General features: G+C 32.9%; 8 protein-coding genes, 1 non-coding gene and 4 pseudogenes across 12 annotated transcripts; 4 read left to right on the plus strand and 9 right to left on the minus strand.

Annotated features, from left to right (window-relative positions):
- The first annotated feature begins 971 nt into the window (after positions 1–971).
- Positions 972–18,564, plus strand: LOC124824764 (uncharacterized). 2 transcript variants are annotated; one of them, XM_047297267.2, is made up of 20 exons: positions 978–1,110; positions 1,438–1,616; positions 2,017–2,123; positions 2,689–2,847; positions 3,802–3,867; positions 3,959–4,048; positions 4,204–4,503; positions 4,651–4,748; positions 11,219–11,254; positions 11,333–11,453; positions 11,595–11,831; positions 12,088–12,183; positions 12,313–12,378; positions 12,526–12,564; positions 12,696–12,830; positions 13,224–13,585; positions 15,855–15,948; positions 16,162–16,353; positions 17,456–17,579; positions 18,080–18,564. In XM_047297267.2, the coding sequence occupies exons 3-19, from the start codon at positions 2,025–2,027 to the stop codon at positions 17,552–17,554; spliced, it is 2,289 nt and encodes a 762-aa protein (XP_047153223.1). In that variant the 5' UTR covers positions 978–1,110; positions 1,438–1,616; positions 2,017–2,024; the 3' UTR covers positions 17,555–17,579; positions 18,080–18,564. The 2 variants fall into 2 exon arrangements, with proteins under 2 accessions (XP_047153222.1, XP_047153223.1); XM_047297266.2 differs by lacking the exon at positions 1,438–1,616 and having other exon boundaries at positions 972–1,110.
- Positions 18,565–25,110: 6,546 nt separating this feature from the next.
- Positions 25,111–25,885, plus strand: LOC124824780 (benzyl alcohol O-benzoyltransferase-like). The gene is made up of 3 exons (XM_047297288.1): positions 25,111–25,553; positions 25,641–25,725; positions 25,865–25,885. Exons 1-3 carry the CDS (start codon positions 25,111–25,113, stop codon positions 25,883–25,885), a joined length of 549 nt encoding a protein of 182 aa, XP_047153244.1.
- A 294-nt stretch (positions 25,886–26,179) lies between these two features.
- LOC124824767 (benzyl alcohol O-benzoyltransferase-like) lies at positions 26,180–28,383 on the minus strand (annotated as a pseudogene).
- An 11,309-nt stretch (positions 28,384–39,692) lies between these two features.
- LOC124824766 (benzyl alcohol O-benzoyltransferase-like) lies at positions 39,693–41,693 on the minus strand. Its single transcript, XM_047297270.2, has 2 exons — positions 41,189–41,693; positions 39,693–40,746 (listed from the first exon to the last, which is right to left on the minus strand). Exons 1-2 carry the CDS (start codon positions 41,639–41,641, stop codon positions 39,823–39,825), a joined length of 1,377 nt encoding a protein of 458 aa, XP_047153226.1. The 5' UTR covers positions 41,642–41,693; the 3' UTR covers positions 39,693–39,822.
- A 5,162-nt stretch (positions 41,694–46,855) lies between these two features.
- Positions 46,856–48,913, minus strand: LOC124824765 (benzyl alcohol O-benzoyltransferase-like). The gene is made up of 2 exons (XM_047297269.2): positions 48,388–48,913; positions 46,856–47,939 (listed from the first exon to the last, which is right to left on the minus strand). Exons 1-2 carry the CDS (start codon positions 48,853–48,855, stop codon positions 47,016–47,018), a joined length of 1,392 nt encoding a protein of 463 aa, XP_047153225.1. The 5' UTR covers positions 48,856–48,913; the 3' UTR covers positions 46,856–47,015.
- Positions 48,914–70,917: 22,004 nt separating this feature from the next.
- LOC124824783 (benzyl alcohol O-benzoyltransferase-like) lies at positions 70,918–72,389 on the minus strand (annotated as a pseudogene).
- A 910-nt stretch (positions 72,390–73,299) lies between these two features.
- On the minus strand, positions 73,300–74,987 carry LOC124824759 (benzyl alcohol O-benzoyltransferase-like). Its single transcript, XM_047297261.2, has 2 exons — positions 74,467–74,987; positions 73,300–74,379 (listed from the first exon to the last, which is right to left on the minus strand). Exons 1-2 carry the CDS (start codon positions 74,932–74,934, stop codon positions 73,501–73,503), a joined length of 1,347 nt encoding a protein of 448 aa, XP_047153217.1. The 5' UTR covers positions 74,935–74,987; the 3' UTR covers positions 73,300–73,500.
- A 7,086-nt stretch (positions 74,988–82,073) lies between these two features.
- LOC124824760 (benzyl alcohol O-benzoyltransferase-like) lies at positions 82,074–83,706 on the minus strand. Its single transcript, XM_047297262.2, has 2 exons — positions 83,239–83,706; positions 82,074–83,151 (listed from the first exon to the last, which is right to left on the minus strand). Exons 1-2 carry the CDS (start codon positions 83,683–83,685, stop codon positions 82,216–82,218), a joined length of 1,383 nt encoding a protein of 460 aa, XP_047153218.1. The 5' UTR covers positions 83,686–83,706; the 3' UTR covers positions 82,074–82,215.
- A 2,233-nt stretch (positions 83,707–85,939) lies between these two features.
- On the plus strand, positions 85,940–86,911 carry LOC124824784 (putative 3-hydroxyisobutyrate dehydrogenase-like 1, mitochondrial pseudogene; annotated as a pseudogene).
- A 2,073-nt stretch (positions 86,912–88,984) lies between these two features.
- LOC124824769 (benzyl alcohol O-benzoyltransferase-like) lies at positions 88,985–90,846 on the minus strand (annotated as a pseudogene). The gene is made up of 2 exons (XR_015779705.1): positions 90,343–90,846; positions 88,985–89,963 (listed from the first exon to the last, which is right to left on the minus strand). The product of XR_015779705.1 is annotated as a benzyl alcohol O-benzoyltransferase-like (transcript).
- A 9,070-nt stretch (positions 90,847–99,916) lies between these two features.
- Positions 99,917–105,276, minus strand: PBG1 (20S proteasome beta subunit G1). The gene is made up of 6 exons (XM_047297273.2): positions 105,123–105,276; positions 104,907–104,983; positions 104,535–104,664; positions 104,136–104,295; positions 103,846–104,031; positions 99,917–100,208 (listed from the first exon to the last, which is right to left on the minus strand). Exons 1-6 carry the CDS (start codon positions 105,152–105,154, stop codon positions 100,095–100,097), a joined length of 699 nt encoding a protein of 232 aa, XP_047153229.1. The 5' UTR covers positions 105,155–105,276; the 3' UTR covers positions 99,917–100,094.
- A 1,392-nt stretch (positions 105,277–106,668) lies between these two features.
- Positions 106,669–106,829, plus strand: LOC124824787 (U1 spliceosomal RNA). The gene has a single exon (XR_007027745.1). It is a non-coding gene; the product is annotated as a U1 spliceosomal RNA (small nuclear RNA).
- A 686-nt stretch (positions 106,830–107,515) lies between these two features.
- LOC124824772 (cysteine synthase) lies at positions 107,516–111,368 on the minus strand. Of its 2 annotated transcripts, none has more exons than XM_047297278.2 (11): positions 111,307–111,368; positions 110,540–110,594; positions 110,358–110,467; positions 110,095–110,152; positions 109,554–109,817; positions 109,336–109,473; positions 109,191–109,242; positions 108,642–108,721; positions 108,328–108,387; positions 108,100–108,180; positions 107,516–107,859 (listed from the first exon to the last, which is right to left on the minus strand). In XM_047297278.2, the coding sequence occupies exons 2-11, from the start codon at positions 110,579–110,581 to the stop codon at positions 107,767–107,769; spliced, it is 978 nt and encodes a 325-aa protein (XP_047153234.1). In that variant the 5' UTR covers positions 110,582–110,594; positions 111,307–111,368; the 3' UTR covers positions 107,516–107,766. The 2 variants fall into 2 exon arrangements, with proteins under 2 accessions (XP_047153234.1, XP_047153233.1); XM_047297277.2 differs by having other exon boundaries at positions 111,224–111,328.
- Between the last annotated feature and the right edge of the window lie 4,077 nt (positions 111,369–115,445).

The following is a 115,445-nucleotide window of genomic DNA, read 5'->3' on the forward strand; positions in this document are numbered from 1 at the left end:
GTCGTCGACCACTTGACGCTCGACAACCAAATAAGTACGATCACATAGTGTCGTCGACCACTCGACGCTCGACAACCAAATAAGTACGATCACATAGTGTCGTCGACCACTTGATGCTCGACAACCTAATAAGTGATATCACGACATAAGGTATACGTACGACACGTCGTTCGTATACCTTATGTCGGCACATAGGATGATCGACATACTGGATACGACATTGTGGTCTAGCGGTTACAGATAAGCGGTTGCACATATTGGCTAACCAGCGCCGTGAATCACGGAAGCAATTGACTCAGTATCAGCACACGATTTGGCGGTTACAACTTCTAAACAGTCAGTTTCAGGACCGGATTTTCAGGTAAACGGTTTATTATACTGTTTTAAATACACAAAGCACACCAGAAAAAAGGTACGTTTTTCCCCTTAGAGAAAATTAAGTAAGATTTTCTTATCCTAACAACACCCCTGTTGACTTGAGCGTCGGAGTGCCTTTGCAGGTACCCAGCCCACCGTATTCAGAGAATCGAAGAAGAGAGAGGGAAAAAAGACAACACAGTGAAAGCAGCACGGAGAAGGAGCAAAGTTGTTAGGTTTGGATTTCGGTCTCCACACCCCTACTGAAACACTTTTTAATATGATAAATGACAAATTAGATGGGATATAGTTTATAGTTTTTTTCCCCCTAAGTAACAGTTAATACAGATGGACGAACACGACTATATTTTTATATATATATATATATATATATTTTTTTTTTTTTTTTTCAAATAAAAAAAATAAGAGATAAGAAAATCAAACTCTAAACGAAAACCTTTATTTAATTTTATTTAATGAAACGCGAGTTAAAATCACCGGCGCTGGCAGAACAGAAGTGTAAAGACCATACTACCCCCAATTAAGAAGGTAGGAAACGGGTCAAAGTATCTACCGGAATAATAAATCTGGATGCCCATATTTTTACGCCCACGTTCGCTGCCTCACCTTACCTCACCCTTCTCTCTCTCTCTCTCTCTCTCTCTCTCTCTCTCTCTCTAAACTTGAAACGAAACCTCGCCACTGCAACGAACACAACCACTTCCAAGTGCTTCCAATTCCTCACTCATCACGGTTTGTTCATCTTCCATTTTCTCCCTCTCCAACTCCATTTCCTTTTCTTCCATTTTCGTCTCCTTTCAATTCCATACACCAATTTATCGCATCTCATAATTACTCTGTTTTAGCTCATAGCTTTTGCAAACTGCTTAACCATATGATCGCCCTAGTAGGGTTATGGTTTCGTTTTCTCACCTTTTATTCTTTCTGTTTTTCCTCCCTTTCGGTTATTTCTGTGCATGATTTGGGGTATTCGACAGCTTCTGCGTGTTCGTGTTCCTTATGTTATGACTTTTAGGTGTGTGTTTGGTTATTGATTTGATTCGCATTGAGTATTTGCAGCGTTTGGTACGCGATTATGCTTTAACTGCTGATTCAGACGGTATTGAAAGAACGACTTTGAACTTTGCCTGGATTCTGAGGTTGACTTGGAGTTATTGTGAGAAATGATGTAGCGTGTGAGACGAGGAACCCGTAGCTATTAGCTTCTTGAAGCCATAACTATATCCTTCTTAGTAAATGTAAAAAACTACGCCTCGAGTTGTAGATTTTATTACCATTATTTGGGATATTGAGAAGACTAAGCTCCATCTTATATGATAGCTGAAAATATTTGATAGTAATTAGCTACCGTTACAGAGAATTCTTTGTGGTTGTTTGTAGGAACTCTCACGTTGTACTGTTAGGATGTGTCTGTCATTAAATGTGCCCCCGAAAGAGTTTTTCAGCACAGCAAACTTCCTTTTTTTAAAGAAACGCTGATAATCCATAAAGTGCATCATCTGTTTATTTCTTTTTAAATTTTATTTTATTATTTATGCAGTTGGAAACGCTCCTAAGTAGAATTCCTGTTAATAGCATTGATTTCTTACTTTACTCCTGGGGTTATTTTTTAAGTAATGTGATTTATTGACTTGTCAGTTTTGGCAATGCACCGCGTGGGTAGTGCTGGTAATGGAAACAATTCAACTCGTCCCCGCAAGGAGAAGAGATTAACCTACGTGTTGAATGATTCTGACGACACTAAGGTGAACTCATTATTTATTTATGTATTCTATTTGTTTAAGGGAAATAGACAAGTTCAATATTTGCTTCTATTAGTTGCATCATTATCTTTACAAAACTTTTATTTGATGTGTGCTTTATAAATCTGTCAACCAGTCGAACTTGATTGGGATGTTTTTAATGAACACAATCATTTCTTACCTGAATGAAAAATATTCTTCAAATTATATGGTAAATTCCCACTTTGGTCCCTGCAAGATTTTTTAAACCTAATTTTCTCCTCACAAGATTAGTGATGTTAAATGGTGCTCAGGTGTGAATATTTGGGTCAATTGGGTCCTAGTAAACAGTATTTACACAAGTTTGATTTTAAAACCTTTTCTTTGAGAATTACATAGATGTGATCACCTTTGGAGGGTCAAATTGATGTTCCTACAAAGGTCAAGATGGAGGTTTATATAGAGTACTTATCATTTTACTGTGAAAGGTGTTATTAAGATTTATTGTTTTGGTTGAAATTCTTTCAATTTTGATAGCTTTCTTGGTTGAACAGTCTCGAATTGCTTCAAAGTTGTCTCTTCTCTGCAGCATTGTGCAGGCATAAATTGTCTGGCTCTACTTACATCTGTAGCATCTGATGTGTCTGATTATCTCTTCACTGGGAGTCGTGATGGCAGGCTAAAACGATGGGTATTAGATGTGGATAGAGCAACATGCTCGGCTACCTTTGAATCTCATGTTGATTGGGTAATACTTATGTTCATTTTTTCATTTGTTTTTCTTCCCTTCCATTTTTTTTGTTGACTTATCAGTTCTAATGTAGTAGCTAGCTACTGTTAGATTGCCTTGTTTTCTTAATCATGGTACTTGATTAGCATTATCTGCAAAGGATCCACTGCCCCTTCAGCTTTTTCTTGTACAGGGCATTTTTATTTTGGTGGACTTATGTTACATTTTTAATAATGCTCTTTTTTTATTTATTTATTTTTTTATAAAAGCTTTATGCTCCATCTCTGTGATGAGATAAAAAAGTGTAAGGAAATGTATGACGTGACATAGGAAAACCATTTACCATGCAATGTGCATGTCTCATTCTTGAGATCTTACCATCTTGGTTATGATTTTGTGGGGCCTGTATGTTTAATTTTTTTGATTAAGACGAGTAGTGTTTGTTAGTATTCAGCTTCATATAGAGGTATGTTATGGCCTGAATTTGGTATTGAATTTTATTAATTTTATATTGTAGAATACTTTATCAGACATCCTTTCACTCATTCTATAAGGATTTGAGGTGTTCATTTTGTGTTGAAGTTTAACAAGCTTAATTCTAATAAAAAAGATATGGTTCACGAGGAAAACACAATGAAAACCCATTGAATTCTCATGTGCAAAAATTTCTAAAACTGCAAGTGTAATTTTGCAACTGAATTTGACTAAGTATTGTATTGTGCTGTTTGTGTGAGATAAATTATCACTATCGTTTAAAATCAGTATTTTTCCATTAAAATATCCCCCTCTTTTCTAATTTTTTACATTACTAGAAAAGTTCTGCAATCCTTTTTTCTTTCAATATAACAATGTTTCTGAAATTATAATAATTCTTCATCTCTGGTGTTTTCTCCCTAAAGTCCAAATTCCTGTTTGGCTGTTTGATTAGCATTCAAGTTAATTGAATATTTAAATGTTATTTTAATCTTGCAGGTTAATGATACTGTTCTTGTTGGTGATAGTACACTCGTTTCTTGTTCCTCAGATACTACCATTAAGGTTTGTTGATTGCTAGCTTCTTTTGTTCCGACAGTACTTGCTCTTCTGAAATAATTACATAATTGTTTACTCCATCTTATATGTTTGTTAGCTATGGAATGCCTCGTCCTTTGGGACTTGTACAAGGACTCTCCGACAACACTCTGACTATGTTACTTGCCTTGCAGCGGCAGGAAAGAATGTAATGTACTTAGATAATCTTATGTTTCTTAAAGTGCAAAAGAAAAATTCATTTGATTATTTCTGTATGTTCCACATTGAAACAGATAGATACTTTGGTTGAATTGTCAGTGTCAAATCGATTATTTGATTCTTTAATAGTGTCATGCTTTTTAGAGCAATGTTGTTGCTTCTGGTGGCCTTGGTGGGGAGGTTTTTATATGGGATATTGAGTCTGCCCTTGCTCCAGCCTCTAAGAGTAGCGATGCTACTGGGGATGAATCTTCAAATGGTATCAATGGTTCTGGCAACTTACCATTGACAAGCTTGCGTACTAACTCAAATGACAATATGTCTATGCACACTACTCAAACTCAGGGATATATTCCAACTTCAGCCAAAGGCCATAAAGATTCTGTTTATGCTTTGGCTATGAATGAAAGTGGAACAATTCTTGTATCTGGAGGCACAGAAAAGGTATAATGTGGCATATGCTCTACATGTCAAATTCTCTTTGTGTTTTGATGTCAGAGTTGGTTAGTTTGCTCTGTAGGAGCTTGAATCATATGAATGTTTTCTCTGACCCTGGTTTATGTATTCTGCCATTTTACTGGGGTTGTCTAGGTTGTTCGTGTCTGGGACACAAGGTCAGGATCAAAGACTCTAAAGCTAAGAGGACATACTGATAATATCCGGGCTCTGCTTCTGGATTCTAGCGGCAGGTTTGTGGAGTGGATATCTGAGTTTAGTTGCAATTTTGAGTTTACATCTATATTTTAAAGTTTGTAACTTACTTTCCCTCCTACTGGTTTATAATACTTTTATTATCAAAATTCTGTCCTACTCTCTGCATTGATCTTTCTCATTTGACATTTGTATTTTCCCACAACGTATATGTTAGAATAATTATTAAGTCTACCTATGATTAGTATAGCAGGGCCTAAAGTAGGTAGTTGTGTGTTGGGTTATCTATAATGATTGTTCCTAGCAGTCTAGTACAATCTCTTTATCTTCCATCTATCTGTTGTATCAGATTTTTATCTATATAAATAATAGAACTGAGAAGGGTCTCCTAAGCCCTTTAGAACTATTTTTATCTGTTTCAAATCTCAAGTTGGTATCAGAGCAGGAACCTGCTCTGGTTTCTGTACTGGGTTGTCTACCAGCACTGTCGCTGCTGTTTGCACCTGTCCGGTGCCGTTCGCCGTTGTCCGCGGCTGTCTCGCCACTATCTGCAGCTATCAACTGCAGTTTGAAGTTCTTCAACTTGGTTGTCCGCCATCTCGCATCTGTTCGCTGCTGTCCACCGCCGTCCGCCGCCGGCCGCCGTCACTGTTCCGTCCGGCGACCACTGAATCTGGTTCGCCTCTTCACGCGACAGCCAACCCCACCGGTGGGTTCGTCTGATTCTCCACCACGCGCAGCCTCTTTGTGCGCTGTGAACAGGCGCGTGCTGTCCACGCGCCGCCCTCTGCTCACCGGAAATTCGCCGCGCCACCTCCATAGTTGTCGCCCTCTGCTCCTCTGTCCGTTCTGACCCTCAAAATCTTACTTTGGTGTGCCAGAAGCTCCCCTTTAAGAAAACCCTAAGAAACCCTCTAGGGTTTTTTGGTTCTTCACGGTTTTTCTGGTTCCTTCTCTTCTTTTTATCAAAGAATGGCGTCTGGAAGTGCTCTTTCTTTCCTGGAAGTCCCTCAATCACTTTCGAAAAGCTAAACGGAAAGAATTATCTGTCTTGGTCTACTGCTGTGGAAATGTGGTTCCTTGGTCAAGGACATTATGACCACCTTGAGCAGGATGGGAGCCAAGTACCTTCTGACAAAGCTGAACAATGGAAACAAGCTGATTTCCAATTGTGTGCCCTATTGTGGCAATCTGTGGAACCCCGACTTTTGATATCTCTTAGAGCCTTCAAGACATGTCACACTTTTTGGAAGAAAGCTCAAAACATTTATGCTAATGATATTCAACGTCTCTATGATACTGCAAACAAGCTCGCCTGTCTCAAAATGACAGACCATGATATGGTCTCCTTCATGACTGAAGCCCAAGTAGCTGTGGAAGAATTGAGAATGTTCTTGGAAGTGGAATCTTCGGAAGATATCAAAAAGAAGCTTGACAAGTATTATATGGTGATGATCCTCCGTGCTTTGCATCCAGATTTGAATCACATCAGAGATCAACTTCTGACAAGTCATGAGGTCCCTTCCTTGGAAGCCTTGACCACACGTCTTCTTCGTGTTCCTATGCCTCAGTCTCAGGAAGCTCATGAAACAATGGAACCATCTGTCATGGTTGCCACGCGAGGAAGAGGAGGACGTGGCACTAGAGGAGGAGGACGTGGAGGTCGAGGACGTCCACAGTGCTCTTACTGTAAGAGGGTGGGTCACACCCAAGAAAACTGCTACTCCTTGCATGGCTTTCCTTCAAAAACCACCAATATCTCTAAGGCTGAAACTTCCACTTCCAACTCCAAGTTCACTGAGGAAGAGTATCAAGAGTATCTGCGATTAAAGTCTAATAGTTTGGCGCAATCATCTCAGTCCCCAAGTACGTGCACAACTTGCATTTCTCAATCCATGGAAGGTCTAAATTCATGGGTAATTGACTCTGGTGCTTCTGATCACATTTCTGGTAATATCTCATTGTTCTCAACACTTTCCCTCCAAGAAAAACCCCATTTCATTACCCTTGCAAATGGCTCTAAAACTTGTTCAAAGGGAGTCGGTCAAGTCTCCCTGTCTCCCTCTCTAACTCTGAAATGTGTTCTTTTTGTCCCTAACTGTCCATTCAATTTAATTTCCCTAAGTCAGTTAACCAAAATGTTACATTGTGCAATAACTTTTGATTCAAAATCTTTTGTTATACAGGAGCGTGGCTCGGGGAGACAGATTGGAGAAGGATATGAAGCTGGAGGTTTATACCATTTTGGATCTCGTCCACGGGTATCTTGTGTTGCAGCTCTTCCCCCTAAAGTGTTACATGATCGATTTGACCATCCTCACTTGTCAAAGTTAAAAAAGATGTGTCCTGAACTTAGTGGTCTTCAGACTTTAGAATGTGAGTCCTGTCAACTAAGAAAACATGTTAGATCTGTCTTTCCTAAAAGGTCTCAATCAATGTGTACTTCTAGTTTCTCTATTATTCATTCTGATGTCTGGGGACCTAGTTGCGTCTCTTCTTTTGGTTTTAGGTATTTTGTTACTTTTATTGATGAGTATTCTAGATGTACTTGGGTTTATCTAATGAAAGATCGCTCTGAATTGTTACCCATTTTCACATCCTTTTTGAATGAAATCAAGAACCAATTTGGTCACGTAATTAAAGTCTTAAGAAGTGATAATGCTAAAGAGTATTTCTCATCAACTTTTTCTTCACTTCTTAGCTCCCATGGTATTTTGCATCAGTCCACTTGTCCTCATACACCCCAGCAAAATGGTATAGTCGAAAGAAAAAATAGACACTTGGTTGAAACGGCTCGTACCCTTTTGCTTGGTGCTCATATTCCTGTTCATCACTGGGGAATGCCATCTTAACTGCATGTTTTCTTATTAATAGGATGCCCTCCTCCTTTCTCAATAATAAAGTCCCTTTCTCCATTCTATTTCCCAATGATCCTCTCTTTCACACCTCTCCTCGAGTCTTTGGTTGTGTTTGTTTTGTTCACGACATGTCTCCGGGGCTCGACAAGCTCTCTGCTCGTGCGATCAAATGTGTCTTTTTGGGCTATTCTCGGCTTCAAAAAGGGTACCGGTGTTACTCTCCTGAAACCAAAAAGTACTACATGTCTGCCAATGTTACCTTCTTTGAACAGACACCTTTCTTCTCTCCCTCTATTCAAGATGTTCATATCCTCCACCAGGTCCTTCCTCTTCCAGTAGTTGAGTGTAATATCTCCAATGCCTCAGTCAATCCAAGTCATGCCCAAGGTCCTCCCGAACCTTCCTCTCCACATACTGATATCCTTTGACACAGTACCCCGGTGAGTAATCCTCTTCCAGAAAATGGTGGATCTCCTCCTTTAGATTCTTCTTCGTCACCATCTCCTGTCACGCCTCCTGGTGAAGATGATTCTGGTTGGCCCATTGCTCTCAGAAAAGGTACTCGTTCCACTCGAAACCCTCATCCCATTTATAATTTTCTTCGTTATCACAGAGTGTCACCCTCCTTTTATTCCCTTTTATCCTAGTATCTCCTGTGGTTATTCCTAAAAATGTGAAATAAGCACTTGATCATCCTGGATGGCGACAAGCCATGATTGAAGAAATGCAGGCTCTTGACCACAGTCATACTGGGAGCTTGTGCCACTTCCCCCGGGTAAACAGGCTGTTGGTTGTTGATGGGTATATGCAATTAAAGTCGGCCTTAATGGTGACATTGATAGGCTCAAAGCCCGACTGGTTGCAAAAGGGTACACTCAGGTTTATGGTCTTGATTATTGTGACACCTTTTCTCCCGTGGCAAAGATGACTACCATTCGATTGTTCTTTGCAATGGCAGCCATTCGTCATTGGCCACTTCATCAGTTGGATATCAAAAATGCCTTTCTCCATGGTGATCTTGAGGAAGAAGTTTATATGGAGCAACCTCCAGGGTTTGTTGCTCAGGGGGAGTCTGGTATGGTTTGTAAATTGAACCGATCTCTATATGGGCTCAAGCAATCACCACGTGCTTGTTTTGGAAAGTTTAGCTCCATTGTTCAAAAATTTGGGCTAAAACGCAGTGAAGCAGATCATTCAGTCTTTTATTATCATTCGTCTCCCGAGAAATGTGTTTACTTGATAGTATATGTTGATGATATAATTATTACAGGAAATGATACTGCTGGAATATCTCAATTGAAGGAGTACTTGTGTAGACATTTCCAAACCAAGGATCTTGGGAGCCTCAAATACTTCCTAGGCATTGAAGTAGCTCAGTCAAAAGATGGAGTTGTAATCTCCCAAAGGAAGTATGCTCTGGATATTTTGCAAGAAACAGGCATGATTGATTGTAGACCGGTTGATAGCCCTATGGATCCAAATCAAAAATTAACAACAGAAGAAGGTGAATTATTCTCCGACCCGGAGAGATATAGGAGGCTAGTTGGGAAACTAATCTATCTCACTATTACAAGGCCAGATCTATCTTTTGCAGTTGGAGTGGTTAGTCAGTTTATGCAAGCTCCATGTGTTGGCCATTGGAATGCTATCATTCGCATTCTAAGGTATGTGAAAAAGGCTCCCGGGCAAGGGCTGTTATATGAAGAAAAAGGAAGCCTTCAGGTATCAGGATATTGTGATGCTGATTGGGCAGATTCTCCTATTGATAGACAATGTACTACTGGATATTGTGTTTTCCTTGGAGGAAACATTATCTCATGGAAAAGTAAGAAACAAAATGTAGCGGCTCGATCAACAGCTGAAGCTGAATATAGGGCAATGGCTTCATTAACATGTGAACTTATATGGGTGAAGCAGTTCCTTCAAGAGCTTAACTTCTGTGACATCCAGAGTATGAAGATGTATTGTGATAACCAAGCTGCTATTCACATTGCATCAAATCCAGTGTTTCACGAGAGAACCAAACATATAGAAATTGATTGTCATTTTGTTCGGGAAAAATTATTGTCAAAAGAAATATATACTGAGTTTGTTGGATCAAATGACCAACTCGCAGATGTGTTGACTAAGTCGTTAAGGGGACCTCCAATTGAGTTTATTTGTTCCAAGCTTGGTACATACAATCTGTATGCTCCAGCTTGAGGGGGAGTGTTAGAATAATTATTAAGTCTACCTATGATTAGTATAGCAGGGCCTAAAGTAGGTAGTTGTGTGTTGGGTTATCTATAATGATTGTTCCTAGCGATCTAGTACAATCTCTTTATCTTCCATCTATCTATTGTATCAGATTTTTATCTATATAAATAATAGAACTGAGAAGGGTCTCCTAAGCCCTTTAGAACTATTTTTCTCTGTTTTAAATCTCAAGTGTATAGATAATAACTAACACGAATAACTTAAAACTTTCGTTTGCTGTGTTGCAATGGACTTATTTAATAGTCAATCATATGGTGGATGAAATCCTGTTGGGTTTACATTTCATTCTATGCAGTCATGTATCTTTTTATTGCATAAGTTTGTTAAGGGTGAGTTTGGTAAGAGAGAAAAAGCGGGAAAGAGGAAGGAAGGGAAAAAAAAGAGCAAAAGTGGGTACTTTGGTAAGGGAGAAGTGTGAAGAAATAAAAATAATCAGCACGGGACACATTTTTATTTTTCCATTCAAAACAGGAAAGAAATGGGAACTGCGTCATGAAGCACAACATAATCCATTATGTTGTGATAAGGGTGTTTTGTTAATAAACACTCCCTTAATCAATTATGTACGGCCCATAATCAATATATGGGGATTGAGTTTTTCTTCAGACCTTATTTTTATAATAAATAAATAAATAAAATAATATCAATAATAATAAATAAACAGTAATAAAAAAAAAAAAATATCATTGTAAAAATAAATTCTCTTCAACTGAGCAACCTTCAATTTTATGGAGTCCTCTTGAACTTGTGAACGATCTATTTACCTTAAAGAAAGCAAAGAACTGTCCTTGTAGTTGCATTGATTGGTTTGGCTATTCACCTTAAAGAAAGCAATGAACTGTCCATGTAGCTATCATCTTCTAAACTACTAGAATATTCTAGAAAATTCCAAAATGCTAGAGTATCATGCTTTCTAATTTCCAGTTCAAGCTCTTTAAGCTTCCTTGTAAATCTTCCTTGTGAGTCTAGGTGTGTCAGTTATAATGATATTTGATCTATAAATAGCACCTTGTAGCTTTAGTAGAAGCTTACTGAGAGTAATGTTTGAGTTGTATTCTGAGTGAGTTTGTTGAGGGAGAAACTCCTAAGTTATAATCTGAGTTTAGTGAATTCTACTGTGGGTGAAGGATGAAGTTCATCAACACTTCCATCAAACCACGTTACTTCTGTTTGTGATTCTTTTTTTTTTTCTTCCTTACTGTTTACCTTCTATCCTCTAGCACTGCAGACCTGTTATCATCTCTGTTTGTGTGATAGACATTTTGCAGTGAATTGTGAGCTATTTCCTAACATCTCTCCTTTATTTCTTTCCTTCTTAACCAACATATCATGTTCAATTAAATAATGTTTCTTCCAACAAGTCAGCTGTGATTTTTTTGTTTTCATTATTGCAGATATTGTTTATCAGGATCTTCAGACTCTATGATAAGGTAATGCACGTGTATGGAGTTATAAGCATTTGTATTTGTTTTTTTTTATGGTTCACTAATATCCATCTTTCCTGGTAGGCTTTGGGATATAGGTCAGCAGAGATGTGTGCATTCTTATGCTGTTCATACAGATTCTGTCTGGGCACTTGCCAGCACCCCAACATTTAGTCATGTTTATAGTGGAGGGAGAGACTTTTCAGTGAGTGCAATCTTCCATCAAGATTAACATCAAACTTCTTTTTTTAATTATTACATCATGCATATATGTGACTTGACATCTCCTTTTTACGTTTAACCTGTGAACCTCATCTTCTAACGCCATATTCTTTTACATCCTAAGTTATACTTGACAGATTTGCAAACTAGAGAGAGTAGTTTGGTCTGCACCGGCGAGCACCCTATTCTTCAATTGGCTTTGCATGATGATAGCATATGGGTTGCATCAACAGACTCTTCAGTTCGCAGATGGCCTGCTGAAGGATGCAACCCTGAAAAGATTTTCCAGAGCGGCAATTCTTTTTTAGCAGGAAACTTGTCTTTTTCAAGAGCAAGAGTGTCTCTAGAAGGATCTACCCCTGTATGTTACATGCATTTCTGAAAATAATTACCATATGATACGACATTGCTCTCAGTACTCATAATACCAGTTGTATATGAACATCTGTAGATTAAGCTTTTAAGTTTACTTATACAATAGTAGTACTTCCTCTTTGTGCATATGACAATTAGTCTTCTCAACAAACTTTTGTTGAAAATATTTTTTTCTTTTGGTTCTTTATGTTCTGCAGAATTAGTAATTGTCCCTTTGTTGTCAAAATTAATAATTTTAACAGGTTCCTGTATATAAAGAACCTACCTTAACTATCTTGGGTACACCTGCAATAGTACAACATGAAGTTTTGAATAATAAGAGGCATGTGTTGACGAAGGTAACCGTGGTGTTTTCTGGTAATTTTTGTGCCATGCATATTGTTATTTCCTTGGTGACATCCATTTTTGTGTGAAATTAATATCCTTGCTATGTTATTTTCTTAAATGGTTAATAACTCTCTGTATAGGATGCTTCTGGTTCAGTAAAGCTATGGGAGATTACCAAAGGTGCCGTGATTGAAGATTACGGAAAGGTAACAACTTATTGAATTTTCATTTTGTAACATGCATGACAATCTTATTTGTCAGGGAAGAGTCATATACTTCAACTATAGCTGATGATAGGATTCATTTTGCTTGTTTGTAATAGCTCATGTTTTACTTGTGCACTATCTATCTAGGTTTCATTTGAGGAGAAAAAGGAAGAGCTATTTGAGATGGTATGATTACCTACGTAAATCATAATTCCATTTTTAATAATTATATTTTTTTAGTTGATAAGGAAACATAACGATTTCCAGTAGTTTTCTTATTCAAGCTGACTTTTAATTTTCTTCTGATGCTGCTTTAGGTTAGCATTCCTGCATGGTTTACAGTGGATACCAGGCTTGGAAGTTTGTCTGTTCATTTAGACACTCCCCAATGTTTTGCTGCAGAGATGTATTCAGCAGATCTTAACATTGTAGGCAAGCCTGAAGATGATAAGGTAATGCTTTGTTATCGCGAGTGATGTACCTGTCTTGATCTTAAATTCCTAATTGTATTAATTTTTCTCCTATTTTTTGGTATGCTGTAACTATTAACTTGCAATTACTTATCTTCATGGAATTCATTTAAGTTAGTGGCACATAACCATCAACCTATTTTAGTCCGTCTTGTTGCTAAATCTAAAATGATTCCTGTCACGATTCTTAATATAGTGGACATGGAAGTATTTAAATTTCTTTATAATCTGTTGAACTGTGTTTGGCTGAGTTCTGCTATGCACTTTTATAGTTTCAACTTTCAAGAAATATGTAATTCATGCATACAATGACATAATGAGAATGTTGTCTTTAGTTTTCTTTCAACAATAAATCCAATGCCTATTATTCTGCAGGTTAATTTGGCTCGAGAAACCCTTAAAGGATTACTTGCTCCTTGGTTGAGAAAACGAAAGCAAAGATCAGGCTCCTCAGCTCCAGCTAATGGGGAGTTATTATCTGGAAAGGATACTGCTTCAAGAAGTAGTACCCATTCAAGAGTTGAGGTTGATGGTAGTTCTGATAATGATGCTATGGTTTATCCCCCGTTTGAATTCTCAGATACCTCCCCACCTTCCATTATTACTGAGGGCACTCATGGAGGTCCATGGAGGAAAAAAACTACCGATTTAGAAGGAACCAAGGATGATAAAGACTTCCCCTGGTGGTGTCTGGACTGTGTTTTGAATAATCGGTTACCTCCCAGAGAAAATACCAAGTAATTTTACCTTCCTCTTCAATTTTTCCTTTCTTAAAAGGTTGCTTTTAAACACATGGTAGAAGTTGAAAGTATTAGACCATGCTTGTGGCAATTTGTTTATTTTGTTAATGTAGCATAATTTCCTAATTCTGATGATTAATATCTATTAATCACATGCAGAAAATGTGGTGGTACATGACATACCTATTCTAAATGACATTAGTTGATATATGGTTAAGAAGTCAAAGGAATCTATCTTCCTACTAATTCTGTGGTATCTGTTGACTTCGAATCATCGACGTACTCAACACAATATCTTCAGAAATATTTTGAACTTCTAGTGTCTATTACCATTATAATGTTTGTAAGAATAAATAGTCTTCAATAGAATTTATGATAAAGGTGTTGTGTGCTTTGTGCTACACCTAGTAACTAGATATATTTTTTCATATTCTCTCATACATTGTATCTGATATATGTAAAGTTGTTAAAAATATGAGATCCTAAGAGAGGGAAGTTCACTCTCTAAAATTCATTCTAAATCCTATATATTATTCTCAAGTTGGTATTAAAGCATGTCAATCCCACTTTTCCTATTTCTGTCCAGCAAAGGAATTGTCTATCCATCATTGTTCGTGCCATCTACTGCCATAAGCTATCAGATTTTCGTCTTGGATGCTTGGGTTTTGTGCGCCTCAAGGGGCTGACCCAACCGTGGTGGTTGGTGGGCATCCAAACTCCAACCAACACGCTGTTACGCATCGTCCAACTGCTGTGTTGACCTAGGCATGTGTGTCTCACGTGCCGCCTTCCGGTGGTCAAAATCTTCTTGGATCACCACGGGTTGACTCATTGAAGCATTTAGTGTGTCTTCTAGTGTTAATCACGATTTCTCTCCCTTGCCCAAGGTTTCTCTATTGCATTTCTGGACTCTCTCCTTGCCCCTACCTTGCTAAACATGTCTTCAGGGACTGTCTCTTTTGCATAAATTTTTTCTTGTGAAAAAGGAGGCCGTGGCACTAGAGGAGGGCATCCTTGCAGTACAGGGCATCCTCAGTTCATATATTGTAAAATAATCGTCACACCCAAAAAAGGTGTTACACTTCATATGGCTTTCCTCACAAGGTAGCCAATATTTTCAAATCTGAAGTCTCTGAGCCAAAGTTCTCTAATGAAGAATATTAGAAATATGTCAGGTTAATGTTTCACAATCAAGCGCAATCTTTTACCCGCTCTACTTTGTCAAAAGCATGCATTTTTCTAATCTTGGAGGTCATAGTTCATGAATAATTGATTCAGTTGCATCTGGTTATATTTTTTATAATGCTCCATTATTCTCTTCTATTTCTCATCCTAAAATTTCTCATATTATTACTTAAGCCAATGGATACAAAGCTACTTCTGAAGGAGTTGGGCAAACTCCCCTTTCTCCCCTCCTTAAACCTAAAACACGTTCTTCTTGGCCCTAATTGTCCTTTTAGCCCAATTTCCTTAAGTCAATTAACCAAATCTTTGAATTTTTCTGTTACCTTTATTGCCAATTCTTTTGTTATAAAAGAGTGTGGTACATGTCAATTGATTGGTTAAGAAAACATGTTTGGTGTTCTTTTTCGAAAGAACTAAAACGAGATGTAAGTCTTCCTTTTCTATAATTCATTCTGACGTTTGGGGTCTTAGTTGAGTCACATCCTCTGGATTTTGTTATTTTGTCAGTTTCATTGATGAATATTATCATTGTACTTGAGTCTTTATTTAATGAAATTAAAAACCAATTTGGCCAAATGATCAAGATCTTAAGGAGTGACAATGCCAAATAATATTTTTCTTCTAGTTTTTCCATGATTTTAAATTCACATAGTATTTTACATCAGTTCGCTTGTCCTCATATGCTCCAGAAAAATGGTTTAGCAGAAAGAAAGAATAAACACTTAGTTGAAAGTGCTCGTAGTGGGGAGTGCTTAAATAAAGTCTTAAATAGAATTTATTGTAAAGATGTTGTGTGCTATGCTGCACCTAGTGCCCAGATATATCTTTTCCTATTCTCTTCCTCTCATACATTGTGTTTGATGTATCTAAAGTTATTATAAATATGAGAGCCTGAGAGAGGGAAATTCACTGTTTAAAATTCATTCTTAATCCTTTGTATTATTCTCAATTACGTTAAATTATTTTTCTTTTATAGATTAGCAATGGTCATTGTCTATCAATTTGAATCTGAGTATGATGTAATCTCAGACTAGTTACCTGTGCTCAATTTGATATATGTGTTTGTTGATAATCACTGCAGATGCAGTTTCTATTTGCAACCTTGTGAAGGCTCTTCAGTCCAGATTCTCACACAAGGGAAGCTAAGTGCCCCACGTATATTAAGAATTCACAAAGTAAGCTTTTATCTGTATATTAATTGACAATTGGTACTAATAATTGCATTAATGATTTTTGGATGTGTTGTTAAGTGTGGGCTTTGATAATGCTTTCCGAAAGTATTGTTTGTTGAGTTTGTGTGTGCATATGTGTAGATTCTGTACACGTTTTTCTCACGGGTGCTGATGCAGTTTTGAATGATCAACTTTCCCTTCATTTGGTTGGTTTAGGTTATTAATTATGTAATAGAGAAGATGGTGCTTGACAAACCTTTGGATAGCTTAAATGCTGAGTCTAGTTTTTCCCCTGGTCGTGCTGCGTCACAGTCACAGCTTCAAGTAGTTGGTGATGGATCTTTTCGATCTGGATTTCAGCCTTGGCAAAAGCTTAAACCTTCTATTGAAATATTGTGCAACAACCAGGCAAGTGATATGTTCTGTTATATGCAGTCTCATGACAGTGCAGATAGTAGGTTAAGAATTTAAGTATGAATAAAGTCTGTTCAAATCCAAATATCAGTTCATCTTATGATATTCTGTGAAGATAACATCTAACATGACAATTTAGACCCATAATTATAAAATTCAATCTCAGCTATTAAGACTACTTATTGAAGTCTTAAATTAGATCATAGTGCTTGTATTTGATCTGTAGTTTTGACTCTTCTTGTGTGTTGCCAACTTTGTTTTCAATTTCATATGTTTGAAGCAAGTTTTAAGCTTAACTCATCTAACAAACCGACTTGTAAAGTGATAATTTATATACTCTAGTTTGGGCTTGTCTCTAATTGATGTGGAATTTTCAACACAACCTTTTCATCTTGAAACACAAACATCTCATGCATAGCACTAGATACTTTTAGGTGGTCCGACAATAGTTTGATGGTTGGGGACATGATAGGTCCAACAAACTTTGTTATTATAGACTCTGAAAACATAGTAGAAAGTGAGTTTAAGCCTAATTCATCTCCACAAACTCAACTTGATAGGTCCAACAAACCATGTTATTATAGACTTTGAAACCATAGTAGAAAGTGAGTTTAAGCCTAATTCATTTCCACAAACTCAACTTGTAAAGTGAGAATTGTCTTCACGTATATACTATAAAGTGAGGACTGACTCCACTTATCATGTCATCCGTTGTTAGACATCATCACCTACAAATATCTAGTACCATGCATGAGATGTCTAGTGTGAGGGGTTGGAGTGTTGGAGATCCTACAATAACTAAAGATAAGCTCAAAATATAAGTGAGACAATCCTTATCTTACAAGTCGGTTTTGTGAGAATAAGTTAGGTTTAAACTTAATTCCTAACATGGTATCAAAGTCTATCTTATAAAGGTTTTCATGATTACTAGGAGACTATGGAAGCTGAGTACCTCGAGATCAATTTCAATTGTGGAAGAAAATTGATTTTTAGCTTTATGATGCACTTTGATAATCAATAGAGCCCAATATTTTGAACACTTTTCTTAAGTTAAAAACTTGTATTTAGCCAAATAGCTTTTTTGGTTTATTTTCAGGTGCTGTCTCCTGAAATGAGTTTAGCCACAGTGCGAGCTTATGTATGGAAGAAATCAGAAGACTTGATTCTAAATTACAGACTAGTTCAAGGAAGGTGACTACAAATTGCATAATGCATCAGAGGTGGGTAGTTGAACCTTGGCTTTTCTGAGCTACTCTATGATATTTAATGCTTCTATGAATTTTCATTCCTGTATTTTTCATGTTCTGTAAATGTTATTTACTGCCAACTGGAAAGGGGAAATACTTATTCTAGAATAGTATTTCTTTTTTAAATGATGTGAATGTGGATGAAAGTTTTCTTTTAGGTGATAAAGCCCAATTTTTGTTTATAATTTGTTCTCTTTCAGATTGGATTAAAGTTATCTTTAACCATATCTGAATGTTCATTATTGGTATAACAAGTAACTTTTAGCGATTTTGATGCATTGCATGACCGTTTCTTTTGTTCTAACGAAAGTTTTACTACTAGAAGAAAAAAAATTGGAGGAAAAATATTTTCACATACTGAATTTTGTTTTTTCCAGTAAACGCTTCACCTAGTGGGATATGGGTATTTTGTGATTTATGCCGTTTCAGAAAGGATTGCAGACCTTATAATGAATTATGATTAATACTTGCAGGTTTTCTTGTGATTATGTAAAATACTTCTGGGCTCGAATTCTTCTTGGGTTACCTGCATTGATATGTGGTATTATAGGAATTTGTAAATTTTGGGCCGTCATCTATCACCAAATTTGGTGACATTCTCTAAAGCTGCTTGGATAGTTTTTGCTTTAGTGGAGAGTTGTTACTGTAAATTTTGAGCTATATCTAGCCGGCATGCATACTTCTGCTGGGCACGGCATCGTCTGCATCTGGCATGAAGAAAGGTTTTTATTGACTCTATTGAGAATTAGTAGGATACATATTGGCATAGTGGGGTGCTTTTCAGGAATCAGGTAGTTCATTTAGAGATGACAACAAAATCACTGTAAATTTGAATTGTGCGTTAAATATCTGGCCATAGAAATTTGTTGTCCAGGTGTATTTACTTCATGAAATTTTGTTAATTGCTAATTGCTAATAATATATATTATTCTAATAATACTATTCTCATTTCTTCAAATTATTCATTTGATATCCAGTCCTGTTCTATGCATATTTGAGTGAACTCTGCAATTCTGATAATGGGCCAATGTTGAACAGGCATTATTAGCTGAAACTGAGTGTTAATTGCAGCTATGCATCATTTACTCGATGGTCTGTATTTCAAATTTATACTAATAATGTTGTAACTGATAATCATATTGTTATGCTTATATTTTGTTATGCTAATAAATGCGTACTATGGAAACTGCATATCTGCATAGTGGATGGTAGTTGTGCCCCCAGGCGATGTTTACTTTTATCTATTGGTGTCTGCTGTATTCTAAAGCTAGCATTAATAGGACACAAGTCATATTGCATTGATATAGGTGTAACTTTTCTCTCTTTTTTCAATGCTTTGAGAGACCCGATAGTAAGATATTTAATACTTCTAGTCAAATAGAAAGTATTAATACTTTTTAATCCTTGCACTCAAGCACAGACTTTAGAGGAAAAAACAACTTTCTCAACAATAGTAAGATATTTACGTTTTCATCACAAGCAATTTTGATTAGAAACGAATTAATTCCTATACTCTATATTATTCTCAACAAATCATTTTTATTCTCCAATCGAAAAATATTTCAGTTACAAATATAAAAGTCAAAAATTGCAAGGATAATCAATAAAACTACAAAAATAATAAAGAAAAGATTAAAAAAGTATTAATAACCAATAAGTTGAGGAGGATCTCGACTCAAATCTTAGCTTCTTATCTTCATGCATTCAAAGGGTCGAAATTCTCAACTCAATCCATAGACAATCTAGAGTGTTGTCCCTTCACCATCACCGAATACTCTCTTCGTTATCTCATACTCAATTTATCCTTGATATAAATTTCACCATCTCATACCCAAATTTTTAATTAATTATATTTAATGGATATGGCTACGTTCCTTACCGTTTAAGTATTTCTTTCTTTTTAATATTTTAAATATTACATTTTAATTAATTTATAAATTACTTTATTTTTTTAATTTTTTTATAATATATTACGAAAATTAATTTTATTTTATATAATTAAATAATTATTATTAATTTAATTAAATAATAATTATATATTAATTTAAAATATATAAATTAATAAACTAAAAAAAAAAAAACACTTAGTGTGGTCACATCCGTTTCATTTATAATATTTACTTATTCTAATAATTAATTAATTAAATAATAATATATAAATTAAATTAATAATAATTATTTTATTAAATAAAATAAAATTAAGTTATATATAATTATATTATAAATTTAAAATAAAATAAAATAAAATAATATTTATATATTAATTTAAAATAGAATATATTAATAAACTAAAAAATTTTGAAAAAAAAACCTTAACGGATGTGGCACATTCGTTTAACTAAATATATAAAAGATATTAAATTAATAAAAGAAAAATAAAAAAAAAAACTTTAACGGATGTAGCCACATCCGTTAACGAATGTGACATATTAGTTGAAGTATTTTTTCTTCAACGGATGTCGACATCCGTTGAAGAATAAATGTGGAGGTGTAGGATATTTTAAAATATAAAGGATAGTTTTAGAATTTTTTAAAAATATGCAGGAAACAATGTGAGGTGGTGTAGGGAGTAATCCTCGACAATCTATGATTAAGTCCATTTGACTTCAGTTGTACGTTGGTCCAATCAATACATACCTTGACCTTATTTGGCCCAAATTCTTATACCATTTTTTAGAATTCGGCCTTCGAAATTCATCTTGGTCCATGATTAATCTATAATGATACTTGACGTTTTGCAAGTTTAGTCCCATTGACATGCCCTCACACCAGTGCCTAACTCCGGAGTCGAATCTTTATCAGTGGGCATTGAGATCCTTACATAAAGGTTGGGAGAGTTACTCCCTCCACCACCATACTACTTTCTACGTCTCTACAATTTTCTTTTTAATTCCAAAAATATCATTTTTATTTTTACCCTTTACCTTTCTTAATTTTATTTTAAATCCTAATTTTTTACTCTCTTATTCACTCAACCACATGCCACACTCCCACACCAGTACCTAATTCCGGAGTCGAATCTTTACCGGTCGGCATTGAGATCCTTACATAAAGGTTGGGAGAGTTACTCCCTCCACCACCATACTACTTTCTACACCTCTACAATTTTCTTTTTAATTCCAAAAGTTTCAATTTTATTTTTACCCTTACCTTTCTTAATTTTATTTTAGATCCTAATTTTTTACTCTCTTATTCACTCAACCACATGCCAGACCCCCACCTCCACACCCTTTATCCTTTTTAACTTATTCTTAAAATCCTAATTTTTACTCTCTTATTCACTCAGCCGCACACCACCACCCCACCTCCATACTCTTACTTTCTATCTTCCTCTCTTATTCTCCTCTTTCTCTTTTCTAATATTCCATTTTCGTCAAGGTTCTCTCTGTGAACATGTGTTGTCTGTGTGCGGGGTGCTGTGCGTGTGTTGGGTGCTGCTATGTGCCTTTGTTCTGTGTTAAATGAAGAAGAAGAGAAACGTGAAAGGCGGCAATGAATATGGGTATCCATAAAATACTTAAACGAATCTCAAAATTCGTCCACGAATATTGACATCCGTTTACCCTTCAACGGATGTCGATATTCATCGACGGATTATGAGATTCGTTTAAGTGTTCTACGGATACCCCATATCCGTTTAAGGGTATTGAACTCTGTATTCACATGGGAACCTTCTGCTTGGCATCACCACTGGACCACCTTCGACCATCACAATAGCATAGTTAGAGGGGAGAAGAAGCAAGATAAATTTGATTTCCTTGAGAATAGTTGAATGTGGGGATGCATTGATACAATGAGTGGATGTTGGTGATGTTGGTGAAAGTAAATACATTTTAACCACCATGAGTTAAATATTTTATAACAAATACTAAATTATAAAATTATATATATAAATAAATATATATAAATAAAATTATAATTTCAGTAATTCCTATGTAAAACAACCCTTCATTAAAGGAGAAAAATTGGACTACTATGTCTAAGAAAAAATGATAACCCACTCTATATATGCTCTTATCATATTTATTAAGTAGTTAATAGCTAAATCAATGTTTTTTGTTTTTATAAAATCTCATTTAGTTAAAAGAAATTAGGTTAATTTCATTCATTAAAAAAACCATAAATCTGATACATGGAAGTAAATCTAAATAATATTTTTTAAACATAAACATTATAATAAATTAAAATTACTGATACGCTTAATCATAAACATTATAATTAAAATTTCAAATAATAATGTTAAAAAATCCTCGACAAATGAGTTTCATGATTTTTGTTCACGATATTTTAGCAGCGTATATTCTACATTAATCAATACAAAACTTTTTAATAATATTGTAATTTAAAATAGATTACTGATATAATGACTCATCCAATAATAATATTTATAAATATTATATTCTATCAAGAAAAAATTGTAATAACATTGTTTAAAAAATATATTGGTCAAAATACTGATCCTTTTCATAATTCTAATTTTGATGGGAATGTTTTCCAGCAAAGGAAAATATCTTCGTTTATAGAAGGGCAACGGTTCTATGTACTATAGCAACTCAGACAAACAGGTTACTAACGCTGTGTTCGTTTGAACAGAAATTACTGTTCACGAAAATTAGAGAGCGACGATTTATCATTTTGGTGTTGTTCGTTTGAGCTGAAATGGACGGATATGCGAGGACGGATTTGCGGGATACACCCCGTTTTCATCACTCGCAATATTGGAGAGATTTGCGTGGATTTATGAGAAAAAGTCGAGTGTGCCCTTCACATATTAAACTAATTCCAAGCGTGTCCGTTGCTCAGAAAGTCCAGTTCAAACAGTTCAAACACTGTTGAACCACGAGGGTGCATGGCTTGGCGTGGTTTTAGAAATATTCTTTGCTGTTCATCCGTGCTGTTAGCCTGATAAAAGCAATGAACAGGAAAGATTCCTGCACTGCATCACAGTCCAAGTGCAGTGTTGAATATGAAAGCTCCATTGACCATAGGAGCTCATACGCGGATGGCAGTGGGTAGGCGTGGTTGTATTTATTGATGAGGGATGAGAAGCATAATAAATTGGTTGCTAGTTTGAGAGGTTTCTGCGAATGTGTGGAGAGTGGTTGCTGGTGTGCAAAGTATCTTGCCATTTGCTGAGACGAGGTTGCGATTTGCTGAGACGACGAAGAGGGTGGTGAGGTAAGTTGAAGCCATTATCATGTATGTGTTGGTTTGCATTAGTGGGTGTGTAGACTGGGACGTGCGTGAGAGGTGGAGAAGAAGCAAAGGGTTGAAGAAGAAGATGGTTGGCGTGCGTGAGAGGTGGAGAAGATGATGAACAGTAACGTGGAGGCTTTGTAACCGGTTACACGGTAGAGTAATCGGTTACGTCTGTATGAGAAAAATACACTGCGTGTTGTAATCGGTTACAGGCACAGTTAACCGGTTACACTGTTGAGTGAAAAATGAGTGATATTGTGTTGGGTGCTTGGCCGGTGTCTTCGAGCAGGTTATGGGGTGCACGACGGTTGTTCTTGGACGCCACCGAGGAGGAGATGATTAACCGGAGTGCAGAGGTATGGTAGTGGTGAGGGGTTTTCAGTGATTAACCGGAGCGTGGATGATGCACAACGGATGGCGTGCAGGTTCTTCTTCTTCTTCACATACCGGCATGAAGGTGAGGAAGGTGGAGGAAGGTGGAGGGCGGTGGATGATGGTGGAGGCTGGACGTAGCAGAGGATAGGATGCAGCCAGGTGTTCTCGTTCTTGACAGCCAAGAGCTGAAGGTCACGAAGGTGGATGATGGTGGAGGGTGGAGGATGGAGTGTGGATGGGATCAGAGTGAAGGATGCATTATGCGTGAGGAAGGTGAGGATTTAGCACAATTTACAACCATAACCTAGTGTATTTTTTTGTCTTTTGCAGGTCAAGGAGTTGTGAAGAATGTTGAGGTAGGGGAAGGTGTTGTGAAGAGTTTCTTGGACAAGATTCGCGTAGCTGATGCAATATAGGAAGTAGCTTGGTTAAGGTGCAGTTGAAGGAGTTTGGCAAAGCATCCCGGTGCCATTGTTGTGAAGGTTGTGGGAGGGGGAGGTAGTGGACGACCATTGTTCCAGAGGTTGGTTAGGTTCATGGAGACCAACCTGTTTATCTAAGTTTATTTCGTACTAGGGGAAAGGCTGTTAACAACTATCTATGGTGTTGCAGGTGTAGCCAACAATCAAGACAAATGAAGAAAAATGTGTTACGTTATGGCAGGAAGTGAAAGTAGTTGAAGGGAAATTGGATTTCTTTCCAGTTCGTGGTGGTTGTTTTGGTTTTGATCAGTGAAAGGCAGGGAAGTTTTGTTGTGGTTCTTGGAACGGTTGAGTTTGATTAAAGGTATATGATGGTGAAAATTTTTTTTTGTTGTATTATTGTCTAATATATTGATATATTCCTAATTACTGTGTGATGTTTGGTTTATTAAGGTGAGTCTTTGAAGTTTATGATTTGAAGTGGTGAATCTGGTGGAGAAATTTTCAAATTTCAAGTGGTGAATCTGGTGGAGAAATTTTCAGATTTGAAGTGGTGAATCTGGTGGAGAAAATTTCAACACCAATTGAGGATCAATAAAATTATATTCAATCAATCTCTATTATATATTGTTAAGGCTTCAAGAGGTATTTCTTTATCACTCTTTGAAGTATTCATTGCAGGATTGCATGTTATTTTACTTATATTTTTTTAAAACTTATATATGTTAATATAATAGGGTTTTATATTTAATATTGTTGCAATGTATTATGTTTATTTAACGTATAATATTTTTTTTTTGTTATCTAAAATGTTTTTTTTATATATTAAGATATGATATATGAATGTATGAATGAATGAAGTATGTTTAATGAAGATATGAATGTTAGATAAAATTAATTGTATGTAATTTTGTTTAAGTACATATAGATGGAAGAACATTTAGATTTATCATATTTGGACCGCGAAGATGTAGATGATGATGTGGTTGGTGTAGACTTCAAGATTATTGGAATGATACGTCAACACTTACAAATAACCACATCACTAGCGGCAATCACAATGTTATGCATTGTTGGACACACATTGAGTATCTTGAATATGTACTCCACTGATTCGAGTAGTGTAAGCAATTACCTACCTGATAGAGACCGTCGTAGGGAGCAGTTAATGTCATATCTTGTTCATACTCATCGGTGCCGCGACATTATTAGGATGGGTCCAGAGGCATTTATTAATCTTTGTGAGAGAGTCAGATCAACTGGGTTAGTCAAGGACGCAATTCGGTCGACCGTGGAGGAACAAGTTGCTGAATTTCTTCATATAATTGGTCATAATGTTAAGAATCGTAGTGTGGCATTTTTCTTTCATCGATCAGGGTCGACAGTTAGCAAACACTTTCACAATGCATCTCCCCCAAATCATCTCCCCCAAATCATCTCCCTCAAATCAATTAAAAAGAACACAGCCAAGTAACTCGCTCTCTCTCTCTTAATAAATACTCACATAAATGGCCTCATCATCTTTTTCTCTAAAGTTTACAGTACGAAGGTGCGAACCCCAGCTGGTAGTTCCTGCTATCCCCACTCTTCATGAAGTTAAGCCACTTTCCGACATTGATGATCAAGAAGCCCTGCGTTTCCACCTTCCCTTCATACAAATTTATCCAAAGCAAGCATCAATGGCAGAGAAAGACCCAGTTCAACTCATTCGCCAAGCACTCTCCCAGACACTTGTCTTCTATTACCCATTTGCGGGTAGGCTTAGGGAGGGCCCTCACCGCAAATTGATGGTGGATTGCACCGGAGATGGTGCCATGTTCGTTGAGGCCGATGCTGACGTCACACTCGACAAGTTCGGCGATTCTCTCCAACCTCCATTCCCATGCTTCCATGAACTGCTATACCATGTTCCTGCCTCACAGCAAATTACCAACACTCCCCTTCTACTCGTACAGATATTCCAATTTTGATGTGAGTTCTTCCTAACTATTTATTTGTGTCTATAGTTTGTTGATGTCGGAAATGATCTGATGAAATCACAGGTGACACGCCTTAGGTGCGGTGGTTTCATCTTGGCCTTCTGCTTCAACCACTTCATGTGTGACAGAGCTTCCATTTGTTTGGTGATTAAAACCTTTGTTCAAATAAAAATCTTAAAAAATATTAAAATAAAAAATATCAACTAACCATAATATCTTTTTAATTAAGATTACTGAAACTTGGTTTCTCCACAATCTTATCGGTGTTGTTATTTTAATACAGCGATCTAAGTCAATTATCTAAATGAACGAAAGCTTCATGAGAGAAATTACATAAATATGATCTAAAGTCAATTTACATATAAGTTTAACCTAAAATATTAAGATAAGTTTATAAATTTTATTTCTTATACTTTCTCAATTTTATTTATTATAATACTTAATTCGCGTTTGAATTTTCAACCATATTAATTAATGTTATTTATTTATAACATTTTGTTTCTTATATTTATAAGGTTAAACATGTGACGAGGAAGAACTTACTTTGGATCTGGTTTTAAGTTCACACCCCAAAAAAAGTTAACTAATATATTGAAAATTAAAACAAAAATGTATAAGAAATTTTAACTTTTAGAAAAACTGAATGATGTGACCACAAGGTTAGGTAAATGGACAACTCAAACTGTAACAAACTAGGATATGACCACTAGAAAATCACACCGATAATATATTCCATTTTAGAAATTAGAACAACTCTTTTTCTATAAATTAACATCATATGCTTTCTTAGATTTTGTCATTCAGCACGTTACCTAGTACTTAACCTAGCAGTGCCGAAGAAATATCATTGATCTTTATCACAACACACTAGTCTATGTCCTTCAGAATACATTATGATATCACACAATATATATCTGTCTCCAGAATCTGCTAAATTATTCCATGAAATACAGATTATTAGAGGGTAGACATTATAAAAGTCTTCAGCAAACCTTTCATAGCTTCAGCAGGTAACCAAATCGGAAATATTATGCCTTCTCCTTTTCCGTTCTTAGCAGAACAGAAATACGAAGCTCCTAAGAAGCTCCCAGCCCCAGCTTCGGCCACTCCACCGTACACAGCCTCACCCCAACCAAAATCCACTTCTCTAAGGTTCAAACGTGCCAAATATGACACAATACAAGACCTCACAGTTGTGAATAAGCATCGTCCCTTCATCACCAGAAGGTCTGCAACAGATTGCAGGTACTCTTCTGTCATCTCACCTTTCACTTTATTTATCAATTCCACCGCATAACCAAATGGGTTTCTGCATAGCTTCCCTGCAGTCGTTACTGCCGCCGGATATGCAAAACAGTTGCCGTAGTAACCAACAGAAAGTGGAGGATTGAACCAACCACGTCCGTTGATTATGCACATCATGCGAACATCCTCGTCTGCCTCTATCTGCAGTGCTTTTGTGCGACAGCGCCAGAGGCATGCTGTGATGAGATCAAATGTGGTGCAGTGCTGAAGGTGTTTGGGAATCAAGCGCCGAAGTGCAGCTATTTCGAGTGGTCCAAAGAAGAATGATCGTTGAACCATGTTTTGGTTGGAAGAAGGAAGGGTATCTTGGACTTGCTCGAATTCGCGATGGTTGCATGTAATGCGAGGTGGGTCTCTCGCCACACTGGTGCAATGGAAGGTTTGGTTGCACCTCTAGCCATTTCCGCCCAAGCGCTCATGAATTGTTCGTAACCGGGTCCATCGCACATGGTGTGGTTGAGGCCGATGGCTAAGATGAAACCACCACACTTGAGCCGTGTCACCTGCATTTTTATTCCATATTCAACAAGTTCACACATTTTTGCTTCCGCTAAACTTTTTATAAAGTTAACTCGATCAAGAATTGGAGCAAGAAACAAGCTATTTGTGAAATTTCTGTTGAATATCTCACATCCTTTGTTAAATTATTGTGAGTGTTATACACACCCCACTTTGTAATAGGCTATCAGAGCATATCAAGGAAAAAAAAATTTACAGAAGAACGAACCAGCCCGTTCTCTCTATCAGAATCTGTAACACTACCAATTCTAATCTTAGTGGATTTTGACAGAAATTAATTATATCAGAAATCAGTTTTTAAAATTTAGAAATCTAGAAAATGAATAAAAAATATCTTGAGATTGATGAGTAAGTTTAGTGAACCTGTACAAGTATAAGGGGAGTGTTGGTAATTTGTTGTGTGGCAGGGACATTGTATATATAGAAGTTCATGGAAGCATGGGAATGGAGGGTAAAGAGACTCGCCAAACTGATCAAGTGTGACGTCAGCGTCGGCCTCAATGAACATGGCACCTTCTCCAGTGCAATCCACCATCAATTTGCGGGTAGGCCCCTCTCTAAGCCTACCCGCAAATGGGTAATAGAAGACAAGTGTCTGCGAGAGTGCTTGGCGAATCGCTTGAACTGGGTCTTTTTCTGCCATTGATGCTTGCTTTGGATAAATTTGTATCATTGGAACGTGGAAACGCAGGGCTTCTTGATCATCAACGTCGGAAAGTGGTTTAAATTCATGAGGAGTGGGGATAGCAGGAGGCAGCAGCTGGGGTTGGCACCTTCGCACTGTAAAGTTTAGAGAAGAAGAAGATGATGATGAGGCCATGGGAATTATGAGATAACAGAGGAGAAATTAAGCAAATAGATTTGGGTTTGAGTGAGTGTGTGAGTTCATGGAGCCAAGTGTGTTGTCCTTTATAAATGGAATGATGCATTGGCATAAAATAAATTGAATACACGTTTTCATAATAACTTATGATTACACTGTCACCCGTTTAACCAGAGGCTCATCTACCAGGAGACATCCATATCAAGTTCTCTACAAGTTAAAAGAGTATTTGGTAGCCATGGTTTTGCATTTTTCATATTTTGTGCCTGTAAAGTTAATATCTCTCTTACAATCATTGATGATACTAAAAAATATTTAATTTGATATATAAATTTTTTATATTTATTTGATATTACTTTCTTTTTGTTAAAATACGTAAAATATTCTATTAGTGGATATTAGGCAATCAAATATAGTGTTAGTTATAATTTAAAATTATTACAATTTGTGCAGATTTGTGCACTTGACATTTCTTTAATAGATAAAGAATTATAGGATCCTTGTATGTATATATATTTGGTACTTTACTCTTTGAAATAATACATCAGAATTATTTTTAAATCTTTTATTATGGTATCAAGAGTCAAACACCGATATCCTCTACAATATAGGAATCAATGCTTCTTTTTTTTTCATTGAATATTTCTGATGGCTTCTTTCGATAAAAATCAATGGGAGAAACATGATTCTGGAACTTCTGCGGCTTCCAAGAGTTATATTTCTGATGTTTTATTTATTCCCACATTAAACTGTAATCTTAATCTTATCTCCGTCAGCAAGTTAACCAAATCACATTCTTGTGTTGCCTTGTTTTACCCAACCCATTGTCTTTTTCAGAACATTCATTCCGAGAAGAAGATTGCCGGTGGTAGAAAGAGTGAAGGATTGTATTATTTTGAAAATGTCTCAATAAATCCATAAAAGAGGGTTGGCTTGTCTTGCGAATGATCACATACAAGATAAAAGCAAAAAGAAAATTTGGTTATGGCATAAATGGTTAAGACATCCCTCTTTTGGTTATTTAAAAAAATTATTTCCATCACTATTTCATAAATGCAATATTTCTGATTGTTTTTGTGAAACATGTGTTATGGAAAAAAATCATCATGTTGTGTTTCCTTTAAGCAATAACAAAACTGATTTTCCTTTTCATTAATTCACACATATGTTTGGGGCCTTGTCCCACAATCTACACATAATGGAAAAAATGGTTTATTAGTTTTGTTGATGATTGTACTCGGGTAACCTGAGTATATTTGCTTAAACATAAAAGTGATGTGGTTCGTTCCTTCTATCATCTAATCGTTACACACTTTAACACATCTATTAAGGTTATTCGATCAGACAATGGAAGGAAATATTTTAAGACTAAATTAATAGAGTTCATGAACTCTAAAGGCATCTTGCATCAAACTACATGTCCTTATCCACCACAACAAAATGAAGTGGCTGAGAGGAAAAATAGACATATATTAGAGGTGACAAGATCACTTTTGATAGATGGTAATGTCCCATCTCATTTATGGGGTGAGGCTGTGAGCTCTGCCGTTTATTTAATTAATCGAATCCCTTCTAGTGTGCTTAACTTTCGAAGGCCTTTTGATGTGTTGTCTGATCATTGTATCCTTCCTCCCATAGTTTATTTACCACCTCATATTTTTGGATGTGTTATATATGTTCACTTACACCCACATCAACGTACAAAGCTTGAAGAACGAGCGTTCAAATGTGTTTTTGTTGGGTATGGATCAACTCAAAAAGGTTATCATGCTTACCATCCACCATCAAAGAAATTTTAATATTTCTATAGATGTGACTTTTAATAAACATGAATTTTTTTATGTTGATTCTCCACTTCAGGGAGGCAATGAAAGTGAAGTGCATAATCATGATGTTAGTATGTTTGATATCTCAGATATCAAATTATATTGTGAAGATAAATTATCATGTGAGAATCATTCTACAGGAAGTGAGCCAATCTTAAATATGAACACTTCTCTTTTGGATAATACAATGTCTTCTGATCATAACCAATTGGCTCAATCTTCTCCATAGGTTCAACTTGACTCTTCAGAGGTACCTTCTGATCCTATCTCTGATAACACTAATTTAGATGAAATTGATCATGGAATTGATTCGTGTCTGCGTGAGACCACCAGCAGACCAAACACTGAGTCTACTACTGTTCAATATATTCTTCCACCTCGTTCTAACCATGGTCAACCTCTAGCTAAATATGAACCAGACCTCCAAGCCAAAGTTAAATATCCCATTAGTAAATATGTGTCATCTCACAGGTTATCTCAGTCACATGCATAATTTGTATCTCAATTATCTTCAAATTCTATTCCTAGTAATATATAGGAAGCTTTGGCAGATCCTAGATGGACCAAAGCAATGGTTGAGGAGATGACAGTTTTAAAAAAAAACAACACTTGGGATCTTGTGTCCTTACCAAGAGGGAAGAAAACAGTGGGCTGCAAATGGGTCTTTACAATTAAGTATAAAGCTAATGGAACTATTGAGAGGTATAAAACAAGACTTATGGCTAAAGTTTACACTCAGTCTTATGGTGTAGATTATCAAGAGACGTTCGCACCGGTAGCCAAGCTCAACACTGTGAGAATACTTCTATCGCTAGCTGCAAACCAAGATTGGCCTCTTCTATAATTTGATGTGAAAAATGCTTTTCTACACGGAGAAATTTCAAAAGAAATTTATATGGATTCTCTACCAGGCATGACAAATTCAATTGGAATGAAGGTTTGCAAATTAAAGAAGGCACTATATGGATTAAAACAATCTCCAGGAACATGATTTGGAAGGTTTACCAAGTCTATGAAGACTTTTGGCTATAGATCAAGTAACTCTGATCACACCTTATTTTTTAAGAGAGAAAAAGGAAAAATTACAACTTTGATTATATATGTAGATGACATGATTGTTACAGGAAATGACCAAGATGAGATTTCTAGTTTACAACAATACCTTGCATCTCAATTTGAGATGAAACAAGTTGGAAACCTCAAATATTTTTTCGGTATTGAAGTTGCTAGATCAAAACATGGTATTTTTCTATGCCAAAGAAAATATACTATTGACTTACTATCGGAAACTATGCTGCTTGGGAGTAAACCAGCTGATACATCAATTGAACAAAATCATAAACTCTTTCAATGCTCAAATTCAGCAAGAATAAACAGAGGAAGATATCAAAGGCTGGTAGGAAAATTAATTCATTTGTGTCATACACGTCCAAATATCACCTATGTAGTTAATGTTGTTAGTCAATTTATGCATGACCCACGAAAGCTTCATATGGATGCTGTTGAGAGGATTTTGAGATATTTGAAGTCTGCTCTAGGAAAAGGAATTTTTTTCTCAAATCATGGAAACTTAAAGGTAGAAGGGTACACTGATGCAGATTGGGCAGGTTCAAAAGATGATAGAAGATCTACCTTTGGATACTTTACTTTTGTAGGAGGGAATCTTGTAACTTAGAGGAGTAAAAAACAACTTGTAGTGGCAAGATCTAGTGCTGAAGCAGAATTCAAAAGCATGACACTAGGTGTATGTGAACTTTTGTGGATTAGAAGTGTTCTATCATATTTGGGCTTTAAATCAAATGAAGCTATGAATTTGTACTGTGACAATACTTCGGCTATAGCAATTGCTCACAATCTTGTTCAACATGATAGAACAAAGCATGTGGAGATTGATAGACATTTCATTAAAGAAAAACTTGAAGCAAGAATAATTTCATTTCCTTTTGTAAGATTAGAATTGCAGTTGGCTGATGTTCTTTGTGCAGATTCACATGTCATTCCTTTAATAGATGAAGAATTATAGGAATGTATATATATGATACTCTACTATTTGAAATAATACATCAAAATTATTCTTTAAACCTTTTATTATCTTTTACTTTTTTTTTTCTTGAAAAAATATAAAATTTCACTTATTTATAACAATTTTATTCTTGTGTGTCAAATGAATCTAAAAGTATATCATCCTACCATTACTTTTATAAATGGAAAGATTTGGCCTTTTAAGTTAAGTGTGATATAGTGGACTTTAAACCTAACTCAACCCCACAAGGTTTGCATCTACTTATATACTCTAAATTGGCCTTATCTCTAGTCAATGTGGGACTTCCAACACCCCCTCACGTCGAGGTATATATATCTCAACCGTGAGACTAGACATTAATAGGCGGTTCGATAGCAGCCCGATAATGGGTGAAATAATATATCAAATAAACAACAAATATCGCTAGGATATATAGGGTATAACTATAGCTCTGATACCATGTCAATTTTATCGTCATATCCCCTTTCTCATACCTAAATTTTGACGTCAGACCCCTTCTAAACCAACATCTATTTTAAAAAAAAATTAAATTTTTTTTACAATATTACCACACCTAAAATACAAAAAACGATTTCAGCGCATCATAAAATTGTATATACAATGAGTTTCAAGCAATAGAGATTGGACGCTCAATGCCGCCGCCAAGATCCGTCAACTTGTGCATAAAACTGCATCATAAGCCCAAACTAATCGGTGCAAACAAAGATCAATCGGTGCAAATGAAATTTAATCGGTCCAAACCAAACCAAAGTCATATACCTTATTTAACGTCAGGGACCCCTCTAACCGACTTCTGTAATAGTGTTTTATTTACAAAACTGCTACGGGTCATTTTTTACGTTGGATTTTCTTTCGTTAACGTTAAACACATGACATTAAACATTATTTCTGCATTAGTGAAAGATCTATGTTGTTAGTTTATTTATAACCGTAAGTAGTGACTTTTAAACAATGACATTTTTATCCACATGTCAATAATGCATTCCTTAACGACGATTTGCAAGAAATTTTGTTTTCTATGTCGTCTATTAATAACAAACTTAGTACAAACAATTTGTATGCACAATGTTGAAAAAAGAGTTGAATATATTATTTTATCTTATCTTTAATTAATTTGTTATTATTTTTTATTTTAATGTTAACATATATTTCTATTATATATATATATATATATATATATATATATATATATATAGATTAATCTCCTGTATAGTTTTTACTATATTTAATCGTATCAATAAGGTCTAATTTATATTTTTAATATAAAAATTTAAAATGTATTAATTAAAATTAAAAGAATAATTTAAATTATATATATATATATATATATATATATATATATATATATATATATATATATATATATATATATATATATATATATATATATATATATATAATCACTCATTAGACATTAAAATCTACAACTAAGTTGTATCAAATACGATATAATTGTCTCCATTCATAGAACCTTTATTTGAAGTTGAGGTGTAACCGGTATCTTTTGGTCATTGTGAAAGAGCTTAAAATGTGTAAAATGAAGAAACAAATGTCATAACTTCCCCCTCATGATAGAATAAAAAGATATGAAAAATGTTCAAAATAGATAAAAGCTTTCAAAGGATTTATATGAATAACACGATAAATTAAGAATGACACCTAATAAATACCAGACCAATAAATAATTAAAATTTAGAGGATTGAACATATACCACTTGCATTTCAATTTGTTAATCCGATAGCCTGGGACACATTTGATGGGAACTGATGTGTCTATTTGCATCAACAACCAAGACATTAAAACCATTTACAGTAACCTCACCCCACGTGATTGTAATTGTTATTGTGCATATTAGAACAGAGGTCACTTCAATAATAATTGTTCGAGTACACATAATTTTTTTGTGTTATTTTTCTGTATTTAAAATACATCAATGTTATTATATTAAAAAAATTAATATATTTTTAAATAATAAAATCAGTATTTATAAGTTTATTTTGAATGTTTAATAGAAGAATAAAATAAGAAATCAGTAAAAGTTTAAATCCTAAGTTCTTTTCGTTATTAAAAAAATATCGAATCATTTTTGCCTTGTTCTTTTGAGTGGATTTGAGGGGATTTGAAGATAAATTTTTTTGTCGTTTATTTGAGTGAATTTGGAGGTAAATGAGAATGAATTTAGAAATAAAATTTGTGAGAATTAGTATAAAATTGTATTGACATGACAAATTAAAAAAATTTATTTCCAAATTCACTCTCATTTACCTCCAAATTCACTCAAATAAACGACAAAAAAATTTATCTTTAAATCCTCTCAAATCCCCTCAAATCCACTCTCTCAAATCCACTCAAAAATTTGAAATATAACAAAAAAAATGAAAGTAGTATAATATTTTTTTTATTAAAAGAGTTTAAGTGCCATAAATGGCTCTTTTGCTAACTAAATTTATATAAAATCGTGAAAAAGTGCTGAATTCTTTTATATTCAAATTTAACAATTCTTTTAAATCTATGCTAGTCCAATGACATGTGCGTACACGTTTTTTTTTAATAATTGTGATTATTTTATATATGAAATAATAAAGTAGTAAGATTATTATCTAACGAGATGTGATAAAAATTAGGTTGTATTATTTTAATTGTTATTATTAAAGTAATTGTATCATATGTATGTTTGAGAGAGTTTTTCCACTCGAGCACGTTTAGCCAGAGTTCTCCATGTTGAATTCTTTCTGCCGAGCTTGTTTAGGATGAGTTTTTCGGACAAATTCTTTCAGATTGAGTTTCTACAGACCGATCTGTTGAGGACCTGGGTGTTACACCTTCCTGAAAGTTGGAGTGAGATCTTATGTTAGTGAAGTTCACATACAACAAAGTTACCATTCCAGCATTGAGATGATACCTTTTGAAGTTCTGTATGGAAGGAGATGCCAAATACTGTTGTATTGGTATCAAGATGGAGAAACAATGATTGTGGGACTTGAGTTGTTACAACAAACTATTCCAAAGGTAAAGTTGATTCAGGATGAGATACAGACAACTTAGAGTAGACATATAGTCTTATGCGAATAAAAGGAAAAGATCGCTAGAGTTTGAAGTTGGATATCATGTGTTTTTGCGAGTGACACCAACAACAATAATTGAGAGAGTTATCTGGTCGAAGAATTGTTGTCGCCCAAGTTTCTTGAACCATACCAAATCCTCAAAAGGATTGGGCCAGTAGCTTACAAGATAGTGTTGTCACCTCGATTGACAAACTTACATAATGTGTTTCATGTATCACAATTAAGGAAGTATGTTTCGGATCCAACTCCTGTTGCAGAGGCTAATGACATTCAAGTCAAGAGGATTTAATGTTAGACGTTGTACCAATATGAGTGTTGGATGTTCAAATCAATAACCTGAGAGAAAGGATATTCGTACGGTGAAAGTGCTTAATACAAGAAATGACTTGGGAATTAGAGAATTTTATGAGGAAAGAGTACCCAAATATTTTTCTTGAGTAACACCATTTTCAAGGATAAATTTTTTTGGATTGGAGAGAGAATGTAAAATCCGAGAAAATATAATATTAAAAAATGATGTTGTAAAGTGGTTTAGGATTATTTAATAAGAATAGTGTGTGTTGTATAGCTTAGTTGATGAAATATTTTTATTTGGACTAGTGATTATGTGATCAAATCCTGTTAGATGCACACAATGTTTTATCTGTTTTGTTTATGTTATTATTAATTGTGTAGTACGGATGTGATGGCTAAATTGTATGTTTGGCATTCAAGGGGAAAGGGGTTGATTTAGAAGGAGTTTATTTTCTTAAACTTTGGTCTTTAATATTTTCTTTTTAATTGCATCAGAAAAACCAAGGTACTTTAAACCTAGACTAATGCACGAGCCCACAACATTAACGTGCCGTTTTTCTTTGTGCAACGTTCTTTCCCCTTGGATAGGAGGAGAGCCCGTAGTGTTAGGGGTTTTAGAGGGTCTGTGGGGGAACAGTTAAGATGAGTGGAGTGGTTAGGTAGTGAAGGCTAGGAGTAGGAGCAAAAAAAATATTCTTTCACATACCTAAATTTTTTACATTCGTTTTACATTATTTTTACTTACTTTTTTTTCTTGAAAAAATATAAAAGTTTATACTTTTATGACCATTTCATCCTTGTGCTCTGTGTCAAATGAATGTAAAAATGTGTCATGGTATTATTACTCAATCAGGGAAGGGTGTTGTGAGAGAGAATTGTAGGAATATTAGAGACTGAATTGTGGCCTGCTTCGATGTAAAGACAAAAGGTTAGGAGAAGCTTTAGGCTATGTTCACTTAAAGAGAATTTACTGTTAAGAGGTTATTGAGAGCGAGGAAATGAGATGATTTCTGTGTTCACTTGAGAAGAAATGGAAGGAACGATTTGATAGGATTTGCGGGATACATCATTCTTTTATCACCTGCGAAAGTGGAGAGATTTGGAGGGATTAGTTGTGCAAAATCTAATTTACCCTCTACGTAATTTATAGTTCCAGCTCCAATTATCACACATATTCGATTCTAATTAAAAAGAATTCATTCTAAGATTTTGATTAATAATAAAAACATGAGAAGAACAATGATTTATATGGTCACTATAGACTCACGATGAAGAACAAACTGATTGAAAGATGAAGACGAATTTTGAAGCTGAAGAACAATGATTTGTTGGATGCGGATTTAGTTCCCAGACCGCCCGTATTCGGTTCCAGGCGTATGAGGAATTTACATGGAACTTGTATTCGGTTCCTACTTCCTTTTATTTGGTTCCAAGCATCATGTATTCGGTTTCCAAAATATGGTATTCGGTTCCAACATGATGGGTTAAGTTAGAGCACCCAAAGTGGTGGCGAGAAGGAAGCGGAGGACGCGCTTTGGAAGAAGCGTGGGTCAAAGAAGGGCTGTTGGGGGTTGTGATGATGTTGTTGTGGTGGTGAGTTGAAGTGGTGGTGAATCGAGAAACTAGTGGTGGTGAATCGAGAAACCAGTGGTGGTTGTTGGTGTTGAGCCATGTAGAATAGGGTCAATTAACATGGTAAAGTTGTGGCTTGTTAAAACTCATTGGCAAGTCTACCAAATTGTTCAAGTAATATAAAATGGTAAAACCAAATATTGTTTCCCAAGAGACTCGCGTAATATTAGTTAATTGCATTATTAACAACTCATATAGACTCAAGAACAACATATAAATTGAAAAACAAGTGCGAAGAAGATAAAATATCAACTATACAAGTTTGGACTTTGGTGTTTGAAGACACTTAAACATGGACTAGACTAGAAATGGTACGGAATGACATTGTTAAGGTTAGTTTTCACCTATTCACTCTTGTGCATACACAATTTCATCTCCTCTCCATCAAATTACTAAAGTCAATCTAGAAAATTACTCAAGCCCTAATTCCTTAGGTGAAAGAGCCTAACTTTTCCCTATTAAAATCCAATTTCTTGGAAAATCTAAGAAGCAAAACTCGCATTAAGAACTAAGAACTAAGACAACAAGTGAATCATCTTCTATTCCTAGAATCAATGAATTACTAGGACTCTTGTTTCAGTTCTAGATTACACAAGATACATTCTCATACCCATGAATCAAAGATCAAGCCATGAATATCTCTATTACATGCAAGCTTTAAGATTGGAACAAAAATACTAACAATTGATAAAAAAAGGCATAAATACATTCAAATCATTCATCAAATACTCAAGAGTTCAAAGGTTACATATACCCTCACAAGATGGGTTTGACTCTCCATTTCCATGGAGAGCCCTATAACTTACAAAAAGGCCATGGAAGAAGAAGAAGAACCCAAAGAGGAAGAAGGGAGTGTTCCCACGAACCCTAGCAACCCTCCAAGCTCTCCTCTAAGTGAAATCGCGTCTCCAAATCACCAAAGACCCAAACCCTTTTGCGTTTTAGGGTTAAATAAGCTAAAATTGCCACATCAGTGAAAGTGGCACTCAGCGCCCTTAGAGGGGCGCTCAGTGCGAGCTCTGCATAATTGGATGGCGCTTAGCGCCTTGGATGGGTCGCTCAAGCGAATTTGCGCAGCAAATGGCGCTCAGCGACCCTGAAGAGGCGCCCAGGCGCAAAATTCTGGCAATTTCAGGATTTTCACCGCTTAGCGGTAGCCCAACGGCAGCTCAACGGTAGCCCAACGACAACATTCCAAAACTCTCTCTTTTTGTTGTTTTGTTGCTTTTGTGGCTGGTTCAGTTCTCTAGTTTGGTGGAGGTTCTTCCAAGCACAATATTAACTACAAAACAAGGGGATTAGTGATGAATTTATATCAATGTAGCCCAAAATATAAATAACATTAAAACAAGTTAAAAGAGAAAATTTAAACAAGTAATAAACTAAATGAAAGCTGATTTTATCTCTAAAATGAACCTCAGATAATGTCTTGGTTGGATTTGCCGACGGTGACTTTATTTTTGACAAGTAGTATCATTGACGAGTTCCATTCGTAATCCAACATGTTTATATTTGGCTTAGAGAGCGTGAGGCATAAGCAAAACCAATTTTGTTTCTTTTACTCTGATGGTGTTGAAGGTTTTTGTAAGAAGAGTATTGGATTGTAAAGAAAAATGTTATTTTAACAAATTTATTAATAACTTTTTTATAACAATCTATATATAGTAACTTGTGAGTGGTCCATTTTATATATACGGATAATAAAACAGTGAGTTGCGAAGAGTGGAACTGGGGTGTGGTTTGGGTGCAGGGCAATAAGTTCACTAACGCTGTGTGGCAGAGGTGAATTGAGTGTGTCTTAGTACTAATTTGTCTATCTGCATCAACAGAACCAAGACATTACCAACACAAAAACCATTTACACGCAACGCATGTGATTGTAATTGTTATTTTAGAACAGAGGTCACTTTCAATAATAATTGTTCGAGTCCACATAATTTTTTTTTTGGTTATTTTTCTGTGTTTAATATACATCAATGTTATTATATTAAAAAAATTAATATATTTTTAAAAAATAAAATCAGTATTTATTAGTGTATTTTGAATTTTTAGTACAAGAATAATATGATAAATCAGTAAAATCTTAAATCCCAATGTTATTAAAAAAATCTGGAATCATTTTACTATGATGTATATAATTTGAAACATATAAAAAAATGGCTTTTTGCTAACTAAATTTATATAACATCGTGAAAATTGTTGAATTTTTTTCTATTCAAATTTAACAATTCTTTTAAATCTACATATGTATTAATAACGCTGTCGTCTCTGATTCTTGCCGCTATGGTCCACCCAATCATAGCTCTTTTATGATATTTTTCAGTTGACCATTTCACCTAAAGATGCAATTAGATAAATTACTTTACTCAATAATAATTAAAAATATTATTGCGATATAGTTTTAAATAATCATTTTAATTTTCAATTTTTTTATGGAGCTGTTTTTCAGAATATGTGATGATAAAATGGATATTATTTTTAACGAATAAATTATAGGCATTTAAAAAGAGAAATCTAATTACTCTTTCATAAAAAGGATTTTTACCGTCAAACATTCTATATCAGGTGGCAAGACAAATCTTAAAAAAGTGTACCGTAAAAATTTTAGAAAGTCTAAATTAACATTGATGACCTTTTCACAAACGTTAATTTCTCCTTTAACATTACTCATAAGCACAACAAACGTTAAATAACTTCGTACTAGTCTAGATTATTTCATGAAATACAGATTATCAGAGGGTAGACTTTATAAAAGTAGCAGAACTGGTTTGAGGTTGGCTTTTGTTGCATAGCATGTGGTTAAACTCTTCAGCAAACCTCTCCATAGCTTCAGCAGGTAAGCAAATCGGAAATATTATGCCTTCTTCTCCTTTTCCATTCTTAGCAGAACAGAAATACGAAACTCCTAAGAAGCTCCCAACCCCAGCTTGGGCCACTCCACCGTACACAGCCTCACCCCAACCAAAATCCACTTCTCTAAGGTTAAAACGTGCTAAATGTGACACAATATAAGACCTCACAGTTGTGAATAAGCATCGTCCTTTCATCACCATCAGGTCTGCAACAGATTGTAGGTACTCTTCTGTCATCTCACCTTTCACTTTATTTATCAACTCCACCGCATACCCAAATGGGTTTCTGCAAAGCTTCCCTGCAGTCGTTACTGCCGCCGGATATGCAAAACAGTTGCCGTAGTAACCAACAGGAAGTGGTGGATTGAGCCGACCACGTGCGTTGACTATGCACATCATGCGAACATCCTCGTCTGCTTCTATTTGCAGTGCTTTTGTGCGACAGCGCCAGAGGCATGCTGTGATGAGATCAAATGTGGTGCAGTGCTGAAGGTGTTGGGGAATCAAGCGCCGAAGTGCAGCTATATCGAGTGGTCCAAAGAAGAATGATCGTTGAACCAAGTTTTGGTCTGAAGAAGGAAGGGTATCTTGGACTTGCTCGAATTCACGATGGTTGCATGTAATGCGAGGTGGCACTCTTGCCATTAGGAGCTCCCTACGCCACGCTGGTTCGATGGAAGGTTTGGTTGCACCTCTAGCCATTTCCGCCCACGCGCTCATTAATTGTTCGTAACCGGGTCCATCACACATGGTGTGGTTGAAGCCGATGGCTAAGATGAAACCACCGCACTTGAGTCGTGTCACCTGCATTTTTATTCCATATTCAACAAGTTCACACATTTTGCTTCCGGTAAACTTTTTCTAAAGTTAACTACGATCAAGAATAAGTACAAGAAACAAGCTACTTGTGAAAATTTCTGTTGAACATCTCACGTCGTTTGGTAAATTATTAGTTATACACCTCACTTTGTAATAGGCTATCAGAGCATATCAATGAAAAAAAATTGACAGAAGGACGAAGCAGCCCATTCTCTCTATCAGAACCAGTAAGACTACCAATACTTCCGAAAATCAAGATGAGAAAGCACATTTGAGTTGGTTTGTACCATTTAAATTCTCTTGTTTTAAAAACAAAATTAAAAAATTAGTGACAGAAATTAATTATATCAGAAATGAGTTTTTAAAATATAGAAATCTAGAAAATGAATAAAAAATATGTTGAGATTGATGAGTAAGTGTATTGAACCTGTACAAGTAGGAGGGGAGTGTTGGTAATTTGTTGTGTATCAGGAACATCGTATAGCAGTTCATGGAAGCATGGGAATGGAGGCTGGAGAAAATCGCCAAACTGATCAAGTGTGACGTCTGCGTCGGCCTCAATGAACATGGCACCTTCTCCAGTGCAATCCACCATCAATTTGCGGTTAGGCCCCTCTCTAAGCCTACCCGCAAATGGGTAATAAAAGACAAGTGTCTGGGAGAGTGCTTGGCGAATGACTTGAACTGGGTCTTTCTCTACCATTGATGCTTGCTTTTTATAAATGTGTATCATCGGAAGGTGGACACGCAGGGCTTCTTGATCATCAATGTCGGAAAGTGGTTTAAATTCATGAGGAGTGGGGATAGCAGGAGGCACCAGCTGGGGTTGGCACCTTCGCACTGTAAAGTTCAGAGAAGAAGAAGATGATGATGAGGCCATGGGAATTAAGCAAATGGATTTGGGTTGAGTGAGTGTGTGAGTTCATGGAGCCAAGTGTGTTGTCCTTTATAAATGGAATGATGCATGCATTAGGTAAATAAATTGAAACACGTTTCCTTTAAGGCGTATGAATAAAGTGATGGACCCAAAGTGTCACACAGCCACCTGTTTAACCAGAGGATCATCTACCAGGGGACCACCACATCAAGTGCTGCACCAATCAAAGTATTTGGGAACCATGGTTTTGCATTTTTCACGTGCGTGTAAAGTTATCTCTTGTACAATACTGGACTCTACTAATATTATTTCTATAAATATTAAAGGCAAGAATTTCATTTTTCACATTTTAAGTGTGATATGATTTGGTTACGAAGAAAACGAATTATATGAAGCTGGAGTCACAATTTTAAAAATTTCACAACATCGGTTTTATTTGAACCGAAATATATATTTTTTTCAACTTCGATTACCTAAGAATTGAAGCTTATGTGAAATTTTCAAATTTTTGGTTATTTCTTTAATTATTTTATTTAAAAGAAGAAATTTGATTTTAGTTTCCAAATAAATGAGATCTTATAGATATATAACTTCAATTATTTTAAAATAGAAATTTAAAAGTATGTTATAATTTCCAAAAATTCCGTTTTATTCAAATGTTTTATATGAGAAGGGATATATAGCTTTAAATGCTAGAAAATTGAAGTCATTAAGAAAATCTTAAAATTGTTATTCTATTAATTTAAATCTTTTATCTGAAAAGAATATATACCTATGGTTTCAGATAACCAAGACCATATGCCTCTACTTCGTTGTAGAACCTAAGTCAAAAAATTCATCAACTAACAAACAATTTCGTCATCCAACTTATTCATATACAATGGAAAGGTTTAGTTAATTTTTTTTATTTCTAGTTTTTGCTGAAGTGTGTCAAGTTGGTTATACTTTTTAAAAAAATTTTATTTTCGTCCATATTTAGTATAAAAGTTTTAATTTCGTTCACACCTAATATAATTTTTCTTAATTAAGTTTTTTGCCTTAAAGACGTAGAAATGATATTAACTGAAATATTCTCTCTATGTGTAAGACATTTTTTGTTAGTGCTCTCTCTTCTCCCCCTTACTGTTGATTCCTTTTAACCCATTCTGAGGGATGAATTTGTTTGTGTGTTGATTGACAGTTGACAGTGTAACTATAATAAGTATTAGTTTTGTGATTAATTTGGTTGTTGCTCTTGCTTGAGTCCAAAGTCCAAACTCCTGAAAAAAAGCACATATACTGAATTATATTATATAAATAATGTGAGATGATATAAAAAAAGGGTGAAAGTTATCATTGTTAATTTATTTAATATTTGGAACGAGAAAATTGATATTGGAGTGTTTTTATTTATAAAAATTTAAACATAGAAAGTTTATAAACAACGTGACGACGACGAAGAGAATAAGTTTCTTAATGTAGAAACCTTATATATGGTTTTTTAGATTTTTGTTTAGAAGAAATTTAATACCAAAGAGTTATGCATGAATTATATGAAATATTATGACATTATCTTTACTTTAAAATATTAACATTATATGTATATAAAAAAATTTAAATCTTTTTTATTTCATTTAATATAACTTTTAATTTTGAATCATGTTTATGGAAAAAAAAATCCGTCTTAAATTGAAAGAAATAAAAATGCAAGTGTCGGCTGTCTATACCCTCACGGTAGAAGCAAAGTGGCACTCGTCTCCTTTTTTTCTCTACAAAACATTCTTACTTTTAATTTTTTACTAAAACCTTTGTTTTATTCTTTAAATATTACCAGGCGTTGAAAAAAGAAAGCATGTATTCCAAGTAGGATAAAGTTAGAAATGGACCGCAGAGTAAGTTGAGAAGTAAGGAATCAACAGTAAGGTGTAGAGGAGAGAGCACTCACAGCTTTGTACAAAGAAGCACAAGAGAGAGAATATTTCCGTTAACAGCCGTTTTTGTATATTTAACGAAAACAAATTATATCACATGTGAATAAAATTGAAACTTTTATGTCAGGTGGACGAAATTAAAATTTTGTTAAGAGGTATCAAACTTGGCACATTATAGCGAAATTAGGAATAAAAGAATTAATTAAACCTAATAGAAATATATTGATAATAAATTTCTCCTATTCGATTAAGAATGTAAAAATCTTGATTTGATTTAGCTATCAACTAAATGAATCTATATCTATTTGGTAATTTATGTATCAGACATAGCTGACCGTTATATTATTCATTTTCAATTTATCTCTTAGACTATTCATGAAAAGAAAGTACATGGTTTTAATGATGATATCTGGTCTAAGGGAGCTTGAAAATTACATAAATATTTATATTAATCTACTAGTTGACAACTTGAAGTTGTTGGGGTTGAAATATTTAATGTCTTTGCTTCTGAAACTTTCATGATGCATGATATATTATTTTATTTTGCGTCATTAATGACTTTCTAGCTTGCTATAATTTATCAGGATATAGTATCGGGTAAAAAGTCATTTCCTGTATGTGAAGAAAACATTGAAGCTCATCAATTGAAACATAGAAGGAAGACAATATATATGTACCATAGAGATTTTTAAAATCAAATCACTCATATCGAAGGATAAAAAAAACATTTAATGGACATCAAGAGAATGACGATGCACTAATTCACTAATTGGCCTTCAAATTTATGAAAAAGTAAAGTACATCATGTATTTGGAAAACACCGAAGAAGTCATCTACAACAAGCCCTTGAAAGAAAAAAAAATCAATATTCTTTGATTTTTCATATTGATCAAAGTTAAAAGTTTGACATTGTATAAATGTAATGCATGTAGAGAAAAATATATGTAGAAAAAAAATATGTGTGATAGGTTGATTGATACACTACTTAACATTCAGGAAAAGAAAAGACATAAGATGAAGTACATAAGAGATGAAGTAAATGCTCATTTGGATTTCGTTGAAATTAAGATCTGAAAAACTCGACACCAAGAGAGGTTGGTAAGTTACTTATTTACCCATGCATATTACACTATGGAGAAAATAAGTTTTTGTCTTTGTCTAAAAAGAGTGAAGTTACCAAAAAGGTACTTTTCAAATATTAAAGAGTTTAGTGTCGCGGTAGGACTTGAAGCTTATTGACCTAAAGTCTCATGATTGTCACATCTTAATGTAACAATATTGAAGGCTATTCATGGTACACTAATCTTGTTTGTGTTCATTTTTTACTTCCATTTGTAGTAAAGTCATTAATCTTCTAAAGTTATATGAATTTCAAGGTGAGTTATTATATCTTGTGTCAACTGAAAATATTTTTTCTTTCCTCTTATTTGTTTGACAAATCGAATTTTATGAACCAATATACTTAAAATAAAATGTCACAATTTTTCCTTAAAATAAAAAATACAAAAAATATTCAAAATAGATAAAATCTTCCAAAAGAATTTATTTAAATATGAATACCAAGATAAATTAAGAATGACACCTAATAAACAATATCTGTATTTTTGTTTTATCAGAGCAAAAATTTAACACTAAAATAATAAATTAGAGGATTGAACATACCATTTGTACTTCAGTTGTTGATCCGACAGCCTGGGCCACATTTATCTGCATCAACAGAAACAAGACATTACCAACACAAAAACCATTTACGTAACCTCACCCTGTGATTGTAATTTTTATTGTGCGTATATTAGAACAGAAGTCACTTCAATAATAATTGTTCGAGTCAACATAATTTTTGTGTGTTTAAAATATATCAATTTTATTATGTGAAAAGAATTAAAATATTTTTAAATAATAAAATCAGTATAATGTGTATTTTGAATGTTTAATAGAGGAATAATATAAGAAATCAGTAAAAATTTAAATCCCAATTCTTTTGTTATTAAAAAAATCTCGAGTCATTTTACTATGACGAATATATAATTTGAAATATAACGAAAAAGAATATGATAGTAGCATAATATTTTTTTTATTAAAAAAGTTTAAGTGGATAAATTGATTGTTTGCTGAATAAATTTATATAACATAAAAGTGCTGAATTATTTTATATATCGCAGGATATCTGAGTTGAGCTATTGTTAACAGTAAACCGAACGAGCGACTGAATGATCGCTTTTATCCGGACGGTTACTAATAGTAAACAGACCAAATATTAACGAGTACTTAAATGATCACTTTCGAATGATCGTCAACCTCCTAGACGAAACGATCACGATATCATAGAAGATAATGCTAGCGAGACGATAGTCATATCATACTCTCGTCAATGTCGCCCTTAACATCGATCGTCTTAATAGCGATCGTCCGTTACTTAAACCAAACGATCAGCATGGGTCAAATCAACCCAGTCAAGCTAAGAGTCAACAGACGCTCGATCAGCTTTATTCTGACCGGATCAATTAACCCGGATAAACTAAGGAATAAGTGGTTAGAAATATCTGGCCATGATATCACAAATCACGGAACTAACTAACCCAGTATCATAGATGAAAAGCACGACTAAGCGGTTGAGTTTTCCAACCAACCGGATTTTTAGGTAAACGGTTTATTTTACTTTTAGGTTAAATATGAAAAATCAGAAGAAAATAATATACGTTTTTGATAATTCAGGAAGAGGAGAGAAAATATTGATTTTTCATTATTGAACTAAAAAGGTTCCGTCATTCTTTTTGTCTGACTTCAGCGTTGAAGTGCCTTCGCAGGTACCCACTCCATTCTTTCCGAAAAGCTTTGTGCAAGAAGAAGATATAAAGATAACTAAGAAGACGTTATTCATCATGTTTACATACATTTTACATTCAAATTTAACAACTCTTTTAAATCTATATATGTATTAATAACCCTGTCATCTCTGATTCTTGCCGCTACAGTTTTTGGTCCACCAAATCATAGCTCTTAATGATATTTTTCAGTTGATGATTTCACCTAAACATCCAATTAGATAAGTTAATTTACTCAATAATAATTAATTTATATCATTGCTATATACTTTCAAATAATCATTTTAATTTTCAATTTTTATTTAATTATTTATGGAGCTGTTTTTCAGAATGTGTGACGATAAATGGGATATTATTTTTAACGAATTAATTATAGGCATTTAAAAAGAAAAATCTAATTACTTTTTCATAAAAAGGATTTTTATCGTCAAACATTCTATATCATGTGGCAAGACAAATCTTAAAAAAGTGTACCGTAAAAATTTCAGAAATATTTAGTCTAAATTAACATTGGTGACCTTTTTCACAAACGTTAATTTCTCCTTTAACATTATTCATAAGCACAACTAACGTTAAATAACTTCGTACTAGTCTAGATTCTATCTCTTAAATAAGCTAAATTATTCCATGAAATACATATTATTAGAAGGTAGACTTTATAAAAGGAGCAGAACTGGTTTCAGGTTGATTTTTGTTGCCTAGCATGTGGCTAAACTCTTCAGCAAACCTTTCCATAGCTTCAGCAGGTAAGCAAATTGGAAATATTATGCCTTCTTCTCCTTTTCCATTCTTAGCAGAACAGAAAAACGAAACTCCTAAGAAGCTCCCAACCCCAGCTTTAGCCACTCCATAGTACACAGCCTCACCCCAACCAAAATCCACTTCTCTAAGGTTAAAACGTGCCAAATGTGACACAATATAAGACCTCACAGTTGTGAATAAGCATCGTCCCTTCATCACCATCAGGTCTGCAACAGATTGCAGGTACTCTTCTGTCATCTCACCTTTCGCTTTATTTATCAACTCCACCGCATACCCAAATGGGTTTCTGCAAAGCTTCCCTGCAGTCGTTACTGCCGCCGGATATGCAAAACCGTTGCCGTAGTAACCAACAGGAAGTGGTGGATTGAGCCGACCACGTGCGTTGACTATGCACATCATGCGAACATCCTCGTCTGCTTCTATTTGCAGTGCTTTTGTGCGACAGCGCCAGAGGCATGCTGTGATGAGATCAAATGTGGTGCAGTGCTGAAGGTGTTGGGGAATCAAGCGCCGAAGTGCAGCTATATCGAGTGGTCCAAAGAAGAATGATCGTTGAACCAAGTTTTGGTCTGAAGAAGGAAGGGTATCTTGGACTTGCTCGAATTCACGATGGTTGCATGTAATGCGAGGTGGGTCTCTTGCCATTAGGAGCTCCCTACGCCACACTGGTGCAATGGAAGGTTTGGTTGCACCTCTAGCCATTTCCGCCCACGCGCTCATGAATTGTTCGTAACCGGGTCCATCGCACATGGTGTGGTTGAGGCCGATGGCTAAGATGAAACCACCGCACTTGAGTCGTGTCACCTGCATTTTTATTCCATATTCAACAAGTTTACACATTTTGCTTCCGGTAAACTTTTTCTAAAGTTAACTACGACCACGAATAAGTACAAGAAACAAGCTACTTGTGAAAATTTCTGTCGAACATCTCACGTCGTTTGATAAATTATTACGAGTGTTATACACCTCACTTTGTAATAGGCTATCAGAGCATATCAATGAAAAAAAAATTGACAGAAGGACGAAGCAGCCCATTCTCTCTATCAGAACCAGTAAGACTCCCAATACTTCCGAAAATCAAGATGAGAAAGCACATTTGAGTTGGTTTGTACCATTTAAATTCTCTTGTTTTAAAAACAAAATTCAAAAATTAGTGACAGAAATTAATTATATCAGAAATGAGTTTTTAAAATATAGAAATCTAGAAAATGAATAAAAAATATGTTGAGATTGATGAGTAAGTGTATTGAACCTGTACAAGTAGAAGGGGAGTGTTGGTAATTTGTTGTGAGCCAGGGACATCGTATAGCAGTTCATGGAAGCATGGGAATGGAGGCTGGAGAAAATCGCCAAACTGATCAAGTGTGACGTCTGCGTCGGCCTCAATGAACATGGCACCTTCTCCAGTGCAATCCACCATCAATTTGCGGTTAGGCCCCTCTCTAAGCCTACCCGCAAATGGGTAATAAAAGACAAGTGTCTGGGAGAGTGCTTGGCGAATGACTTGAACTGGGTCTTTCTCTACCATTGATGCTTGCTTTTTATAAATGTGTATCACGGGAAGTTGGACACGCAAACCATCTTGATCATCAATGTCGGAAAGTGGCTTAAATTCATGAGGAGTGGGGATAGCAGGAGGCACCAGCTGGGGTTGGCACCTTCGCACTGTAAAGTTCAGATAAGAAGAAGATGATGAAGAAGAAGATGATGATGAGGCCATGAGAATTATGAGAGAACAGAAGAGAAATTAAACAAATGGATTTGGGTTGAGTGAGTGTGTGAGCCAAAGTCTGTTGTGCTTTATAAGGAAAATGTAATGATGCATGTATTGGTAGGAAATAAATTGAAATAAAATGATGGACCCAAAGTGTCACCAGAGGATAGGTGACACCACCTTATGAAGCTGACGTTGAAGGAAAGGGGAAACGTGTGAGGAAACCAAATACGTTTGAAAGGGTATAGTTGGAAATGGAATTAGTTATATAGCAGGGGTAGGGGAGAGGTAGGCAATCATGGAATAATCTTCTCTCTTTCTCTGGATTATTCTTTCTCTTGCTGACTATTGATAGAGGTAACCCGTTGTATCTTGTGCTATTTTCAATTAAAAGGCAAGCACCGACCCTTAGTTGGTGTTGCATTCGGTTATCGATGATTATTTTTTGTTCTTATTGTTGCATTTATTTCAATATATTACATTGGTGCTTTCATTACCTCCATTATGGCTGCGATCTTCACCTGAGCTTTCCCAAATCCTAGAAATCCTTGAGAAACGTGATCGTGACCATGTCCGGAAGATGACAGAGCTGAGAAATGAAATTGAACACTTCAAAGCAAATCTTCAAGGTGGGGGCAGAACTCAAGAGATTTTACATATCCCTTACAAGTGCAGAATGTGAAGTTGGACTTCCCTAAATTCGACGGTTCGGAGGTCCTTCAATGGATTTTTTGTGCGGAGCAATTCTTCGAGTATTATAAGACTCCAGATGAACAAAGCATTGTGATTGCAGCGGTCCACTTTGAGAAGAATGTAGTGTCGTGGTACCAAATGATGCAGAGAACTAGTCCAATCATTTCTTGGAACACTCTGGTCAGGTCACTCGAACTGGAATTTGGTCCTTCTCCTTTTGATTCATCTAGATCAACACTTTTTAAACTCATAAAAACAGGCTCAGTAAATGATTATTATGTGGAATTTACTAGCCTTGCTAATCGTATTTATGGTGTTAGCGCAGAAGCTCTCTTGGACTGTTTTGTAAGTGGTCTTAAAATTGACATTAAGCGTAAGGTTATTGCACAAGCACCTAGCTCTATATTAAAAGCTATATCCTTAGCTCACTTATTTGAAGAAAAATATACTGTCAAAAACTGATATCTGTATGGGAGTTCCAATAACAGACCCTTACTAATACCTCAAATCAATCATACACTAATCCTGTGCAACAACCCATTTTGGCCACACCAAACACCAAACCAAATGTTGCACCATTTAGACACAGTCCTATTAAGAAAATGTCTCCTACTGAAATGCAATATCGAAGAGAAAAAGGCTTATGCTTCACCTGCAATGAAAAATTCTCTGCCACGCATCGCTGTGCAAATAGACAGTACTTGCTTATGCAGCTTGATGAGGAGGAGGATGAGAAGGACCAACAGGGACTTGAGGAGGATATGGTTAACCTGGAAGCAGAATTGACACACCATTTATCCTTTAATGCGTTAAAAGAATCAGCTAGTGCAGGTACAATGAGTTTCACTGGAAGGATTGCAGGAAAATAGGTTCAGATACTGCTTGACAGTGGCAGCAATGATAATTTCTTGCAACCTAAACTGGCCAAGTTTCTTAAGTTACCAGTGGAACCTGCTTCAGGTCTTCAAGTGTTACTTGGTAATGGCAACACCCTATCAATTGAGGGCAAGATTTCTGAGTTGCAAGTACAGGTACAGGGTCAGATTCTCAGCCTACCTGTGTATTTACTATCAGTTTCTGGTGCTGATTTGGTGTTAGGGGCAGCTTGGCTCGCTACCTTAGGGCCACACATTGCTGATTATAGCTCATTGACCATTAAATTTCACAAAGATAAAAAGCTGGTGACATTAGTTGGTGAAACACAGAAACCTATTGGGTTAACACAATTCAATCAATTGAAGCGCTTGAGCCACACTCAGAGTATTGCTGAGATATTTACTCTACAACTATGCTCCACTTTTACTGTCCAAGACCAGTGGCCAAACTGTCTACAGGATATGGATCCGGAGATAGCACTCTTACTATATACTTACAGAGGAATGTTTGCTAAACCTGTTGGATTGCCTCCTCCAAGATCTCAGGATCATAAAATTCCCTTAATCTATGGTAGTGATACAGTGAAAGTCAGACCCTATAAATATCCACACAGTCAGAAACAACAAATAGAGATCATGGTGAAAGAGATGCTTGATGAAGGGATAATTGCTCCAAGTTCAAGTCCTTTTTCTTCTCCAATAATTTTGGTCAAGAAAAAAGACGGGACATGGAGATTTTGTACTGATTATAGGGCCTTGAATGCCATCACAGTGAAGGATAGCTTCCCAATTCCCACTGCAGAAGAGCTTTTGGATGAATTGTTAGGAGCTAAGTATTTTTCTAAGCTGGATTTGCGAGCTGGTTATCATCAAATTCTGGTGAATGAAGAAGATAGATACAAAACAACCTTTCGAACTCATCAAGGCCATTATAAGTGGTTAGTTATGCCATTTGGGTTAACCAACGCTCCTGCAACATTTCAGAACCTCATGAATGACATATTTCAAGGGCTATTGAGGAAATCAATTTGGTGTTCTTTGATGATATTTTGGTCTATAGTCCATCTTGGTCAGCTTACTTGCATCATTTACGACAGGACTTGCAGATTCTTAAAGATCATGTGTTGTATGCAAAAGTGTCAAAAGTGTTCATTTGGATTAGAACAAATCGACTATTTGGGACATATTACGGATAGCAGAAGAGAAATTAAGCAAATGGATTTGGGTTGAGTGAGTGTTTAAGTTCCTGGAGCAAGTGTCTTCTCCTTTATTAATGGACCCAAAGTGATGGACTACCATATCAAGTGCTGCACCAGTCAAAGAATATTAACTATGGTTTGCATTTTTCATATTTTGTGCGTGTAAAGTTAATATCTCTTCTACAATAATGTATTCTACTAATATCATTTCTATAAACACTAATGGACAAGAATTTCAGATTTATGATTTCGTTTTGCAAAACAACGAACCATATTAAGTCGGAGCGAGAATTTTGAAAATTTCATTGGGTTACAGGTCTCGGTTCTATCTCAACGGGAAGCTATATATTTATTTTCACATCAATTATTCAATAACTAAGGCATATAGATACATAAAATTTTTAAAACCGAGACATATATATATATATATATATATATATATATATATATATATATATATATATATATATATATATATATATATATATATATATATTGCTTTGGTTTCCAAAACCCAAGGTTATAAACTTTAAGAAAATCTCAAAATTGTTACTCTATTTATTTAAATATTTTACTTGAAAATGGTATATGGCTATGGTTGTTAGTGAACTCAGATCATATACCTATTTGACTTTAGTTTCTATATAACCAAGGCCATAAAGTTGAACAATTGATATATTGTTTTATTATCCAACTAATTTAATGTAATAGAAAAATATTGATAATAAAATTTTCCAATTCAATCAAGAATATAAAAATATTTATATCGGTTTAACTATTGATGGAATGAATTCATTTGATAATTTAAGTACCAACCACCGTTGTTAACTCGTTATATTATTCATTTACAATTTATCCCATAAATTGTGCATGAAGAGAAAATACATGTTGTTTATGATGATATCTCGTCCAAGGCGGTCTGTAAATGATATAGGTGTTTATCTTAGTTTACTACTTGAAAACTTGGAGTTGTTGTGAAATGTTACTTTGCGTCATTAATGACTTTCCAACTTACGGTAATTTATCTGGATATAGTGGCAAGGGTCATAAAATATGTTTTTTGTGAATAAAATATTCATCAATTGAAATACGCAAGAAAGATAGTATATATGCGCCATCAAATATTTTTACAATCTAATCACCTATATCAAAGGTTAAATGAACATTCAATGGACATCAAGAAAATGATGATGCACCAATTCCATTAACTGGCTTTCAAATTTATGAAAATGTGAAGTATATAATGTATTTAAGAAAACATCCAAAAAAGTCAAGAAAAAAATAATATTTTTTTATTTTCCATATTGATCAAAGTTAAATGTTAGGTGCTGTATACATATAATAATGCATGTAAAGAAGAAAAGAATGTGTATAATAACTTTGATACATTGTTTAACATTCAGAAAAGTCAAAAAGATACAGTAGAAGGTTGTTTAGATTTAATTAAAATAAGAATCCCAAAGAAACTTACTCACCAAAATAGAAGGTTGGTAAACATACCACCTCCATATTACATTATGTTCACATTAAAAGAAGATAATAAATTTACATGAAGTTGACGTGTAAATAGTAGTTTGGTCATGGAGAAAGAGCTTAAAATGGTTAAAATGAAAAAAATATATCACAATTTTTCCATAAAGATAAAATAAAAAGATATGAAAAATGTTCAAAATAGATAAAAACTTTCAAAAAAATATTTCAATATGAACAACACGATAAATTAAGAATGACACCTTAAAAATAAGGTTTAATTGCTTCCTTTGTCCCCAGTTTGGTTGAATTGTGTCAAATTCATCCTCATTTTTAAAAAAGTTTCATTGTCGTCCTCACGTGGTGTAAAAGTGTCAATTGAATCCAAACATAGAAAAAATTTGTGTCAAAGTAGTCATTTTTCCTATATCTCTGTGTCTTCCTTTCATATGTCACTTCTCTGGAGCTATGAAAAGCCTTAAATTGGATAAGGTAAAATGAATATCTGTACTTGATTGTATGAAAGGAAGACACAGATATATAGGAAAAATGACTACTTTGACACAAATTTTTTCTATGTTTGGATTCAATTGACACTTTTACACCACGTGAGGACGACAATGAAACTTTTACACCACGTGAGGACGACAATGAAACATTTTTAAAAATGAGGATGAATTTGACACAATTCAACCAAACTGGGGACAAAGGAAGCAATTAAACCTAAAAATAATAACTGTATTTTTTATCAGAGCAACAAAGAATTAAAACTTAACACTAAATAATGAATAAAATTATTAATAAATAAATCAAATTATCTTGATATTTACTCATGTTCACATTTGTTCAAAGAATCCCATCCCTCTCAACCAAGAAATGAGAAGATTGAACATATTCCACTTGTATTTCAGTTGTGAATCCGACATCCTGGACCACATTCAATAGGAACTGATGTGTCTATTTGCATCAACAACCAAGACATTAAAACCGTTTACAGTAACCTCACACCACTTGATTCTAATTATTGTGCCTATTACAACAGAGGTCACTTCAATAATAATTGTTCGAGTCCACGTTATTTTTTTGTTATTTTTCTGTGTTTAATATACATCAATGTTATTATATTTAAAAATTAATATAATTTTAAAGAATAAAATAAGTATTTATAAGTGTATTTTGAATGTTTAATAGAAGAATAATATAAAATATCAGTAAAAATTTAAATCCCAATTTCTTTTTGTTATTAAAAAAATCTCAAATCATTTTACTATGAGGAATTTAATTTGAAATATAACAAAAAAAAATATGAAAGTAGCATAACATTTTTGTTGTTTTATTAAAAAATTTAAAAGGCATAAAGTGCTTGTTTTTTCAGTATGTGTAATGGTAAAAGGTACATTATACTAGCACAAAAAGAATTTGTAACGTCACAAATTTCATTTTAACAAGATCGAAATTTTATAAATATTTGGTTTAAATTGACATAGGATCAATCTTTAAACATACATTAATTTTCGTTTAATGTTAATACAAAGCACAACAAATGTTAAATAATGTTCGACTATCTTAGAATCAATGTTAAATGAATGGGAAATTAACATTATCTTAAAATCAATATTAAATGGGAAATTAACAGTTGTTAGCAAGCTCTTTCATCCATTTCATTTATCTTGTTATTGTAATGTTCATTTGTGTTCAAGTTTTCATTTTCCTCCATTACATTTTATATTAAAATAGTGTTTTCATTCATCTTAAACCCTAAATCTTGATTTTTATAAATTCACTAAAAATAGTTAAAAAATAATTTTGATTCAATTACTTTTGTAGTAACTTTTATTAAGTTATATTGTTTTCATATTAAAATATTGGTCACTCAAAGTTGTAAAAATTTGGTGATTAAAAACTTTAGATAATATTATAACTTTTGTTACGACATCCAATAGACACACTCCAAAATTAAAAGTTGTTAGAAATGGAGTAATACATGATAGTTGAAAATTGGAGGTCTAGAATTTCAAAAATTCCATTATCTATCTTATGGTTTTTGCTTTCTTAATATTTTTACCTATTTTCTGTAATTTACAACTTTATTTAAGATACTTGTACCATTTAAAAAATCTGAAAACTTTTATAATGTATTAATGTATTTGAAAAAAATACAAATTAACACACACACACACACACATATATATATATATATATATATATATATATATATAGGGGTTTGCTAACGCGTGTACACCTGTTTTTCAGTTGGTACATTTTAGCAATGTGTACCAGATTTTAGTAGACAAAAATATCCTTATATATTATGGATTCCAAGTTTTAAGGTTAAGGGTATTTTAATAATTTTCATTTTCAAAACTTAAAAAAAAAAAAGAAACCCCCCAAACCCTTACTCACCTCTCTCATTTCTCTCAATCCTTTCTCTTTCATCTCTCTCACTCCAACCTTTTCTCTGTCATCCCTACTGTAATCCCAATTGAAAAAAAATCAGAAACACATGCCTTTAAAAAATATTCCTTTGTAAAGAGTTGAGTCATTGACATATTCACCTTCAAGGCAAAGGTTCATTCAAGATCTCTTCAATTTCACCATCTTCACTAACCTCTCTAATTTCATCATCTGTATTTGTTGAATCATCATCTCTAAAAAAACCCTCCAGGCCAATTACCAATTCTTTCTGATGTCATTATGCTTGTGAAAATTAGATAAAATTATATGCGACAAAAATTATAAAATGAAAACTCATTATAAAGTCATTTTTTTTGTAAGAAATTGTTTAACAACTGAGTGTTTCTGATTTTTTTCCAGGCCAATTACCAATTCCTTTGATGTCATCATGCTTGTGAAAATTAGATAAAATTAGATAAGACAAGTTATAAAATAAAAACTCATTATAAAATCATTTTTTGTAAGAAATTGTTTAACAGCGAGTATTTCTGAATTTTTTCCAAGTCAATTACCAATTCCTTTATCCTTGTGAAAATTGGATAAAATTAGACAAAAATTATAAGATGAAAACTCATTATAAAATCATTTTTTTGTAAGATTGTTTAACAGCAAGTGTTTCTGATTTTTTCAATTGAGGCTACAGTAGGGATGACAGAGAAAAGATTGGAGTGAGGAAGAGGAAAGAGAAAGGGTTGAGAGGAATGAGAGAGGTGAGTAAGGGTTTGGGGTTTTTTTTTTTTTAGTTTTGAGAATGAAAATTATTAAAATACCCTTAACCTTAAAACTTAGAATCCATGATATATAAGGATATTTTTGTCTACTAAAACCCGGTACACATTGCTAAAATGTACCAACTAAAAAACAGGCGTACGCGCGTTAGCAAACCCCATACATATATATATATATATATATATATATATATATATATATATATATATATATATATATATATATATATATATATATATATGTGTGTGTGTGTGTGTGTGGGTTTGCTAATGAGTTTATAATGAGTTTTCATTTTATAATTTTTGTCGTATATAATTTTATCTAATTTTCACAAGCATAATGACATCCGAAAGAATTGGTAATTGGCCTGGAGTGTTTTTTTAGAGATGATGATTCAACAAATACAGATGATGAAATTAGAGAAGTTAGTGAAGATGGTGAAATTGAAGAGATCTTGAATCTTGAAGGTGAATATGTCAATGACTACTCTTTACACAGGAAAATTTTTTAAAGGCATGTGTTTCTGATTTTTTTCAATTGGATCTACAGTAGGGATGACAGAGAAAAGGTTGGAGTGAGAGAGATGAAAGAGAAATGATTGAGAGGAATGAGAGAGGTGAGTAAGGGTTTGGAGGGTTTCTTTTTCTTTTTTTAAGTTTTGAGAATGAAAATTATTAAAATATCCTTAACCTTAAAACTTGAAATCCATAATATATAAAGGTATTTTTGTCTACTAAAATCTGGTACACATTGCTAAATTGTACCAACTGAAAAACAGGCGTACGTGCGTTAGCAAACCCCATATATATATATATATATATATATATTCTTCAATATACTAAATTAACATATCACATAAATGCAACAAACACTAAAGAAACAACAAATATTAATTTATGTATCTTCAATAGATATAAAATATCTAAAATAACATATGGAAAAAAAGCTTTTTTTTATTACATATCATTAAACATTTAGTTTTATGTTTAACCAAGTTTTTGTTCTTTCTATCTATTTTTTTTTAATTTCTATATTTCTATATAAAATTTCAATTAATCATGTCACAAACTATATCTAAAAAAACTATGAAATTTGGTTCGTGATGGATAAAAACTATTGTAATCTTTTTCAAGTTTTAAACGTACTGAATTTAAACTATTTTTATTTTAAATTGTTAATGGGTTGAATTTTTGTTTGAGATAATTAATTTAATTCTAATATTTTTATTTAAATAAATTATATTAATTACGATCAAATACAAAAGTACCAAATAAAAAATTATTATTTTAACTATGTAGACATCTACAAAATATAATTCAGACAATTTTAATTAAAAAAATACAATCAACATAAAAATAGTAATATATTGATTAAGAAAACTCTCACAAACATTAATAAGAAAATAATTTATATAAAACAAAGTAAATAATGTCAATAATGTTAATTATAAAACAATTAATATAGATGTCAACTAAAAAAAACCTTAATTACGTTAAGTTGAAAATTAATATTACTAGTATTAATGAAAAATGCTAATTGACAATGACAAAAGAATTCTTATCAAAATTTCTCTACTAATCCGAGGAGAAAAATTATAAAAACATTTAAAAACTTTAATAACATTTTTTACTTATTCTGGTGAAAAAAATAAACAATTTTAACTAACATTGAATATAATATATGTAAATATTAACTTTAAAAAGATAATAGCTTAATTAAGTTTTTAGTTCCTAATAGATTTGGAAAGTTTTAATTGGGTCTTTATAAAAATTTTGTGATATATTGACTTTTTAAAAATTTTAAAATTTGTGAATTGGGTTCCCATTATGTTATTTTTGTTAATTATGTGATGTAATACTTATTTTGTCTTCTGACCTATTTAAATGTGGCCATATTTTATTTTCTAAACTACCACACGAAAATGGAGATCTCTTTCAAATATTTGTAATATCTAATTAAAATTATAAAATTACCAAATATAAAAATTTTAAAAATTATAAAATATAAAATTGAAAAATTAATATATATATATATATATATATATATATATATAAAAGATAAATTATAAAATTATAAATTATAGAATATAAAGTTACAATAACAAAATATAAAATTATGAAATTAGAAAAATTAGAAAATTAAAAAATAAATAAAATTATAAAGTTACATAATTATAAAATTAGAATATCACAAAATTACTTCTATAAAATCATAAAAAAAAGTAAAACTCAAAATTTCAGAAAAGAATATAAAATTATTGTAACTTTATAATTTTATATTTTTTTTCTTATTTTGTTGTGCATATATTGTTTGTTTTTGAGAATTTTTGTTTAATTTAGTGTTGTCAAAATAGGTTAGAATTTGCGAGCCAATACGATCCACCATGAGATTAGGTTTGAAAAGGGCGTTGCTCCCTCCACCTCCCCAACTTTCTCCAAATTTTTTTCAATTACAAAAAGAACCTTTTGTTTTACCTTTTTACTTTTTTACTTTTAATGTTATTTACCAAACCCTACATATTCACTTCTACTATGCTCACATCACACCCCCAAAGCTTTCTTTTGACATCCGCCTCTTCTTCTCACCTCCGTCACACTTTTTTCTCTCTTCTTCCCACCATACTATTTCTTCAACTTACTTTTTACCTTAAATTAGCCATACTATTCAATTATTTATTTCTACTACAAACTCTCCTAACCAGTAACCCTCTTCTTCTATACTTAATTACTAACTTCTCTGTATGACTATAAAATCATGCTCATTTTCACAATAAAATAACTCATCTTAATCACTTGAACCCCAACTTCCTGCTGCCACTATTATTTAAACACCAAAACCATATCTTCTTCTTCTAACACTACTTTTACGGAACTGTAAACCTCCACCCTTTTCTTCATTCGTTTTCTTTTAACCGTGCTTATTTCCCCATAACTGTTTCACATTCCCTCCTAATTCATAAAACCACAACGACCTTATTTGCTTTTCAATCTTATATACATAAATGATGCCTTAAGACCCATATGCATAAAAATTCTAGACTTAATATCTTTCGATCCTAAACGGATGTTGACATCCGTTGACGGATGCTCACGTCCGTTTAAGAGTTTTCCAAGTTAATTAGATTCAAATTTGTTATGTACGCTTGCAACAATTCCCAAGACGAATAAGAACGAGAGTATGAACGTAATAAAGAATGAATAGGTTATGTGTGGGGAATTGACAAAAATTATAAAATTTTAACCCTAAAAATAAACTTTTAGTGAAGAATAAATCAGGAATAGAAAAATAGGTGAGGGATAAAAGAGGAAAGGGGAGGTGGAGGGAGAAAACGGGGAGGTGAAGGGAGCAACGCCCGTTTGAAAATAATTCATAGGGTTAATTTTCAACCCGGTCCACTAATTAACTAACTTGTGGTGTGCTGACTAGATTGAACCGGATTATTCGTTTTGACAACACTAGTTTAATTCATAAAAAATATGTGGTTAATATAGTTAAAGAATACTTGATTATAGACTTATATTATGGTACATGGAAGATAATATTCATTCTTGTGGTGGATCTGTTATCATTATTATTGTATTTAGATTTTTATATTGATTGAAAATAGGATAAATGAACTAAGATAGTGTTGGCAATTTCTCATAGAGGATAACGTTAAATCAATTATTTCAATAAATATAATCCATTTAGTCAATTAATTTTTAGAATTATGGTATGAATTTTGATACTTTTGGGTCATCGAATCTGCTTTCTTTTACAGTATAATATAGCATCAGAGTTTTATGAAGATAAAAGTTTTATAATGGTGGAAGGTTACTCCTTATTTTTGTTCGCTTTATATTTTCAATTTATATTATATTTTCATGTCCAATTAAAAAAATCGAGTATCATCTATGCTATATCGATACTTGTATTCAATTAATACAGAAATTTTTCTCAAAACAAAAACATGTCCAAAAAATTTTCACAGGACAGTTTATTTGTCATCCTTACCTTTACAATAATATTATTTTTAAAATAAATTTCATTTTATAAATTTACATAAATAATATAACATATAAAATCGAATTCAAAATAATCACTGTAATCATTGATAAAAGTTACAAAAATGTTCATTAATGATTAAAAAAATCATTAATAATACATATTCATTTAATATTTCATACAGATTTTAATATTATGGGTACAAATTCCTTTCTTATATAACATATTTAGATGTGTTTAGCAATTTCATATTTTGTTTTTCAATTTTAAAATTTAAATAAATTGAGGAAAAAATAATTAAAAAATGATATTATTCCATCTTCAAATTTTGGATTTTATCAACAATCAGATAGTAACTTATTAAAAGCTTAGAAGAGGGAAGAAAGATTTCAATAGGAACAGAGTTAGGGATTTTGATAATAGATTTGGGTTTCAACTGGAATAGAGTTCAGGATTTTGAAACATTGTGAAAGGAGTAAAGAAGAAATAAAGAAAAAAGGGTAACGGTTAGGTTATGTTCTTTGTGAATTTTTCTAATATAGAGAAATGAGTTAAGCGTTTGTCACCGTATTTTCTATAATAATTTCAAGTTTCAATAAACAGAATATCTTGTGTACCAGTAGGGGCCGGACGCTATATAGGCCGGACGTCCACAGTAGACCAAACACGCTACTCTTCGGCGCACCAAATCGGACGTCCGCGCGTCCGCGATCACGCAACCTGGCCCCACATCATCTGGATAAACATGATGAGGTCGGCCGGTCATACCGCCTGGTAACCATGCCGCCTACAGGGATCGGCTGGTTCAAAAACCAAACTCCGGAAGACCGACCGGCCATACTGCTAATTAAGCATGTTTAAGGTAAGCTGAGGTTAAAAGCTATTGGGCTGAATTTAGGTCGTGATTAATTTTTCACTAATCTCAAGCCCATAACGAAAACTATAAATACAGATTCAGGGTGAGTGGTAGATAGGTTGCATTTACTGCATATTTATTATTGTTCGATAGAAAAACGCCATTGCTCTCAACTGACTTTGGCATCGGAAAATCTTTCCCGCAGACTGAGGAGGAAATTGAGGAGTGAGTACGGAGGACCGGACACACGAAGTACGAGCTAAAGAGGACGTGGAGACATTAGACGACACAGCCCTTCACATCCGAAACATATTTTATACCAACATTAAGCATATAACTGAGACTATGAGACTATTGTATTAATTAACATATTACATATCCTTCACCAGATTTAAGAGATGATGGTGATTTAAGAGATGATGGTGTCTTCTAGGCTTGTTCATAAAGAACATAGTTGATAATATTCAGATTGAAATAGAATATGATTATGATACATTTTTATTCAAGAATAAATACACTCAAAAATTGTGCTCTTACACCTAAAACATTTTTTCATGCCGATGGATGGGTTATAATCTAGTCATTCCTCAAGCAGGAAACCGCCAAGAAAGAGCAAAAAGAAATACGCCATTTCCATCTTGCAAAGCCCACTTGCCATCCTCATCAATTGTAAAATCCTTATGATATTCCTTTTTCACCATTTCCTTTATCCTGTGCTTAATGGAAGTTGCTTGAACCTTGAGCTTTGATTCCTAACCTGTCATTGCTTATAGGTTTTTGGCCTTTCAACTCAAATTCTTAACTTTCTTACTATTGAAATGTCTAATTTTTTTTTGAAAAAGTTTTACAAATAACGACAAAACCAATAGAGAGTTTTAACCTAAAAAAAATATTAAGTTCTGATTAGGTTGAAATATTGTATGTTTTTGCTTATGAAACATTCAAGATGCATGAAATATTACTTTGCACCATTAATAACTTTTCAACTTACGCTAATTTATCTAGATACAATGTCAATGTCACAAAGCATGTCTTATATGTGAAAAAAAATATTGTTACTTATCAATTGAAACATGGAAGAAAAATAGTATATATGCGTCATCATAGATTTTTACAATCTAATCACACATATCAAACGTTAAAAAAACATTCAATGGACATTAAGAGAATGATGATGTACCAATTCCACTAATTGCCTTTCAAATTCATGAAAAAGTACATAACATATTTGGGAAAACATCCAAAGAAGTCATCTAAAGAAAAAATCAATATTTTTTGTTTTCTCATATTGGTCAAAGTTAAAAGTTATGTATTTTATAGATGTAATGTATGTAAAGAAGAATGTATGTAATAATTTGATTGATACACTATTTAACATTCAAAGAAAGTCAAAAGATAGAATAAATGTTCGATTGGATTTGATTGAAATAAAAATCTGAAAAAACTTGACACTAAAAAAAGATGGTAAACATACTTATCTATCACCTATATATTACAATATTCTCAAACATAAGCTAATATATTTGCATGAAGTTGACGTGTAAATAAAAAATCGATAAGAGCTCAAAATGTGTAAAATGAAAAAAGGATGTCACAATTTTTCCCTGAAGATAAAATAAAAGATATGAAAAATGTTCAAAATATTTCAAAAAATTTATTTAAATATGAATAACCCGATAAATTAAGAATGACACCTAATAAACAATAACTGTATTTTTTATCAGAGCAAGAAATAATTAAAATTTAACTCTAAAATAATGAATAAAATTATTAATAAATAAATCAAATCATCTTGATATTTACTCATCTTCACATTTATTCAAAGAATCACATTCCTCTTGTTAGATATATTATATCTTTTATCTTTTAGTTAGTTTGTTATTATTTCTCATTTGTATTTTGGGCTTAGCCCATATTTCTTCTATTATAAATAGAGAACCCTATGTGTATATTTTACACAAGGGAGATTAATCTAAATATAGTTTTTCACTATATTCAATATGGTATCAGAGCAGGTTCTCTGATTTTCTTCGAGGGTTTCTGCTGTCTGCCGGCGGCCGGCCGCCATGGCCGCCGGCAGCCCCTAAAATCTCAGTGGGCAGTCCATTTTTTCCTTCTTACATCTCTGCCACAGTCAGCACCAGTCCAGACCCAGTGTGACACTGATGTCGCCGCCACTTTTCGCTGCCGTCGCTGCTAACTCTGGCCACCGTCGCCGTCGCCGCCGCCACCACCGGCCACCGTCACAGTTTCGACGGGTGACCTGCGGATCTCGAACGTCTCTTCGAGCGACGGCCAACCACGTTGGTTTCGAGAGCCGCTTCTCAGTCACGCGCCGCCACGCAGCGCTTCTTTCAGGCCACTTCGCCATCACCGGCCACCGCCGGCCGCCGTCACAGTTTCTACCGGTGACCAGCGGATCTGAAGCGTCTCCTCGAGCGACGGTCAACCCCGCCGGAGTGATGACCAGACTCCTCACCACGCGCCGCTTCTTCTCGGCCAGTCTCGGTCGCTTGTTCTGCACGCGCCGCCTTCCCGGTGTCGGAGTTTCATCACGTCACTGCAGATCGTCTCGCTAGAGCTTCTTGGGTGTGTTTTGGTTCCTGTTACTCCGTTTTGTTGGCTTGGGCTCATACTTAGGGTTTCCGCTGTCCAGGCGTCGTTTGCCGCTGTCGCGCCGTTTGCTGCTGTCGCGCTGTTTGCCGCTGTCGCGCTGTTTGCCGCTGTCGCGCTGTTTGCCGCTGTCGCGCTGTTTGCCGCTGTCGCGCCGTTTGCCGCTGTCGCGTCGTTTGCCGCTGTCCGGCCGTTTGCCGTTGTCCGGTCGTTTGCCGCTGAATGCTTCCACCAACCATTGTAGGCCCCCATCACCTCGTCAGTTAGTGATGGTAGTCCCTGTAGTTTTGTCGCTTCCCGCCACTATAGGCCCCATCAGTCCCATCAGTCAGTCCCATCAGTCAGTGATGGCAATTTAGTCCCTATAGTTTTATAGTTGTCAACTGCCGCTGCAGTCGCTACCGCCTCAAACAGACGCAACTGCGTCAGTTCTTCTTGGGCTAGAGTTTAGTCCGATCTTCTTGTGATACACTGCTAAGTATCACCACTTCGGAGTTGTCCAGCAAAGAATTTTGGACCTCCAACATATCTTTGGATCTTTGATGCCTTTGTTTCAGCATTGTAGCTTAATATTTTGTTTTGTTTTAGTGGTCCAGCAACTGTGATATTCCACATTTCCGCCCTTCACACTAAGGGGGAGTACGTTTCCAAGACACTGCAAGTCACATATATATGGGTGTAGTCCCTGCAGTTTTGTAGATTTCAGCTACTACTGTTGATCCCGTCACACATCCATCATTGATGAGGATTTAGTGTAGTCCCTGCAGTTTTGTAACTCTTAGCTTTTAGCTACTACTGTTGATCCCGTCACTCATCCATCATTGATTGAGAATCAGTCCTTGCAGTTTGTCATTGCCCACCACTGCTCTCCTTCATCCACTTTTGAAGTTGAAGTTTTACAAGCTGCTGTTAGTCCATCTATGTTTGTCTCACACTCTTGAAAGACAAATCATCTAGTTCAACAGTGAGTTTATCTATTCCAAACTTAGTTCATACAATTTGTATGCTCCAACTTGAGGGAGAGTGTTAGATATATTATATCTTTTATCTTTTAGTTAGTTTGTTATTATTTCTTATTTGTATTTTGAGCTTAGCTCATATTTCTTCTATTATAAATAAAGAATCCTATGTATGTATTTTACACAAAGGAGATTAATCCAAATATAATTTTTCACTGTATTCAACACCTCGCAACCAAGAAATGAGAGGATTGAACATATTCCACTTGTATTTCAGTTGTTAATCCGACATCCTGAACCACATTCAATGGGAACTGACGTGTCTATTTGCATCAACAACCAAGACATTAAAACCATTTACAGTAACCTATGTGATTCTAATTGTTATTGTGCGTATTATAACAGAGTTTAATAATAATTGTTCGAGTCCACATTATTTTTTTGTTATTTTTTGTGTGTTTAATATACATCAATGTTATTGTATTAAAAAATTAATATAATTTTAAAAAATAAAATAAGTATTTATAAGTGTATTTTGAATGTTTAATAGAAGAATAATATAAAATATATATCAGTAAAAATTTAAATTCCAATTTCTTTTTGTTATTATAAAAATCTCAAATCATTTTTACTATGAGGAATTTATTTTGAAATATAACAAAAAAATATGAAAGAGCATAATATTTTTGTTGTTTTATTAAAAAAGTTTAAAAGGCATAAAATACTTGTTTTTCAGTATGTGTAATGGTAGAAGGTACATTATTTTTATCGAATAAATTATAGGAATTTAAAACAAAAGCTCGCTATTTTAAATTTATCAACACTAATACAAAAAAGAATTTTTTGACGTCACAAATTTCATGCTGAAATTTTTATAAATATTTCATTGAAATTGACATATTAGGATCATCTTTTAACCTACATTAATTTCTTGTTTAACGTAAATCCAAAATACAATAATTAAATAATATTGAACTAGCTTAGAATTAATATTAAATGGAAAATTAACATATATTAGAAGTGTAAGGACCTGTAAAATTAATAAAGGGGCCTTTGGCCCTTATGTGGGGCAGTCAGGCTCATCAGATTAAAGTCACGTGACCTTAGGAGGGGTCTTTCTCCTAAGTCAGTTTTCCACTCTACCAACTTTTCCTTTTCTCTCTAAAAACTCATCTTCTAAATATTGTTCTGCCTTCTCTCTAACATACCATCATGTTGAACCGTTCAATTTTTGAATAGGTGGTGCTCAAACGTTCACCGCTTCAAGGACTCCGTAACGGACCGAATGAGTTCTTGTTCAATTTTTGAATAGGTGGTTGGAGGGTTTGGAGTAAGGGCTCTATGATAGCATGTATATGGGCAGGTACTGTTTAAGATTACTGTGAGGAGAAGGGTGATATATATAATTGGGTATTTGATGTCTAGAACACTGTAGGACAGTTTTAATAACTTAGATAATTAAATCATAACCTGTTAAAATCCTTTCTTTGTTGGTAGGATAGAGGGGACTTAAAAACCTTAGTTGGCACATCCTGATCATAGAGCAGCCCTAGCCTGGTCCAGTACGTTGTGACTAGTCATATGTGCTAGCGCCGAAGGTGAGTCTTATGCGTTCAGACATCTGAACCCTCTCTGGTGACCAATTTGGGGAAAGTAAGATCTCTGCTATGATGAAAATTAGACAAGTAGTTTACCAAATAAGAACCATGATATATATATATATATATATATATATATATATATATATATATGAATGTAAACTGGTGCATGGAGGGTGGAGGGCATCTCACTCATTTTTCTTCTTCTGTTTGGATTGATTGATGTTGTTTGACTGCCAGGATGTATGTATGGTGTTGTTGAGTGGTTGTAAAGCATATGAATGTGAACTACAATGATGTAATTGAGTATGAAGTGGACATCTCAGGGTGAGATGATTGAAAGTGATGTGTGGGGTGTTGTTGTTGTGTATAACTGTATGGAGCTTTAAACTGGTATGTTTATCCCTACACTCGAAGCACTATTCATGCTCAAATAGAGGAGAGCAGTGTAAGTGGTGAGAGTAGAGGGAGGTTCTCGTCTATAGTCTTAGAGTTTAGACATAGACAGATGGGGGATTTGCCTTGCATAGTGTTGGGGAGTGCCAGCTGAACTACGCAAGTGCAAAGACGACCAATAGTTCGACAGTTATACCAATCCGGACGAGTCGTGTGAGTGTTTGAGTCATGGTTTAAAGTGGTATGCCTTGATTGTTCTTTATATGTAGCTAAGCACGATGATATTTATTGATTGAACTATATGATTACTGCTTGATTATCTAGCTCACCCTTGCTTTCTTTGTTGTGTGCTGCTTGTGTATGTTTTCCTTTGCGATGATCATCCACTTGGATGAGAGCAGATGTTGTTGAGGAGGTTCCCTTGGAGCAAGGGTTGAAGGATGCTGATGATGCAGTATAGTATTTTTAGGACTTCTAAATTTAAGTTGGTGTTATTTTGAAGTACTCTAAACTGTTTAAGTTATAAGTTATGTCCTTTTGTGGATAACTGTAATATCACCTACTGAACTACTATTCTACTCTGACGGGTTCTTTCTATTGGAATGTGTACGCCTAAATTATATGATTGTGGTTATTATATATTTGGGATGCCAGAAGAAAAAGGTCTAATATTATTAACTTTTTAAAATTTTAAAAAATAACTTTAATCTCACTTTTCTTTTTTATTTGCATGAAACCTTCTACCAAAATGCAACTAATCGAATCAAACGTGTAAAAACAAACTCTTCCATCTATTTTTATTGTTGTTCATTTTGATTTAAATTTTCATTCTCTTACATTAAGTATTGCATTAAAATAATATTTTCATTCGTCTTAAACCCTAAATCTTGATTTTTATAAATTCACTGAAGATTTTGATTCAAATATTTTTGTAGCAACTTCTATTAAGTTATATTATGTTTATATTGAATTTGGTTCGTGTTTGAATAAAAATTATTGTAATCTTTTTCAAATTTTAAACGTATTGAATTTGAACTATTTTTATTTTAAATTGTTAATGGGATGAATGCTTTGTTTGAGATAATTAATTTAATTCTAATATTTTATTTAAATAAATTATATCAATTACGATCAAATACAAAAGTACTAAATAAAAAATTATTATTTTAACTATGTAGACATCAACAAAATATAATTCAGACAATTTCAATTAAAAAAATACAATCTACATCTACCTAAAAATAGTAATATATTGATTAAGAAAACTCTCACAAACATTAATAAGAAAATAATTTATATAAAACAAGATAATAATGTCAACAATGTTAATTATAAAACAATTAATATAGATATCAATTAGTATCAATAAAAAATGCGAATTGACAATAAAAAAGAATTCTTATCAAATTTTCTCTGCTAATTCGAGGAGAAAATTTATAATTAAAAACATTTAAATAACTTTAATAACATTTTTACTTATGGTGAAAAACAATAAACAACTTTAACTAACATTGAATATAATAGAACTGTCAAAACGGGTCATCCGGCCCGACCCACCACGGGTTGGTCACTTAGTGAGCCAACCCAACCTGGCTCATTTACTAGCGAGCCAGAAAAATTTAAACCCGCATCATGGGTTGGTGGGTAAACGGGTTGGCTCAATGGCTCACTTAATTACAATTTTTTTAAATAAAAAAAATTACAAACTTTCTATAAATCAAATCTAAACAAATTTCACTCCAACGGGTGTTTAATTAATTTTGAAAATAAAGAACTTAAATAATTTTTTCAAACAAAAATAAAATAATAAATATTTTTTAATAAAATAAAATAAAATAAAATAAGTAACCCGGCCCACTATGGATTCAACCGCATCAGCCATGTTTAAATGAGTCGGGTTGAAATCTCTGCATAAAAAAATACAATTATTTCAAACCCAACCCTACTCAAACCAGTGGTGGGTCAGGTTGACCCGCGGGTTGTGACCTATTTTGACAATTCTAGAATGTAATGCATTCGATCTTCTAATAGATTTGGAAAGTTTTAATTGGATCTTTATAAAATCTCTGTGATATATTCACTTTTTTTAAATTTTAAAGTTTTTGAATTGAGTTTCTATAACGTTATTTTTGTTAATTATGTGATGAGATACTTTTGTCTTCTCACCTATTTAAATGTGGCCATATTTTATTTTCTACACCACCACACCAAAATGACGGAGATCTCTTTCAAATATTTGTTATATCTAATTAAAATTATAAAATTACCAAATATAAAAATTAAAAAATAAAATTAAAAATATAAAATTGAAAAAGTAATATATATATATATATAAAGATAAATTATAAAATTATAAAATATAAAATATAGTTACAAAACTAACAAAATATAAAATTGTGAAATTAGAAAAATTAGAAAATAAATAAAATTATAAAAAATTAAAATTATAAAATTAGAATATCACAAAATTACGAAATTACTTTTATAAAATTATAAAAAGTACAATTCAAAAAATATAAAATTATTTTAATTTTATAATTTATATTTTTTTCTTAATTTTTTGTGCACATATAGTTTGTTTTTGAGAAATTTCGTTTAACCCATAATAAACATGGTTAATATAGTTAAAGAGTATTTGATTATAGACTTGATATATTGTGGTATATGAGAGATAATATTTTTTTAAGATATCATGATGATTGTATTTAGTTTTTTCTATTGATTGAAAATGGAATAAACTAACCAAGTAGAAGAATGTTCACAATTTCTCATGGAGATAACATAAAATATTGATGTTAAATCAATTATTTTAATAAATATAATCCATTTAGTCAATTAATTTTTAGAATTATTGCATGAATCTTAATATTATAATCCTACAAAATTGGTACCAATTTATTATAGTAATTACTCTATTATTAATAGAATTCTATAAATTTCAAGTGTTATGTGTTTTGGATCATCAAATCTGCTTTCTTTTACTATATATATAGTATAGCATCAGAGTTTTATGAGGATAAAAATTTCAAACTGAAAAATACTTAAAAAGATTTTTGTGACAAAGATAATGATTAGAGAGGTTAGTCCTTCTTTTTTTCACTTTATATTGATATTCTATTTTCAAATCAATTAAAAAAATCAAATATTATCCATACTTACATCCAGTGAATACATAAATTTTCATCAAACAAGAACATGTTCAAACAATTTTTACAAAAAGAGTTTATTTCTCGTCCTTACCTATAATAATAATATTTTAAAAATCAATTTCAGTTTTATAAATTTACATAAATAATATAAATATATAAAATCGAATTCAATTTATATTATATAAAAGTTTTATAAGGGTGGAAGGTTACTCCTTATTTTTGTTCGCTTTATATTTTCAATTTATATTATGTTTCCATATCCAATTAAAAAAATTGAGATCATCTGTACTATCTGATACTTGTATATAATTAATACAGAAATTTTTGTCAAAAGTACAAACAATGTTCAGTTTATTGGCCATCCTTACCTTTATAATAATGTTATTTTTAAAATCAATTTCATTTTATAAATTTACATAAATAATATAAACATATAAAATCAAATTCAAAATAATTACGTAATCATCAATAAAAAGTTACCAAAATGTTCTTTAATGATTAAAAAAACACTAACAATACATATTCATTTAATATTTCATACAGATTTTAATATTATGGGTACAAATTCCTTTCTTATATAACATATTTAGATGTGTTTATCAATTGCATATTTTGTTTTTCAATTTTAAAATTCAAATACGTTGAGGAAAAATTAATTAAAAATTGATATTGTTCGATCTTCAAGTTTTGGATTTTATCACAAACCAGATAATAACTTAACTTATTAAAAGTGTTATTTCTCACTCAGTAATTTAGAATATTCCATCAATACACTGGAACTGAGAGGGGATTATAAGTAGGTAATATAAGAAAAATGTTTTTTTTCACATTATAATAACTCGTTTCATGTATAGGAATTGTAAAAAAATCGTTAAAAAAAAAGTTGTTATAAGAAAAATGTTTAAAAAAAAAAAAGTTGTTAACGCATTATCCGTGATATAATGGATCAACATTTTTTCCATTGCGTTTCTTCTTTACTCTCACAATCCAATGGAATATTTTTCCCTTTGATTCTCTTCTTCTCCTTTGTACCACCAACCATGAATCCAAACATAGCTTAAAGAGAGAAAATACAGAGAGTTTCATAGTATAGCTACATGGTAGACCTGATAAAAGAAGCAGCTTTTGTAGGGTGGTTCTGCTGGTTTTGGTTGCCACTAATCATATCTTCCATGTCTTTCACGAACATGGACATGGCTTCTGCGGGCATCCAAACTGGTAACACCAACCCATCTACTCCTTTCGAATTCTTATACGACACAATGTGTGTTCCTCCGTAAAAGGGTCCAGTGCTACCTTTGGCTGGTGCACCAGACAAAGCCTTGCCCCATCCAAAATCAACGTCCCTAAACCTAGCACGAGTCAGGTCTGACACCAAACAAGACCTTACCGTTGTCGGCATGCACCGTCCCTTAAGCACCATTAGATCCGCCACCGAATGCATATACTCCTCTGTCACCTCACCCTTCACCTTGTGAATCAACTCCACCGCATACGCGTACGGATTTGCGCAGAGCTTTCCCGCGGTGGTCATTGCGGCGGGGTATGCAAAAGCGTTGCCGTAGTAACCAACAGGCAACGAAGGACGGAACCTGTTACGCGCGTTCACGATGCACATCATGCGAACATCCTCGTCTGCGTCTATTTGCAGCGCTCTTGTGCGACAACGCCAGAAGCATGCCGTGATGAGATCGAATGCGGTGCACTGTCGAAGCTGACGGGGAAGCAAACCACGAAGGGCAGCCATCTGAGCAGGTCCGAAGGAAGAATGATCGATGAACCAGGTCGAGAGAATTGAGGTTGTCGTCTTGGATTTGGTCGTATTCACGATGGTTGCATGTAATGCGAGGTGGATCTCTTGCCATTAGAAGCTCCCTTCTCCAGAGAGGTGAAATGGAAGGAGTCTTTATACCTCGAGCCATTTCAGCCCATGCTTGCATGAACTGTGACAAACCAGCTCCGTCTGCCATCACGTGGTTCCACCCTGTCGACACCACGAAACCACCACACTTGAGTCTTGTCACCTGTAAGTTATTCATAATTTCATGTTAGAGAATTGCATGCACACGGTAGAGATTGATGGGTGATGGTTAGAGATTTCCATGCATAAAGTAGGACCTGGATGAGTAGAAGTGGCAAATTTTTAATATCTTCGGATTCTGCAACATCACACATAAATGCCTTAGAGTGTATGAATGGAGGTTGAAGATTGTCACCAAACTGATCGAGTGTTACGTCAGCGTCAGCCTCAACAAACATGACACCCTCTCCGGTGCAATCCACCATTAATTTGTGGCCACGACCCTCCCTAAGCCTACCTGCAAATGGGTAATAGAAAACCAGTGCTTGTGCCAGTGCCTGCCGAATCACTCTTACCGGGTCTTTATTCGCCATAGATGATTCATTTTGATAGATTTGTATTATTGAATAATGCAAACGAAGGTAGTTTTGATCATCTATTTCAGATAATAGTTTAGTTTCGTCGGGAGTCGGTATTGAAGGAGCCACTAGCTCAGGTTTGCATTTATGCATAGTAAACGGTGGACAGGAAGATGATGAATCCATGTTATCCATCTGAGGATGTTATTCTCGTTTAGGAAGGAACAAAAACTGTTCTTATAAAACTTTTTTGTATGTACACTTGTCTAAAATTTATGTGAAAGTTACATGAAAATAACTGTATATTGATTAGTGGTGATGTCCAAGCTATGATGGTGGAAGCAAAAGAACGGCTAGACTTTATGAAGGGTTGTTTCTTTAATATCATCAAATTCAATTTTATAAATATAACTGTTTCCAAAAATACATTAACTTTGGTTTTAAGTTTCCGACGAGGCTAAGCAGTTTGACTTTATGAAGGGCATTGCATTACAAAAAGGATTGTTCCATGTATTTTAAGGTTAGCATTCATATCTTGCATAAAACAAATGCTTTTAGAACTAATTAATTGATATTTTGATCACATATTTTTATTTTTATCTTTTAAAATTAAATTATTAACATTTTCTTATCAATAATAAATAATATATTAATTATAGAATATAAGTAATGGAATCCTCAAACTTTTACATTAAATTATTAAGATATTTATTTGGTGAAAATCATTATATATACTTAAAATCAAGATTATAACTCGTAAAATTTTATGATTTTACACAGTATTTCCTTAATTAAACTAATATTACTAAATTGGCAATATTACTTGAAATTTTTTTATTCTAATTAATAATTAATTTCAAATTTTCAAAATGTATATTAATAATAAAAAACATCATATATCTTGATCTATAAATTTTGTTTTATATTCATTTAATTTATTTTTTATTATTTATAACTTCAAAATGTAAGAGCTAGTAATAACTTTAATTAGATTGAAAAATAAATAAAACTTAACAAATTATTTGTCTTAAAATATGTGACTAATATATTTATATTATAATTATATATGTTTAGAAATGATATTAAACGAATGATAAGTGCAAAATTATGTTCATATAATTTGGTATTTCAAAATTTATTATTTTCATAAGCTATTAACAAGCTATAGGTAGACAGGATTAAACTAGGACTCCTAGTTTTAGTTTGGTTTTGGTCAATATTCTAGAATATAAACCAAAATTCTCTTAATTACATAGAAAGTATATAAACATCAAAAAGAAATGGAAGTAGGTTGGTTTTAGTTTCGAAGCATGTCACTTAACTCGTGTTCAAACCTTTCCATGGCTTTGGCAGGCAACCAAATTGGTATCACTACACCTTCTTCTCCATTTGCATTCTCATGCGATGTCAGATATATTACTGCAGGAAATGCTCCAGCTCCAGCTTTGGCTATTCCACCGTACAATGCTTTACCCCAACCAAAATCAATTTCTCTGAAACTAAAACGTCTCAGATCGGACACAATGAAAGATCTCACCGTTGTGAAAGAGCACCGTCCCTTAGACACCATTAGATCCGCCACAGAATGCACGTACTCTTCTGTCACCTCACCCTTCACTTTATTTATCAAATTCACAGCATACCCAAACGGATTTTCACAAAGCTTCCCTGCAGTCGTAACTGCTGCAGGGTATGCAATAGCATTGCCGTAGTAGCCAACTGGTAAAGGAGGATTCAACCTTGCACGTGCATTCACTATCACCATCATGCGAACATCCTCGTCTGCCTCTATCTGCAATGCTTTTGTACGACAGCGCCAGAAGCATGCCGTGATGAGATCAAACGTTGTGCAGTGCCGAAGGTGGGGTGGAACCAAGCCACGAATAGTAGCTATTTGGGAAGGTCCAAAGAAGAACGATCGAAGGACCATGTCATGTTGGTTTGATCCTTTGACTGTGCCTGGGACATGTTCGAATTCGCGATGGTTGCATGTAATACGAGGTGGATGTCTTGCCATCAGGAGTTCCCTACACCACACAGGTGGAATGGAAGGTTCGGTTGGACCACGAACCATTTCAGCCCACGTGCTCATGAATTGTGAAAGACCAGCTCCGTCACACATGATGTGGTTGAAGCAGAAGGCCAAGATGAAACCACCGCATCTAAGGCGTGTCACCTGTGATTTCATCAGTTCATTTCCGACATCAACAAACTATAGACAAAGATAAATAGTTAGGAAGAATTCACATAAAAATTCCATTACCTGTACGAGTAGAAGGGGAGTGTTGGTAATTTGTTGTGAGGCAGGAACATGGTATAAAAGTTCATGGAAGCATGGGAATGGAGGCTGGAGAGAATCGCCGAACTGCTCGAGTGTGACGTCTGCATCGGCCTCAACGAACATGGCACCTTCTCCGGTGCAGTTCACCATCAATTTGCGGTGAGGCCCCTCCCTAAGCCTACCCGCAAACGGGTAATAGAAGACAAGTGTCTGGGAGAGTGCTTGGCGAATGACTTGAACTGGGTCTTTCTCTGCCATGGATGCTTTCTTTCGATAAATTTGTATGAAGGGAATGTGAAAACGCAGGGCTTCTTGATCATCAATGTCGGAAAGTGGCTTAACTTCGTGAGGAGTGGGGATAGCAGGAACTACCAACTGGGGTTGGCATCTTCGCACTGTAAACATTAGAGAAGAAGAAGATGAAGAAGAAGAAGATGATGATGAGGCCATGGGAATTATGAGATAACAGAAGAGAAATTAAGCAAATGGATTTGGGTTGAGTGAGTGTGTGAGTTCATGGAGCCAAGTGTGTTGTCCTTTATAAATGGAATGATGCATGCCTTGGTAGGTAAATAAATTGAAACACGTTTCCTTTAATCGTATGAATAAAGTGATGGACCCAAAGTGTCACACAGCCACCCGTTTAACCAGATCATCTACCAGGGGATCACCACATCAAGTCTGTTGTTCTTTATAAATAAATAAATTGAAAACACGTTTTCATAATAACATGTGATTACAGTGATGAACCCAAAGTATCACACTGCCACCCGTTTAACCAGAGGACCATATTAAGTGCTGCACCAGTCCAAGACTCTTTGGTAGCGATGGTTTTGCATTTTTCATGTTTTCTGCCTGTAAAGTTAATATCTCTCCTACAATAATTAATTATACAAATATTATTTCTATAAACATTTATGGAAAAGATTTTATGTTTTGGTTTTGAAATATCAAGATCGCCAAATTATTAAATTATTTATTTGTGTTATAATATTATGATTTATCAAGATCTCAATAGACCCAACAAAACCTGATAGCATTGCTGTAGTAGCCATAAAGATTCATCCATATTTTTTTTGTTACTTGATTATGTTCTGAAAACTTGGCTATTTTGATTTTGAATGGCCAAGTATGTAGTGAACGTTCAGACGAAGACAGGGACGGAAACAAAATTTTAATCGGTAAATCAAAGATGACAACACTATCATTTTCTTCATTATTGACGTAAAACAAAGACATTCAAACTTATCATTCACTAGTAAAAAAAAAGATTAGAAAGCGCAATATATGCTTCAGTAAGCGAAATCGAAGCGTATAAAAGCGCGGTGACAGATTCGTAAATATAGCTAAAGTATATGTTTCGGTTGCCCCGATACCGGTGCCTAAAACATGCTACTAACTCGGTTCTACGTAAGACCGAGACATAAAACTCTATCCAAACCTGCTCCACCTGACAGTTGATGGGACTTCCAACCTCTGATGGGAGCTATTAACTCGGTTGCCCAGAAACTGATGCCTAAAGGGTCCTACTAACTCGGTTCTAGGCAAAACCGAGGCATACAACTCTGCTCCAAACCTGCCAGACCTGCCACCTGCCAAACCTGCCAGTTGCTACTAACTCGGTTCTGATGAAAACTGAGGCATGATGGGGTGCTACTAACTCGGTTCTGATAAAAACCGAAGCATAAAACTCTACTCCACCTGCCAGATTAGACTTCCAACCTCTGATGTACACGGTTTGGGCCTCGGTTTGTTGGAGGACCGATGCCTTTTCTTAAGTTTATGCCACGGTGGTCTTGTTGACCGAGGTGGTAAGATGTTTATGCCTCGGTTAGGTGGAGAACCGAGGCAGTAACATGTTTAAATTTCTCCGCGAAACAAAACCACTTCATCTTCTTCTCAGCACATTCATCTTCTTCTCAGCGCGAAATAGAGAAACCCTCTTCCATCTTCTTCTTCCTGGTGCTGTTCTCGCACAGTCCATTTGCTTCTTTGCACCGCCCTCCATTGCCTCTGCCTGGATTGCTTTTGCGTTGGTGCTCCGTTTGCTCCATTGTTGTTGCCGCTACATTGGGCTGCCCGTAGCACCGCCCCTACTGAACCACCATCGTTGCACCGTCACTGGTTCGCCGCTGTCTCTGGTTCACCCTTGTTGCACGACGCCCTGTTGCACGACGTCGCGCTGAAACGCCCTCGCTGCACATCGGTGGCGGCTTCCTCCATGGCCATCTTTCTCGTGGGACTTATTCTTCCAGGTAAGTTTTTGTATAATTGGTTTATATATTTTTTAGGTTTATATAATTTAGAATTAGGTTTATATACTTTTGAATTATGCTTATATAATTTTGAAATAGGTTTTATATAATTTTGAATTGTTAGGATTGAATTGGTTGTTGATGTTAATTGATGTATAATTTTGAATTAGAGTATAGGAACTAGGAATATTTGGATTAAATTGGTTTATTTGGTGATGAAATAAACTTTAAGGTTAGAAACTATGAAACTAACTAATGTGTTGTTTGTTTTTGTGTAGATATTATATTGTTGTGGTGAGGTTTTATACGCGGACATTTTCGATATTTGACTAGCTTTCACGCTCCCAGGTTTCTATCCTTAAAATTTTCCTTTTAATATGAATATGTAATTATTTGTTTGCTTGAATATATTGTATATTGTATATGAAATTATTTGTTTGTTTGAATATATACTTTTGTTGAGAATTAGTCTTAGTTTCCCGTTTGATATTCAATACAAAAATTAGTTACTATCTCCAGATTTTTTTTAACAAATGTATGTTTTACAAATTAATAGAGAGGAGATAGTAATAATAATTTACATGTATTGAATCTTGAATTGTCCGGTTGGACAGTTTAAGAAGAGTAATAACTTTTTCATAGTTTATTAATACATATCAATTTTAATGTACGTGTCTTAAATTTCATGAAATCTTGCATATGTGGATTGTATTGATCTTCAGGTGCATATTTGATTGTGATTTATAATCACATTCATTTCGTGTAACTTGAAGACCAATGTGAAATTCTGGCAAAATTGAAGAGATATGGGAAGTTGATTACACTAAGTTTTCCGTTGCACTCTTCAAATGTAAGTGGGTAGACAATAAGAGTGGTTTAAAAATAGATGAGTCTGGTATGACACTTGTTGATTTTCGAAAGGTTGGTTATGGAGACGAACCGTTCATCATGGCATATCAAGCAAGTCAGGTTTTTTATGTCAAAGATCCTGCGTCTGACCATTGGTATGTTGCTCTCCAAGGAAGAAGGTAAATTGAAGATAAAGAAGAGAATCTAAATAATCTTCATATAACTGACAACCATCCATTTAAAACGACAATAAATTTGGATGACGACCCTCTAATTGATGATATACAGGCAATACGAGAATATCACAAGGAGGGAATATATATATGACCAATCCATATGATTATGTATGAATTACATGTTTGTGTAAATATTTATGGCTTTTGTTAAATAATATGTTATTTTATAAGTGTTTTATTTATCTTTCATCTTATTTATTGTGACAGATATATGGCTGAGTCACCTCATTCGTCAGGCGATGAAGTCTCCACCACTTCTGGACGGACGAGAGGAGCAACGAGGTTACGACAGCTTATATACGTTTTATTATAATTTTCATTCAAAATATACGTTTCTTGATTATTCTGGACTATTCTGGCTATAAATATATATGCAGGTCTGTTTCTGTTGTTGGGAATGTTGCAGAAACAAACCTCATTTTTAAAAAAAAAAACAAGGATATATGTCTCAGTTCAAGTCAAAACCGAGGTAGAAAAGCACCTTATGGTCTCAGTTATAACCACACCAAAAGCAGAAAGTTTTGCGAATGAGAAAAAAAAAAGGACTCTACTGCCTCGGTTCAAGCTACAACCGAGGCAGTAGGGTGGGAAATATGGTCTCGGTTCCCCTGAACCGAGGCATATAGTCCTACAAAAAAAAAAACAAAAACTCTACTACTTCGGTTATGGTTGAACCGATGTCAAATTCTCTCCCTTTATGTCTCGTTTCACACACGAGGCCAAAAGTATTACACTTTTTGTCTCGCCTGGATATGTCTCAGTTCGAGAACCGCTGCCTATAAGAAAAAATAACCGTTGTCATTTCTCCTGACTGTACTAGTGATCTCTTCATTAAAATAAAACAATTTCTCCTTTCCCGACACATAATATGTCTCCTTCTTTTCACCTTATAATTAGATTTTCTTTTTGGCTTCATATCAAAATTATGAACAGTTCTCCATTCCTTCACCTTCAAAATTCCAATAATGTCTATTTCATTACTAACTACCGATTAATGTCAATTAAAAAATTTACTTAATAAACTTTCGCTGGTTAAGAAATTTTTTTTTAAGTTTACCTTTTTTGTTTTTTATTTAATAATAATAATAAAACATATTAAAAAAATTTAATAAATATTTAATTAATTTAATAATTTTCATATAATTTAATATATATTACAATTTTAATTTATAAAATATTACTTATTAAATAAAAATAAATAAAACACAATAAAAATTAAGAACAAAAAAAAACTATAAAAAAATATGTTAACTGTATTCCTACTGTGAATATATTTTTTAAAATTTTTATTTTAAAATTAACATTTTTTTTGTTTTTAGTTTTTCAATATGTTTTATTTATTTTTTAAAATAATAATATTTTATAAATTAAATATTATTGTATACAAAATTATATAAAAATACTAAATTAATTAAATATTTATTAAATTAAAAAAACATTTTTTTGATTATTAAATTTAAATAAATAATTTTTACTTTTGTTTTTAAATTTAAAATATTAAATTTTTAATTTTTTAATATATTTTATTATTATTATTAAATAAAAAAGTAAACTAAGAAAACCTTAATAAAAAATTATTAAGTAAATTTTTTAACCGACATTTTAAGTTTAAGAAAAACCTTAACTATTATTTAGAAACCAATTAAATAAATAGAAAATTAATTAAGATAAAGAGAAAATACTTTAATTAATGTTTAAAAATCAATTAAGTAAAAAAATTAACCGATATTTAAAACTGATAATTATTAATAAAAGAAGTATTATTAAAATTTTGGAGATGCAGCAACGAATATTTGCATGGAAAACTGCTGATAGTATTCTCCTTATACCATATGTTCTGTGTGACATAGTATTCTCCCTTCGCATGCTTAATTATTCCTTTCACTCAATTCCTTTTGTTTCATGCCATCTCACTTCATTTGAGACGAGTCCGTTTTCTCTCCCATATGGATCGTGGGTTATATTATCACGAGGATTATCCCTACACCACCCAACTTTATTCCCTGCACTATCATATTTTTTTTAAATTTCAAAACTATCTTTTATATTTTAAATTATTCTACACTCCACCTCTTTTCTTCAACAGATAGCGACATCTATTAAATTTTTTTTTTTTAGTTTTTAGTTTTTTAAATTTTTGTATTTTAAATTAATATATAAATATTATTTAATTATTTTAAAATTATTACTTAATTATTTATAAATTAATTTTATTTTATTTAATAAAATAATTATTATTAATTTTAATTTATGTATTATTATTTAAATAATAATTAAAAATTTTGTTATAAATCTACTAAACAGATGTGGCAGATTCGGACGTGGTGACATCCGTTGAATTAGTTTTTTTTTAGTTTTTAATTTTTAAATTTTTTATATTTTAAATTAATAAATAAATATTATTTAATTTTTTTTAATTATTACTTAATTATTTATAAATTAAATTTATTTTATTTAATAAAATAATTATTATTAATTTAATTTATATATTATTATTTAAATAATAAATAAAATACTTTTTAAAAATCTATTAAACGGATGTGGCACCTTGGTTGAAGTTTTTTTTTTTGTTTTAAAGTAAAAACAATAAACTAAAATATAAAATATGTAAACGAATGTTTCCGTTTACGGATGTTAACATTCGGATGTTGACATTTGTTTTATAGAAAAGCAAATTAGGCATGGAGTGATGGTCGTGGAGGAAGTAACTCTATGTTATCTTATGGCTTTCAAATAATAAAGCCTGACGCATTTCAGGAGTGGAAAAATTTTCTTATGAATTATTCCCTCTTCACATGGATCATGTTCCATAAAACCATTTTTTTTGCATTCAATGCTACTGGATTGTACTCTTCGTGATCACCACTGTCATGCAGTGCATTATTTAATTTATTTTATAAATAATAGTACATATTCTTACATTCATTTTATACAAAATAAAAGAATAAAATAATTATAATATATATATATATATATATATATATATATATAATAGTTGTAAAAGCGTAAATTTTTATATTTTTTCAAGAAAGATAGAATAAAAAATGGTTAAATATGTTTTTGGTTTCTTAACTTTCATTGAAAATTGAAATTAGTTTCTCTTTAAATTTTAGACCAATTTAGTCCCTAAACTTTATAAATGTGTGAATTTAATTCTTTTAACTAAATTTTGTTAATTTTATTTTATGTTTCAAATACATTTATCAGTTAACATTGAAGCAAAAATATATCAAATGATGTAAACAACTCAAATGTTATCATGAAACGTACTTAAAATATCAAATAAATCTAACAAAATTTAGTTAAATTGACTAAATTTACATATTTCTAAAGTTTAAAAATTAAATTAGGTCAAAGTTTTGAAAAAAAAACTAATTCTAATTTTTTCTTAAAATTAAGGAAAAAAACATATTTAATTCAATAAAAAAATAAAAAAATAAAAAACAGCAATAAAAAATTTAGACAGATGAAAGAATATTTTTCTTGTTTTATTCCATCAGTATACTTTTCTCTGTAAGACCGTGCACTTTCTGACAGATTCTCAAATTCTTTTGCTCTATTTCTTTATTGTTTTCCTTCTTGCCATGACACCTAGTACTACTCCTTTCATTCCTCTACTTTTAGCTGTATCATTTCAATACATTTTTTATTGACAAAATTTAAACGTTGACAAAGTTCAAAGTGGATTCTATATCAGATTTAAAGAAAAAAAAAACTTGTTGTAGTCTCATTCTTCTTCTGATTTGAAATTAACGTGTAAAATCTTATGATTTAAGCTTTACAGCTGTACTCCTATTATCTAATAATTTTTAATTTGCTTGCATCATGATGAAACTTTCCAGATAACATATCCCTCTTTGTAACTCCCAATTCTTGTTGCCGGTTTCATATGTCTTCCATATTTTGGTTCTGATTTTTTTAGCTGTGAAGCTGTCCAATTACTTTTTAATTCATTCAACGTTTAGACTTGTAAAGCTTGACTTAGTTTATTAATTTTACTTCTTGTTCATGTGATGGATCATGCATGTCCAATTATGTATCAGATTTTTCCTCCATATGAAATGGTATAACTAAGGCAAACCTATTCAAGTGTATAATAACAAAACGTTGATTTTAAAATTTTTGCTGCAACTAACACAGTGCTCTAAAAATTACAAGTTTGATGTCAAAAGAAAATATATTGAGCCTATCTTTTAATAAAAAAAGAATCATATTATTTGAAGTTCACTAAAGAGAATGAGTAAAGTAATCGACAAAAGTTAGAATTGGAGAAACTTAATAAAACATAAATTTTAAGGTTTAATATTTTTTTTTCTTCATTTTCGTTGGATAATATCAATTCGGTCTTTATTTTTAAAAGTGTTTGGAATATTTGAGACTTCCGACATGAACTATAAGGTAGACATTCTTAAACTAGGACTACCGGTATTAGATTGGTTTTGGTTGCCAAACATGGCATCCAACTCTTTCGCAAACCTATCCATAGCTTTAGCAGGCAACCAAATTGGTAAGACGATGCCTTCTTCTCCTTTTGCATTCCTATGCAAAACCTGATACGTTGCTTCAACAAAGCTCCCAGCTCCACCTTCAGCCACTCCACCGTACACAGCCTCACCCCACCCAAAATCCGCTTCTCTAAGCTTCAAACGTGTCAAATCTGAAATGATACAAGACCTTACAGTTGTAATCATGCACCGATCTTTAATCACCATCAAATCTGCCACCGAATGCATGTACTCTTCTGTCACCTCACCTTTCAATTTCTTTATTAACTCCACTGCGTACCCTACCGGATTTTCACAAAGCTTCCCTGCAGTCGTAACTGCTGCAGGGTATGCAATAGCATTGCCGTAGTAGCCAACTGGTAAAGGAGGATTCAATCTTCCGCGTCCATTCACTATCACCATCATGCGAACATCCTCGTCTGCCTTTATCTGCAATGCTTTTGTACGACAGCGCCAGATACATGCTGTGATGAGATCAAACGTTGTGCAGTGCTGAAGGTGGGGCGGAACCAAGCCACGAATAGCAGCAATTTGGGAAGGTCCAAAGAAGAACGACCGAAGAACCATGTCATGATCGTTTGATGCGTGGGTTCCTTTGACTGTGTCTGGGACATGTTCGTACTCGCGATGGTTGCATGTGATGCGAGGTGGATGTCTTGCCATTAGAAGCTCCCTTCGCCAAACTGGTGGAATGGAAGGTTTTGTCGCACCACGAGCCATTTCAACCCACGTGCTCATGAATTGTGAAAGACCAGCTCCGTCACACATGATGTGGTTGAAGCAGAAGGCCAAGATGAAACCACCGCATCTAAGGCGTGTCACCTGTGATTTCATCAGTTCATTTCCGACATCAACAAACTATAGACAAAGATAAATAGTTAGGAAGAATTCACATAAAAATTCCATTACCTGTACGAGTAGAAGGGGAGTGTTGGTAATTTGCTGTGAGGCAGGAACATGGTATAGCAGATCATGGAAGCATGGGAATGGAGGCTGGAGAGAATCCCCGAACTGCTCGAGTGTGACGTCAGCATCGGCCTCAACGAACATGGCACCTTCTCCGGTGCAATCCACCATCAATTTGCGGTGAGGCCCCTCCCTAAGCCTACCCGCAAATGGGTAATAGAAGACAAGTGTTTGCGAGAGTGCTTGGCGAATGACTTGAACTGGGTCTTTCTCTGCCATTGATGCTTGCTTTGGATAAATTTGTATGAAGGGAACGTGGAAACGCAGGGCTTCTTGATCATCAATGTCGGAAAGTGGCTTAACTTCGTGAGGAGTGGGGACAGCAGGAACTACCAACTGGGGTTGGCACCTTCGCACTGTAAACTTTGGAGAAGAAGAAGCTGAGGCCATTTATGTGAGTATTGACAGAGAGGCAGAGACAGAGTTACTGAGTAACCTGTTTGTCTGAGTTGCTATGGTACCTAGAACCGTTGCCCTTTTATAAACGAAGATATTTTCCTTTGCTGGGAAAAACATTACAATCAAAATTAGGACTATGAAAAGGATTGATAGTTTGACCAATACAAAAAAAAACATTTTACATCTTTCTCTTACTTTCTTCGCAGATCAATGCAAAAAAACACACGTCTTTTATACTCTGTTTTCACGTTCTCCTTTGTCTCTGAAGATAGAACGTATACAAGTAAAACATGGGAGAAACCATAACCACTAGTGTAGTGTACGAAAACCGTGAAACCCATTTGTCAATGGTCGTATTTTAGCCTAACTATTCGAGATTTTAATTAATAGGTTGATACGTGTGTCATGACTTTAATTTATTACATTACTTTTATAAAAATATATCATTTTTAGATTGTCTTCCGTATGTTACATTTACGATTTTTAATAAATTAAATCAACTATACTTTTTAATTAATTAAATTAACCTTGATGTTGTATATATACTATGCGTATAAAACATCTACATACATGATAAATAACTATCGTCACTTTCAACCAAATTTACACTCTTCCACTACATATTGGTCATTGAATATCAACTTTTTCATTCAATATTTTATACTGAGTATCTTTCAACAAAGATTAATATATGATTTATTATAATTTTCATTGATAAAACTGATGTTGGAATTTTATATCTAGATAACTAGTTGCATTTATTATAATAAGAATGGATATAATAATCTACTTTAATTTCTCAAGGCTTAACATCTTTTATAACAAAGTCAAATATTTTGCTTTCTTAACAAATTTTGTGCTCAATAATATACAATATCATCTAAATTATCCTTACAATACACATAAAATACAGCACACACGCAAAGGGACCACAATATTATACTAGATATATCACATACAAATATAAGTCGCGCAGTATATAATCATATATTACGTCTTATTCACAAAATATAAAAAATTAGATATATAATCAATAAGATACATGGATAAGTATAATTCATTCAATTTACTTTATTATATAATAAAAAAAACACCGAAGAAAACATCATCTGAGCAAGTCATTTTTGCTTGAAGTTAAGAATATCTCTTTAATTTTTCTTGAATAGTTAATGTATCGCTTGAGTGAAAAATGAAAATATAATTATTTTACTCACATTCTCATTTGAGTGACCATTATGTCCTTTGAGAAGAAATCCCGCTAAAAAGAAAGATAAATATTGCTCACACTTTTATTTAAGCAACCAATTAACACTTGAACAAAATTCTCAAAAAGCTAAAATATTTAACCCCTAAAACATTATTTTTAAAGTGAATACCAACAAATAACCAAATTTAACATCAAAAAATATTTAAATTAAATTATCAATCGAACTCAAATTTGAAATAAACATTTAACTATATTATCTTTTTGAATTTTTAAATTCATATCTTAAATTATCTATACTTCACTTTTACATATAACATTTAAATTTCACTTAATCAAATCAGCTATTTTATATAAACAGTTCAATATTTTTTTTTGTCTAATGTATTGTAAAATCAACACATTTGAGAATGTCAAAATAGATATACAAAAATATTAGAAATACTAAATATATAAAATATATTAAAATTTTAAAAAATATATAGTTATATATTAATTTATATTTGTAAAAAAAGGGATCCAAAATTAACCAAGCTCCCCCACCTATATTAGAACACTTATTTCCATACTCATCAACTATCAATATTAAATTATAGGTTTAAACCCTAGTTTGGTCATCGTTTTTTTTTTGTCTCAATCGGGTCCATAAACTTGTAAAAATGAGCTAATTAAACTCTCTCCGTTAATTTATTACTGACGCTGTCTAATTTTGTTTACATGTTATATTACGTGGAATTTGTTATTTAACTTATTATTATGTTTTGTATAAGTGTTATATGACGTGGTCTTTATGTTATATTATTTAATTTTATGACACCTACCATTTTAAATACCATTTTAAATGAGCTATTAAAGGATGCCGGTTTTGATGTTTGTTTGTGTAAAACTGAAAACTTAATTAGTTCCTTCTTCTGCGACTCAATTAATCCACGTATTAATCCACCATCGCTGTCGCGTCGTCGATCCCTTTAGGTCCTGATTCCGACAACCGCCGTCTCCTTATCGCTGGAGGTAGTCGGTCCCTCCTGGTGTTTCTTTCCTATGTTCGTAGAATCACATAGTTATAGGGGAATACTGAATGACAGAATAAGCAGAAACCCCATAACCCCAATACCTCCCTATGTGATCTTGAATGTACACCAGAACGGCAACTACTGTCAGAGTCCCCAAGCTTATGAAGAACATGAACCAGTTGAAGAATTTTATCATCTGATTTTTCTCAATGTTGTTGTCTCAGTGTACATGTCCTCTCTAGAGAAGGAGCTGGTGCCCAATTTACTTATTAACTGCTGTAAACCTTCCAAGACTGAAAGTGAACAACAGCAGGAGCAACCAGCCGTAGGCAAAAGCTGTCACTCTGTCGACGCCCCCGTCTCCGGCGGTGACCTAGGCGCGAAGAACGGAACCCTAGCGATTTTCGCCGGCGGGAGGAATCGATAGTGAAGAATCTGGAACACTTGTTTTCAGTGATGGGGAAAGTCAACTACTTGGGAGGGAGTGGGAAGGGGCAATTCAGAAATTGGCGAATCAGGTGACGATAGCGTCAACGATGGTGGGGCTGGTGGAGGGAATGGTGTACGCGCATAAGGCGGGGTTGGATGTAGGGTTGTACTGGAGTCGATTTCCACCGGCGCGGCCGGTTCGAAGTCACTGGACTTGTACGGAAAGAGGATCTTAAAGAGGGATTTTGAAGCGGGGTTTTTCGTGAACCACTTTGTTAAAGATTTGGGGATTTGTCAGAATATGGGGATTGCTTTGCCTGGTTTGGCTCTTGCTCAACAGCTTTATTTGTGCTTAAGGCTCATGGTGAAGGATATTTGGGTACTCAGGCTCTGATTTTGGTACTCGAGCGACTCAACAATGTCTCTCTTCCTCCCTCCGATGCCTTTTGAATCGTTGTTGGCTCTGAAGCAGGAGAACTCCATAAGTGAATTCATCATTCAATTTGAAATATTTGCTAGGGTTTAAGGGATTGGAAACAAACAGATTTCTTCTTTCTTTTTCCTTTTAAGGGAGGAGGAGCAGATTGCCTCAATGAAGGAATATATTGCTCGATTTGGTCATCGTTCTGCAAAACTTGCTCTCTAGGCACAGGGTAAGGAGAAAACATTGGAAAAAATGGAACGTGGTGGACTTGCAGAAAAAGTAGTCGGGGACAAGGTTTTGGTTTTCCGTTTTACTGATGTTGGTAAACCAGTCCAACCAAGTGCTTGTGGTGTAGGCGAGACAAGAAGGCCAATTCAGACTCGAATGCACTTTCCTTATCTTGAAACTTCTTCATCTTGGAACCAGTTTCACCCCCTCTTGATTGCCACCTTGCGTCCATCCGTGAGTTTGCCTTTGTAAACAACACCAAAGCTTCCAGCTCCGATCTTGTTTTCTTGTGAGAAATTGTGGGTGGCTGCCACAAGCTCGGCCAGGGTGAACTCCTCAGCCTTGTATGGGTGCTTTGTTGATGACGTTCCACTCCTTTGGCGTCTCATTATCATTGAAGTCTGACGCATAATCATAGACGATATTTAAGAATTGCTATTATTAGAAGCACCCCCACCGTTTGAACCACTGCTACCTCTTGTGATTGTAGGCTGCATAGAATTGTGAACTTTTTTCTTCCCGAAACAAACTCCATTCCACAAGCAATAAACTATAGTGCATATTCCAGCATAAGCTGCCACAGAACCGATAATAGCAAATGCCAATAACCCATTTGTCAAGGTCTTTGATCGCGATGACGAAGGTGGTGGCGGTGCTGGTGATGGTGGCGGCGGTTGATTTAGATTCTAGGGTCGCACTGGTTGGATCCAATGGGGCTGGGAAGAGTACACTACTGAAGCTAATGACAGGTGATTTGATGCCTTCTGATGGCATGGTGAGGCGTCATAATCATCTTCGGATTATTTCAAGACGGGATTGACTGAGGAACGAGAGAGCTCCTCTCTCACGCGAGAAGAAGAGAAGGGAGGACATTGTCACGTGGAATGGTTGATTATACAACATAACATTCATTCAATTTAATACACATTGTCATGTCAACTAAAAAAAGTTATAGCTCAGCATCTACAGACGGCGTTAATAAAAACTTAACGAAGAGGGCTTAATTGACTATTTTTACAAGTTTATGAACCCGGTTGAGACTGAAAAAAAAACAATGATCCACTTGATATTGACATACAAATACGAGAACCAAACCAAGATTTAAACCTAAATTATATTATTAAATATTTATTTAATTCACTCAAATCTAACATGCAAGTCATAAAATCCTTATATTCAAAATGGAAAACAAAATAGTTTTATATAAATTAAAAGAAAATTTACTCTAAACAAAAATCTAATCGAATCATATTGCTATATCATAATAAAATTTATAAAACGAAACCAAATATATAAAATCATAATTTATATGTATATTAAACAAAACTTAAAGCTTTAACCTTCATTATTTTTAAAACAATTTTCATTAACATAAAAAAATAGTCATACGCTTACATAGGAATTATTTGAAATAATTATCTGTTATATAATTATTTCTTAAGCTTAAATCTATCTTTTTGTCTATTTTAGTTTTGAAAAAGTGTAACTTTGGTTTCTATAAGTTTTCGACTACGTATTAGTCCTTTAATTTTTTTTATCATCAAATAGAATTAACTGTTAATAAGAGTTGTTTTATATTCTTCAACAAAATAATATATATTAAAATTAATCATAAAACCTTATGTTTAATATCTTAATAAAACGTGCATTAGAATGCTATTGAGAAGCTGCAATACTTGTTGGTCCTAGTATTCAATAAAATGCTATGAGAAGAAGGAACTTTAACCATTTAGATATCAATAATACTGTAAATTGTAAATGCAATCATATATCTTTTCACCTTAAACTTATATTTCTTGATGATTTTGGAATAGATTTTTTATTTAGAACAACCTAATTAGACTCTAATTAGTGATAATCGTATTTTATCTTTGTTTAATATTAAAGCTAATTCTCTTTACCGTTAATCGATGGATCAGATTTTATGATATGCTCTTCGTGGCAGTCTGATTTATGACTAATTGGACGGTCATCACAACACACCAGTGTATGTCCTTCAGAATACATCATTATATATAATATCACACAATATATATCTGTCTCTAGAATCTGCTAAATTATTCCATGAAATACAGATTACTAGAGGGTAGACTTTACAAAAGTAGCAGAACTGGTTTGAGGTTGGTTTTTGTTGCCTAGCATGTGGTTAAACTCTTCAGCAAACCTTTCCATAGCTTCAGCAGGTAACCAAATCGGAAATATTATGCCTTCTTCTCCTTTTCCATTCTTAGCAGAACAGAAATACGAAGTTCCTAAGAAGCCCCCTGCCCCAGCTTGGGCCATTCCACCATACACAGCCTCACCCCAACCAAAATCCACTTCTCTAAGGTTCAAACGTGCCATATATGACACAATACAAGACCTTACAGTTGTGAATAAGCATCGTCCCTTCATCACCAGAAGGTCTGTAACAGATTGCAGGTACTCTTCTGTCATCTCACCTTTCACTTTATTTATCAATTCCACCGCATACCCAAATGGGTTTTTGCAAAGCTTACCTGCAGTCGTTACTGCCGCCGGATATGCAAAACAGTTGCCGTAGTAACCAACAGGAAGGGGAGGATTGAGCCGACCACGTCCGTTGACTATGCACATCATGCGAACATCCTCGTCTGCCTCTATCTGCAGTGATGAGATCAAATGTGGTGCAGTGCTGAAGGTGTTGGGGAATCAAGCGCCGAAGTGCAGCTATATCGAGTGGTCCAATGAAGAAGGATCGTTGAACCATGTTTTGGTTGGAAGAAGGAAGGGTATCTTGGACTTGCTCGAATTCGCGATGGTTGCATGTAATGCGAGGTGGGTCTCTTGCCATTAGGAGCTCCCTACGCCACACTGGTGCAATGGAAGGTTTTGTTGCACCTCTAGCCATTTCCGCCCAAGCGTTCATGAATTGTTTGTAACCGGGTCCATCACACATGGTGTGGTTGAGGCCAATGGCTAAGATCAAACCACCACACTTGAGTCGTGTCACCTGCATTTTTATTCCATATTCAACAAGTTCACACGTTTTGCTTCCGCTAAACTTTTTCTGAAGTTAACTACGAGCAAGAATAAGTGCAAGAAACAAGCTACTTGTGAAATTTCTTTTAAACATCTCACATCTTTTGTTAAATTATTATGAGTGTTATACACCCCACTTTTGTAATAGGCTATCAGAGCATATCAATGAGAAAAAAATTGACAGAAGAAAGAACCAGCCCATTCTCTCTATCAGAACCTGTAACACTGACAATTCAAAACTTATTGGATTTTGACAGAAATTAATTATATCAGAAACCAGTTTATAAAATTTAAGAAATCTAGAAAATGAATAAAAAATATGTTGAGATTGATGAGTAAGTGTATTGAACCTGTACAAGTAGAAGGGGAGTGTTGGTAATTTCTTGTGTGCCAGGGACATCGAATAGAAGTTCATGGAAGCATGGGAATGGAGGGTAAAGAGAATCGCCAAACTGATAAAGTGTGCCGTCTGCATCGGCCTCAATGAACATGACACCTTCTCCGGTGCAATCCACCATCAATTTGCGGTTAGGCCCCTCTCTAAGCCTACCCGCAAATGGGTAATAGAAGACAAGTGTCTGCGAGAGTGCTTGGCGAATCACTTGAACTGGATCTTTCTCTGCCATTGATACATGCTTTCGATAAATTTGTATCATCACAACGTGGAGACGCAGAGCTTCTTGATCATCAATGTCGGAAAGTAGCTTAACTTCATGAGGAGTGGGGATAGCAGGAGGCACCAACTGCGGTTGGCATCTTCTCACTGTAAACTTCAGAGAAGAAGATGAAGAAGATGATGATGAGGCCATGAGAATTATGAGAGAACAGAAGAGAAATTAAGCAAATGGATTTGGGTTGAGTGAGTGTGTGAGTTCCTCGAGCCAAGTCTCTTTTATAAATGGCATAAAGTAAATTGAAAACACGTCTAACAGAGGCTCGTCTACTAGGGGACACCCAAATTAATTAAGTGCTGCACCAGTCCAATAATTTATATGTATATTAAACAAAACTTAAAGCTTTATTATTTTTAAAACAAATTTCATTAACATAAAAAAATAGTCTTACGCTTTACATAGGAAATATATGAAATAATTATCTGTTATGTAATTATTTCTTAAGCTTAAATCCATCTTTTTTTTATTATTATTGTAGTTTTGCAAAAGTGTAACTTTGGTTTCTATAAACTTTCGACTACGTATTAGTCCTTTAATTTTTTTTATCATCAAACAGAATTAACTGTTAATAAGAATTGTTTTATATTCTTCAACAAAATTATGTATATTTATAAAGTTAACGAAATGTGTATTAAAATTCTAATGTGTGAAAGCTCAATTTTAATATCTTAATAATAATTCAGCATGTAACCATTTATGTAATTAGTTACATAACATATTAGTAGCGGATGAAAACTATTTAATTTAGAAAAATTGAAAAATGAAATCTACCATTAGAACTTTATAAGAACAAAAAAACCATGTTTTCAAGATCATAAACTAAATAAAGGGGATTTAAGTGTATTTTTTATACCATAAATTACTCTATTCCACTTTTTTTTAATTTTTATTTTTATAATTATGGTGAAAATTGCGTTCCATTTATGTTCTCATTTTATTTCTTCAATATTTCAATTAAATATGTGAGATTGAAAAGCACTGCCAACTGCAAATAATAAAAGCCGTAGTACGGCAAATAGTATGGTGAAAATTACAGCTCGTTTAGAATCACACATTTTCTTCTTATCCACCAATGAACTATGCACAACTCTTTATTCTATCAGAAAATTGTCCAAATCTTCGGATTATAATGAAATTGAGATTATGTGATTAATAATATAATTAATTTTCTTAATTAGTATAGAGTTAGCTATTGTTTTAATAATATATAGGTTTAAACTGAATATGGAGAATGAAAATAGAGATATTGATAGAAAATACTTTTTCATATAGATAGAATAATGAAACAAAATAATTAATACAAAACATTCCTTTCTATCTTGTCTGGATGAATGGAAATTTAGAGTGTGAACATATAAAATTGAGAAAAATAAGTAAATTGCATGAAATATTTATATGCAGGCTAAAAAACATTTTGACTTCTTTTTTTTCTCAACACGAAATTATTTATTATTTTCATATTATACAAAAAATTAAGTTTTAAAATTATAAATGGAAAGTTTAGCTTCTCTCAATCATGACAAATATGGATAATTTGGCTAAAGCTTATAAGGATAAGTTAAATTCAAAATAATAGAGTGAGTCAAAAAATAATTTTATCATAAATTTTATCGGATTGATAATATAAAAAAAGTTGTATTAATCATGCAACAAATTGTTACGTTAGTGAAAAAAAGACAAAGAAAAAAAAAACAGCGTCAAACTGAGTCTCACCTTTTAAGAAAATAATCTTTTAAATGTGAATCAAATTTAATCTAACTTACTTAATTTTGATTTAAATAAATTCGATTCTGAGTAATCCTCTACAATAATACTTTTATTATTTTTATAACTTGTTATAACTCTTTTAATTATAATTATTTTTTAATTTTAAATATGTATATTTATAATTTGACATTTTTAAATATTAGAATATTATTTAATCATGTTTCAATACTTTGGATGTTTAATTATATAATTAATACTTTAACTTTTAATTATATTATTTTTATGATAATGTTTGGTGAAATATATAAATAATTTAATTATATTGTTTTAAAAAAATGGATTGTAAAATAAATTAGGATAACAAAATATTTTTATATGGTCAATCCATTTAATTTATCAAATCATAATGAGTTGAACGCATTATAAAAATTTTATTTGTGAAAAAGTAAGTCAAGTTGAAATAACTTATTTATAGTTCAATTTATGATAAAGAATAATAACTCATTCATAAAAAAATAATGTATGATGTAATATGAAAAGATATGTAAAATTAAAAGTATTGTTTTGTATGGTTATTATTGATTATATATTTGTGCTAATAAAAGTTAAGGTTTAAAGATGTAGTAAAAATAAAAAAATTGTGTCATTTTCAATTAGCATAAAGGGAGTCGGGTTGGATGAATTAGAATTAAATTCTATCTGACTAATTCAATATAATTCAAATATAATATTTTAAAATTTATATCTAATCATTTAATTTATCTAGTTAGTCATTATCTAGTTAATCAGATTTGGATGGTTCATGTTGTGAATTAATTCATTAAGTTTTCTAGATTGAGCATTTATACTAAATTATTATTTTTTAAATTAAAAATTTATTTTTATTTTTAAAAAATGACATAAATATAAGGATTTTTTAACTAAAAAAATGAGATGTATAATCTATACCTATATATAAAGGATTTTTCTTTTTAAGGATCACATGTTTTTTAATTTTATTCTTTAACTATTTTTAATTAAAATAATTATTTTATGTTTATTACCTTTAAAGTGATTGTTTGTTTAAATTTAACTTTTTTTTATTTGATCGTTTTTCTAAACCTAACAGTTTTATGAATCAAAGAATTATCTACAAAATAAATCAAAACTACTTATAATAAAATTATATAATAATTATTTATTTTAAGTTTATAATATCAATAGTAACAATAATAATAATTTTATTATGTGTTTTGACTAGTTTTAAAAATAATTATTATAATGTGATTTTATTAAATTTTAAAAAAATAATATCACATTAAAAATAAAATTTAAAATTTAAAATATATTTATAAATTTACAAATATTGAAATATAAATTCAGATTGAATTGGTATTCATAAAATTCTATCCTATCATCTAAACTCGATAAGTATTTTTTTTTTATTCAATTTTATTCATCCAACATATCGTTTATTGAATTCAATCCGTCGTATTTGCTTCAAATTTCTTCCTATACCGGTGGAGGGGTTTTTTTCTTTTATTCCTCAACCCATAATAATTCATACGAAATTGTCATTCTTATCCATAGTTGTGTTATCTTCAGTTAGTTGTAACAAACATTTTTTTGTCACATATTAAATAAGGTTTCACCTGTTTCTGGTAGTAGTTGTAGAATGGTCGTGGAATAAGGGACACAACTAAATATGAGTCTAAATCAAATCACTCTCCACAAAAGACAAAAATCTATTAACAATTTTATGCTTAAAAAATCCTCTATATGTATATAAATATATAATATAAACTTAAATTATTGTGTGAATATTTAAGAGTAAATATTTTAATAATATTAATTTTATAAAATTAAGGATGATTTAAAAAAAATTTTGAAGCTTTTTGGATTTTGTTAAAATTTATAAGATTATCTCTTTCTTTTTGTATTTTGGTCTCTACTTCAAAGATTTAAATTATTATTATTATTATTATTTGAATGTTTTAATATTCAGGTGAAATTTCGTTAACAATTTTAAGGTTTAATCATTTTCGAGATTCCTAATTTTGCTAAGAAGTCTCAATTAGGTTTTCATTTTTATTTTTTTTTTCAATTGGGTTTCTATTTTCGAAAAATTAAAACAATTACATCATTGTCGTTAGTTCCGAACGGATACTATTAAAGGAGGTGTCACGTATCAGTTCCTGATTTTTTTGAATTTTTTAATTTTTTCTTATTTTCTTTTATTTACTTTTAATTTTTTTAAAATAAAATTAAAAAATGGCACGTATCAAACTGATATTGTGTCACGTGATAATGATAGTGTGACATGACACTGACAGTGCCACGTGTCATTGCTAGGCCACGTGTCATTGCATTATTTTTATTTAACAAAATAAAAGTACAAAGATCAAACTTAGACTAATGCAATGACAAGTGCACGTGGCACTGTTAGTGTCATGTCACATTACATGACACAATATCAGTTTGATACATGACATTTATAATTTATTTTTTTTAAAAAATAAAATAAATAAAATACAAAAATAAAAATAAATGAAATATAAAAATAAAAATAAATAAAAATCATTAAAAATTTCAAAAAAACCACGATTCATACTTGACACCTCTCTTAACAATGTTACTATAGAACTAACGTGGCAAGAACTTAATTGCTTTAGTTTTTCAAAAATAGAAACCTAAAAAAATAATTAAAAACCTATTTGAGATTTTTCAGCAAAATTAGGAATCTTAAAAATATTAAACATAATTTTAATATTTGTTATCACCATGCTAAATAATAATTTTAAAGTATTTATTTTATTGTTAACGTTGATTAAATCAATATTAATTCTTAATTTAAATGAAAAAAGGGATCGACAATGTGTCAGTTAACTCCATATTAAATAATCAATTTGAAAAAAAAAATATTTTTATAATTAGAATTAGTTAAATGAATGCTAACTTAGTTTGAAAGAAAGTCTGAGTATTAAATGAAAAATAAAAAAGGATGTCCAAATAAATAACATGCTTTTTTTTAACCCTACTTTCTTAGTAGGCCTTTCCCTTTTCATTTCTCTTCTAATTTTTTGAATCCTTTATTTAATAATGCACAAACTAAAAAAGTTTGAATAGTCAAATCAAATCCATTTGCATTCATTATTTTTTAGGGTAAACTTCGTGCTAATTTACAACCACATGCCATATCATATATCCATCTCAAAACTCAACCACAATTGTTATTATCAAATCTCATATACCGAACTGCATCGAACTCCTCAATAATAAATCCTAAAATATAGTTTGATATATATCCTACCAATGTCTTATACATGCTTGATTTAAAAGTGTCATTCATAATATTTATATTTTTTCAAATAATATCTTTATTTTATTATGTTGTAAGATGATAATATTATGAATGGTATCCCAATACGAGCACAAATTTCCCATACTGTTTTACAATATTTTATTCAGAGTAAAATACAAATTACATGAACACATTAAATATTTAAAAAAAAACTAAATAAAATGAGATTCAAACATACTTATTTAATATTGTATTTCCTAAATACATTACTCAGTTTATCCACGTTTTTCCAAAGTATTTCGTATACCAAATGATCTAAGAGTTATTGACATATTCAAAGAATAAAAGTCATGAATTATAAGCATGATGAAGTTGATCAACACAATAGCTAAGTATTGACTCATGTCCAAAACCCATGACATGTTCTCATGTTTGCATGACAATATCTCATGCCTCAACAAAATTGACTAACATTTTGCACTTGACTTGCAATTTTTCTGAATGTAGAAACGACATAGGAGATGATAACATTAAAGGAATACAATGCAAATAACATTCATCAAAGTTATATCTCTATCACTAATAGTGACTTATGGATCATCCTCATATGTCATAAATAATCTCCTGATATATCCAGAGTTAAAGTGAAATTATTTTGTTTTTCACTTGATAAGAATACAAAGACAGCTCAAAAAGTTAATCTTATTGATGTTACCACAACTACTCAAGCAATGACAATAGATATTTGTTGGTTTTGTAGGTGCTATCCGTTAAGAAAACAACATTAAATGCATTCAAAAATTTTGATACATTAGGATGTGTTCAAAAGAGATCATTTATCACCTTAGTTTTATCTACACATCTCCTCTAGTGGATGTATTTATCACATTCTAACATCATCATCCGTTGTTGTGATTCAGTTCTCAAACCTCTTAATAATAATTTGTAAATATATCTTGCATTATATATTTGCTTGATTGATGTCACATTACACTCATTATTTTATTTGAGAGGAAGGAGAATGTTTGCAAACTTCACTTGACTCTTAATCATATCAACAAACAATGAGTATTTCATGGATTTTAACCTCCCAACAAAAAGGTGATCAATTAAAGTTTGTGAAAAATTATGGTTATGATATCTACATATTACTTTCAATACTCACCCCTCTCCATTAGAATTTGGTTTGCCTCTCAATTTAAAAAGACAATCATATTTTCTTGTGCAAGATATACTAGTTTGAATATCAGATTTTTATTTTATGTACTTTCCACCCCTTTCATATCCTAATAATACATGTCTTTCTTCTAGGTTAAAGATTATTTTTATCATATCTTATAATGAAAATAAAAATATGGTCAGTTGTAAAGTTATTTGTGTAATCTCCCTTGCAAATTTTATTTATAAAAGAAGAGACATCTGACATGAAGTTGGAACTTACTTGTGATTTCATAAAACTTAAAATATAATCTTTCATCTTAGACGATAACCAACTACAACATAACATCACCATAGAATACCTCACTTGTTCAATAATAATAATAACTAGAGATTAAGAAATTCATAAAACAAAACTAGCATAACAAATTAAAAAAGTAATAAAAAAAAAATTAAAAACATTACTAGATTTTGAAATTATAGAGAAAACTTAATCGAATTTCAAAATCTCATAAGTTTTTTTAACTAAATTTTGAAATTCTATGAATTTCCTTAACCAGATTTTGAAATCTAGTTAATTTTCTAAATCAAATTTCAAAATCTAATAAATATTTTTACAAACGGAATTTTGAAATCTAATATATATAATAAAAAATAAATATAAAACTTTAAATGAAGTTGAATAAAAACTATAATCAATACATGTACTAAACAAAAATGAACGAAATTTTAAAGAAGACGAAGACGAAGGAAAATGAAAAAAAGCCGAAAAGAAGAAAGCTGAACAAAAAGAAAAGAAAATAACGTTACTTTGAAGATGATTTAGGAATACAAAGTCTTAGTAAATATATCAATAATATAGTTGATAAACAATAATTACTACTTAAATTTATTTATATATATAATATATATATATATATAATATATATATATATATAATATATATATATATATATATATATATAATATATATATATATATATATATATATATATATATACACTTTAATTTTCCTAATTTGATTTCCCTCCCATGTTCTCCTTTCTTATTAAAGTCGTCATAGACCCATTTCCCTGCACTCCATTTTTTACCTGTAAATTAAAAAACCCTAATTTGCAAAACCCTTCCCTCACTAATCTCCACAACTGCACCTCCATACCTCATTTTTTATTTTCTTCGTTCTCTTTTTAAGGCTTCTTCCTCCATTGATTGTAGAAGTCATCGCCGACAGTGACATGAATGGGTCGCTGCTTCCACCAAGCTAGGGACGGCATCGGCGACCAAGAGCATTCCCAATACTGTCGATCTCTAACATGCAATTCCATTATTTACATATCCTCTATTTTTGTTCCAATTTGTGATCCCTCCTCCTCCGATGGATTTTTATTTTTCGTTTATGCTTCTTCTTCCTTGTATTGGTGTTGAAAGTTGAATGCAAATGGTGGAAGAAATTGATGATGGAGGTTGTTGTGTCTCTGTGTGTGTTTCATGCGTCAGGCAGTTGGAGGATGGAGATGACCGAGGTGTTGGTGAATGAGGGTAATGGTGTTGTATGTTCCAGAATTAGGAAAATTGTGTGGGGAAAAAATTCAGGTGATGAATGGATGAACAAACAAACGAAAAAAAAAAACAAAAAAAAAAAAACTCACTCCCTTACTGTTTAATCTGGAATGCACTGGATTACAGAATTTTTGTGCATCGGATTACAAAATCCCCCATTGAACTACTATGTAAACTAACCGGATTACAAAATCCGGTGTGAACAATTTTGGAGTTCAATTAACATATTTCAAAATATTACCTCAATTCAATGGATAAACATAAAGACGAAACTTTGTCGAAGTAGTCCTCCATCAAAGCGACGCAAATGGATGTTTGGTTCTTCGATGTCAAAGAAAACAAGAGTTACAAAGAAAGAAGAAGAGTTCGAGTAAAGGAAGTTAAGTTTGAGTAAGAGAAGACAAATTTATTTATTTATTTAATATATAATAAGAGGAGGACAAAAAGAAAATTACAGAAAACTTGGAGATACAATAAAACGTCCCTAGTTAATTCATTGACTTGCTACATCATAAGTTAATATATAAGCTCATTTCTTTTCTTAAAAATTTTATTCTCTCACACGAGTATTTGGTTAAAAAAATTAAAATATATATAATAAATTAATTTCTTGATGAATACCTTAAACTTTTTGCAAATGAACGTTGAAACTTTTTTTTTTCTAAATAATCCATAAACTTAATCAGTTTTAAATTATGTAGTTATACTTAATCTGTCTCAATAGTATTAACTTTTTATCACTTTTTCAAATGATTGTTTAAAAAAAATTCAAATTAAATTGTAAAGATCAATGTTGGATAAAATTTACAAGCTTAAATTTCAATAAATTTCTTAACACATTTAATTTAATAAAACATCCCTAGTATTTTCATCTCAAACTAAGTTTTGAAGAAAACTGAAACAGAACTCAAGTTACAACCAAACCCAACTGAAAATCAAACAAGACTTTTGTGGTGTTACTTCTTAAAATGGCAGAGAATCTCGTAATCATGGACTTTATTCAAGAAAAAATAAGGAGGGACATACTGATTAATTTAAATGAAATCACTTCTAAAGTTTTTCTTTAAAAATGAAATTAGAAGTTAGAACATACAATAGAATAATGAACAGTTAAAGAAATAAGAATTGTAGATAAGATAATTAAGATAGATATATTCACGCCAATCGACTAGATGCTTTTAACTCAATTGAGAACTCATTCCATAGTTCATAAAAAGAAATTATAAAATATTATACATATATTCATTTTAGTTACTAATTTTTAACGACATATACAAAACATAAGCATATTAAAATGATATGAAAATAAACACTTTTCTTAAGTTTTTGGAAAAAAAAAAAGTTATCCTACAAAAAATTATATAAAAATGACCCTACATTGTTTCTTCTAGAAATCCCAAGTGACCCAACATCTAAAACAAAATGGCAGATGCATTCAGTTTTTTATAGGAAAAGAAAACATAACAATCGAAACTCGTTTTCAAATCTTTGCATGATTAATTTAAAATTCAAACCGGTGGGCCGCACTAATGTCTATGCAAGCAATTGAGATAGGAAAAGTATCTTATGAATGTCATAATGAAAGGAAATTGGAATATAGATTCTAATGAAACAGATCAGCTCAAACCTAAAAAGACATAAAAAAAACAGTTATTTTAACTTCATTTTACATCCCATTAACACCTTGAAATTTCAAATTCTGTTTCATTTCACAATGAGTGGTCTACCACGAACCTTCAGCGCCCACTGTTGGATTCTTGAAGGCAGAGAACTCCCAGTACGTTTTCAACGAGAAAGGTGAGTAAACAGTTGCACCTTCATCTGTAATTTTGGATATCTGCAAACCGTCGTACATTACAATTAAATATCATAAATTATTCATAGTGCAATGTATTACAACCCATTTCAGTTCAACAAAGCGAAGAAGTGAGAATTTTAGTTCAGATCGAAGCCTCAATCCTCATGCACACATGATACAAAAGGGTGCAATAGAGGTTCAGTTTACCCCTGATTTAACATCTTCAACATATATACAGTTTAGCAGTCAAGAACCTACGGTACACAAGCAGAGCAGTGATTGACTGATAAAAATGACCACCAACACTCTACAGAATGTGCACAGCCTAAGAAATTGAAAGTTTTACACATCAGCAGACACAACCACCAGTTAATGATAAACAAGCCTACATTCTAGTAGTAGTTAGTAGTTACCGCCTAGCTTGTGTTGGGCATGGAAGAAAGAGAGGGTTAGAAAGAAATTTAGGCTCTCTTCTTTTTGAAGAGATAATTTGAGAGAGAATGGAGGATAAAGTGATGTTGTTCCTTTTAAGGGATTTGGAGGTGAAAGTGAAGAAATTTGAAGGTAAAATTTATAAAAAATTGTGAATAATTTGATGGATGTGAGAGATAAAAATAATGTTTTAATAGATTAAGTGATAAGAGTACATATTTGTCCTTATGATTAAAATGAAAAGAAAATGAAATGTAATTAGTTAAAATTAATTCAAAATTAAACCTGGATGATTTTCTTATAAAAAAATTGATAGGTGTAATTAATTTAAAATAAACTGTAATTGGTTAAATTATTCTGCATTAACATTATTTTTAAATACTTTATTTATTAAAAAAAATTTATTATTATGATTATTAGTTATCATAGATAAAGAGGACTGTAAATTTTAGAAAAAACAAAGGATCATTTGGTAATTGCATTCTTCATCTCCTCAAATCACCTCCTCACCTTAGGAGAGATAGAATCTCACCTCTCTTCCACAAATACTCTCCCTCATTTACCCCCAAGTCTCTTGGAAGGAACAAGCATGTCATCTCCATTTACTCTCCCACAAACAGGTAAATACCCTAAAAGGAATACACCCTTAAAGATAAAAGTAGTAAAATTATTAGTTGTTGCATGGGGGGAGACTTTCTAGTAAAGTCTATATATTCTTATCTCGTGGGATGTTGAGGGAAGTTTTTTTAGTTGATGTTTGTGACTGAGAGAATCCTGTGAGAAAGGAAAACAGTTTTCCTTTGAAAGCTTTGGCTGTTACAGTGTAAGGTGAATAATACATTGCAAGACTTAATCTTTGCTTCTTTTTTGTCTTGTTGTTTCATCGCTGTTTCTAGGTTCCTAAAAATTTGGTGCAACCTACCAGATGTGTTGAGGGAGAATCATGGAAAGCAAAGTGAGTGCTTTGGAGAGATGGGCCAATGAGCAAGGAAAGCTGGAGGCAATAGGGAAGATCTTGCAACAAAAGATCAAGAACCCTTCTTGGGAAGATCTTGCAACAACTCTACTAAGGAGAGCTGGAGGCATAGGGGAAGCGTATTATTTGAGAGTTGGCAGCAGTAACAGACTAGATGTGTAAAAATTTTCATGCAAGAATTCAAGATATTAATGTCACAAGTAAATCAAACACCGAAAGATCGTTTGACGGAGTATTTCTTTGCAAAGCTACAGACCTTCTACAAGAAGAACAAGATTCCCACCAACATCACCAATGTTGCCATGGCTAATGCTCTTGCTGCTCTAAGTCAAGTTGAATGATTGGATGAAATTTTGAATCCAATCAAGGTGGAGGCTGCATTCTCCATTGGTGGGAGAAGAGCTACATGTCGTTCGGTTTGCACCCCACCAAGATTCAGTCCCCGAGTGGTATCCCATCACAGAGAGCATATAGCACGAGGAGGTTGGTTAGATTGTTGGAGAATGTCTTGTCCAATGTGAGTTTGATTGACACAATACACATTGGATTTGTCAAGATTGCTGATGATGTTTTTCAAGAACCAAGTAACGTTTTGCACCTAGTGGAAGACTCGCATGATACTGAAAAGGTATCTAGTTTGCAGATAGATTTGACTCTGGGTCCCAAAAATACTCGAGAGTTCGAATTGTAGAACACTGAATATGAATGCCAATCCCATAATTCTGGTGCAGATGTAAAATTGGTTTCTGTGACAGAAATTGATACAATGGTTGAACCACAATTCAGATGCTGTTGAACCAGAGAGAAAACTGCTTGGAGCTGGTGCCCAAACCAAATCCATCAATTGAAGCAAGATCTAAGTTGTTACCTAATCTGGAGGAAACTTGTGATTCTTCAGAACTACAAATTAAAAATAAGGAATGTGTTGGAGCCTTTCAAGAAATTTTTCCTGTCAAGACATCCAAAAATGTTATTATGGAGGTTACTGGCTTGGAAATCGCTGATATGGTACCTGGTAACATTTTTCTAGATGTTACTGATCAAGGTGTTTCTGGTTTGCTTCTTATGACAACTAATTGCAAGAGTTATGACCAAGTCAGCAATAAGGATGGTGATAAAGATATTAACAAAGATCAACATGTCAACAATGGTGCTTTGATTAGTTTAAAGGAGCTAGTTCATTGCATGGATGAAGAAATCAGTCATGAGGGCCTCAAGCAACTTAAATTGCCAGAGCTCAACCTTAAGGACAAGGTTGTTCCAGCAAGAGAGTAATGTTAGGCATCGAAGAAATATGAGGGTTAGGAAGAAATTTAAAGTTAAAAGTAGTAAAATTATTAGTTGTTACGTGGGAGGAGACTTTCTAGGAAAGTCTATATATTCTTATCTTGTGGAATGTTGAGGGGAGTTTTTTTGGGTTGATGTTTGTGACAGGGTTAACCCTGTGAGAAAGGAAAGTCATTTTCCTTTGAAAGCTTTGGCTTTTACATTGTAAAGTGAATAATACAGTGCAAGACTTTATCTTTGCTTCTTTTTTGTCTTATTCTTTCATCGTTGTTTCTAGTTTCCTAAAAAACACAAAAACATCTAAGTAAGCATGTGAGAAATGCTTTGGAACTAAAAACCAACTGATGAACTTTCTCATATATGCATCAGCACGAACCATATGCATAACCCAAAATTTAGAGAAAATCAGACAAAATCACCGACCAATTTTCCAAAGCTTCTCGTATAAATTCCAAAACCAATCACAATATTGAGCAAAATATTTAAATTAACATAAACATGAGAATGAGACGAACAATTGGCAGATGTAAACGGAGGACAAAAACATCATTTTTCACTTTTTTTTAATTTTAGAAAAGAAAAAAGATGAATGTTGGAGGTTGGGTTGACTATAGAGCATTGAAGAAGATAACTATGGTCTATCCCAAACAAATTGCTCATACTTGCTATTGATGAACTATAGGTCAAGTTGGTAGGAACAATTTTATCTAAGCTAGGTCCCATATCTTATTATAATCAGTTTAGAGTGAAGGAAAAGGCCATCAAAAGGAGGTTGTGAGATTTTAAAGCCTCCCTAATGCCCACTATCACTTTTAAATTCCTTTTACTGCTTTGATAAATAATCCAGATGAGAAATGTACATTTGAGGTTGTACAAATTGAAACCCTCTGAACTTATCCACAATACATGTTTGATAAATGGAAAATGGAGAAAGGAGGGAGTAGAGTAGAGCAGAGAACATAAAAGGAAACAGTATAAAACCTGAATTTTGTTGACTGCAGACCTATCCCGGTATAAAAGCACACGCATGCACTTTTCTAGCAATTTGACACCATCTTCAAAGGTCAAGTTTTCATGCCACTCGTCACGAAGAATTGGCCTAGCAAGATGGTTTCCAAGCCCAGTTGCTACATGGTTATCCTCAAAATTAATCCCAATCATGTTAACCTGGATAAGATTCATGATTTTAATTGTTGGAAAGAAAAAAACATGCAGGTATACCAGATTTGGAACTGCAAATAAAAAACAAACAAAGAAACACAAATTCATACCATGCCAAGGTACTTCTGGCCATTTTTAACTCCACCAAGCACAAGTGCATTCCACAAAGGATTGAACTTGTTCCGCCGATTGTACATTACACGGGTTAAATAATTGTGCACCTCCTTCGGTCCTAGAGAATTCCCATCATCCCACATGTTGTCATAAAGGCTGCAAATCAAAAGTAAAAGCAAAAACATTTAGATGGGAATTTTTGTAGTACAAGGAAGGAAAGGGAAAAAATACACAAAAGGAGTACTTTACTGTGCCCAAAAAAAAGAAGAAGCAAGCATAGCGGAAAACGGAGCAGATGAAACCATTTTAACTCATAACACCTTTAACACTAAACTTATTTGAGATAACCGGTTCACAATGCGTAACAATTATTATTAAAAGGAAAAGGTACTGACATAAGCTCATCAAGGTAGCGCAGAATCTCCTGAAAGTCACTTATCTCCCCGCTAGCACCAAGGAGAGAATGTTTTCCAATAGGCTTGATACGCTCAACACTCTTGTACCGCAGGGTAGATCCATATGAACCTATCAACATATCCCCCATTCAGATGATATACAAAGTTTTCGAATACTTAAAAACACTATAATGAACTTTTCAGACATGGCAGATTCATGAATCAGAAATCAACTACTAATACCATCGCTAAATTTATTTCTCCGATAATGTCATTTCTTTGAAACAAATTACTCCAAGAAAGCAACTTCCACAATAATCAGATAAAGAGCATTTTGTGAAACGAAGATAAAAAGCTAATTGAATATCAGACCTCCCATATCAGCGGCCATGAGAATCCCATCTTTGTATTTGATAGCAACTACAGAGGATCCAGTCACGTACGGGTACCTAGGGTTAAAGCATAGTTTAGGGCAAAAGAAATGAGACAAAATGTGCAGTTTAAGAGTAAAATCAAATCATTCACTGTGAAAACCCTAAAAAAGAAAATTGAAGAAAAAATGGGGGAAGTGAGAGAGAGTACACTCACAGAGTTCGCTGGGATTCAGCTACACCTTCCATGGCAAGAAATATCTATCACCTTGGATCGTCGTAGCAGTGCTAAAGAAGAAGGGAAGAAAAGAAAAGAAAAGGAACACGAAGAAAAAGTAGAATATAGCTTGCTTAAATATATTTCACAGCAAACGACGGCGTTTTAGGAGTTTAATTTCGTAAGCCCCAATCCAAACCAGAAAGTTCTTTAAAGTAAAAAAAAGACTGTCACCACCTCTTGTGCATACACATTTCCAATTTCTTATAAATCCTTTTAAAATAATTCTTATATGTTAATATGATTTACCTGAAAAAGATACAAATTTATGTACAAGAAAAATAAAGTTATCTAATAAATATAAATTTATGGTAATAATAGCATGATGTGTTTATTTTATTATTATAAAATAAAAAAATGGTACTCAAATATATGGCTATTTTATATAAAATATTTATACTACCGCTAAATTAAGCTAAATTTCTAGTTAAAAGAATTGAAGAGTAGAAAAGTTATTTAAATAATGAATAATTATATAGATGACGCGATACTCAATATCTAATTGCCCAGATAGCAGATACCACTTCTAAGTCAAAATCCAAAAAGAAATTGTGTGGGTCTTTTTTTATATATACAATTTTTTCGCCTCATTCTTATGCAATGTGGGACCATATTCACATTAGGATCCTGCACATCTTCTGTAAAAAATGTTAAAACCTTTGGGCACACTCATACCATACTCGATCTTAAGCAGAACTTACAATGGCATTCACAGAAGAAAACTTGACGTCAGACAAACAATATATTTATAATTAAAACACTTCCAGATGAATCTAAAGCAGAACTAACAATGGCTTCCTCCCATATAAGTGAATTAATATATTTCCGGCCTTCAAATTCATTTTCCACTGCACCAACCAGAGAAAAGTAATAATAGAAAAAATTTCATACTCGTACTAAAAACAATAACTTGTTCAAAACAGTTTAGATGGCACTTAATAACCATGTGTGCTAATGCTAAAAATGAAACTTTTACTTGTTTATGCAGTTCAGATTTCATGTTTTGCATGGTGTAGAACTGAGGAACACCAGATTCTCGAACAGGTAAAAAAAATCTTTGTTTAAGCACAATTAAATTCCACGCATAAACAATCACAACTGCTAATATTTTCTTATTTTTGTGTTATTATTACTATTAAATATTAATTTACTGTATTATGTTTTAAGGCACTTTCATAAATGTATCATTCTTGTGAAATTCCATTAATATACAATCTTAATCTAAATAAAACACAGATGAAGATAGGTAATGCTCTTCAACACTGAGGAATAACGCATGCAGAACAACTACATCTTCAAACCGTTTGTGTGCTGTGGGCAGAACAGTAGTTACACACAAATTGAAGAATTATCACAGACAAAACATAAGTTATGTAAATGGTTCTGTTTGAAACAGAAGAGTAAGATCTAGTCCCACATTGATCAAGTTATAGTCATGCCAGTTGACAGCATTGTATAAATAGGGAGCTACTGGCTACGTTTTAACATACTTACCTGGATGGGGTCAATGGGTGATCAACAAGGCCCATGGCCTAGGTTGGTGACTTCCATTGCACTTTGGAAGGGTGCCACCCTAAGGTCTCCCCAAGTGGGAGAGCCTACATCATAATTTGTGGCAGTGGGGGCCTGCGTTCGCGCGGCCCCTTCCAAATTCAGTCTAAATTGCTTTTTGGTTGGCCTATTGGGTTGGTTCCTAATCTAAATTAGCTTTTAAACTCATGCTAATTTATGAATATGAATTCTTGATTTGGCAGTTTATGCTAATTTCTTATGTTGTGTTGGAAACTGAAGTATGTGATAATTTCATTTGCTGTTACTGAAACTGAAGTCTACGCTAATTTCATCTGTTGTTTTGGAAATTAATAAGTAGATACCTAATTTCATTTGTTGTTTTGGAAATTCAAGTAAATGCCTAAAATTTTCTTTTGATATCTGACAATCGATTACTGTCTAATCCTCGTACACAATAAAGTTCAGTCCTCGTACACATTCAGTTAGGTTATCCATGAATGAAAAAATCTTAATGGGTTGCAAGAATCATCCAAAATTATTTGTTTTAGGTTCCAACAATCAATTAAGTTACCATGGGCATACTCTCAATGTCAATAAACCAGGGTTGACTGAGTAAATTTGTCAACCTATCAAGCAAGATCACTTCCAAAAAAATATTGGCATACCCAAACTCATTTTAGAGACAATAGATGGAAAAACAAAATACATTAAAATCATTTAATATATTCGTCTGGATCAAACTATGTTTAAGCTTGGTCATGTCAATTTATTTTATGACCCCAGTTCAGAGTGTTTTATTAGATTAGCATTCATAAACCGGATTTAAGTAGCAACTAAAACTCGTATACCGAGTCTTGATACCATTATCTCAAAGTGATGAACAATTGTGGACAAGTTTGAAATTCCAGCCAACTTCTGTTACTACTATTGAATCTTATTTCACAACCAAACAAACCCATTTTTAACTTCTAGATTTGGAAAAACAAATAAATACATAAGCCGGGAATGCAACTTGAGAAGCATCAAATGACTACTATCACACGAGCACTAAAAGACTAATTTGGCTTTGTATTCAGGGTTCAAAGACCAAACTCTCTGCTTCTCGCTTCACAGATTCGAATAGCACAGATGATAGATAACGCTCTCCGAAGCTTGGAAAGACCACCTACACAGGTTTACAACAAGATTATCAGTGATGGAATACAGACATACACACTCAACTGCATCTATGACAACCAGATGGGATATTTCTGAAAACTAAAACTCAAGGGTTTGTCAATGATCAGCAATTAAAGATGCGACTATTCTGAGAATCTTAGAACACATTTATATTGAATCAATAGTAAACTAACAATGACAGTCACCAAAGAAAATTTGATGTTAGGTGAACAATAGACAAACTTACAACAATGAGTTTTCCAGCATTTTCTGGCCTTTTTGCTATCTTAATTGCAGCTGCAGCAGCAGCACCAGATGATATCCCCACCTGCAATATTTATAATACAAACAAAATAGCAATAAAAGTACTGTCTCCACCAGATGCTACTAACAGAAGATGATGCACATAATCAAAGTCAAGGCATGAGAAGAAGTAACAGCACTGAAAAGTAGTCTATCTTTATTGTGAACTTACCAGCAAACCTTCTTTCAAAGCAAGTTCTTTAGCAGTGTCGATAGCTTCTTCACTTGAGATCTAAAATCACAAACAAATATGAAAGTTAATATCAGTATTTTCAGAAAGCATGGATAAATTATCATGACTCAGTTAGCGATGCTTCCTCCATAAAAGTGAATTAATACCCTTCCAGCCTTCAATTAATGTAACTCTTGCATGTATATAAAGAACAAAAATATCAGGTGTAAGACTAGAGGCACACCAGATTATCTTAAATGACACAAAACTCTTTATTAAGCACAAATAAACTATCAAAAAGGTTTGTGGCTTACTTGAATAACTTCATCTAGTAGATCAACGTCCAGAACACCAGGGATGAAGCCAGCACCAATTCCTTGGATCTTATGAGGACCTTATATCCATTCAATTCAACAATGATGCATGTGTCAGGGAAAGAGTACACAAAAGGAGGCAGATATTTGATAAATATCAAAACCAAAAAAAGTAGTACATAGATTTTTTTTGTTAATCTTGTAACGGTAGAATGTGAACAGAGCTAAGAAGACATCAAACACACAAATGCTCATTAAGGACATGCATGAATTACATCATCAATGCAATAATGGTGAATTACAAAGCAGACATCCCTTGTTTCAAATTTAGGAAACTAAATAGAAACAACAGATCAACAATGTTTTCTTAGAAACCAAATTGAATTTTAAAATAATTCTGTTATATTTCTGAAAATACCAACTGTGGGTTATATTTTTGGATTCTCCTAGTGAATTCCAAAGTATGGAGATATAGGAGAGAAAATAAATAGACAAGGGAGAGATATGATGGCTGTACTTAAGTCTTACAGATGAAAAGTCAATACTCACCAGGTTTTCCTCCAGACAGTATTGGACTTTCTACTGGCTCGACGCCATATAGCTGAGTAAATAAAATGGTGTGAAAATCATAAACAGTGCAGAGGAAACATTAGAAAGATTAATTCATACAACATGAGAAAAATAAAAGCCTAACCTTTATATCAGGGTTCTGCTCTTTCAGATATTTTCCAGCACCTGTTATTGTACCTCCCGTTCCAATCCCAGAGACAAGACCATCAACCTTCCCACTGGAGCCCTTCCAAATCTCGGGTCCAGTGGTTTCATAATGAATCTAAGAATAGGAGGAATGAGAGAATGTCTGAATACTCATCAACCAACCGGTTTTTCCAACAAAGAGCATTGACACAATACCTTTGGATTTGCAGGATTTTCAAATTGCTGTAGCATATACGAATTGGGAGTCTTGTCCCTTATCTCTTCTGCCTTCTGAAGAGCTCCTTTCATACCCTTGGCGGGATCTGTGAGAACTAAATCAGCTCCAAAAGCTTTTAGAATGGTTCTTCTCTCAAGACTCATTGAAGAAGGCATGGTTATAATAAGTTTATAACCCTTAGCAGCTGCCATGAATGCTAAACCAATGCCAGTGTTTCCGCTGGTAGGCTCAATGAGAACACTCTAATAACATGAACAACAATAAACCAGCTTAATTAGAAGTTTGCTTGAAAGATAAGACTCTGAGATGATAATAAATCGGTAAATGTCTCACAGAAACATTCATGTGTTCACGTTTTAAAATTGAAAACCAGATTATGTCAATATCAAAAAGTACTCATACAATACTGGGACAAATTGGGAAGAATAAGTAGAGTGAAGCTTTGATGCAATATGAAAGATAGATATCAAACATGAATCCAAATATACAAGCAGAGGACAATCTAAAGCAAGAACTAACTTCACCCGGTTTGATGAGTCCCTGCTGCTCAGCGTCTACAATCATGCTATATCCTATCCTGTAGGAAAATAAATAATCATGATTTTATCACATAAGTTTTCTCAATACACATTGTTTTGCATGCCATAAGAAACTTGGGCATCAATCATACAACATCTATGCCAAATTTTTATCAATCTAAGCGTTTCAAAAAGGGTGTTATGAGCATAAACAGGCAAGCAACAGACCAAAAGTTCCATCATAGGATGAAGAAATATATATACCTGTCTTTGACACTGGAGCAAGGTTCCATCATTTCTAGCTTCGCAGCAACTTTGGCAACACAACCATCGACGATGTGGTTCAGAAATACCAATGGAGTTTTGCCGATTAACTGCATATTCCAAAAATGAATTCAGACGTTCTGTGAGGTAAAGACAAAAGAACAGGGTCGAACACGACTTACTTCAGTCACATCTTTTGCAATGCTTGACTTCTCAACCGCCATGTTAACCAAAGCACTGCAAAATCATAAAAATGGGTCAAGGATTCGGTGATTAAAAACAGAAAGATAAACTAAATACCCAACTAGTTTTAGCTGAGTTGAGTTATCCTGTGACTAAAAACAGATCAAGAATCCCCAACTTTCCCTTTGGAATGCATCGCAATTACATTGGTATTATCTTTCTTGTTATACTAAAAAGAAACAGATCATGACCCCTATAATAAAAACAAAGGGAGAATCAGATAAAATAAAATAGTTCAAACCTTAGATTGACCTAGAAAATTATACAGTTATAGAGCTCATGTTTCAGAAATATTACTAGTTCAAAGACTGGAATTCTTGTTCAAGAGTGTCACGAATCGATCTACTAAAGAAAAAAAATGAAGAAATTTGTAGCAAAAAGAAAATAAGTAGATTAAGCCCTGAAGTTTAAACGTGAAGATCAAAATTCGATAACAGGGTTAAAGAACTCTATCATCAATCCTTCTGGTATCTAATTCAAGAAAGGAACAGTATATGAAAAAATAACAGAAAAAACATAGACACAATTGAAAAAAAAAAAAAAGAGTTCAGAATTGTAGCAATAGAAAGGCAAAAACATAGAAGGATAAAAGTTGGTCAGAACAATGCAATTGCTATGCTCACCAGAGTGAGTCACAACCACAGCACAACCTTATCCAAACAACGTTTGTTTCTGATACAAAGACGAACAGAGAATACTTATATACCTGAAGAGGACGAGAATTTCAATGAAACTCGTTCATTAATACCCAATCACACATATCTTAATTTCTCTCTCTCATACCCTCACTGTCTTTTTGGCCGTTTATTTTTGTCTTCTTTTATTAAAGGAAAATGTTATTTTGACAACAAAAGTTTGACACAATTTTGACAACGGCGACGTGGCAGCTGTGCATTGGCTCAGTGAACCGGGGTGAGGGGTATTTTGGGTTTTTTCTGGTTTGTTTTCAATTCACTGAGCCAATGCACAGCTGCCACGTCGCCGTTGTCAAAATTGTGTCAAATTTTTGTTGTCCAAATAACATTTTCCTTTATTAAAAGTCTTTGCAATTTTTGTTCTTGTTTTAAATTTCCAACACTGTTTTTGAAAAGAAAAATGTTATTTGGACAACAAAAGTTTGACACAATTTTGACAACGGCGACGTGGCAGCTGTGCATTGGCTCAGTGAATTGAAAACAAACCAGAAAAAACCCAAAATACCCCTCACCCCGGTTCACTGAGCCAATGCACAGCTGCCACGTCGCCGTTGTCAAAATTGTGTCAAACTTTTGTTGTCCAAATAACATTTTCCTTTTGAAAATCACATAAAAGTACAATAACAGATTCGCTTCCTTAAATGTCCACCTGAGATATTTTTTTAAGTAAATTATATAAACATATTTATCTTCATTTCAATTTTCATTTATTGTAATCATGAAAGCGATTTATTGTTCGTTATTATGAGGGGAAAAAATTATACTTTATTGTTCGCTAAGAAACTCATGAATTCGTATCATTCACGTCATTACACCGTTTTTCTTAGTTTTATAATAATAAACAATTCTAATAGTCAAATTCACCCTATTTCTGAACTGGCGTGTATCAAAACTATTAAGAAAAAAAAATAGTTGAAAGCCTCTTTATTCGTGCAACTAATAGTTTGTCTCAAAAACTATATGTTATTATAAATAGCTTCAAAACTAGCACCAAATTAATGATTTTGTTCATCTTAGATACGTAAATTAAAATTATCCTACGTGATTATGTTAATGTTACAATATAACGCCTTAAATTTAATATTATATTTTAAAAGGAATATAATAATTTAACAAAACAAAACTTCAAATTTTAAAAGAATTAAAAAAAAATATTTCGTATAAACTAAAACTAAAATTCACACGTTTAAAAACTAATTATTTTAATTTTTATAGAAAAATAAAAACTTCTAACTTCGTATAAATTATAACTATATTTAAGTTTGTTAATGTCTTAATTATTTTATATAAAATAGTTTTTTTTCTTAATTAATAATAACGACAGTGGTAATAGTTTTCATTAAAAAAAATTTGAATTTCTCACTTTTACATTGAATCACTCAACTCGAATTTCAAAATCTGTTTAAATTAATCGATATTAATGCAATTGTCATATTTTTTTTTTATGTGTGCCAAAACTATGGGCACGGCCTGATTTCGATAAAGATCGAGCACGACATCCTGAAGGAATTTTCCCACCGATTTCGAAATCACAATCAGATTTGAAATCTTTTTTTAACAAAAACATTATTTAATTTCATATTTAAGGTTTTAAGATCTGAATAAGAAAAATAACTTGTACTTAATTAAGTTAGTCGACTATATTAGGTTTTATTTTTATTACTCCATCGCATATCATTGATTAGACTAAAACTCGTAAAATTATATTAATTTAAAAGCATCTATACTACATCGATTATAAATTTATTTTTATTATTTTAAGAATTTTAATAAAAGGTAAATATGGTATAACAAATTTAATATATTTTTGTTTTGGTTCAAAATTTTAGTGACAAGTATTTCTTTAAATTAAATATGTTTTGTGTCTAGAAAAAATCTTTTTTGAATTTTCTTAAGGTGATTTTGGTTACTAGAAAACAGATTTTCTAAGTAAAAGGTTTGGATTATGAAAAATAGATTTTAGACACAAACAAAATATCATTCCCAATAATGCTAATTAACCTAAAAGACTAAAATAACAATAATTATCTCTTTAATCATATATTTAAATGAGAAATTAAACACCCATTAAATATTATTTAATAAAAGATTATTTAAAATTATATTTGTAAATTCAAAAATTATTAATTTTATATATATATATATATATATATTATATATATATTATATATATATATATATAATATTATATATATAACCGGTTCAAGACTCAAAGAAGAAGTCTTTCTTTTAGTATTAATTGCTTTAGACCTAAAAAGCAAAAGTTATCAACATTTTTTTAACTCAAAATAAATTTTGAATAAAACTATAATAAACTTTGATATAAAATAAAATATTTTATTAACAAAAAACCTTATTTTTAAGTTTATTTTAGATTTTCTAAAATATTGAATGGTTATATATATAAAATAAAACTTTCATATGTTTGATTAGTGATATATTTATTTATATATCTATATATAAAAAGAATTGTTTTTCTTTTTTACATTCACTTTTATACTTCAAGATATTATTTGATTTAAATTTAATTGATTTTTAAATTTAAATATTTTTCTAAAATAAATAAATAACATTTATTAAATAAAAAATTCATTTACAAAATAAATAAATAAATATTTATAATTAAATTATAAAATTATTTATTTAATTTTATAATTATAATTTTATTATTTTTCGTTATAAAAAAATAATCCACATGTAATGCTTGTACATATAATAACTACTCCATCCTGGCTGTTTTCGATGGCACAAGATTCGAAACAGCTAATAATACCTATAATTATTTAAAAACAATAATGTGTTGCAGGCGCTACAAAATATAAGATAATGATGATGAGACAGCACATTGCCACAGTTTCAACAAACCCATGTCTAACACGTTGCCTAAATTCAAAAGCAATTAACTATTATCAACTATATGATCCTTTTAAAGTTTTATTTAAATATAAACAGAATTTTAAATATTGATGTTTTAAGTGAATAATAATCTTTAAATGGATTAGGTTAAGCTTATTTGATTGTGATTGAGTTGGTGTGAATTAAATTAATTTTTAGTCTAATTTTTTTGTTAAAATAATTAAGTAAGTGTCTTTATCTTTTTTTAATTAAATTTTATTTTAAAAAGTGATTTAACTAGTTTATTTCGTTAAAATTGTTGCAATGTATTAGATTCATCTAGTTTTCTATTTGTCTTTTATTTTCTTTTTATTTTATTTTATTTATTTTAACTTTGTTTATGTATTAGATTCATGTTATAATAAATAGAACTGTTAGTGAATAATAGTGTTAGTAGATGTGAATATAAATGTGACGTGTCAATGTTGTTAATATTAAAATTGAATGTCATTATTGTTACAGTTATAATTATGAAATTAAATATAAATAATTTTATAATTTTATGGAAAATAGTTTAAATTTATTTTATAGATATTTTATAATTTAAAAAATTGTTAAGTGTAAATTTAAAATTTGTTAAATTTAGAAAATGATAAATATTCATTTTAATTTAAGAGTATATATATATATTAAAGATAAATTTGGAAATGTGAAAACAAGAAAGTAAAAAAAGTTATATAGGTATAGATAAAAAGAAAAATAACAAAATTTTTATAAAGATTAAAAAAACTATTTTAATATTCAATATAATAAACTGTCTAATAAACATTTAATTAAAATTATTTAAATTTGTTAAAAAACTATAACTTTAGTCTTATCATATAATAATAAATATGGAACAAAGGTAATAATATTAGGAGAAAAATATTTTGATATGAAATTTTTGACATTTTGACACAACACATTTTTTTACTTATTTATTTGTTATTGTACGGTACTCTAAATTTAATGAGAAAAGATATTTACTATGTCAAAATATTGTTCAAAAAATACGTATCGTTGTTCAAAAAATAGCTTTGTATTTTTTTAGTTTTGGTTATATATTAAAAAAATGTTAAATTAAAAAAAATATATAATATTTTTTAATTAAACGAGTCAATTTGTTTAACTCACAACTCATTATGTAACCAACTCATGATAGTCCGTAAAGTATGTCCTTAATGAATGAATTTTGATGGATTTTTTAAGAATAGAATAAGAGGGTCAGCTACCCAGCAAATTTTCATAATTAAATACCATTACTATATAATTAGAT

The sequence above is a fragment of the Vigna umbellata genome, chromosome 5 (assembly GCF_029865625.1).
Source record: "Vigna umbellata cultivar VRB3 chromosome 5, Vumbellata_1.0, whole genome shotgun sequence".
NCBI lineage: Eukaryota > Viridiplantae > Streptophyta > Magnoliopsida > Fabales > Fabaceae > Vigna > Vigna umbellata.

What these genes read in the sequence shown, in the direction of transcription:
- PBG1 (XM_047297273.2), bottom strand. Translation starts at nt 105,154, where the DNA reads ATGGAAGGTGTAGCTGAATCCCAGCGAACTCT. An exon ending in CGCTACCTTGATGAGCTTAT is followed by an intron (nt 104,296 to 104,534) that starts GTCAGTACCTTT and finishes TTTGATTTGCAG; the next exon opens with CCTTTATGACAACATGTGGG. An exon ending in GCCAGAAGTACCTTGGCATG is followed by an intron (nt 104,032 to 104,135) that starts GTATGAATTTGT and finishes AATCTTATCCAG; the next exon opens with GTTAACATGATTGGGATTAA.
- LOC124824764 (XM_047297266.2), top strand. Translation starts at nt 2,025, where the DNA reads ATGCACCGCGTGGGTAGTGCTGGTAATGGAAACAATTCAACTCGTCCC. An exon ending in TCTTCAGACTCTATGATAAG is followed by an intron (nt 11,255 to 11,332) that starts GTAATGCACGTG and finishes CTTTCCTGGTAG; the next exon opens with GCTTTGGGATATAGGTCAGC. An exon ending in AGAGGCATGTGTTGACGAAG is followed by an intron (nt 12,184 to 12,312) that starts GTAACCGTGGTG and finishes CTCTCTGTATAG; the next exon opens with GATGCTTCTGGTTCAGTAAA.
- LOC124824765 (XM_047297269.2), bottom strand. Translation starts at nt 48,855, where the DNA reads ATGGCCTCATCATCATCTTCTTCTTCATCATCTTCTTCTTATCTGAAC. An exon ending in CTCCCCTTCTACTTGTACAG is followed by an intron (nt 47,940 to 48,387) that starts GTTCAATACACT and finishes ATAAAAATGCAG; the next exon opens with GTGACACGACTCAAGTGCGG.
- LOC124824766 (XM_047297270.2), bottom strand. Translation starts at nt 41,641, where the DNA reads ATGGCCTCATCATCATCTTCTTCTTCTCTGAACTTTACAGTGCGAAGG. An exon ending in CTCCCCTCCTACTTGTACAG is followed by an intron (nt 40,747 to 41,188) that starts GTTCAATACACT and finishes ATAAAAATGCAG; the next exon opens with GTGACACGACTCAAGTGCGG.
- LOC124824759 (XM_047297261.2), bottom strand. Translation starts at nt 74,934, where the DNA reads ATGGCCTCATCATCATCTTCTTCTTCTTCATCTTCTTCTTCTCTAATG. An exon ending in CTCCCCTTCTACTCGTACAG is followed by an intron (nt 74,380 to 74,466) that starts GTAATGGAATTT and finishes ATGAAATCACAG; the next exon opens with GTGACACGCCTTAGATGCGG.
- LOC124824780 (XM_047297288.1), top strand. Translation starts at nt 25,111, where the DNA reads ATGGCCTCATCATCTTTTTCTCTAAAGTTTACAGTACGAAGGTGCGAA. An exon ending in AACACTCCCCTTCTACTCGT is followed by an intron (nt 25,554 to 25,640) that starts ACAGATATTCCA and finishes TCTGATGAAATC; the next exon opens with ACAGGTGACACGCCTTAGGT. An exon ending in ACAGAGCTTCCATTTGTTTG is followed by an intron (nt 25,726 to 25,864) that starts GTGATTAAAACC and finishes ATTTTAATACAG; the next exon opens with CGATCTAAGTCAATTATCTA.
- LOC124824760 (XM_047297262.2), bottom strand. Translation starts at nt 83,685, where the DNA reads ATGGCCTCAGCTTCTTCTTCTCCAAAGTTTACAGTGCGAAGGTGCCAA. An exon ending in CTCCCCTTCTACTCGTACAG is followed by an intron (nt 83,152 to 83,238) that starts GTAATGGAATTT and finishes ATGAAATCACAG; the next exon opens with GTGACACGCCTTAGATGCGG.
- LOC124824772 (XM_047297278.2), bottom strand. Translation starts at nt 110,581, where the DNA reads ATGGCGGTTGAGAAGTCAAGCATTGCAAAAGATGTGACTGAA. An exon ending in AGCAGAACCCTGATATAAAG is followed by an intron (nt 109,243 to 109,335) that starts GTTAGGCTTTTA and finishes TTATTTACTCAG; the next exon opens with CTATATGGCGTCGAGCCAGT. An exon ending in ATGCTGGAAAACTCATTGTT is followed by an intron (nt 107,860 to 108,099) that starts GTAAGTTTGTCT and finishes AAACCTGTGTAG; the next exon opens with GTGGTCTTTCCAAGCTTCGG.